General features: G+C 44.2%; 1 protein-coding gene across 1 annotated transcript; it reads left to right on the top strand.

Annotated features, from left to right (window-relative positions):
• Nucleotides 1–31,894: 31,894 nt before the first annotated feature.
• RRAS2 (RAS related 2) lies at nt 31,895–119,066 on the top strand. The gene is made up of 6 exons (XM_034770110.1): nt 31,895–32,274; nt 88,434–88,521; nt 89,419–89,521; nt 91,337–91,445; nt 113,568–113,686; nt 117,257–119,066. Exons 1-6 carry the CDS (start codon nt 32,170–32,172, stop codon nt 117,342–117,344), a joined length of 612 nt encoding a protein of 203 aa, XP_034626001.1. The 5' UTR covers nt 31,895–32,169; the 3' UTR covers nt 117,345–119,066.
• Nucleotides 119,067–144,179: the final 25,113 nt, after the last annotated feature.

The raw sequence follows: 144,179 nt of genomic DNA, 5'->3' as shown, positions 1-144,179 counted from the left end.
CACTTACCTAGTCTTGATTGGGATTCCTAGGTGCTGCCTTAATTCAAATAATAATCTTAAACAGGGAGAGGAAAGAGAAGTTTTTATCAAGATGGAAGTACACCAGCTGGTGTTAGAAATGCCAAGTGCAGAATTGACAAGAGCTTTTAGTTCCAAATATTTTTATAGTGTGAATTTGCCACACAAATGATTTTCAAGTGATTCTAAGGTTGGGTTTTTTTTATTATCTGTAGCAGTGTGCTTTGCAGGCAGCAGAACTTACATCTCTATTACATTCTGTGAAGTTATTTGATCCCTCTTCTACCATTACCTTTCTGGATATAAATTGATTATCCTTCACTCCTTACTCATTTGGGTCTAGATTTTGCCTAACTCCTGTGCCAGCGTGCAATGGAGGGGAGGAGAAACAAGGATTCCATCCCTGCTGTGGAGGAGTGGAGCAGAATGAGAGTCCTTGTGCTCAGGGAGCGCACGGGACTCTGCTGGGCTAGTGCTGCTGTCAGTGGCTGGCCTTTCCAACAATGGGTGAGGACGGAAATCATCCAATGGCCCCAATCTGCTCCAGACCGCAGAGTTCACTGTTACAGCTAGAGCTGGCTGAAACATTGTCGATGGAACAGGTTTCTGTTGGATAATGCCATTTCGTCAATTTCAATTACATTTTTCGGGGTAACATTTTGAAACCATTCTAAACCAAAATGCAGTGTTTTGTTTTGACTTTCTGGTTTTGTTTTTTCCCCAAAATTTCTTGTTTTGTTTGATTTATATTATATTTCATATTTATTATTAAAATGAAAGCCCAGCATTATCTAAGGGTGCCTGTCTACATGGTGCTTTACTTTGCACCAGAAGGGTCTGAATTCTAGTGTACATTAGTGGGACCCTGCTGGCATGTACTAAAAGTTCCCTAGTATGTGTTAATATACGAGAACAAATGGATATAAACTGGCTGTCGGGAAGTTTAGGCTTGAAATTAGACGAAGGTTTCTAACCATCAAAGGGGTGAAGTTTTGGAACAGCCTTACGAGGGAAACAGTGGGGGCGAAAGACCTCTCTGGCTTTAAGATTAAGCTTGATAAGTTTATGGAGGGGATGGTTTGATGGGATAACGTGATTTTAGTCAATAGGTCAATAACGTGCCATCGCTGGTAATTAGTAACAATGGTCAATGATGGGATATTAAAAGTTACTACAGAGAACTTTTTACGGAGGGTCTGGCTGGAGACTCTTGCCCGCATGCTCGGGGTTCAGCTGATTGCCATATTTGGGGTCGGGAAGGAATTTTCCTCCAGGGTAGATTGGCAGAGGCCCTGGAGGTTTTTCGCCTTCCTCCGCAGCATGGGGCAGGGGTCGCTTGCTGGGCAGGGGTCGCTTGCTGGAGGATTCTCTGTGACTTGAAGTCTTTAAATCATGATTTGGGGACTTCAACAGCTGAGTCAAGGGAGAGAATTATTCCAGGAGTGGGTGGGTCAGCTTTTGTGGCTTGCATCATGCGGGAGGTCAGACTAGATGATCATAATGGTCCCTTCTGACCTTAAAGTCTATGAGTCTATGATATTGTCCCGTTTCAAACAGTACTATATTAATCCACAGTAGGGAACTTTTAGTATGCACCAACAGGTCCACACCGGCCAATTAGTGCATGACGTGCTATGCTAGAGTTCACACCCCTCTGGTGCGGAATAAAGCACCATATACACGAGCCCAAAAAAGAAATATTTTGATAAGGTTGTTTCAATTTTTTTCAGCATTTCCACTCCGGGAAAAGTTTGACATTTTGGTCTGATTCAGGATGAAAACAAATTTCAAAATGTTGGTGTTTCCTGCAGAACAGCAATCTTGTTTTCTGACCAGCTCTGCTGACAACCTTTCCAAGGACACAATGGCTCCTGGAGCTCCCACAGTGGCTCTGCGATTCCAGACTCCCCAGGGCTATAGCTGTCTCACACTATGGAACCCTTAGGTTACTTTTATCACAGATTTTAAATTGGGAATCGATTGATAGATTTTTAAGGTCAGAAAAGACAATTGTGATCATTTAGTCTGACCGGCATAACCCAGGTGATAGAACCTCACCCAGTAATTTCTGCATCCAGGCCATATCTTGTGGTTGACCTAGAGCAGATCTTTTAGAAAGACATCTGGTTTTCATCTAAAGACTTCAAGTGATGGAGAATGAATTGCATTGGTTGGTAAGTTGCTCCAATGTTTAATTACAGGCATCCTATCTAAATTATTAAAAATGTGTCTCTAGCTTCAGCTTCCAGCTATGGGATCTTGTTAAGCCTTTGTCTGTTAATCTAAGGAGCCCTCTTCTGTCAGAAATCTTCTCTCAGTGACTCTGATACAGTCATCTTTGAATCTTCTCTTTGATAAGATAAATAGACTGAAAGGGTGAAACAGCTTAGTCTTGTTACTGTTGTAGTTCATTATTTCCCCTTCCTACATTGTGTAACTGATGTAACCAATATTTGGGGTCAGGAAAGATTTTTTTTTCCCCCCCTGGGTCAGATTGTCTGAAACCCTGGGTTTTTTTTCGCCTTCTTCTGCGGCATGGGGCATGGGTCACTTGCAGGGTTAAACTAGTGTAAATGGTGAATTCTCTGTAACTTGAAGTCTTTAAACCATGATTTCAGGACTTCAGTAACTCAGCCAGAGGTTAGGGGTCTATTATAGGAGTGGGTGAGCTTTTGTGCCATGGTACTAAGCAGGCTGAGGTCTCTGTATTACCAAATCTTGAACCTTGTTTAAAACTGTTTAATGTTGGACAGTTTCATGCACATCTTAACACCTTTGACTCTGTGGACCTCTTTATTCCATCTGAATTAATACAACTGGCCCCATTGTGGTAGGTACTATAGAACCATACAGTACCAAATAGTCCCTGCCCCAAAGAGCTTACAATCTAGATAAAACCCTCCCTGGATGCTAACTAATACCCCCCACCCATATCAGCAATATGCTTGGGCAAGTCTGAGTTAAAGTATGATGCAGTAAAGCCAGAAGATGAAGGAACAGTAAGGAGAGAGGACTGGTAGAGGAATAGAGAGTGAAAGGAGAGAAGAAGGGTGAAATGATGGCAGGTAGATGGGAGCAAGATGATATCCTTGAAAATGACAAGCTTGAACTTGATACAATAAAAGACAAGGAACCATTGAAGTGATTTGGAAAGGGGCTGATGTGTTCAAAGCAGCAGGAAAGAGAAATGACTAGCCAGGAAAGTTCTGGTGTGATTGGTGTAGGCAGAGGTGAGAAGCTGGAAGACCATAACAGGGACAATTAGAATAATCCCTGCAAGAGGTGATGAGGTTTAAGCAGTGAAAAGGAAGAAACCTACAGGAAGAGCTCACTGTTCAATGAGGGGAGAAGGAGCTGTCAGAATTGTGAGTCTTGGTGAGGAGAGGATAATGGAGTTAATGGCAAGAGAGATGGGAATAAGTGAAGAAGAATTAAGAGGAAAGATGAGCACAAGGGATTTGTTCCAGGTTGGGTGGTGAACTTCCCCTTTGTTGAATAAATTACTACTGCCACTATAAATATTGTGTGAGTGAATCCACACTTATCTCCCAACTCAAGCCCAGTAGCGGCTGTCTCTTCCAGAATTTCAAGTGGATGTGAAGAGCTGTAGCGAACCAGACTGGAATTGCATTTGCATATTTCTCCAATGTCGTCATGAGAGTGGTGGTTTCATACTATTCAGTGTTTTGGTTCTATTCGTTTATGTTTCAGCTGCTGTAGGGGTTTTGTTATTTGTATTGTTGATGTTTATTATACATATTTAAAGAAGAGCGAAGTCCAAGATCACTGGTAACTAATGCAGACAGGAGCCTCTGGGCAGCTGCTGGCTGGAAATGAAAGATTCCAGAGGGCTAGACCATAATGAAGTATGGACTCAGTCTGGCTCCATTTGCTTAACTTCATTCTGGGCTCTGTCTTGAGAGGAGAATCAGGCCTTTTAAAAATGTTTAACAAACACAGACAATGGTAACTGGTCCATGCAATAATTCCTGTACAAATCACAACATCCAGAGGAGAATTTCTTTCGGTTCTTTCTTTATTGTTTCTAATATAATATGGGGGTTTGGACAATTAGGGGGAGATGTCCCATCTGGGATAGTTCCTGTCCAGTTATGTCTTTAACACAGATGAGCCACAATGTTTTCCCTTCCTTTGTTCCTGGTAAGGGAGTTGTTTTGGAATCTACTATTGAAGTTTATACACTTTTCACAAAGTGATCATTCTATGTCTGACCTATCAGTCCTCATCCTCAAAGGAAACCAGTGGTACAAATACAGTGGTACGGTCCTGTATGCCATACCAGCACGATATTTATAACCAGTATGGCATAGTGGAAAGACACAGGAGGAGCCTGCCCCTAGCCCTTCCACGCAGCTGCGTCTCCGGAGTCCTCCTGCCTGGGGTCTGTACAGCAGCCCTACTGGAGAACAGGGCTGGGGACAATACAGCAGCCAGGCTGGAGGAGCTGCGTGTTCTGCGTGTTCTGCTCCTTTTGCTGCTGCAGTTTCCAGGATAGTTCTGTGGTTCAAGGTTCTCCCGAGAATTGCAGCAGGGAAAGGAGCAGAACATGGGGCCACCGGGCAGCCCCCAGCCGGCAGCTTCTCTGGCCTCTAGCAATGGTTTATTATTACTTATGGCCCGCTCCTGTTCCTATTGAACTCAACAGTAAAATTCCCCACTCTCCTCCTGGGAGTTGGATGACTCACTTATCACAAAATGGGTGCACAACAGTACTTTGAGAATGATTTGTTGAGCATTTTTGTTTCCTCCTTTCCACATTCTGTTCCCCCTTCTTTACCATGCTCACTGTTGGTGCCCTGAGAGCATATGGGTTGGGTAAACAGTGATTTAGGATCAAATTCTACTCACTTTATTGCCAGCAGAGCAGTCCATCAGTGGGACTGATATAATGAAACAGACAAACAGGCTTTGGCTCTTACTCTTATTTCTGTTTCTAATACACAATTTGAATTTCCATGTATCTGTCTGGTACGTTGTAATTTAAATGAGAGAAAACTCATTGGATAGCTTGTTAGAAGTCACAAGCTAAAAAGCATGCCTGGTAATTAGATTCCTATGCATGCACATGTATTTCTTAAAATAGGTCTGAGCTGGAGAGTTATTTATTAAGTACCTTTAAATGAGGTAATTGCTAAACTACCAATTCATACACTGTTGCTAACAAGAAAGCCAAACTGCCTCATAAAAGCTGTTTACATGGTGAATGCACTGAAATATTACAGGTACAGATTCTAGAAACATATTTAAATACTCAGAGCCCTCCATTACAGATGACTGCTAATTTGGCAGTGTTAAAATGAGAAGTATCCAGTGGCATGTCTGGGGAGATGACAATGCTGAGTCTGGTGCGGAAACTGTGAATTATGAGGAAAGCATTGTTGGAGGTTTTTCCTGTGTAATTTCCATGAAATTATCAATACAAGACATTAATAAGCTTTTTTAATGCAGGCAGTCCAGATTTTTCAAGATATAAGATTGTGATCATAATATCAGAATAGATTCATATTGAAAAAGGACAGCAAAAAAAATTAATTGAAACAAAACTGGGACATTCTCATGGATGGCCTATTGCCTTGGTTAATCATCTGTCCCAATAAAGGGAAGACTCTTAAAATGTCTGAAAAGATTTGATATGAAGGAAAAGACCATACTGAATCCAAGAGGCATTTCAACTTATTTCTTCTTTTAAATTTTGTCTATTTCTGTGTAAAAGGACCAGTTATTAGAAAGTCACTTGTAGCTGAACACCATTTAGCACTGGCTTAATGCATTGCCAGCAAGCAGTAATTTTGTACAAGAAAACTTAATTAAAATTAAAACCAAACATGTTTGTGAGGGAGGTCACTATTGTCATCCCCATTTCAGGGCTGCTTGACTCCCAGGACTGTGAAGGGACAGGTGCAGAAATTGTCCCAAAGTTTGACAATAATGAGACAGCTTGAGACTCCCAGGAAACAGAAGCACTTTCTTAAAGCTGCTGATTAAAACACAATGTGAGCAACAGGAATGATCTTCTGCTTGACTCTATTTTCCCAACAGCAGCGTCTCCATGTGCGCCTGTTCCCCCCAGGCTTTGCCCCTCAGCAAGCCCCCTACCCCATGGCTCCGGCTTCCCAGTGTTTTCTTCTTACCTCTAGCTCCTTCTCATGTTTAACAAAGACTGAACAAAGTAGCATGTCTGATATGACTGATGATGGCTTAGCTGTCTGGACACTGCAGAGAGTACTGTATTTCCCTGAACATTTTGGGTCTTGTTATTCATCTGATGAAGATGAGCTCTGTAGGTAAAGTTTGCCAGGGTGCTTTAGGGACTAGAGCTGAAGTCAGACACATTCTTGCCACAGAAGAAGAGAAATCATCCATTTAAAACAATTAAACTAACAAATGCCACCTAGTGCTGTTTCTGCAGTATTATGAATCATGACGCACTCTGCCACTTGTGTGGGAGAGATTTAAAATTAAATGCAAGATGAATTATTTTGTGATAGACTTTATTTTTTACTGGAGAGACATCATTGTGCATTGCTATAAGCCATCATAGGCAGCTCCTGTCCATACCCATAATAAATCATTGTATTCAGTGTTGTTGTAGCCGTGTTGGTCCCAGGATATTAGAGAGACAAGGTGGGTGAGGTAATGTCTTTTATTGGACCAATTTCTGTTGGGGAGAGAGGGACACTTTCAAAGAGCTCTTCTTCAGGTCTGGGAAATGTACTTAGAGTCACAGCTAAATACAAGATGGAACATTGCTTAGCACAAGTAGCTAACACGTATTTCAAGGGACCATTCAAGGTGAAGCAGTCTGTTAATACCTCTCTAGTTGTAGTGGGGAAAGGAAGGGGGAGAGAGGAAAAAAAGGCGTGGGGGGGGTGTTAGTGGGTTATAGCTTGTTGGACTAAGCCATAAATCCAGTATCCATGATCAGTTCATGATTTTTAGTGTCTAGCAAAATTATGAATTTAACTCCCAGGCTCATCTTTAGAAAGCGTTGTGCAGATTTCCTTTGAGAATGAGGACTGAGAGGTCAAATATAGAGTGATTGTTTTATGAAAAATGTTCATCCACAGGTGATATGGTATTTCTATCTTGTATCATTTTCCTGTGTGAGCTCATTCGAGAGAGTAGTGATTGCCTGGTTTCACCCACATAGTTGTTATTGGGACATTTAGTGGATGACATAAACCACATGTTGTGATAGGCATGTGTAGGATTTTGAAAGGTGTGTTATGGGGGAGTATCAATCACTGAAGCAGTGGAGATATGTCTGCAGGTTTTGCATCTGTTGTTCTGGCACAGTCTGGTGCTGCTTTGAGTTGGTGTGTCCTGGTCTGCAGGGAGCTTGCTTCTGATGATGAATTTGGAGAGGCTGGGGGTGAAGGCCAGAAGAGGGGGTTTGGAAAAGATTTATTTCAGGATGTGGTGCCCATCAAGTATGGGTTGTAATTGTTTAATGATACCCCATATGGGTTCCAGTGTGGGGTGGTAGGTGACAACTATGGGTGTGCAATCAGAAGGTGGTTAATTTTTGTGCTAAAGCAGGTTTTCTTGGGACATTTGTGTGGCCCATTCCATGATGCAATCTACTTCTCCAGTGGAGTGTCCTTGTTTTGGTGAAGGTGGTTTTAAGTGTGTTAAGGTGAGTATCCTGGACTTTCTCTTGGGAGCATAGCTGATAGTTGCTGGGTAGATTGCGGCAGCCATACGGCCCTGTTTGGTTTAAATGTGGCTGTGCACAGGTGCTGCAGTCTGCCTGGGCACTATCAGCTGCAAGATCAGAGCCATAGTTCTAATACTAAGAATATTTAAGTGGGGTCAAAAACACAACCGTGATCGCTGCCCATCCTATGCCTGGGTCACCTATCCTTTAGGTTAAAACTCACAAAATACTACAAAAGGGCTTCTTATTAACGTAGCCATTCTAATTCTATACCCACTTCCTCCTCAACAGCTTGACAAAAGATTGGTGTCACAGGATGGCTGGCCCCTTAAGGGGAAGTGGGCCTTAATCCACCTGTGACAAGCTTAACTCACCTCTACAGATGGGGAAAATGAAGGTCATGTGACCAGTAAATCAGGTGACCTAATCAAGTTTCTTATAAGGCAGAAGGACAAAAGAGAGCAGAGAATAAAGGAAATGCGATCCTGCTCTGAGAAGGAGGACTAGGAACTCCCTACCTAAGGGAGAGGGGAGGGGAGGAGAGATTGAACTGGGGTTGATCTTGGAGGGCCAAACTCCTGACTGGAGTGGGGGAGATTAACTCTGACCCAGTTCTAGAAAGGAGGGCTGGGAAGAGGTACACTGAACTGGGGTAGAGGCCTGGAGGGCTAATGTGTATAATGACTAAACAAATTGGAGTGTTTTAATTGTCTTTTGGACTGTGATGTGGAGTTCTTGAGGAGTCCAAAAAGGGAAACCGAGGGAGAGTGCTGTAGCATAATCTCTGACTGGCGGGGGTGCTTGGGTGGTGTTCTCTCTGTGACAATTGGCTTTACAGTATGCCTGGAAGGTTAACAAATCTAGACTCTGACAAACCAAGGGGTGGGGCGGGGGGTGATTTCCAATCCCAAATATGGTTATCACAATACAATGTTAACAATGTAACAAAATGTTAGAGGCCACATTAAATATTGATTGTATTTCTGATAGAATTTTCCCCCCAGAAAAGATGATTAAACACATCATTGCTCAATTATCTAGAAAGGGTGATTTAACAGGAAGAGGGTTGTCAAGGAAGAATGGGCTGGAAACATGTAGATACAATAATTTTATTTTTTATTTTTCCTGATAACTGGGCTAGGAATTGATGTTTACTTTTCCAAGAGACCATACTGTATATACTTGTTCATAAGCCAAATATTTTTGGTAAAAAAGTGACGCATCAAAGAGCGGGGGTCGGCTTATAAACGGGTCTACACCAAAATGTGATGATTTTCAACTCAATGTATTAGATATTCAATTCAATGATTCCACAAGTCATTTTGTTTACCTGGAGCGTCTGCAGGCCTGGAGCCCCTCAGGTCCCTGTGGCCGTGGTTCACCGTTCCCAGCCAATGGGAGCTGCGGGAAGTGCCACTTGAATATCTAATACATTCAGGGGGTCCATGCCTGCAGACGCTCCAGGTAAACAAAACGTCCCAACCCTCCAGCGGCTTACCCTGACAGGCCGGGAACCAAAGTTTTCCAACCCCTGAAATATAGGGTTGGCTTATGAAAGGGTCATACAGTTTTTGCTATTTTTACCTACCCATTTTTGGGGGTCAGCTTATAAATGAATGGGCTAATGAACAAGTATATATAAAGAAAGTTGATTGAACACATGGTAGAAAATTGATATTGCCCAAACCATGATTTCCAACAAACCAGGCAGTATTTTTAGGAACCGCTAAGTGTCAGAAGCCTAGTGCCAATGTTAGCATGAAAATATAGTCCAAAAAGTCTGTATCATCATCAGATAAGTAAAAATAACAAACCCAATTCCTTGGCTTCACTGTCTAATGGACTCTGGGGATATGGGTCCAATGCTGTATACCCGTTTATACATAACAGTGGGATTGATACACCCTTTCTGGTACACTGTACCACTCAGAGCTCTGCAGAACAGGGGAGCACCATTGCTGAACTATTTGTGATGAAGGTGCAGTATATATTCCCAGTTCTCTGCCAGCCAGCGCTGCTATGCTAAAACTTACTGTTTTAATTCATGGGGAGCCAAGAGTTTACTAGTTTGCTTCTCTGGCTTGTAAGTCATTACTGAAAAGGTGCAAATCTGATGTGCTAATGTTTGTGCTGAAACCTCTGCTTTCCAAGTAGCTGAGCTGCAAGTCACTGATCATGCTTCACTATATTCAAGACTATTATGATGTGCAAAAATAGTTAGAATTCTGTGGGAGACCTGCCCCCACCAGCAAAGATGTGGTGGCTTCAGGTGAGATCTCTTACAAACACTCTTGTTGGAATTTAATTTCACACTTAATATTGTGTCTGTTGGTTTTCTCTTCCACCACTTTATTAGGCTACAATCCTGCAAACTTTTATGCATGTGCACACAAGTAGTTCCACTGAAGGCAAAGGGGCTAGGCTAGGGTTGCCAACTTTCTAATCGCATAAAACTGAACACCCTTGACCCGGCCCCTGTCCTGCCCCTTCCCGAGGCTCCACCCCTGCCCTGCTCCTTCTGAGGCTCTGCCCCCTGCTCACTCCATGCCCCCTCCCTCTTTCGCTGATCTCCCCCACTCTCACTTTCACTGGACTGGGGCAGGGGGTTGGAGGGTGGGTTCTGGGGTGGGGCCAGGGATGAGGGGTTTAGGGTTCACGAGGGGGCTCTGGGTTGGGGCCTAGGGGTTCGGAGTGCAGGAGGGAGCTCAGGGCTGGGGCAGGGGGTTGGGGAGGGAGTGAGTGTGGGGCTTGCCACGTTCCGGCTGGGGTCACGGGGCCACAGCGCTCCGGCCGGGGTTGAGGGGCCGCGGGGCTGTTGCACTCTGACCAGAGTTCCAGCCGGGAGAGCGGGGTCGCAGGGCTTGCAGCGCTCCGGCCGGGGTCACGGGGCTGCAGGGCTGTCACGCTCCAGCCGCAGCTCCAGCCGGGAGAGCGGGGCCCCGGGGCTTGCCGTGCTTTGGCTGGGGTCGCGGGGCCATGGGGCAGACCGCCGCCAGGGTGAATAAAAAAAATTAAAAAGGCGCCTAAGGCGCGGGGCCCAATTCCAGGAAATCAGGCGATTTGGCCTAAAGCCGGCGCCTAGGAGCCCTGCTTGCGCCTAGGAGCCAGACATGCCAGCCACTTCTGGGAGCTGTGTGGACCCACGGCAGGCAAGGAATCTGCTTTAGCCCTGCTGCACCACCAACCTGACTTTTAACGGCCCGGTCAGCAGTGCTGACCAGAGCCACCAGGGTCCTTTTCGACCGGGTGTTCTGGGTGAAAACCGAACACCTAGCAACCCGAGGCTACGCCCATGGATAAGTGTTTGCAGGATCAGGGCTTTTTTGGCTAGGGTCCCAGTTCAGCAAGGTATTTGGGCACATGTGTAACTTCAAGCACATGATTAGTTCTATTGACCTCAGTGAAACCACTCATGTGCTTAAAGCTGTGCATGAGTTTAAGAACCTTGCTGAATCAGGGTGTAGAACTCCCTGTTGATACCATGAATGTGCCTGTTCTACTTAACTAATAATAAAAAAAGTATGGCTGATGGTAGGTCATTTTTATTTGTTTGGCACTTATTTGGCTGCTTAGCAGGAGTCATAGAGTTTAAGGCCAGAAGGGATCACCAGATCATCCAGTCTGACCTCTTGTATCTCAGAGGCCACCAGCACCACCCAGCACCTGCTCATTAAACCCAATAACTAAAATTAGACCAAAGTAATACAGCTCATAGGGGACTAAATTATTTTGTGCCACAGGCAGAGAATAGGAGGAACTGAGGTGCACCAGTGGCTGAGGACCCTGCAATGGCAAGGAATAGATTAAGTGAGATATCCCAGCATGGGACCCATACCTGCATGTTGCAGAGGATGGCAAACCCCCTCCAAGGTCACTGCCAGTCTGAGCTGGGAGAAAAATTTTTTCCGAGCCCACATAAGGCAATCGGTTAGACCCTGAGCATGTGAACAAAAAACATGTAGCCAAGCACCTGAGAGAGAGAATGCTGGTGTCACCTCAGAGCACTGGCTCACCCTATCCAATGTCCCATCTCCAGACAGGGCCGTCCCTAATGCTTCAGAGGAAGGAGGCAAAAAACAAAACCCAACAACCCCAGAACACACTGGGGTTGGGGGGAAGAATCCCTTTCTGAGTCCTGCAAGCAGTTGGCTGAAGTGTTGGCTTAATCTGGAAGACATAAAACATAATCTGGAAGTGAGCCCCAGGACTGCCAAGCCCTGCCCCTCCCCCGACAACATCACAATCAAGCCTGTCATACAATCACACTCATACATTTGTCCAGCTCTCTCTTAAAGAATGAAGTTGGTTGTGTCCCCCCATTGGGAGCCTGTTCCAGAACCTCGCTCCTCTGATGGTTAGGAACCTTCTTCTAATTTCCAGCCTTAATTTGTTCATGGCCAGTTTACACCCTTTTGTTCTTGTGACAACATTGTCCTTTAGCTTAAATAGCTCTTTGCCCTCCCTAGTGTTTACCCCTCAATGTGTTTATAAAGAGCTATCATATCCCTTCACTCTTCTTTTTGCTAAACTAAACAAACCAAGCTCTTCCAGTCTCCTGTCATAAAACAGGCCCTCCATCCCCCTGATCATCAGAGTAGCTCTTCTCTGCACTTGTTCCAGTGTGAATTCACCTTTCCTGAACATGGGTGACCAGAATTGTACACAGTATTCCAGATGAGGTCTTGCCAGTGACTTGTATAATGGCATTAATATTTGCTTAATACATCCTAAGATGTCATTTACCTTTCTCGCAGCTGCATGACTCATAGTCATCCTGTGATCAACTAACACACCCAGGTGAGCCCTAGCTTGTATCAGAAATTCTTATTATTAGATATTGTGTGTGTGACTTTGTACAATTGAATTTAATGCCATTTCTGTGATTCCAGTCTTCAAGGCATCCAGATCTTCCTGTATAATATTCTGATCCTCCTCTACATTGCCAATGCTTCCCAACTTCGTAACATCAGCAAATTTCATGAGCACATTCCTAGTTTTTGTGTTAAGGTCATTAATAAAAATATTGAATAAGACTGGTCCCAAGACTGATGCTTCAGGAATTCCACTAGTAACCTCCCTCCATTCTGATAGTTCACCTTTCAGCACAACCCATGGTCTTTTCCCCTTTAGCCACTTCCTTATCCACTTTATAATTATTGTACTAACCCCCTTCTCTAATTTAATTAATAATTTTCCATGTGTTACCGTGTCAAATGCTTTATTGAAGTCCAAGTATATTAGGTCTACTGCATTTCCCGTATCTAAATATTCAGTTATTTTCTCAAAGAAGGAAATCAGGTTAATCTGACATCATTTACTTTTGGAAACCCCATGTTGCGTTACATCCCCTTTTTCATTTACCTCCATGAATTCAATCACTTTTTCCTTCACAACTTGTTCCAAAATCTCGCATACTACTGAGGTTAGACTAACAGGTCCGGAATTGCCCAGGTCAGTTTTTTTCCCTTTCTTAAATATAGGTCATTAGCTATTCTACAGTCATATGAAACTACCCCCAAATAGACAGATTGATTAAAAATCCTTGCTACTGCACCAGCACTCTTATGTGCCAGTTCTTTCAGTATTCTGGGGTGGGAATTATCTGATTCCCCCTTTCCCCCAATTTGAGCACATTACATTCTTTGAGTTTTTCTTCCACCTCAGATGTGGTAATTTCCATTTCCTTACATGCATTTCCATCAGCTGTCCTGCCTTCACGCCTATGTTCCATATTAGCATCCTTATTGAAAACGGAGGCCAGGTATTCATTCAACTTTTGGGCCATACTTAAATTATCTTAAATCTCCCCCGCCCCAATCCACACTGCATAGTAGCCAAACCTCATCCTTCCTTATTCTTTTTATTTTCCTTAGTCTCTTTTTATTTTTGATTAATTGTTCTGTCTTTTTCCTCTCCCACCCGCAAACTAAGGATTTGAGACTGAGACACAATTATCTTTTAAAATGTAAATTTTTACTTTTGCAAACTTTTTTTAATGAGAGACTAAGTTGATAACTACAGAGAATATGATATACATGTTTCTTCAGTGTCTGTGTAGGAAGCTCCTTAACAAGTTTAACATTTATCTTACACCATACTTACCAGATAAGACGGAATTAAAAAAAAGTATGTTAAAAACAGTGTCGGATTACATACAAGATGTTCTGCCAGATATTAAGAAGACAGCTCCAGAAGGTATTGCATTTAAAGTGACAATGACACGTCACGGAAAATTTTGAAAAGCATTCTTTTTAGAAATATCTCTGCCTGTTTATCCGGCAATTGCTACCACGTTTGTTTTTTCTGGTTTCCTCACTTTTCAGTCTCTGGGTACAGCTGCACTTTTAAAACAGAATCTTTGTTTTTCAGCTGTTGGGGAATGGACAAGTGCAATAAGAGCATAATATTTTGTGCCAATTAATTTCTACTGCAATTATATTGGTGGAGTTAAACCAGGAATGACTTTGGTTCCTTATTTCCAACTAAAAACCCTGCTAAGGAAAATGCACTTCTACTGTTACCTCCGCTGTGGAGCTGCACTGGTGGTGAATTAAAGGCTTGATTTCAACAGTGTAACAAGGCCATAGAGGGCTATGGGAGAGGAAGGTTGGTTTTGTGATTAGATCACTAGACTGGGACTCAAGACCTGGGTTCAGTTCCCAGGTCTGTTACAGGCTTCTTGTGTGACATCACTTTCTCAGTTTTCTGTCTGTAAAATGGGGATAATAATATTTCCCTTGTCTTGTCTATTTAGACAACAAGCTTCATGGGACAGGGACTAGAGCCATGGGAATAACTAATTTTTGGGTTAACTGGACATTCTGAAGAAGTAAAAAAAAATGTTTTGGGTCAAAATAAGACCTGTGTTAGACCTCAGCTGAAATCTCAACCTGAACCCAAACCTTTTGATAGGTTTGAACAAGCACCTTCCTTCCCCTCCTCAGTAGGCCTCATTGGCTGAAATCCATCTCAGAGTCTCAGTAGGTTTGTCAGTCTCTCCCACTGTTACCTTTAAAACCACGTGAATTCCAAGGATCACTGCGGGCAAGGGGGAAAGGATGATATATTTTGAGGCATCTCTGACATCTATCCCTTGAGAATGCAAGATTTGAGAAGACCAGTTTTTCAGCGCTCAGCAGAGATGGTGCCACACTTGATAATGACACAGTTTTTATGGGCATGGGGGGAGTTTGGTTGGATGTCAGGAGGAAGTGGGGCTTCAGGTGCCTGTTGAAATTGGGGTTCTAGGGCCTGTTGAAGAAAAGAAGGCGGCATTGTGGGCAGGCATCGAGTGCTTTTTGAAGTTCGAAGGATGGAACTGAACTTAGGAAGTCCTTATGAATAGGGCCTCTATGGGGTCAGATTATGGAAGCTAGGTCTGTGGACCTGTTGGGAGAATGCTTCTCGGAGGATCAGAAGGAGGCCTGCTGGGGTGGGGCTCAATTGACAAGGAAATTACTGGGGAACACAATGGTAGGGGAAAGATACAAAGAACTGGTTGGTAGGAGAAAAGGACACAGGAAATGTCACAAGATATTAGCATCTGAAATTTTGCATCTTTATCCAAACCAAACAAATGGCTCAGCTTTTCATGTTCATCTTCCACTAATTTTTACACAATGAAATGAGATTGCTGAAGCAAATCATCACAGGCTGAGAAAACTGAGTTTCAGTGAGCAACAATGAAGACTAATTCTGGCAGGCTATGCCATTTGGAAACACAAGCTTGACTTCTGGTACTAATAAACATTCACTGTTATGTTTAGCAAGTAGTCATGACCAGTGGTTAAAGCAGACTGAAATAGGAGGTAGAGCTCCTCCAGTCAGGGAGGCTGTCATCACAGATCTTGATGTTATATAGGGATGTGGCATTCCATCCTCTTCTAATGATACAATGTATAAAGATGACAATGAAGACAAGACAAAACCGTATCTGAAAGGGTCCAGGTCCTCAAGAGGCATAGTCAGCCAAATGAAAAGTACATGTGTGCGTGGAGCTGTGTAGGAGTAGTCTTGCTGCACTCCAACCCTACTGTTATTTTTGAACTTGAGCAGGGTGGAGAATCTCTGCTGATGTAAAATCAAATAATAATGGGAGTTTCTTCCCCCAGAAAATTTGGAAATAAATACTCAGTTAAGTTGCCTGTATTTCAAAAGCCTTTAAGACATTTTAGAAGAGATACTTTGCATAAAATCACATCTATTAGGCATTATTTATCTGTTTCTGTCCCCCCTCAGTCCTTATCACCCCCACCCTTGGGGGAAGACAGCTGGAATTTCCTTCTTCCTCTACTCCTTGGAGCTGGCAGGGGAATTGTGGTGGGGTATAAACCCCACCCTGGCACTAAAAGGGGTTCTGGAGTTAGAGAGCTCAATTAAGGCACCTGGTGGCTCCTGGAGGATGAGTCAGGCCAAACTGTAGAGAAAGCTCAGCTGGGGGAGTACATGGGTGGTGAGCATCAAGGGAGGAAGCCCAGATGAGAAGGAGGCTATAGAGCAGGGGTGAGCGAACTATGGCCCACATGCCAGATCTGGCCCATCAGGGGTTTGGATCTGGCCAGCAGGCTTGCCACCCCTGTGGCGCCGTGGACCCTGCACCGTTCCTGGAAGCGGCTGGCACCATGTCCCTGTGGCCCCGGGGGGCAGGGGGCAGAGGGCTCTGTGCACTGCCCTCGCCTGCAGGCACCAACCCCCACAGCTCTCCTTGGCCGGGAATGGGGAACTGCGGCCAATGAGAGCTTCAGGAGAGGTACCCACAGGAGATGGCAGTGCGCCGAGCCCTCTGCCCCTCCTCCCTCAGGGGCTGCAGGGATGTGGTGCCGGCCGCTTCTGGGAGCGGCATGGGGCCAGGGCAGGAAGGGAGCCTGGCCTGGCCCCGGTATGTGCTGCTGCCACCATGGAGCCGCTCCAGATAAGCGGCGCCAGGCTGGAGCCTGCACCCCGAACCCCTCCTGCACCTCCTGCACCCCAACCCCCTTCCCTGAGTCCCTTCCTGCACACCGCATTCCCTTCTGCACCCTAACCCTCTGCCCCAGCCCTACATTCATGGCCCTGCATGCACTTTCCCCACCCAGATGTGGTCCTCGGGCCAAAAAGTTTGCCCACCCCTGCTATAGAGAGAGGAACTCTGCAGTGCCTCTGGTTGCTAGAGAGTGGAGGAAAGACCTAAAGTGAGCAGATAGATGCACAACCCAGGGAGGGGCTCTGAAAAAGGGCCTGAAAGAAAACCAAGGTTGGAAGAAGTCCAGGGAGATAGTGAGTGTGAGGAAGCAGACCGTAGCTGTTTGCCCCAGGGTCCCTGGACTGGAACCCAGACGAAGGGCCTGGATTCCCCTTCCAGCCACTGGAAAAAGGTGGTGTGGAAACACCTTGATGCAAAGGGGAGAAGGACTACAGCATCTTGGCCTCCAGGGGCAAAGTGTTGGGAGGTGTTGCTCCAGAGAAGAAGAGGAGGACAATCCCCCAGAGCCCAGGATGGGATGAAGAGTTTGTGGAGGAGTCAGTCTGGATAGGAGTGAAATGCGATATTTGAGTTTATTGGACTCTTTTTCCTTACCCCATCAGGGATGGGACTAAATGTGACCTGGCTGCATGACTGCATCAGTAGATGAGGCAGGCCTCTTCAGGGACTGGAGTGATGATTGGCAGGAGGGACTAGATGAAGACAGTCTGCTATGTCCAGCTGTGAAGGGGTGTGCCTGTGGTAAAGTTCTCCTTTCTACAGGGACAGATCTTTCTGCAGAGAGGGCTAAAAACACCCATTTCCCCCCACCCCATCAGTTGCTGCTTCTACTCCACCTACTAACAGGAAACATTGGGAGACCCAGAAACTCCTCAGCCAGGCACTAGCTTTCCTCTTGCTCCCACTACATATTCCCATGCCTGATGAGTCATTGGGGAGAGGGAGGGAGTGAGCTCCAGAGGCGGGAAGAAGAATCTGTGCTCTCCTTCTCTAACACGTCTCATGAGTCATATTTGTTAGGAGAAAAGGCACAGAACCTTTCTTAATTACACAAGTACTCAACTCAGGCTGAGACTACTGAGGTGTGTGGAAACCTCTAGTACAAGATACTCTGCTAAGGAGTCACAGTATGCCGTTCCCGTATTGTTAAATAGGAGGGAGATCCCAGCTAGACCGGGGCCAGCGGAGTGTGAGCCCCCATGTACGTGTCCTGATATGATTGCGAACCACTGCTCTAGTTCACACTGGGTATGCTCAGAAATTTAACACAACTAGTAGCATAATCACACCCATGTTACTATCATGAGATCTGCCCTTACATGCATAACATAGAAACAAACATCCCACCCCCAGAACTGCAGTACATGAATAACAGCTAAGTGAACAGGAATACATTAAAATCAATGGTCTTTTGTTTGGGTATTTTGTTTTGGGTATGTACTTTAGAGCTAGAATCTGATTTTTCATGGCAAATTTATGGATTTGTTTGTAGTATGTCCTATTTTAGCACTGAATCATTCAAAGGGCATGTTTCTAGCTTTTTGTCTATGTGAATTCTGTTCTGAATCTGTTTTATGTGAATTTTTACTTCTTCAAATCTTCTCTGGTTATTCCAGCTATTTGCTAATAGGATCTACCAGGAAATCTGAACAAAGTGTATTAGAGTATCAAGCCCAAATACCTTCTAGAACAGTCAACAGGTGACAGGTCTGTTATTATTAGAAACCTATTTTAAAAGATTCAGGGTGACTTCCTGGGCCTATTGAAGTCAAAGGGAGTTTCAAGGTCAAATATTACAGCTAAGCATTCCTAGTGCATTATGTTCTTGCAAGATGGTTTGGTGTGTTCATGTTAACCAGCCTGCTTTCTGTACACAGTCCACACGAAGCACTCCCTCCAACTGTTTCTACACCTGCGAAATGGTCACATGATACCAAGCTCCACTCACAGGAACGGAGCAAATATTGCAGTATTTTACATGTGATATTTGTGTATAACGTATATAACATGCCTAAATATTCAAATGGATTCAAACATTTCGGATACCTTGGAGGTTCAGTGGTGGGGGTGGAGGGAAGGGAGTTCAACTTGAAACTCCTACAGCCTGATTATCCGAAGTGCTCAGCAGCCACAACTGCAGTGAGAGGTGCAGGTGTTTAGTGTGTTTGAAAATTGGGTCGTAGGTGCCTCTGCAACCTTAATTCAGGCTCCTTGTGTACACGTATTATGATAAAGTTTTTAATTACATAGTCATATGCTGTTTTTCCACAGGGTTCCACCTCATTCTACGCACCAAAGGGACAGTGTTCAGCTAATGAGCAGCTATTCAATATTTTATTTTCTCCTCATTCAATGTGAGGCCTTATGCCATATTTCCTGCACACTATTCAAACCCTACTCTGAAGACAAAATTATTAATTTCCTCATGAGAAAGTGGGTGGGGTAATATCTTTTATTGGACCAACTTCTGTTTCTGTGGTGCTGTCACCAAGACTTTGAGTGCTTCATAAACGTTAATGACTTTATTTTTACAACTCGCTGTCAGATTAGAGGGTATTACTCCCATTTATCAGATGGGGAATGAGGCACAGAGTGACTAAGGTCAAAAGTAGGCACTAATTTTAGGGGCCGAATTTGAGATGTCTGATTTTTCAGAGTATGTAGAAATAGATAGTATTTTATATGTTCAAAGCACAGCTTCCAAGTTGGGAGGGGTTCAGGTGTTTTGGAGAATAGGATTAAAATGATCTGGACAAACTGGAGAAATGGTCTGAAATAAATAGGATAAAATTCAATAAGGACAAATGCAAAATACTCCACTTAGGAAGGAACAATCAGTTGCACGCATACAAAATGGGAAATGACTGCCTAGGAAGAAGTACTGCAGAAAGGGATTTGGGGGTCATAGTGGACCATAAGCTAAATATGAGTCAACTCTGTAACACTGTTGCACAAACAGTGACCATCATTCTGGGATGTATTAGCAGAAGTGTTGTAAGCAAAACACAAGAAGTAACTCTTCCACACTACTCTGTGTTGATAAGGCCTCAGCTGGAGTATTGTCTCCAGTTCTGGGTTCCACATTTCAGGAAAGATGTGGACAAATTTGAGAAAGTCCAGAGGAGAGCAACAAAAATGGCTAAAGATCTAGAAAACATGACCTGTGAGGAAAAATTTAAAAAACTGGGGTTGTTTAATCTGGAGAAGAGAAGACTGAGAGGGGGACATAATAATTTTCAAATACATAAAAGGTTGTTACAAGGAGGAGGGAGAAAAATTGTTCTTGTTAACCTCTGAGGATAGGACAAGAAGCAATGGGCTTAAATTGCAGTACGGGAAGTTTAGGTTGGACATTAGTAAAAACTTCCTCTCAGGGTAGTTAAGCACTGGAACAAATTGCCTAGCCAGGTTGTGCAATCTCCATCACTGGAGGTTTTTAAGAGCAGATTAAACAAACACCTGTCAGGGATGGTCTTCTGTGTTTACTCAGTCCTGCCTTAGGTGCAGGGGACTCGACTACATGACCTATTGAGGTCCCTTCCAGTCCTACTCTTCTATGACACCATTGACTTCAGTTGCAGCTGTGAGTGGTCTGCACTTCTGCAAATCAGACCCCAGGGTCTCAAGTCAGGCACCCAGAAAATGAGGAATACACAATTAGTGACCACTTGTGAAAATTTTAGTTTAAGTGATTTGACTACTGTTACTCAGGACCTCAGTAGCAGAGGCAAGGATAGAATCCAGTTTTTCAGGATAGCATTCAACTGCCTTAATCACAAGACAATCCTACAGTCCCCTACCTCATTCACAACATACCTTCCAACTTCTGCAACAAACAAAGCAGGGGTCATACAGACAATACTCCTGGAGGAATTCTGTACCACTGTGCATGCGCAGAATTTTTGTACCCTGCAGATTTCTTTGCTTCCCTGCAGAAAAATGACTTTCTGACAGGGAAGCAAAGGGAAGCCACGAGAGCGGTCATATGACCCTCCCCAGCAGTATGTTTCGGGTGCCCTGGACAGCCAGCAGAGAGGTAAATCACTTGGATGCAGCGGGTGGGACTGGGAAAGACCCGGCTGGTGGCTCCTGCCCTGCACTGGGCTCAGCTACTAGTCCCGGCTGGGCTAGGGAGGATACGAATTCCTCTTCCCTTGCATGGCATCTGGGCCAGGTCACATGGCTATATCCAGATTTCTCCCCAGGCTGCAGGAAGCTCTGCAAACTATCCTCCCCCCATGCTTCCTGCACCTATTGCTCCTCAGCTGCAGGGGGAAGGATCACTGTACAGGGAGCTGCTCCCCCATCCGCCCAATCCCTGTGCATCCAGACCCCCTCATACCTAGACCCTCCCACTGAGCCTCGCCCCGCATACTCAGAACACCCCACCCCATTGAGCCCCACTCCCCCGCCTCTGGATCACCCTGACGAGCCATCCAGATCCCCACCCATCGACCCCCAACCAGCCGCACTTGGATCCCCATCCCACGGAGCCATATTCTCCCAGCATCTGGACCTCCCACACCCAGAGCCCTGCCGACCTCTATCCCCATCACACACACCCAGACTTCATCCCAACCACCTTCACCTGGACCCCCCTGCAGAGTCCCATTACTGTTGCACCCAGAATACCCCAACAAGCCCCTCTGCATCCAGATCCCCCCTGCACCTAGATCCCCCACTGAGCTGCCCGCACCCAGATTGCCTCACACAGAAACCTCTCAACCCACACCTGGATCCCCCCACTCTAAGCCCCTCCACACTTGGACCCTGCCTTGCTGAGTCTGCCTGCTCAGACCAGGTGTACCTGGCATGGAAGGGCAGAACCCCGGGGGTGTTTCTGGGGCAGGCCCAGTCCTTGCAGTATGTCAGGGTTGGGTGAACATTGGAGAAAAATACTTCTTTGTACCGAATTTTACACCTCACTCATTCAACTAGGGTATGAGATTTTGCAAGCACTCCAAAGAAAGCCAAAAAGGTACAAGCTCATTTTTTCCCCCTTGCAGGTCACCTGTACTTTTAAGAAAAAGATGTATTTTGTGTGATTTAGAGCAATATTGTTTTTTTCCCCCTAGTAATGTGTATGTATATATTATGGACTACTGTACCGAAGGATTGCTTGGATGTCTTGGAGCGCTTTCTTTATACTGTATAAATGGAACTTGAAGATTGTTTTGTTTTTAAATTTCTACCAGTTGTTTACATAAGAAATTCAGGTTGTGTCTGTTCTGAAAGAGTCAATTGCAACTAGAGACCTTGCTTGTGTGTTTATATCCCTATCCTCAACTCTTCATCTTAGGGTGACCAGATGTCCCGATTTTACAGGGACAGTCCCGATTTTTGGGTCTTTTTCTTATATAGGCTCCTATTACCCCCCAGCCCCGTCCCGATTTTTCATATTTGCTGTCTGGTCACCCTACTTCATCTATGTGTCTTGGGCCCTGATCTTGCAAACACTAAAGCCCAGGAACAATTTTATGCATGGGATAGTGTTGAGTTCAAGTCTGCTACTTCCATATGTAAAGTTAGTCCTGGTTGTAAGTGTTCGCAGGATTAGAGTCTTAAATTCTAAATTGTCCAGAGCTTGTCTAGCACCTAGCATAACAGAACCCCATTTGTTATTGTGGGGGCGGGAGGCTTTGTGTCTGACTTTAAACATTATTCATAACAAAATATCTAACATTTTCCATCTTTGTTTTTATGTGTATTTTCAGTACCTTGTGTTTGGCAAAATATTGTTTTGTTTATGAAGTTTGATTTGATTACCAGAACAGACAGAACATAAGTACCAAGAATTGTAAAACATACAAGTCTTTGCCTTAACAGTTTTTTGCATTTTTTTTTAAACGGAGAGTGCAGCTTACTTTCAATAATATTGTCACCTTTTAATCCTAACTACCAATCTTGAAGAAATCAAGGCTATTTCTGTGGAATGATGAAAATATCATCTCACAAGGTTTTACTGGTATACTAACAAGAAAAACAAATGAAAGGATGGAAAGTGAAATAGGAAAGCTAAAAAAGAGAGGCAAACATAGAGAAGTTTGCTTTCTGAGTAACTTTAAACCAGTGAGGTGAACTATCCAGCGGCAGCACAGTGAGATGGTCATTCTAAGAAATCTACCATTGATGAGTAGACTTTCCATTTCAATGTAATACTGCACATTATAACTAATTCATCAGTGTTACCCAAAACTGGGCCAGCTAGTAAGCTTAGGGAGGATTAATGACCCACCAGAGTTTGGCAGAAAGTAGCACATTTATTATACTGATAGCTAAGCTCAAAAGAAGGGGTAGGTGGGTCACACTCACGCTCCTAGGACAGGCACAGCACTGGAGATGTCAGGATCCTTCAAGGTAAGTGTCCTACAGTGCAGCGATGGACGGTGTGATGAAGCACAATGGAATGCTACGTGGCAAACCACTGGCCAGGCGGTCCGGGCGAAGGGACTTCATGGGAGGTACAATCTTGGGAGGTACAAACTCCTGAGCACATGGCCCGCTCCCCTTTTAAGGACATGCTCCTCATAGCCTGCAATTAGAGATGACTTGGCTGCGTCTGGTTGGTCACACTCCACCTCGGACAGTGTCCATGCATTGGGCATGTGATCGCTGCCTAATCAGAGTGTCATGGCTTGTGACTAGAGATGACTTGGCCGCATCTGGTTGGTCACACTCCACCTTGGACAGTGTCCATGCATTGGGCATGTGATCGCTGCCAAATCAGAGTGCCAGACACCTTGTCTATTGGGGAGTTCTTCTGATCTTCCAGCTGCTCCAGCAGCCCATTCATCCCCAAGCATTCCAGGAGGGAGGGGGAGCGGGAAAGCTACTTCACAGGTATTCAAAGAGGGAGAGGAGACAAAACGGGGGGTGCGGGGAGGTGTAACAGACCTTTTGAGCATACAGGTTATACATAGCATACAGATCACTGGTGCTCCTACAACACTCTGCCCCTTGATCTATGATCATTACAGTAGTTGTTGTCGTTGTAGGGCACAGGTGATCTGTTGCAAACACACCAAACAATCATAACCAGGTGAATATAACTAAAACCATTACAATTGACTAAACACCAGATATAACATAAACACAAATAATTACAATCATAATAACTGGGAATACAATAAAACCATCACCATTTACAATAATTGTGTACTTCGACAAACAAAATGAGGCCCAAGTTTGATGCTGCACTAGCCATCAAACAATGAAAGTCAACCCTAACCCTTAAGTACACACAACATGATTTGTAGGAGTACCACAGTTGTCATGCAAGGTTAATCTGATTTGGAAGATATATAGTAACAGAGAACTTGGTGAAATTGCTGATACTGAAACTAACATTTAGTTGCTAAAATGTTGCAGAATCCCCTATTACTAACAGTTGTTCTCAAGAGGTCTCTGGGGGTGGGGGTGGGGAACAAATCCAAGACCTGAAAGATGAGGCACTACAATTACGGACCAAAGTAAAAAATCCTATTAGGAGGTGATAATGCGTGTTACAGGTTATTGGGGCCCATGAAATACCCTTCAGGGCTTGGGGAAATAGAACCAGGGTGCATAGAGGAAAGTGTGGAAATAGCAATGCAAGAAAATGTAACTAACAATACAAATGTATCAATAACAAAACTCAACAACAAAATGATTATTAGAGAACCTAATAAAAAAATAAACCTGATGCATTGGGGACCAAAGTCTTTTGGACAGAGGTGGATGTGATTGATAATTTGGTTGGAGATGGGGGAAGTAGAGAAAGGAAAAGGCATTTACCCTGTCTAGTATAGTATCCCCTCTCTCTGTACCCAATGCTAGCACAGGACACCAACCAGAGACAGACACAGAACATGGAACACAGAATATGCAACACAGAACACTGAACACAGACTTTGTCGCGACACTATAACCATGGTATTTCTATAACTCTTCAGCTGGTAGCAGCTCTCCTGATGTTCTGGTTCAGAGGCTGAAAGATAGAAGCTTAGAAACAAATTAGCACAGTGCTCACACTGCAGCAGACCCTGCTTGGTTGAGTTGTCCACGGTGTACCCATTTTCTCTCCGGGGATTTATCTATGCCACCCAGGGTTTTTGCTAACTCTGTTGCTTGCGTGGGAATCAACTCGGTCTCTGCCACATTGTGTCCGGTACTTGGGACTGCCCCGCCCTCTGCGGACACAAGCCCATAGTTTCGGACCACCCTCCGGACTGCCACAACATGGTGTCTGGGGTCTGGCCATCTGGGGTCCGGATCCAGGGGATCCAGATCACACCAGATATTCCCGTCCCAATCATCATATGGTCCCGCACACCCTTGGGCTTTCACCCCAACGGCGGTGACCCAGGCTGAATAAGCCCCCTGAACCCTGTTCTCCCAGGCGGACCCCTCCAGGACCAGATCCTTCAGGCAGGTAACAGCCTGGCTCAGAGCGGCATTCTCTACTTCCACCCACTCCCGCTCCTCCTCTGCTGCCGCCACCTGTACTGTGGCTATAGAGAGGGAACACGCCTGGGCGCTAGCAGTCAGAGCCTGCACCTTTCACATATCCATTCCTTTTCCAACTTATTACATCTGTTCTTGAGTGAAATATTTCAGTGGCGAGCTGACTCTTTGTTGCCTGCCATTGTCAGCCTGTTTGCCACAGCAGCCAGGCAGCTGCACGATTCAGTCCCACCTTGTCGGGACCGTATATAAGTACATATTTATCCAACGTGAGCTCTAGTTCAGGAATTGTACTCCCAGGTGGAACCACCCCTGGCATCCAGGGGTCTGCCCCTTTCTTTTGGAGCCATTCTAACAACATCCCGGGTGGTGGATCTGCTCCCCAAGGGAGGGGGTGTCCTCTCGCTTGGGTTGCTTCGCCTTTTTCTTTCCCTTGCTCCATAGTGGCATACTTAGCAGTGGCATCCTTTTCTCCCTGCAGTGGGTTGCTAACCTACCACTTTTTCATGCAGGCTCGAGCCAGACCCACTCAAGAGACTACTGGGGGGCATCAGGGGACCTCTACTCTTGGGTCAAATCCTCCACTAAGCTGCCCACATTCTCCACCAGTAATGTTACCCGAAATTGGGCCAGCTAGTAAGCTTAGGGAGTACTAATGACCCACCAGAGTTTGACAGAAAGCAGCACATTTATTATGCTGATAGCTAAGCTCAAAAGAAAGAGGGGGGGGTCACACTCGCATACTCATGCTCTCAGGACAGGCACAGCACTGGAGATGTCAAGATCCTTCAAGGTAAGTGTTGCACAGCGCAACGATGGACGGTGTAATGAAGGTAAGTCTTCCTGAGGCACGATGGAATGCAACGTGGTGAACCACTGGCCAGGCAGTCCAGGCGAAGGGCCTTCACAGGAGGTACAATCTTGGGAGGTACAAACTCCTGAGCACATGGCCCCCTCCCCTTTTAAGGACGTGCTCCTCATGGCCTGCAACTAGAGATGACTTGGCCATGTCTGGTTGGTCACACTCCACCTTGGACAGTGTCCATGCAGAGTCCATGCATTGGGCGTGTGATCGCTGGCTGCCTAATCAGAGTGCCAGACACCTTGTCTACCTGGGAGCTCTTCTGATCTTCCAGCTGCTCAAGCAGCCTGTTCATCCCACAAGCATTCCAGGAGGGAGGGTGAGGGTGAAGGAGAAAGTCACTTCACAGGTATTCAAAGAGGGAAAGGAGACAAAAAGGGGGTGGGATGTGTAACAGATCTTTTGAACATACAGGTTATACATAGCATACAGATCACTGGTGCTCCTACAACACTCTGGTGTGGTGCTAATGTCAGCGTATGCTGTGTTTTTAAAAAAATGCTGATATTTAAAGATATAGCAACATATCACTAATCACATGTTCTCTAATTTCATCACATTCAATGCTTTGAATTCTCTTTAGCTAAGGATAGCATTAATTTGGGGCCAGATCTTGCCGCTTCAGCTCAAATAAGATTCCCAATGAAGTGAGGAGAATTTTTAACCAGAGTAAAGACAGCAGTAATGGGTCTTTCAAAAGTTATTTACTTTAAGAACTATACTTCATACTGCATTTTAAATATATATGTATATTCATTTGTATGTATCTTCATATATAAATAACGTGACACTGTGTGACAGAGTGTACCTACCCTGCACTGGTTCAGCAGGGGTAATCAAACTCTATGGGCCAAGGAAGCCAGGCCCCCTTGTCCGGCCTGGGCATGCTCCAGCTGGAACCAGGATAGAAAAGGGAGCAGCGCAGCCTCACTTAGAGGCTGACTGTTGAAAGGAGCAGAAGTGTGTTGCAGCCTCCTGCAAAGAGACTGCTGGCGCTCCAGGATGCAGCGGTCAGCCAGGCTGAGACTCCAACCAAAGCCTAGCCGCCCACTGTTGACAGAGGAGAGACCGCAGAACCTCTGAGACTACCAGTTTTGGAAGGACAGCATGGGCGCCAGGTTTATATGATTTTTGGTGGTGTCCAGAATGGGTCCAAGCAGAGCCATCCTGTCCATAGGATGGACTGGGGCAACTGCTCTGCGCCCCGTGCTTTGGCGGGCCCTGTGCTTCAGAGGGATGTGGGGCAGCCTGAGGGGTATGCAGGGGGGCTTGGCACCGGCAGCAGCGAGTGACCTGGCCCTAGACCACCCTGCTGGCTCCTGGTGTTGCTCAGGGGAGGGGGCGGAAGCCAGAAAGAGGCAGGGACTTGGGGGAGGGTGCGACGCGGAGGCGGGGAGGAGTGGGGTGGGCTGGGGGTGGGTCGCTCACTGCTGCCAGTGCCAGGCCCCCTGCTAATCTCCCCAAGCTGCCCTGTGTCCCCTTGAAGCATGGCCCCCCCCAAGCGCGGAGCCTGGGGCAGTTGCCCAGGTCTGTCCTATGGATGGGAAGGCTCTGATTAAATATAAGCCCAAACATTGGTAAGCCGGGCCCACGTTCCTGAATATTGGTGGAGCACAGGCACCACAGGCCCATATAACTTGCCGCCTATGAAGGATGGGTAGGAAGTAGTCCAGGGGAACTAAACATTGCTCTGGTTGTGGAGCTGGGGTTTGACTCAATGTGTTTTGGAAGGATCCCACTGAGCCTGTGGTGGATACCCCTGTGACAGACAGGGCCCTGGGCTGGGACCCGATGGAGTAAGGAGGGCCTGGGTCACCCTACCCTGGCTGCCACTCCCCTCCCCCCACCTTGGCTGTGCTACCCTGCCCAGATGGGTAGTTCTGTTCTCTCTGGCCCCTAGACAACACTGCCATGCAGAGCAGGGTAGTCCCATTGATTCCAGCCACTAGGCCGCACTGCCCTGCCTAGAATGGTAGTCCTAGTGACACCGGCCACTGGGCCACACTGCCCTGCAGCACAGGGGTAGTCCTATTGTCTCTGATCCTTGACCCACACTGCCCTGGGACCTGGGGATACTGTGGCGGCTTAGGAGATTAGGCCACTTGGGCTGCCTAAGCTCTACTCTAATTCCCCCACAACTCGACACCCCCTTACAGGGTGTACCTGACCCACAACACAGTGAATGGGGATGGAGATTGAAGTACCCTTTCATTGCTTCTGGTGCTTCAATACTAAGGAGATAGATTGTTGTAAATACCTTAACAGCTGCTCAGTCCCTCTCTGCAGTATATGGTTGAGCTAAAGTCAAGGGAACTTGATCTGCCACTGCCCATACTATACCTGCTGTGGGGGTAGAGAGGTCCTCAGTCCTTAGATCTGTCAAGATAGTACTTTTTATGAGAGCTACATTCACTTAATAAAATCAAAAACATATCAATATATTGTGTATGGCTATGTGTGGCTCCAGTGTGACATTGCTCATTGCTTCCAATATTAGTTATTTCTACCGAAACAGTTGATGCTTCTTTTGGTCACTCTACCACTGTCTTGAACTTCTTTGATCTCAGATAATGATACACAAGCCAGGTGGTTGGTGTCATGGATTCATCTAGTCCGTGTACAGTGTGATTCTTCACTCCCCCCGCCAACTACTATCTTGTCTTTTGTTTCCAAGCACCAACACTAATAGGTACCTTTTAACTGCAGCAGATGTAGTCAGATTCCTAGTTTGGTATAAATATCTGCCAACATGCAGATTCAGCCAACATGCAGTGGAATGGTGTACGGGAATCTCTTTCATGTTGCTTTCTTGTTGTCCAGAATCTCAGCTTAACAAAAAATAAGTCTCTAGGTGTTATGATTGCTGAGATACACTTGGGACACATGTGTGAGGTTAACTGTATTTACAGAATCTGAAACAATAGTCCTGAAGTGCAAACTGTTCCATTCATCTCCATAGGTGCTAACTCTGAGGCCAGTGACCACACTTTAAATGTCAACATTAACTTCCTGCTCAACAAAGAATATAAGAGAGGGAGGATCATATTATGAAGATGTGCACAGTCTAATGTGCATGACAACTCATGTTGGAATTTCCAGAGAGTGGGCTTGGGGGAATACTTCCATCTTCTCCCCCGCTCCCTTCCCTAGTCAAGAAGGAGCTTTGCCCAAGGAGCTTAGCAGGGCTCAGTGGGACAGCTGAGTCCCCTCCATGATGTGCCAAGCTTAAGGTTAGGTCCACACTTAAAACACATCCTAGCAACATGGATATACTGACAAATACCCCAGTGTAGATGCAGTTATGCTGCTGGAAGAGTGCTGCTGTCGGCATAGCTAATATCGCTCAGGCAAATGGTGTTCCTACACCATCAGGAAAAACTCCTATTGGTGTATGTTGTGCCTACACGAGAGGGCTACATGGAGCATATGAGCCTCACAGAGGGGATGCTAGTACCACTACCTTTCCCCCCTAGACCCCTGGCCCCAGTCTGTAGTACAAACATGCTCAAGACTTGGTGTGCTCTCTTTTAAATAAACACTATCTTTGATAGGACATATCCTAACCATCTCAACCTTTGCCAACAATTATTTCCGCTTAGACATGTTGGGTGAAATCCTGGCCACACTGAGGTCATGGCAAAACTCTCACGGATTTTGAGGGAACTAGGATTTCACCAATTTTATGATTATCACAGATCTCATAAAATTCCAGCATATCTTAAAAACTTTGGAATACCTGAATATTACTTCAACAGAACAGGAATTTAGTCATTGCTGTGTGTTCTCAGTGATCCATGCTCCAGAGAGTTGAAATATATTGTTTCACCATGTTCTCCAGGGTCCTGGGACAATGACTGTGAGAGGGACACAGCATGTATAATGAAATTACTAGCAATCTTCCATCAGCTGAATGAAGAAACATCTAAATGTAGAACTCTGATCTGACTGTTCTCCTAGGGGTATCTTCCAGACAGTATACATATTCTGACTGGTCACAATATACATCTCTGTTATCCTTAATTTTAGGACATGTCTATATTTAAAAGCTCTTTATACTGGCTTTTATGCTGCTGGAGAATGGACTTATCTATATAGCCCCATAAATTTTAGCCAGTGCTTGGTCTGTCATTTGGTATAATATTTAGATTTTCAGTATGAAAAAGCAAATGTAAACAGTTTTCTTTTTCAGTGAAAGGACTCATACTAGTGTTCAAATGAAGTAATTTGAAAAAGGGATAATAGAGTCACTGTAGGGTGGTCTGGTGAGATCCTGCCCTATTGTAGAGAGAGCTAGTAGCAATCCCTATACATAGTGTTTTCATTGTAAAATCCTGGTTTCAGTTGCTGATAACTTTGTCAAACTTGGATATGGTGGTTTTGGGGTTTGTACTTTTTGGCATGCCTCCAGTTTAAGCTTCTGAATAAAATCAGCATACATGTGCTAAATTTTCTGAAAATTCCATTTGTACTGGGCATGTTCCAGTGGAGGGCTCCAGGGGCTAAATAGAACTTTTTCTGCAATTGCTCCTCCTAGCAGCCAAACAGCCTGGGGCTGTATGGTGCCAGGAACAGAAACTGAGAGCAGGGAAACTGTCCTGTGTTCCTACTGCAGTTAACTGGAAGAATGAGAAAGATAAATGACTGGAATGCAGAGGGGTGATAGGGGAGGGCAGAGACAAGCTGTGGCAGTGGGATGGGGTGGGGGAGGACATAGTGCAGAGACAGACTGTGGGGCTACACACAGGGCAAAAGGAGTAGAGTCAGGCTGGCAGGGTACCTGATAGGGGAAGAGGAGACCTGTGGAGGGACAGTGAGGGAAGAGTCTGAAACCATTACCAAACACTGGAATAGAACCCAGGATTCCTGAGTCCCAACATTCCTCTCCTTACAAAGAGCTGTGAAACCCAGTAATAAAGTGTCCTTTCCCTCTTGTGTCTGGTTTACACAGTGGATAATAGCCTGCTACTACTAGCAGTTACTCCATTAGCCCCAGTGATAGTGGTTTGTGTCATTAATGGAAAGGTTCCAACCCTATTGATGACCCTGTTTTGAACATATAGCGTGGTAAAAATGCTAAGTATTCTGAAAATTGGACTTTCGGTTCCTGAAATTGGATTCCTGAAATTGATGGACAATGATAATTTTTGGCTCTAATCTCTTTGTTCCTCATTTCCCCATCTGTAATATAGACATAAGGATGCCTCACTGCGTAAGAGGGTGGTGTGAAGATAAATTCACTCATGTCTGGGAGGCCTGTAGCTAGCACAGTGACGAGTGCTACCGAAAAGCCCAGGAGGGAATTAATTCTGTATTCAACACTTGCTGAATGCCAGGCAGTAAAGGCCACACATTGAACCAGGTGTATAAAATTAACACTGCCCAGTCAACAAGTACCCGCCATGGGGGCAGGAGCCAGCGGTGCTGGAACTAGGGGTGCTTGAGGTGGTTTGCATTATATACACGGGTTACCGTTTGGTTCAATGGCTCTCAGCACTCCCACTATACATATTGTTCCAGGGCCCCTGGCAAGACCCCTGTGGGGAAAAGTCAATTGGATCATGTAATTGAAGATTACCATAATTTAGAAGCACCCAGGGGCTGGACTAGGGTGCCACACACAGGCCAGCGAAGTCCCTAACTCGCCCGCCGGCTGGCCTGGAACGCAGCTCGCTGGGTGTAATAGGTTCCCGTCCGCCCGCACCCGCGGGGCTGGGCGGCCTGTGTCTTTGCAGCCCTCGGCAGGCAGCTCGCTGGGGGGGAAGTTTGGGGTTGCTGTCGCAGCCCCCACCGCTGGGCGGACGCTCAGTGCCCGGCCCCCATTGCACCTGGAACTGGCGCAGCGCCAAGCCCACCCCCTGCCGCCCCCACGCCGCTGCGCTGTCCTGCCCCCCCTACAGCTCCTCATGAATATTCAATAGGACGGCCCCGCCCCCCGACGGCCATTTGTGTAGCCGCGCTGGAGCCGCCGCTGCCCTCATTTGGCCCGTGGCCGCCGCGGTGAGGAGCCGGCTGGGTTGGGGCCGGCAGCGCGGATCTGCTCCCCGCCCCGCGGAGCTCTGGGCGCTGCTACTGCCGCCGCGACCCCGCCCGAGGAGCAGGAGGACCAGGAGCGGGGCCTGCGGCTTCCAGTCCGGCCGGAGGCGGCGGCGGCGGCGCAGGGAGGGACCCGGACCCGGACCCGGCGGCGCTGCTCGGCTCGGCTCCCCGATGGCCGCGGGCTGCAGGGACGGGCCGGGGCAGGAGAAGTATCGGCTGGTGGTGGTGGGCGGCGGCGGCGTGGGCAAGTCGGCGCTCACCATCCAGTTCATCCAGGTGAGGCGCGTCGCGCCGCGCGGAGCCTCCGGGTCCCGGCTCCGGGGTGGGGCAGCCCCAGCGCCCGCCTGGCCGCCCCCGGCAGCCGGGGGGTGGAGGAGGGGCCGCGCGTTGCCTTGTCCCCAGGGGCGCCGGGGCGGGGGCCTGGTCACTGTCCTGCCTGCAGTGCCCGGTGGCGGGCCCGGCCCGGCCCTGCTCCGCTCCGTTCCCCAGGCATTGTCGGGGGGTCTGGCCTTGCCCTGTTCCCCGGGCACGGGTGTGTGTGTGTGGGGGGCGGTCCTGTTCTCTGTCCCTGCTTGCCAGGCACTGGCGGGGGGCGATTTCTTTGGGGGAGGGGGGTGTTTGCTGGGGGGGAGGTCTGGCCTTGCCCTGGGTACGGGGGGTGCTTTACCTGGTTTTGTGGGGGCGGTCCTGTTCCATGTCCCTGCTCCCCAGGCACTGGCGGGGGGTGGCTTTACCTGGTTTGGAGGGCGGTCCTGTTCCCTGCTCCCTGGGCACTGGCAGGAGGGGTGGCTTTGCCTCAGGGTGGGACATGCCCTATTCTTTGGGCACTGGTTCGTGGTGGTGGCTTTGCCCGGCATGGGGCGCCTGCTGTGTTCCTATGTTCTGAGGGGGCAGGGGCTGGACACTGCCCAGTTGGCAGAGCTCGAGGTTGGGGATGCTGATGTGTAGAACTGGCTGAGGCTGTGAGCTGGTGCATTGAGGTTTGAAGAACCAGGTTTTAGACCAATGACTTTCAGTGTGACCTTGAGCCAGTGCCTTGGCCTCTTGCTGCCTCAGTTGTCCTCATCTGTGGAAAGTTGCTTTTCCAATATACTTTGTAGATGCATTGTCAACTTTAAATCTAGGTGGCAAGCAAACACCAGGGAAGCTTCTGGAGTGAGAGCGTTGCCCAATGCCACACCTCCTAGTTGGATGTTTTCATAGAGCTCTGTTTGAAACTAGTTTTTCCTTTCCAAGCTCAGTGGTTGGACATGGTCCAAGTGTAGTTGCAAGGGAGAAGAGACTCACTAACTCCCCTCCTCCCCCCACTGGGCCCTATCCCCCGAGTCCCGAACCCACCCAAACTCACCAGCCACCACCAACTCCGGGAGCGAGCCAGGGAGACCTCGCCCACCCACAAGGGACCTACCACCCCCTCCGCCCCCCACTGGGCCTGAACCCCGAATCCGCCCACCCAACCTCACTGGCCGCCGCCAATGCCAAGGGCGAGCCAGGGAGTCCTCGCCCACCGACAAGGGGTCAGAGACCCTACCCCCTCGGCCCCTTCTCACCCAACCCCACCGACCGCTTCCAGTGCTGTGAGCGAGCCAGGGAGACCTTGCCCACTTGGAAGGGGGAGGGGTCCCATACTTCCCCCTCGCCCCAGCCCTGAACCCGCCCAACCCCATCGACCACCGCCGATAGCGAGTGTGTGCCAAGGGGACCCTGCCCACCGGCAAGAGGGAAGTGGCCTATCTACCCCCCACCCCCCAATGGGCCTCATCTCTTGAGCCCTGAACCCACCCAACCTCACCGGCCACCGTCAATGCCAAGGAGTGAGCCGGGGAGACCTCACCCGCCCGCAAGGGGGATGGGACCTATCTACCCCCCCCACCCTGCAGGGCTTCTTTCCCCTGGATCCCACCCCGTGAGGGTCGCCCCATCACCACCATCCAACCCACCTACTTGTGCCCATGACTATTTGTGCCCCATGTGTGAATGATTGACCCTCACCGATTATCAACTGTCTTTATCTCGCCCACCGCCCTCCCCCCCAATTGGGGACTCTACAGTTCGTATGTATTATGTGTGCTGTCAACCCCAATATAACAAACATCCCCCCATACTCTGTATGTTCCCCCCAATAACTGACAACTGACTCCTTGAATCGTTTGTACCGTCTTTATTTTTAAATATTCTCTAATAAAATTTAAATCTGTTATATCTAATGTCCCTTTTGGGGGGGCAGAGGTGTTACCATTCATATGTGCATAGTACCTGAGGATAGGCTCCCTTCCTACCAATTGCAATATTTTTTAAATGCTTTCCCATTAGAATTTGCTGCTTGTAGCATTGTCTGACATGTCATTGGTATCTAATGGCTTTCCCCAGCTAAAAAGGCTACAACAGTGAATGAACTCTATACAACTGGGGGGAAATATTGAAGGGTTTCACTTGTATGTCAGAAGCTGCTACCTGCTGGACAGTAACTACTAAAGATAACAGATTGTGGAAAATGAAGAGACCTGTTAGAACTTGTTAACAGGAAATTATATACTTGGAAATAAACAATAAAATGGCTGGATTTATGAGGGCAATGGAGGTTTAAGGATAGAAGGGTGGCTGGCGGGCATGCATAGCAAAGTGAAGGAGAATGTTGGTATTCTGGCCTCTGTCCAGCTGAATGTTTTTATTAAAATGAGTGATTTACCTAATGATGTTGACATAATAAATTGTTCAGCTGCAGAGTTGCCACATTCAGAATGGGGGTGGTTTATGCCTCTCAGTTGCTTCCATCTATAGACACACTAAGCATAATATAGGATCAAATTTAGAAGGCTTTTTTTTGGTAACAATATAGGTTAAAAAGAGAATTCTGCAAGAACTGATGGACTTGCTAGAGAAGTACTGATGTGCTGTATAGCTGTTGACTGGCTCAAGTCAACCCTGTTTGAGGCTATGTCTTAGCTAGAAATGCTAAAGCTGGGCTGCTGTAACCCTTCACTAGACATGCACCATAGGCATGGGTGAGCTCCTCCCATCACTGAAGTTAATCCACCTCTTTGAGAGGTGGTAACTAGGTTGACAGAAGAATTCTTCAGTCAGCCTAGTGCTCTCTACTCCAGGGCATAGGTTGTCTTAACTACTCTGCTCAGGAGTGTGGATTTTTCACACCCCTGAGGGATGTAACTGGGTTGAGCTAATTTTTTAGTGTAAACTTAGCCTGAAGTGCATCTAAATTGGTTAGTTGCTGTGTGCTTAAACTCCAGATCTTTAGAGCCACTATTCTGTTACTTTCCTGCTTCAGGAAAAGCAACAGAACAGGTAATAGGGTTTATGTATTTCAGTCCTATTAGAAATGTCCCCTTTCCTGTTTTGCCTTTTTCTTTACCCATATCTCATTTAACTTTTCTCTCATTCCTCTTCTCCGTTTCATTGCTTTTGATGTTTGTAGTACTGATTTGAAGGCATTTAAAAAAACAATCATCTGTAGCTGTTCACATCATACCTGGGTACTTTTAATTTTATTCATTGTGCTGTTATGGATGACAGTGGAGCAACATCTTGTGGGAGAGGAAGGTGTATGGGGTGGATTTTCAGTACACTTCTTCCCTCTAGATAGGCGTATGACAGCAGTATAGAAAGTGCTACTTGGAATCCTAATGTCACCTTTGTGCATGCTCATTTAGCCATATTAAATAACGTTCTGATGGGGTAGTAGAATCTGCAGCGTGAGCCAACTGGGGTTTTCTGTACAACTTTTTTCCAAAGCTGGGAAGAGGCATTGGGTATATGATCGCCTAGAAAAGCCAGTGTTCTACAAGGTGTTATAATTGGTCTTTTAAAAGCTACTTATAGTCTTAATAACAATTGATATCCTTGTTGGACAGTTGAGTTGTACATTTACGGCTATTTGGATGAAGCATTTTAAGCCAGAATGGAGAAACTGGGAAGTAGAAACTGAAATTCAGTCATTAAATGAGCCATAAGTATCTGTTATGTGATGTAGCTGCCTTTATTTGATGGACATATTGTTTTTGGCTAGTTTTTAATTTTTATTTTTTGTTATTAGTTTGGAGTTCTGGAAAGTTTTTTTTTTTTTTTTTTTCTGCTAGTGTTGCAGGAGAGTAATCCACACAGAGGTGGTAAGATTAGAATAATTGTAAACCTTTTGCTAAATCCTTCCTTGCTTGTAGATGCAGATAATTAGTTTATCCCTGGATGAGTGAAGCTAAAATTTACAGATTACCATTCAGGTTCAAATTTGGTACTGTTGCCTTAGATGGTATTGCCTGAGCAGCCTTGCCTGCACACACACATTACATGAAGCAGGCAGTACGTACGTGGGTATAGCGGCACTAGTGCTAAACAAGGTTTAACTGAAAGTATGGCGCTCTGGATATCCGTGTGTGACCCAAGGGCTTGTTTTTTGTTCATGCTTTCTTGGACTTGATTCCTATCCGGTGCCTTTAGTGCTATAGGGTATTGCAGGTGCTGCTTGTGACTTGAAGAGGATGGGAGGGGACTGTCATCTTTATAAGAGTCCTTATAGGAGAGTTTGGCTCTTAAGGTGTATCTACACTTGGAACTGGGGGTGTGATTCCGAGCTCCAGGAGACATACTTCCACTTGCTTTCATTAAGCTAGTGTGCTAAAAATGTAGCCTCCGTAGGATGAGTTAGCTACTGCAAGTATATGCCTGGGGTCTCTGGGCAGCAAGTACCTTGGGGCTGCTAGCCCAGTGTTTCTCAAATGCAGCCACCAGGGGCTTTTCTTGTGGCTGTAGTCTCCTGGGTGGTGAATGGGGCAGGGGGGGTGCAAAGCAGCAGCCTTTCCCCAGGGCTGCCAGCAGGGGTTGGGTCTTGCACCCTCTGGGGAGACACATGTTGGCAGAGCAGGCAGCCAGTGAGTTCCCGGGGGCAGTGGGGTCAGGCTTCCACCCTGGGGCAGTGAGCGGGAAGCTCCAGCTGCATGGTTTTGGGCTCCATCTCTGGACTCTGTCCCTCAGCCATGCAGCAGTGGGCTCCAGCTCTAGGCTCCTTCCCCCCCATTGCCCCAGGTCCCGCTGCCTCCCTACCCACATTCCCATCTAGGACTTAATTTGTCCCCGAGCTTGCAGGGCCAGAGTAAGTCTGCTTTGGAAAGTGATATTTGTATGTTAATACAAATTTTCACAGCAGACTTAGTAGCTAGCTTGGAGGCTGTGAAAAGTGATATTAACATACAAGCGTCACTTTTCACAGCTTACTAGCCAGCAACTCTTTTTATATGTATTTAAAAAAAAGGCAACAAGAGAAGCAACAACAACAAAAGAAAAACCTTATTTGTGTGTCTGTTCTTTACTGGACCTAAACAGGAGAGACAACTGTACATTATTTTTATTATTCAGTCTGCAAAAAAAAAGCTTACATAAATAAATTACAATAATTTGGACGTGTATATGTGCATATTTATTTGTTTTTCCTAAAATTAATTAAATATTTTAGGCGAATTGTTAGTGGCTACTGGTAAGAATTGGTGGCTACACTCTGAGGCTACCAAAAAAATTGAGAACCCCTAGCCCTTCCCACTGCTTGCACTGCAGCAGCTACCTTCTACTTTTAGTTTGCTAGCTGGATGAGAGCCAGCAAGAGTAATCTCCTTGAGCTGAAAATTATGCCCACTGCTCCAAGTGTAGACATACCCTTAGAATTTAAAGCATTTTTAAAGTTGGTTCTTCAATACTTGCTATATGTTCTAGGGATAGTAAAAGATGTTATTTAATAGGTCGCTCTTGTCACAGGACCAGGGACTAGAGCAGGGATTGGCAACCTTTGGCACACTGCCCGCCAGGGTAAGCACCCTGGCGTGCTGGGCTGGTTTGTTTACCTGCCGCGTCCGCAGGTTCGGCCAATTGCGGCTCCCACTGTCCATGGTTCGCTGCTCCAGGCCAATGGGGGCAGTGGGAAGCGGCATGGGCTGAGGGATGTGCTGGCCACTGCTTCCTGCCGCTCCCCTTGGCCTGGAGCTGTGAACTGCGGCCAGTGGAAGCTGCGATCGGCCGAACCTGCAGATGCGGCAGGTAAACAAACCGGCCCAGCCCGCCAGGGGACTTACCCTGGCGAGCTGCGTGCCAAAGGCTGCCGATCCCTGGACTAGAGGCTAGGAAGGCCTTATGTCTACAGTGTTACAAAGGCAGTTGTCTTGTAGCATAGGAATTCATTCTTTTGCTGCTTTTCTGTGGCAAATCAAGTATTTTTTAAACGGTTGCTAAATAAATCTCTCTTCTTTAAGAACTGTATAAAAACTACAGTCATATACTGTGGTTTTTGTTTTTGTGTTTTTTTTGTTTTTGTTTTTAAGCAAGTTGCACAGTTCACTTCAGTACTTCATAGGATTAAGGAGTAAACTCAGCTGAGGATTGCATTACCTAATACCAAATAAAAAGGTTCTGTCCCCACTACATATGTTAACTGGGTTATAACCAGCATGATGTGGCTGGATCTAAACATGGCTTTTGTTTGCACAGTATGGGGTTAAACTCTTAGTAACATTGGCAGTATTTCACCCCATCATAGGGCTAATTTGGCACTGTTGCTGTAACTAGTTTTGCAGGCTGTTTTTGCAGTCGAGACAGGGCTGCCTAACTATGTTTGTGTAACTGGTCAGGTTGGTGGAGTTTCCTCCCAGCACTATGTGGTAGAATGTCCAAAGTGTGTTGCCTCACATGATTCTCTGTGTGTAATGTCAGGACACTCTCCCTGCTGAGGCAATATGGGGCAGCTGCCCAGACTTCCCCAGAATGCGCTAATACAGGCCTGCACAACTCGTAAAGCGGCGAGGGCCATATTACTCCAAAGAAAACAGCTGAGGGCCGAACCCCTCCTCCCCAGAACCGCCCACCCCACGGAAACAACCCTCCAGCGCTGCCAAAACATCCCCCACCCCTGGGCGCCGCCCACCCCGCAGAAACACACGCTCCTTCCCTAGCGCCGCCCCACCAAAACAGTGGTATTTAACCTTGGTAATATGTTATAGCGGGGCCCCTAAGATAGTATAATTAAGATAAAAAACCCCTCTCTTTTTGCTAGAAGTAGAATAAGATCTTCACCCCCCTACTTTGTAATCAATTGCCCTGTTGAATGGATGAGGTGTGAATGAGGAAGATGTGGAAGGCAGGCACCTCCAGACAGCTGCAACACTTGGAGAGGGGATGGGAGCCAGACCAGATCAGTAGGACAGGTCAGTCACCAATTCACCACTCGCCTCCTCAGCTCCCCTCCCCCACCGCCGGCTCACCTGCCCCTCCCCGCCCCCCGCCTCTCCACCTCAGCCCCTTGGCTCGCCTACTCCCCCTGCCACTGCCTGCCCGCTCGCCTCCTCAGCCCCCTCCCTCACCCGCTGCTTGCCTACTCACCCCCTGCGGGCCGCACAGTGAGCCTATGCGGGCCGCATGCGGCTCCTGGGCCGCACGTTGTGCAGGCCTGCACTAATATATAGTTAGGGTGGTAGGTACAAATGGACAAGCCCTGTTGTGATGGCAGAGAGGCTACTATGTGGAGACAAACTGCTGTAAACAAGGTGCTTTTTTTATCGGTTACAAAATCTTGATTGAAAGTTAAAATATGGACAAAGCATTGATGTTCTCACTTAACTGTGCCATAGCCTGTAAACTGACTGAAGACATTGTCCAGCAAAAAGGCTTTTGGAAGTTATTTTATTCTAAAATGCATGCAAAGTACACCTTTTACTTGAGTACTAAATCAGTGTTCCTCCTTCAAGGTCTGAATATGCTATTACCTTTACCAAGTAAACTAATCCCAGTCTTTTTTCTTTTGGAGTAAGAATTATGGGGATGGGAGGTCAGTGGTGGAGAAAGGAAGCTGAGCTACTGGTTTATCTCTAGCAAGAAAGAGCACAATCAGTTTCTGTTGTGAAGCCTCACTAGTGTTCAAAATATGATATTCTGTTGGACAAGATTTGATCCCACCTACTAATTAACATTTACTCTGCAGATTATTGCACTGTTAATTGGCCCAAAATGTCAGAAGGCCTAGTTCCCTTCAGCATTCTAAAGCTGCTTTGACTTCTGACAATAGACCCCAGACACTGATTTTCCTTTATCCCACCTGTTCTTACTAGCTTTTTGTATTGTGGTAGTGCCGAAATGTCCCCATCAGGGTTTGGGGCTGCACTGTGTACACACAACAAAAACTGTCCCTGCCAAAAAGACTCTTCCTGCCCCAAAGATCTTACAATCTGATCTCTAACAAAGATATGTGATCGGTCACTCTCCCTTAAAAGAGGAGACGACTGTTTGGTTAGTTGGAGTGCAGTCGTAAGGATCTCACGTCTATAGCAAGTTTAAAAACTAATTATATTTTCATGGTAGTACAACATTAAGGAAAAGGTAGCTTACACTGTAAATGTTGATGAACAGTTTCCCTTTATTTTAACTTTTAAAATAGTTGATTGTCATAAAATTACACAGAATCTGTTTAGAATCTCATTGAATAGACCAGTGATATAGGTCTAATAGGAATCTTTTGAGCAGTCAGATGACCAGTGTGTCATCCCTAGAAATTCTTGGGGTGAAATCCTGGCTCCATGGAAGTCATTGGGAGCTTTGCTATTGATGACAAAGTGGCGCCAGGATTTTATTTATTACTATTGTTGTAGTGCGTATGAGCCCTAATCAGTTTCATCCTGGAAGTAAAAGCCACTTCATCTATTTCTAGGATTCAGTCCTTTTTTTAAACACTGCTCAGCAACACAACAGTTTAGGGCAGGAAGTGAGGAAAATAGTATATCCAAATGAAATTGTAGAAAGAATGTAGTCAAGTTGGAATTTGTCCAAAACATCATAACTTTAATGCTAATACTTGCAGATCTTGAAATATAGTAGTAAACCATGCTACAAAATGAAATTAAGAGCTTAATTTTTTGTTCTATGCTAGTAATTTACAGTTTACATTAAAGCCCTATTACCCCCAATCTCATACTTTTCATAAAATTATAAGTTTCCTCAGGCAAATGTCGTTAAGTATTTTTTTTAATCCTCTAGCTCGGGTTCTCAACCTTTTTCTTTCTGGGTCTATAAAATTCCAGGCCAAGCAGGGCGGGCTTGGGGCTCTGGCTGCCAGGCAGGGTGGGAGTGTCGGAGCTTTGGGTGGGTGGGGGCCCTCGGACATAGTCATAGACTGACTTCTGTTTTCAGGGGGCTGCGCCTGGTGGGGCTTTGGCCAGCTCTGCATGGCAGGGCCTGGGGAGGGAGCACTACCTCCATCCCCCGGCTCACCTCAGCAGGCCACCCACCCTGGGTGGGAGTAGGGGGCAACCAAAAATTATAACTCAAACGGGGGTGGAGGGGGGGGTTGGCGGCTCAGCTCAAAAAGTTTGAAAGCCACTCAGGGTGTGGGGAGAGGCATAGCTAGGGGTTGTGTGCTGGGAGGGCCCCCTCGGAGTTTGCTGCTCCCTGCAGGCCCTGCCAGCCCCAGCCCTGGAGCGGTTCTTACCGGCTGCGTGAGCAGTCAAAGCTGAAGAGCAGCTGCAGCTCTGGGCGGCAGTGGCAGCAGCAGGAGGAGACAGGAGAGTGTTGTGGCTGCCCACTCCATGGCACCAGTCAGAGCAGCAGCTGCCTCACACTGGCCAGCTCTGGTCTCCTGTCTTTGACCTGATCAGAGCCCCTTTAATGGGGAGTGGAGGAGGTGCAGGGTGTGTGGAACTGCCCCAGGGACTGACCTACTCTGTGTAAAGCTCTGCAGTTTGGGAGGGCAATGGCCTCCAGTGTCCCCCTCGAACTCTGCCCAGGGGCTCGGGGCTTCTGCCCCGCGGGGCACCGCAGCTCATGGAACCTCTGAAACATGGACCTCCAGGGGCCTGCGGATACTGGTTGAGAACCACTGCCCTAGCTTTTAAGTAATGGTGGTGCACTAAAGTGAAGTTGTATGATAGATCTGACTTTTCCCCTCAGAAATACAGTAAATGACTGAACACATTCAGATCCAAAAGTCAGCGGACAGATTACATTTAAAATAAAGAGGGCAGTTTAACAGGTTGTGGTTTAGTGGACTAAAAATAGCTGGAAATTAGTGACTTTATTTTGTGTGGGTAGGGGGTGCTGTGCAGCACACACAGCTGTTGCCACAATAGCTTTTCTCCAGCTGTCACGCGCTGGCCTGTCACAAAATACCCCACATTCCCTTCTTACTCAACCCTCTGTAACATTCCATATTTCCTTGCTCAAAAGAAATGGATCCTAGTGAATACTTAACCATTCTTTCCACTTTTATTTTACAATCATGTAGTTTTTAATGCCTAAACTATGTACCGATGTTCTGTCAGTGCCCCTAAGGCTTTACTAGGAACACTTCAAGCTACTCTACAAAACAATTCAAGTATTTAGTCTGAAATATTACAAGTTTAGACAACACCTCTACAGTACTAGCAATTGTAACAGAATCCTGAAAGTCATCCACACAATTGTTTCTCTCTCTCAGAATCTACTCTGTTACAAAAGTAACACAATCTGGTATATTGAGTAGACTGCACTGATTTACAAGAATGTACTCATTTGTAAATGTCACTTAAACCTTGAGATGGCATTGATTGGATGTAACTCAGTACAGGTCAGTTGAGTTTTTAGTTCAACACCATTAAATTTTAAAACATGTTAATGCAACAATACGCTAAAGGAGGCTGAATGTGTAAGAATACTTCAAAATGAATTTAATTTAGTAAAATCAGTGAGGAAAAGTGAGTGTAAAAATGACTTTGCGTCCTGTGTAATTTCATTGTCATCTTTACCAGTGTGGCTCAGTTTACAAGTGAGAGATTATTGTAAGCACCAGAGCTACAAATCAAGCTGTGTTCTTTCCGTTGCTTACATAATCACCAGTAATAGAGATTCTGAAATTGGAACTGAGTTGACCATTTTGTTGATGCATTATGTCAGTAGAATGAATTGGATGCAGTCATCCACAGCTTTATTGGCTCTGCAGTACTAAGTCATAAACATTTGTCAGTGGAGCAAGAATATGACTAGCATACACGTGAACAGGTGTTAAGGGGTCACTTCTTATGCTGCCATTTTTCTGACAATAACTGTACTTGAAGAATTTTAATTCTCATTGACTGGAACCAAACTAAGACCTTTTTAAAGTAAGTTATCCAAGAGCTGATTGAATCTCAGAGTTGACTGTTGGACCAAAAAAAATAACAAAAACAAAAACTGAATCTGTGGTGATGTCTTGTGCTGAAGCTGAGAAGGGGAGGCAGTTGTTACTTTTTAATCTGAAAATTCAAGTTGACTTTAGAGTACTTACTAAATGTTTTGACTGTCCCCGATGACGAAAACTCAGTGCAACTTCAGCATGGTATATTCAGTAGTTTTGTAGAGGCTTTTAAATAATTTCTGGCCTCTGAGTAAGCTTCACTACCCACCCAGGAACACATCCTTCAAATAAATCATCAAAATCCAGATGGATGAGATGCCATAGATTCTCAGGCTATGACTGTGTGTGCAGCATGCCAGTTCTGGTATAGACTTTGATACACAGAATGAATTTTTTTTTTCTTCCGTATAATAGCACAGTCCAAAGGGCTTTCACATCTAAAACAAAAGGGGAGATGGGTATTAAAAAGGGTATGGTACAGGAAGAAAGGACAAAGATTATTAGGGCCCTGACAAATTCATGGCCATGAAAAACGCATCACAGACGATGAAATATGGTCTCTTGTGTTCTGTTACCCTATACTATACAGATTTCATGCTGGGAGACCAGCGTTTCTCAAATTGAGGGATCTGACCCAAAAGGGAGTTGCAGGTGGAGGGGATCACAAGGTTTTTTTTAGGTGGGGTCACAGTACTACCATCCTTACTTCTGTGCTGCCTTCAGATCTGGGCGGCTTGAGAGTGGTGGCTGTTAACCAGGCACCCAGCTCTGAAGGCAGTGCCCTGCAAGCAGCAGCGCAGAAGTAGGGGTGGCAATACCATACCATGCCATCTTTACTTTTTCATGGCTACTGGTAGTGGCATTGCCTTCAGAGCGGGGCTCCTGGCCAGCAGCTGCAGCTCTCCAGCTGCCCAGCTCTGAAGGCAGTGCTGCTGCCAGCAGTGGCACAGAAGTAAAGGTAGCAGTACCGCAACCCCCCCATTACAATAACCTTGCAGCTCCCTCTGCCCCCCACCACACAACTCCTTTTTGGATCAGAACCCCTAAAATTACATCACTGTGAAATTTCAGATTTTAATAGCTGAAATCATGAAATTTTACATTTAAAAAAAAAATCTTATCACTGTGAAATTGACCAAAATGGACTATGAATTTGATAGGGCTCTAAACATTATAGAGCAAGAACATGTGTTGCTTTGTCTAGCTAGGAATGCTTCTGAAAGGTTCCTAGAGTTGTTTTATTTAGAATAAATATTGAGTGAGGTATAGAGGCTGCTTGTGTGTTTGTCAGCAGTTTAGCAGTCTGAGGATGTGAAACTAATTGACCTTGAAAGCTGAAGTCCTACCTGTTCTGCTTGTGGGCTACTTTTTATTTCCATTGAGTGTAGCAATGTGCCGTGGTGTCCTTCAACAAAATCTCTCTGCACCAGCCACTCCTGTGTACTCTCAGTAATCTGCCCATATTCTTCCTGCCACCTCTGTGGTTGCAGTTCAGTGCTGGTGTAGGAATAATTGTAAAATGCTCTGAGATGGCAGATCTCATAAATGTGGGAGCAGTTCTTTGCCCTTTCTATCATTTAAGAACTCTTAGTAGAGAGCAAATATAGAGATGTTTACTTAAGCTGGACTGGTTCTCTTGACTTTTTCTGCTCTCTACATTTGAAGGACACCTTCTGCTTGTGTATTTAGACTAGTCACGTAATCACATGCAGAAATAAAATGTCTTTATGCACTTCAGAAAGGGTCTTCGCAAACTTGGACGGTTAAGTATGGTCTATGCGTTACTGTTTTTAATATCTCATTGAAAGCTCCTTCTAAAAAACATTCTACGTTAGTGTTTCCTTTATTAGTTCACTTTTTAAGTGACTAATACAGTTCAGGTTTAGTGCTGCAGGCTACACAGACTGCCTGGAAGAACTGTATTCAGACTCTAAACATGTTTAAACATTTTATATAATCTAAATATTAGAAATCTTTAGAGGAGGAGCCAAGTGGTGGTATAGCAGCACATTGTGCTATCCTATCCCTCATAAAGTAGCTGTGATGAACATTTGGCCTATGGCGTGCTCAGCCTGGGGTCATATCCTCCTCTTGTTTCAGTGGAAGAACCACAATGGAAAGGCCCTTGTACCAATCTCAAAGCAGCTCAGTGAGGCATCCAAAGCCTCAGATGGCATGGGAGCAGGGTGGAGATGAATAAAGAGGTGAGGTGAAGAGGAAATAGATTTTAATTCCCTTAATCTTCCTTCCCTAGCCATGTGCAAGGAGAACAAGCTGTAGACCTCAGCATTGTTTAAAAGGATTAATATATCACAAAACTAGTATATGTGGTTGACTTTTTGTATTACTGTAGTGCCCAGGAATTGGTTTTGGACCAGGACCCCACTGTCCTATGTGTACTGTACAGACAGAAATAGATTGTAAGCTCTTTAGACCAGGAATCATAAGTATAAGGTGAGACAACAGTTTCGCACAGACTGGTGTACAAGAAAACAACGAGACAAAGTTGGTTAGCATGATAGGCCACTGGTGTGCCAAGACCATTATCTGACCATAGTTGTCAAAAAAAATTTTTTTTTTTCTTTGTAGGCATCACAGCAAAGGAGATGGTTACTTAAGAGAGGTTTTAAAGAAGGATAATGATGTAGCTTTGCAGATGTTTATAGAGAGCTCCTTCCAAGCATAAAGGGCATCCTGGGAGAAAGCATGGGAGGTGCTTGTTTGAGAAGTTAAGAGGTAGATGATGGAGGTTGGTATTATGGGCCAATTGGAGGCTAGAGTTGACATCTCAATAATGGGTGAGAGATGATAGGTGGGGATAGGCCATGAAAGGCCTTGAAAGTGAAGACAAATAGCTTATGTTTCCTGTAATAGAGAAGAGGGAGACAGTTGAGGGTTGGAAAGTGGGCGGTGATATGGTCAAAGCCATGCGCTGGGACAATGATCTTTGCAGCAGCATTCTGAATGGATATGAATAGGGCAAGTTTGAATTTCTTAAGATCCAAAAATAATGTTGCAGTAATTGAGATATGAGTCTGGACAAGATTTTCAGCTTTTTAGATGGATAGGAAAAGATGGGTATTAAAAATGTCACATAGAAAGACTTTACAATCTCTTTATTAAAGTCTGTCAGGTAATAAGTACTAAATGCTAACTGGATGCTGGAGGAAGGGGTTGGAATGGAGGCAGGGAAGGGGTGGGAAGAGGTGGGGCAGGGGCAGGGCCTCATGGAAGGGGTGGAGTGGGGCAGGGCAGAGAGTGGTGTCGGGGAGGTGTCAGTAAATGCGGCCCTTGGGCCAATGTACTAGTCCTCATGTGGCCCTCGTGGTCATTTGAGTTTGAGACCCCTGACCTAGAAACTGGGAAGGACTCTACTATGAGCCGAATGTATGAATACTGTAGTTTTGTGAAAAGCCTTATGCAGGAGACAGCTGAGAGACATTTTCAGTTATTGAGACTCAAAGCTCAGGTATTAATGATTCTATTATTGTCACATGAAGATCTCTGTGGTTCACATTTGTTACTGAAAGCACTATAATCACAACTGGTAAAAGATACCTCACTCAGGAGCTTCCGTTAGATGTGTAAGGAAATCCTTGCATTATTGCATGGTGTAATGTGAAAAACTTCTGTATCTTGCAATTGCAATAACTCAAAATATTGAGAGCTAAGTTTAACTTCAGGTTTTTCTGGTAAACTTAACTCTCTCCATGGTATGAACTGAGCATTACATATTTTGTAGATAATCAAAATTATTTACTGAAAGCTAAAAAATGACAGTTAAACCCGGCTACTGTATTTGTTTAATTTCATCCATCAGAATAAAAGGTGAAAAAGTAGACCAGTGGTAACTATATGAAATCCTACATATGCAGATCAAGGCAGTAGTGGTTATTAAATATCTTCTGCTAAAATTGTTGCCTTCACAATATAAGGAAAATAAATGGATTGCAACAAGATCTATGGTTGGAAGTGGTTATTCCTGTTCCTTTTTTTTTTTTTTTAGGAGACCCCTTTACTTGTCTTGTGAACATGAAAGGCATTTCATGGTAGGCTTGTGTTTGTGCTGCCACCTAAAGTGCTGCAGATGATAGAATCTTTGGGATTAGTCAATTAAGACTATGTAGAAGGGCTTTCATTCAATAGTTCACACCTGCAACTACTTGTTTGGGTACCATAAGGAGACAGCAAGAACTGGGGTGTGTGTGTGTAAAATAAATATATATATTTTTTACAAAGTGACGTATGATTTAGAGTGAACTAGTGAATGCAGGATAATACTAGCAGGACAGTTGTTTAGTGGAACACTGACAATAGGATGTGCATTTGCTCTTAAACTCTTTAGTACAGCGGTCTAGACAGCGGTTCTCAGCCGGGGGTTCGTGGTCCTCTGGGGGTCCATGAACTCTTTCAGGGGATCCGCAGGTCCCCACCGCTGAAACCCAGTGCCTCGAGCTCTGGTGGCACCCCCTTCTTCCCCTCCCGTGGGGCTGAAACTGGGAGTGGCGCAGGGCTGAAACCTTAAGCCCATGGGCAGAGTTGAAGAGGCACGAGGGTGTTGCCCTCCCAAACTGAAATGCCTTAGTGAGAGTGGGGCAGTCCTGAGGACAGCTCCATCTCCCACCTCCTCCTCTCCTCCAGCCCCCACTTAGGTGCTGCCCTCTGGCCAGGTCCTAGGTGGGAAGCAGGATCCAGGCAGTGCAGAGCAGCTGCTCCTTTGGCTGGTAGTGCCATGGAGGTAGTGCTATGGCATTCCCCGTCTGCTGCTGGTGCCCAGGGTTGCCTGCTCCTCATTCCCAGCCTCCTTTTACTGCTCACGCAGCTGGTCAGAGCTCCTTGGGTGGCTCTGGGACTGGTAGAGTCCTCGGGGAGCAGCGACTGGCACACAGCCCCAGACAGGTGGGTGGCCTGCTGAGGTGAGGCAGGGGGTTGAGGCGGCGCTCCCCCCTGGACCCCACTGTGCGGAGCTAGACTGAGCCTCGCTGGCTCTTGCCTCCCCCTGCCAAAACAGAAGTCAAACTACACCTATACCCAAGAGTCCCACCCCTGTCCTGGAGCCCTGAGTCTCTCCCTTCCAAACCCCTGTCCCCATGCTGGACCCTGGAGTTTTTCTAGCATGTTGAGGGGGGCTTCAGAAAGAAAAAGGCTGAGAACCCCTGGTCTAGACTAGTTTCTTACATAAAGAGTAGCCTTCTGACCGGCAAAGTCTTCCCTTGATTCCATCATGGATGGAAATCCTTACTGGTTTCTAATATTGATCATGCACTTTCCAGATATTATTAGCAATGACTAGTGGTGAACCCTATTTAGTGTGTGCCTCCCTCAAGGCATGCTGTTATAGCTCAGTTTAAGCAATGGATTAACGCTGGGTATTTTGTCCCACTGATGCAGCCATCCTATGGAAACCTTAATCTGTAAATAAGATCCTTGAAAGGTCAATTCTATGCTGTTTGTGTGTACCTGACAATGTCCAAATAACTGAAGTGTTGAGTGTTCTCAGTTTTGTTTCCTTAGACACTAACTAATTAGGCCTATGTGTGAGCAAAAGATCTATTCCAGTATTGGTTGTTACCACGCATTCCTAACTATTGTTTAGTAGGATTATCACTTGAGGACAATGTCCAGGCTCATGCAATTGTTCGTCAGTGATGATAGCAGCTGTTGGGTTAGTCACAAAATACTAGGTTTTTGCAAAGTAGCTACTATAATTGTAGTTCATTACATATTTAATTTTTGTATTTATAGAATAGGTACCTAATAGCTTTTATAAATCTGAAGAAATAAACTAAAATACATAGTACAAAATAAAAAATAACTGAACATCACACCTTTTCAGTGTTCCCTGAAGTTTAGCAATCTGAGCTGTACATTGCTCAGCTTCACACATGGAAAGCAATATCTGGATTGTCCAGGGAGAAAACAAAGCCAGAGACCTGAATAATGAGGTGAGAGATCCTCTTCTAATCTTGGAACATTGAGATCTGTCAATCAAGGCTACTACATATATCCAAGGCAAAAACAACAAAGAAAGTGTTTACTGGAGGCAAGGGAGTGAGAACTAAGTCAAATGGTCTTAAAATTAAGTTAACAGAGTCCCTCTTCCTCCTCCCCCTCCTTTCCAGTATAGACCTCTTCTCTGCATGTTGGATCAGGTACTGAAGAGGTAGAACTTACTTTCTTGGTCACCCGGGTAGGGAGAGCGGATGCACTATTTTAGGTCTTTTGGCTTGCTTTCCCTTTTACCAGATTAGCCTGCAAGATAAATTGGGGCCAAGTAACAGTAATATTTATTCCACAGTGGTCCAGATACGTGTTTCCCTAGGGCTCTTCAAATGATTGCTTGTCACCTTGGACCCTTTGTCTCAAGATCTATTTTTCCCCCTCTTGTGAATTTTTTTAAAAATCTCAAACTTAATATTGCACTGACAATACTTAATACAGGCTAACAGTGGCAAATACTCTAAGGCTTGTTTTCTTAGAGTTCTCATCTTTTATATGCTAACAATCCACATTATTATTTCAGGTTGTGTGAGATACACTATTAAACTGCCAAAGGCTTTGGTCACAGTGAAGTTATGGATGTGTCAGCCTGTATCTGTATCAATGGTGAGCTTTAAATAAAGCTGTTCCGTGGCTGCATCAGTGCATTCTTCTGCAATTAAACATAACTGGAAAGGATTTCAAAATTTCACATGCTTACAAAGCTATCAAGTTTTTTTCTTACTGTTTGATGTATTTCACAGCTGACCTCTCTAGATCAGTGCAATACCACATCTCTTCCCAATATTCCTGATAAACCTTTAAACTATATTACATGTTTGAAATTACTGCAGGAAAGTAGTATCTCCTCTGGAGAGCTCTCTGTAGCAGAAGATGACATCAATATGGAGTTGTTTAAAAGCAGCCTCACCATTATCTGGCCTATTTGAGGCCCATGGCAGCTGATGAGTTTTCTAAACAATCTAGTTTTCATGCTCAGGGAATTACTACTACAAAACTCCCCTTTACTTTTCATTAGCATTAAATTCATAAATGCCTCCCTTTCTATTCACTCTTCTACCTGCCATCTTTTTGTTGTGACAGGATAATCTAAGCTTTGCCTGTTGGGTATGAATAACAGGACTGTGTGAGACAGAACTTGTATGATCTTAATCAAGGCCTGTAAAACTTACCCAACTTCTTCTAGCCTCTGGACTAAGCCTAGGAGTCATACTACAAAATACTTGTACTGTCGTGTCCAAAGACGCCTTCTAATTTTAAATAGATAAAACAGCTGTATATTACTTACCGTGTGCCATATCTAATTAAGTTGGTTGATACATTTTCCCCCCCCCCCAAATGTGCCTTATCATGTCTCTTGCCTTTGTTATAATTGTTCTCTTACTGACTTCACTGTTTTCTGCAGTTCATCACTTTCTTTCCTTTCTTACACTGTTGTAGAGCTCCTCCCCTATATCTTTTTGCTCTCCCCCTGCTCCTCCACACACTCCTCTGAATTACCACATCAATCTCTCTCCTCCTACACTGGTCTTAGAATTATAGCTAGAAACTTAACATAAATAGCCTAGGATTGATACAGAAAGTGGAGGGAATCCATATGTGAGAAGCTGGAATTCCTCCAAGAGAACTGACCCTGGACCTTGCATGGGGAAGGGTTTCCATCTTTTGTACTGGACTCAGGCTGTTAGGTGTCTGATAAATTTGAACCCCCTCCTCCAACCTTCTTTGGCTTCAGGAAAGAAAAAAGTATTCTTTTCCATGACACAGCCTTCACAGTGCTGTAGGCCTTGTTTAACCAGTTTCATGGCCATGGAACCATTTTTGAGCAAAATACGACAGCTAAGGGTATGCACAATTCCCTGGATCCTAATGTTCCTAGACTCGGGGTATTAGTAGCCAGGGTCCTGTGTGTCCCTCAGTTTTTCTGTATGTCAGAGTAGTTATATAACTAACCTCTCACTTTCTCCATTATGTTAGTTTTCATAGAATAACTGAACCGTTCAGAGGTAGCTTAGGTATAATATATATACTCAAGTCTTAGTTTAGCTTTGGTTTTTCTATTTTGTGGAATCTATGTTTGTGGGCCCTACCTTGGACTTTAATCAGTCTGATAGATCCAGCTAAGATAATGAGGTTTCAAAGGTTTCCCTTGTTCTGTTATGTTTTCTGTTTCAGGTGACATGAAAGTGCCTCTTATGCATCATGTAGCTGGTCCCACTCTTACCACTGTTAATTGTACCTGTTGGGAGCTTTTTCTGCACTAGGTCCCCTGCTCATGCTACAATTGATTCAGCTCAGGTGGTGATGACTGACTGGTGCCAAACGTCTTGGAAAATAACATAGGGTAGACATAGCGTACAAACTTTATTTTATGTCTCATCCTTGCCAGATAACTTCACTAAGAGGAATCTATACCCCTGTTCTGGATTGGGCAGGCTTGCTTTCAGCTGGAGCAGGGGAAATGGTAGACACAATTGAGATCACAAACACCATAGTTTAAATAGCTTGAATTTGAGTAAGGCATTGCATTTCTAATTTAAAGTGGTTACTGTAACCTCGGCAGAGCAAATTTCATTTGTTTTAATGGTTTTGTTTCTAAAAAAAAATCTACTAATGGGCAGGATACTTAACTTTAAGTATACCATCAAATACTAGATTGGGATTTTTGGGAGCACTTGCTTGGTGAGAGGAGAGTTTAATATTGTCAGTCTGGAATTGGAATCTTTATAGTTACAGGGATGTGATCCACGTGAAAACAGGCTGTAGATAGGGGACTTAGTGGCCATCTGAATTCTTCTAACTGAAAGATTGGAGGGAATATTTTTCTACTGTTTACGTTTTGCAGTTGTCAGCAATCTGTGCACAGTCAGTTTTGTTGTTACTCTTCAGCCAGTTTGTGCCTTGCTGGGAAAGCCCATATAAATAGTGGAGCAGAAAAATCCATGATACGTTCTTATTTTAAAAATAAACTTAAGACATTTTGACTAGAATGCCCTATGGAAAAAATGAACTTTGTCAAACTGATTTGTGTGTGTGTGTGTCCTTTTAGGTACTTAAGAACACAAGTGTGCTTTGCTTGCATATTAATCTTGTCTAATTCTTTCCCGTCTTCATTCACCTTCATAAACGAGTGCACCCACTCTTCAGAATAGCAGAATAAAAGTTGACGTATGGCATACTAGAATATTAATGTACTTGACCGAGCAGGATTTTTTTGTTGGGTGAACTCTCCATTTTTACCAAGGCTGAAAAAGCGATACTTTTTCATAAATATTTGTCTGACATTCAAGATAACTAATATTAGTGGTAGCTTCAGCTTTTCGGTGACTTTGGGGAGCTCTCACTTTCTATCCTGACAGCTGACATAATACAGAACACAGAAGTGGGCTGCCTTATCTGCCACCTTCCCAACAGGTTGCATTCCATACATTGCCTAGCAGCTGCCCCTCATCCTCTGCTGCTTTGACTTGTGTTGGGGGAGTGTTTGAAGACTGATACTTTGACATTGAATAGTTATTGGTTTCCCTTCCTGATAAATAAGCGTGATAGCAAATAAATGTTCATTTGTCTTTGTATGACTGTACAATAAATACCCTTCTTGTGTGCAAGTTATTGGCAGTACCTGGGAAGGTAAATAAAGTAGGGAGGTGAACATATTGAGCAATCTAAACCTGCAAGAATAGGGCTAGGTATTAATTTAATCTAAACTTTATCTGAAAAACACCCGTAATGAAAGCAATGAATCTCAGTAGCGTTTGCAGACTTTAACTAAATCTTTTAATAATAATGAAAAAGCTTTTACAAAGAGCATTTTGTACATCAAGAACTAGTCTTACAGTTAATGTTTTTCCAAAGGCTGATCGCCATTAATGAACTTAACCTCCGTGAATTTATCTAGTTCTCTTTTAAACCCTGTTATAGTCCTAGCCTTCACAACCTCCTCAGGCAAGGCGTTCCACAGGTTAACTCTGTGCTGTGTGAAGAACTTCCTTTTATTTGTTTTAAATCTATTGCCCATTAATTTCATTTGGTGGCCCCTAGTTATTATATTATGGGAACAAGTAAATAACTTTTCTTTATTCACTTTCTCCACACCACTCATGATTTTATATACCTCTATCATATCCCCCCCTAGTCTCCTCTTTTCCAGGTTGAAATGTCCTAGCCTCTTTAATCTCTCCTCATATGGGACCTGTTCCAAACCCCTAATCATTTTAGTTTGCCCTTCTCTGAACCTTTTGTAGTGCCAGTATATCTTTTTTGAGATGAGAAGACCACATCTGTACGCAGTATTCAAGATGTGGGCATACCATGGATTTATGTAAGGGCAATAAGATATTCTCTGTCTTATTCTCTATCCCTTTTTGAATGATTCCTAACATCCTGTTTGCTTTTTTGACTGCCGCTGCCTGCTTCATGGACATCTTCAGAGAACTATCCACAATGACTCCAAGATCTTTTTCCTGATTTGTTGTAGCTAAATTAGCCCCCATCACATTGTATGTATAGTTGGGGTTATTTTTTCCAATGTGCATTACTTTACATTTATCCACATTAAATTTCATTTACCATTTTGTTGCCCAATCACTTAATTTTGTGAGATCTTTTTGAAGTCCTTCACAGTCTGCTTTGGTCTTTACTTAACTAGACAAAACTATAATCTTCTACCAAGAGAGATCCTGGCTCCCCTCACCTGCTGGGAGACATAAGGACTGCAGAAAAGTAATCCTATAACCTGCTACCCTGTCTCCCATGCCATTGGGTGTGTTTGAGTATGGGGAAGAGGCAGCTGGTGTTTCCCCTAATAAATTGAAAGGGGAAATGCAATTGCTTGCCTTTCCACACCTCTCCAGCCCCTTTGCCACCTGGGTTTCTGTTCATCTCCATCTCCTCTCTTTGGAGGAGGAGGGGCTGCAGCTGCTCCAAGGACTGAAAGGTGGTGGTAGGTTGAGGTGAGGCTGCTTTCTTGTCTCATCGGTCTGCTCTGGCAGAGCTGAGAAGCTGTCACACTCAGCAGGAGAGGCAGTGATTTCTAGAGCCAGAAAGAACTGCCACAAATCTTTTCATTGCCCCCACCCTCCCAATTGTTCATATCAGGCATATCGAGTTGTCCCGGTCTAGCACTGGTACGCAACAGAAAACCTGGGATTATCCCAAGCAAATGGGGGCTGTTCAGAGTGGTAGGACTGGGGTGACCAGATCACCCAGGTCAGATATTGGGACACGGGGGGAAGAGGGGGAAAAAAATGGCGGCAGAGCAAAAAAACAACCCTTCCCCCCCCATTCCTCCTCCCTCCACAAGCGCCAAAGGGAGGTCCGGGAGATGCAGGGGAGCGCGAGGCCAGGGTGAGTGAGTCCGGCCTGGCCCCGAGCAGGCAGGACTCGGGCGGTACCTGGAGGGAGAGTAGGGGGCGGCCCGTGGGGCCAGGTGGCGGCTGTTCTCCCCACCTGGGCACCAGGACTTGGGAGCAGCCGCTGCTGCAGCTCCCACTGCCGTGGGGGGAGAAAGGAGCCAAGGATGTGGTGTTTGGCAGCTGTGGCTCTGGCGCCCACGAACCCCCCCCCAAGTCTGGGCCTGCTGCGGGGACCCAGCGCACATGCTGCGCGTGCCCAGCCCATAGCCAGTCGCATCTGGGCTGGCTGCCCAGCTGGTGCAATCCCGCGTGCAGCCCTGGAGTGGGGGCAGCAGGCCCAGGCCCCCACATCCTGCTCGGGTTCTGCAGGGGAATGAATGGGGCTGCCGATGCCTCTGCCCTGGGGCCACCCGCGGGATTGCACCAGCTGGGCAGCTAGCCCAAATGCGACTGGCCAGGGACTGGGCGCAGCGTGCACGCTGCTGGGTACCCGCAGCAGGCCCGGGCACCAGAGCCGCAGCCACCGAGCGCCACGTGCTTGGCCGCTTCCTCCCCCCGCGGCAGAGGGAGCTGCAGTAGCGGCTGCTCCCGAGTCCCGCTGCCCAGGTTGGGAGAACAGCTGCCACTTGGCCCCATGGGCCGCCCCCCTATTCTCCCTCCTGGTACCCCCCCCACCCGAGTCTTGCCTGCTTGGGGCCAGGCCGGACTCACACTCACCCCAGCCCCACCCGCCCCTGCATCTGCTGGCCATGGCGTGCTTGGGAAGAGGCGGGAATTTGGGGAGGGAGCCAATGGGGCAGTGAGGGGGCGGGGATTTGGGGAGGGATCCAATGGTGGAAGGAGGGGGTGGATTTGGGCGGGGGGAGGGGGGGGGGGCACGAGCCCTTCCGGGCTCCGCCTGTGCGCGGGAGCCTTGTTAGGTCGGGACACGGAACAAGCAAGCATTTGTCTGGACACGGGACAAACAGGCAAATATCGGGACAGTACCGATAAAATTGGGATGTCTGGACACCCTAGATAGGACCATCTCATTAAGCCAGTGTTAGAAAATATGTACCTGCAGTTTTGAAACCAAAGAACTTCTGGAAAATATATTTTGTGTAATTAGTTACAGGTGGTTTGTTTACATTCCCTGAGTTACTAAGTCTGTGGCTCTGGAGAAAATAATAAATGGGCGCTTGCCTTATTTATATATATGGATGTATATTAGCCTTGCTAGCACTGGCTATGCAGATGTTACAAATGGAAAGAAGGGATGATATTGAAGTTTTGAGGGTCACTCATCACATGAATTTATTTCCTGCGGCCAGAAGAGTTTAAGAAACCGTAGTCCAGTATAAACATCTTTGCAGGCTGGACAAATAAGGTATAAAGGACTAATAAAATCAGTTTATTTTTGTTGATTTGAATGTCCTTTTCATGTATGATCTTGTATCTCAAATGAATACCTACCACCTGTTGCCAGCCTGTGTAATGAGTAGACTCAACTAATGGAAGATATAAATGTATTCATTGTTCTCATTGCAGTTGTGCTTGTGTCAGTGGGGGCACATGTTAAGTACATAAATTGATCCGCTGCAAAGGAGAGAAAACAGAACTGTAGGAAAAACATCTTTGGTAATGGCAAAATAGACGGTTATTAAAAAAAAAAAATTGGGCTTGTCCATGTAAAAGGTTTAAATCTTTTTCTACATATGTAGGGACTTACTGATAGTGTTCTGACCTGTGTGTGTGGAACAGATGGGGCTGGTATCCCAGCTTTAAGGTTGGCTGACAGTGCACCTTAGGCTCAGTTTTCAGTTGCATATAATTTTGAAAATTTCAGTCCAAATGGTTAAAGCTTGGTAATGTTGGGTGTCAGCCTCAGACTGCTGCTGCTGCTGCTTCTTTTTTTTTTTTTTTTTTTCTTGGGGGTTTCAGCTAAAATGGTTTAGCCATTTTCCAGAGCAAGGTTAGGGGGAAATGTTGATCTTGCCATTTAAAAAAACAAAAAAACCCAGAACCTCTTGGTATCTTTTCCCTTGAAAAAATCTAGTGCCTCTGTGCTTTGGAGTCATGATCTGGGATGTGCCTTTTGTTCCTGTAAAATTCTACTCAAATTTGGCAAAGATATGAGCCTTTGGAAAGAAAAAAAAATGTTTGCACATGCTCATTAGAGACATAGTTTGGCAATTAAAATATTCAAAGATTGAATCCTCATTGAGCATGTTCCATCCCCCAGAGCAGCTAAGCATGCTCAGATACTCAGACTTTTCCTGCAGTTGCCGCTTTTGGTTGCTGGGTGTTAGGTACTGAGCGGGGAGACTCCTGTGCTCTCAGTTACCATGCTGTTGGTGCCCAGGCAGCATGGAGAAGGAAACCACCTGAACTGAATATAACGGGGGTGAAAGCTGGACTGGGGAGGGGAGGGAAGCTAGAGTGGGACAAGGAGCCTGGTGAGATTGAACTTGGAGGTGGTGGTGGGGAGAGGATGACACTGACTGGACATTGGGAATGATGGGGAAATGGACTGAGGCTGGTTGGGGAAGAAGAATGGGATTGAGGGCTGGGGAAGGGGAGGTTGAGACTGGCTCAGCAACAAGACTGCAAGCGTGTGAGGGTTGTGTAGTGAAGGAGGCTGTTGAGGCAGGAGTCCTAGAAACATTTTTTTTTTTTTGCACAAGTTGTAAAGTGCATAGTGTATGAGGCAGAAGGTTGCAGGAAGAGAAGGGATGGTCTCATGATTAAGGCAGTTGAATGCTGCCTTGAAGAATTGGATTCTTCTAACTCCCTAGTATTTATGAATTTCCTAGTTTACAATCTCTAGTAATCACTGTAAATGTTACACGAGTCATTTTGAGGTTATGTTCTTTGATATAAAATATCTTGTGATAAAATACTAGTGTATGTCAACACAGAAATAATACATATCTTTTCAGTCTTAATTGTTTTGCATTTATTATTGTCATTTTGTTAATGAGTTATGCATCCAGTTTAATTTATTAGTAAGTTGGGCATATGAACCACTATTGGTAACTTACTACTTAAATGCTTGTATTCAGTTTCATTAAATTTCTTTTAATAAAACTAACTTACTAGTCTGTTAGTATAGTTTCCCTGTGCTTACATAGCAAAGGTACAAGTTATGCTTTTTAATAACTGCTTAGTTTACTCAGTGTCTAGATTGTTTTGCTCTCAGTATGGATTTTTAAGGCAGTTTGTATCGATGACAGCCTGAATACTTTGACTAATAGAATAGCCTGTCTAATGTGTAAAATAGCACTGAGTATTACAGAGAAGGAAATGTGGTGTCCATATAAAGCATAAGCAGTATAATCCTTAGGAACTTTCCTATGATCTAACCGGATTATTAAACCTTAAATTTTGCTTGGACAGTAATGCTAAGTATATGCAATATGTAACTGCAGAGGTTTTTTTTAAAATTTATCTGACACTTACTAGTTTGAGGATTAAGACTACTGCTCAGGGTTAAAATTCCTAAAGTGCAATTTAAAGGAATAAAACATTTAATTTTTAAAATGACTCTTTACTATGGCTGGTCAAACAGCAAAAAAAATCTGTTGAACATAATTGCATGATTTCACCTGCATTAAACCACACAAATATAGACGAAATAATATTTGATCAGCTAAAGGGTTAGCTGAGCACCTCAGTGTATGTCAATTTTATTTTACTAATACAGTGAAAAATTGTTTAATACAATTGCTGAATACCTATCAGCCAGTGATATTTACTACATCTCTTGATTTTGTTACCTTGTTTCCTTTCCTGTTTTCACATCACTTTTTCCTGCCTATAATTGACCATGGTGCATTCTTTTTACCCCTAAGTTACCTTTGGCATTTTTAAGTGGTGTTCTCTACCCATATCCCTTAGATTTTCACTCTGATTCTCTCTGCCACAAGTGTCTTTAGTTTATTCTGTCACTGAAGTCCGCGCACCTCAGGGCTGTGGACTAAACCTACTAACCCAGATGGATAGCAGAGTTGGCAGGAGGTTGACAGAGTGTAAGAAGGTCAGCCTTCTGCTCTAGCAGCTGTGTAAGGGGAGGATGCTGAGATTAGTACCAAGGTACTGTCCCTCGGTCTTGCTTTCATGTGCCCTCCTCTGAGTCAATCTTGAGCTAGCAGGCATTTGATAAACTCCCAAACCAAATCCTGAGTGGAGTGGTTCTCGATTCTTTCCACCCCAGAAGATGCTCCATGCTACTAAAAGGCTGGTGGTGGGAGTCTGTGCTACTCAACCATGCAGACTCTGTTTTTAGACTATAATTCCCTTCTGTCTGTCTGCTTCGGCTCTTGGCTTTCCAAACAGCTCCAGAACAAAATTGACCTGATTGTCAGTTTCACAGTTTCCACCTGAATAGCAGCAGTGAAAACTGACAAGACTCTGGTCAGTTTTCATGCTGTTACAGCTTGACAAAGCTGTGAGCAAGAGCAGAGGAGTTAGAGCAGTGCAGCCCATCAGGGTAATCTGATTGCTGGCTGCGAGACATTTTGCGGAGCTGCTTGGTGCAGTGCACTTTTGAGAATCTGACCATATAATTTCTGAGTGAATAAACAAATTTTATTTGGAGTCCATGGGATAGATTTTCAAAAGTACAAGTGGCAGTTAAGTGCCTAAAACATTGAAAATCTATCCCCATAGCATAAATAAGCTTCTGTCCCTAACACTCAGCTGGGTCATCAGTCACTTTGGTCGTCTTTTTGAGAAATTTTGCACAATGACTCACCACAAAAATTGCAGTTCTATAGTGGTAGCCCTGGGGGCGGAGGTGGTGGGAGTGGGGGGTTGTCACAGGGGCAGACATTTACTCCACTGTCTTCCAGACACACTCTGGAAGTACTTGGCCTGTGCTTGCTGGTAATCCGCATAATACTGAATAGAACGGTCATTCTAGGCATGCTGTATTTGGAGAATGTGTTGCTAATCTCTAAAAATATGAGAATTTAACTTGCTGTACTGTGGTTTTAAGCACCTAAGCCTGGTTGCTCGTCTATTCCACGCTCTGTCTTCTGTTCACTGAACGCCTTCACCACAGATCACTACTTCACAGGCATATGTGAACGGAAATAGCAATAGGCAAAAAACCTCAAATGTATATTTAAACAGCTCATTCTACAGAAGGTAAACAAACTGAAGAAAAGTTTTGTACTCTGCACACTTATAAATTTCACACATTTAAGGGGCAAGTTCACATGCTCAATGTGTTTGGTTCTTGCTCATGCTTTTAAATAGAATGTGTATGGGTGTTATCCTCTGCTGGAGGAACTGGTCAAATAATACTGTATTTAAACAAAGTATTAGTTTACTTCATAATGGATTAGTTACACTTGTTGGGGGATATATATAACATACTCTTGTTTAGAATTTTCCTGTCTTTTAGAAATGGAAGTTGGGTAGCTCCTTTCAGTTCTTAATAAGTTAACATGAATTGAAACTGAAATGCAACCCCCTCCCACATTAAGCTATTCCTTTCTATTTCACTTCTTAAAATTCTCTTTATCCTACTCCCTCCACACATCTTGTTTCTATGCATCTGTTTCCCTCCCTTGTTACTGTATTTCTCCCTTCCATCTTTTTCAGTGTCATCTTTTTCCGTGTTGTTTTTCCTTCCCTTTCTCTTTTGCCCCTCTAATTTGTTCACATTATGGAAATCATTCCTTGGGATGAGCAAAATCCCATGCTGCACATTGGAGCCAATAAATGCTTCTGTACTATCAGTTCCTTGAAGATTCCTTGTCCTTGCTGGGTGGGGATTGCATACTCTACTGTTCTGCTTCCATTTCTTTCCAAAACTGATCACCCTATATAATAGCATCTGGTCATGCCTGTAATCTTGCCTGCATTTGATACCCGAGGGCACCATTAGGTGAGAGCATTACTTATTAGACTGACCTATTCTTATTCTATCACTGTGCTTCAGTCTGGTACTACTTGGGTGATCGGTAGTCCAGGGTAAAAATGAGATTACTGCTGTCTCATGTAGAACTTAAAAATTCAAGAAGATTGTTTTTTTTTAAGGCTAACTGGGTTATTTCATATGGAAAGAAATCTGTGAAATACAGAAATCTCGGTACTGTCTTATTGATGATGGACACATGCTAATTTCCCTCTCCTTTTCCTGATTGCTATCTGGTTTGGGTTAGAAGAGACTAATCAATACACGATAGACAAGTAAGTCTGATATCTTGCTCATAAGACTTTTCTGAGAAGTTATATTTAAAAAAAAAAACTAAATTCCTACTCTTACAGTAGCTGTCCACAAAATCTAATTCTGTAAATGAGGTAGATTTTAATTACTGTCTGGTTAACAAAGCTAATGTGAAGCTTCAAGAAACTGAGGCAGTAACCTGTAACCCCTTATGGCCAGTCAGGGTATGACTTATCGTGGCTGGTTCATGATGGTTAGGTGTTGTTTGGTGTCTTAGCCCTTTGGCTAAAAAGCTCTGGAGTTCTACCCCTTCCAGGATGTTAAACTTCAAAACAAAAAGAGAAACAGTGACCTTAAGTCAGGGTAGTTTGAGAATTTGTTGGCAGGGCCCTGCCTTTCTGTTCTGGGCTTGTTTCCGTATGGCTAGTCCTTTCTTGTCTGTCTTCATGGGCTTAGTTATTCCATCCACCAAATGGCAGGTAGCAAGTTGTCCTAGGCTCTTGGCTGGAACCAGGCTGCCCTTGTCAAGGAAGTAGCAGTTTTGCTCTCCTTTCTGGATGGCTTCAGTTGGGCTAGATCTGCTCATTTTAACTCCACTCTTCACACCTACCATTGGCCACAGGTATAGCGGAGCAGAGTCAACTGTGTCTATAGGCTCTCCTTAGGTCCTGCACTCGCAATGTGACAAGGTTATCTTGTTCCTGTGATGGGACATAGAAGTCTTACAACTCCAGATCTATTGATGGCTGCAAAGTTTTCTTGATCAGGCTAGCCATACGCTTTTCTTGCTCTTGCGCTTGCTCTCGCGCTCTCTCTCTATATTTAGAATCCTACATATTTTTCAATAGAAAACTTAAACTCTCGTTCATCTTCACTCTATCATGAATGCCTGGTACATTTTTATGGCATAGCTAATTTGTATATTGAGGTTTAGTAAGTGGGTAGTTTAAGCAAAAATTAAGTATTTCTGAACTGCTTATCATAGTACACTTGGCCCAGTGTGTTTCCCAGATATTTATGCTACTCCCTTCAATTGACGTTTTGCTAAAAGGAATTTTACATGAAGAGGTCCTAATCACGTGGCCTTGAAAACACACATTCAGTAAGAGTTCCTGTTGTATGCAGGCCGATCACTGCTTGCAAATTTAGAAAACAGGTTTATTTCAGAATTTACTCTATGTAAATTATGATAAGAAATGAGAACAGATTAGGAACAGAAATGAACAAGAGGGAAAGCACCTTAGTGGAAACCCCCTGCATTAGTTGTCTGAAGATACTTGTAGCACTGCTGTACTGAAGAGTGTGAATTTAGAGTTTTTAGCTAGATTCCAGACTTTTATAGCTTGCACAGAGCCTGGACTGGGTTTTAAACAAATCTTTGGAAGGAGAAGGAAACTATTCAGCTAACTTCTAGTCTAGTAGCACAAAATGTTTCCTGGATTTTTAATTGCTTGGTGGGTTTGTTTTTTTACTTCTAGCTGTATGTGGGTTTTTTTGTTTGTTTTGTTTTTTTGTTTTTAATCCTTTGCAAATTTTTGAAAGCAGTTGGTTTGCCATGCGGACAATACACACCTGGAATTTTTTTACTGAAGTCTGAAAATGCTTTAACTGCAGTTAGTGCAGATAGTCTTATCTTGTTAGTTAGGAGAAATTGTCAGTGGTAAGCTTATCTTGAGGATCTGTCAGTGCTTCAAAATACCAGGTCCAGAGATGAGTCGCTATACTGTGCTTAGGCATGCCTCTAAGTTCCTCTTGTTTTGTTAATGTTTATCCCCATTGAAGACTAAGGTAAACAGCATATAAATCATATGTCCACAAGTTACTAAATCTGGGGTGAGAGGGGTTTGCCAAGAGCAGTGAGAGCAGAAATACATAGGGCCTCAGGGAGGTTAGTCGTCATGAGCAGGCCTTAACAAAGTAATATTCAACTGATAGATTAGTGTGCCTTTATCCAAGGGGAGAGTGTGTGTGTGTGTGTGTGTGTTGAAACAGCAATACAAAAAGGGCAGGGTAGGTGAGAGGAGAAACTTTGAAAGTACTAATGGTGAAAGACTGAGATGATATTCTCGAATATCTGTACCGTGCTTTGAAGATTTAACTCCACTAGTGAGAGGATCCCCAAGTTAAAGGTGTGCAAATTAGGGGGTAGGTTAAGTGAGTATAACTGGGTGTAAAGGAAGAAGTGTGGAGAATAAAACTTTCCTAATTCTTAAGATAAATTTTGCTGCTGAGATCTACTTGATTATAGAATATTCCTTAATGGAACTGGTGGGGGCATCATCACTGAGACTTAAAATTAGACCGAATGATGCTCTAGAAAATACACTGGGGAGAACAATTCTCCATTGGCAGGGGGATGAACAAGACATAAAAACAAGTTGAAGATGGAGAAACCTCTTTGAAACATCTGCAGAAGTCAATGGCATAGACTGACAGCTGCCTAGGAATGACTTTTTAAAAGGCCCTTTATCTTTAAAGTAGTAGTTTTAAAACAAAATTCTCATCAACTCATGTAACAAGTAAGAAGTAATGTAGAAGTTGAGGATAAAACTATATATATAGTCTTATTTGTGCATCCCAAGGACCTCCTAACGGTGGGTTCTATAGAACCAATTATACTGCAACACTTTAACCAGCTAGGGGAATTAAGGAGATGGCTTTTTGCCATCACTAACATTTTTCTGGTGTATTTTAGAACTTGAGACTACAACCCTCCTTGAGTGGTGGCATGTTGAGGCTAGTAGGAGACATTGGCTGAATTCCTTTGAGTCTAAGCAAGGCATGATGCTTGGAGGAAGAGCATTCTTGTAATGGACCCTGATTAACAGTATTAACTCTTGTGTTGGTCTGGTCTTGGAGCTAAACTGCAAGTCCCATCTAGTTAGGCTTTGCCTGATGAGACTGGTTGTGGGGAATGGTGAGAGATGCATTTACAGTGACATATCAATCTACAGTAGAATTTTCATCACAAAATTATAGTATCGTGCTGTGTTTGGGTGCACTTTGTAATTTCTGGAACACACACATAGTTCAAACCATGAAGCAGAACATCCTTCACAAGCCAGCCTTTGCTTTCTTGTGTGGAGAACTGATTTCACTTGAGCTTCTAGTCTTTTACCTAGCAAAATGTTGAATTGAGTATTTCACTCATTCTCTCAAGCGTATACGTAGCTTTTGAACAATACAATCCATAAATTGAGTTTATTTTATCCTATCTTTAGTCTTACTGTCCCCCATAAGTTACTATAATAATTTTCAAACTAGAAGTTAAGTTTTACATATTGATAAACGTTAATATGCTGAGAGAACGTACACTTGACTCACCTTGCACTCATGGGAAATCATGTAACTTGCATGACTGTTCATGATGAAGGTAAGAGCTAGGACTGATCGGAAAGTATTGTACTCTAGCTCAGAATGAATGTTGCAGAATGAGGGAAAAATAACCTATGGATGTGGTATTTTGAGGCAAATGATTTGTCTTTTCAGTTACTATTTGAAATTAACTGTTCTCATTTAAAAGAAATATTGCTAAAACTAAAACTGCGGCAATTTTTCTTCTGACATCTTTACTTCTACCATAAATGGCAATACTGTAAAAACATTGGTTAAGAGCTTCTGGTGTGTGACTATATAGAGCCTTAGCTGGATGTTTACTTGCAGTTTCTTCATGTGGTTCACTATAGATGTGGCTTTCTGTAGTAGAAAAGTAGGCATTTTCACATAAAGCAACAGTACAATTTTTGGCGTAGTATGGTGTGAAGAGGATATTAAACACCAAGAATACAGGTGCTATCTGACTCTGGGTGTCTAACATAATAGCTTGTTTGTTTTTGTCAATAGGATGCAAGGGTAAGGCCTTTGATAGCATACAAACTGTCTCAAATTCATACCCTTCAAATTATTTTTCTGGCTCAACTGTAGCAGTATTGGGACATCTGGATAATTACAGTAAACTAATGCAAGAGATCAGAATTAGGATTGTTGGTTAGGGGAATGGAGTCGAACAGTTGAAGGTGGTAAGACATTGCTAGTTAATTGCTTAGGTCCCCAATGGAAAAGAATTAGAGGCAATACTGATATAAAATGAGCAGCTTTTGTTAAAACTTTTGCTGCATTAGCTGACTTAATGGCATTAATATTGATACTCCTATATAGACACCCTCAGACAAAACCCCCTCAAAACTCTCTCAATGCTTGCTTTAATAACTAAGCAGAAAACTAAAACTTTTTCTTTTGTGCTTCCCATGCCCATGCATTCTTCCCCCCCACATAATTTCCCATGGTCAGTCCTTCCTTGTAGTCTGGAGTGATGGTGACTAAGAGCAGTACTAAGCTACCTGCAGGTGCAGAAATGAAGGGGAAGAAATATTGTGGGTTGATTTTAGTATAAACAAATATTTGCTGTTAAGTCTTTTTTTTTAAGCATATAGATCAGTTGAAACCCCAGACCACAAATTTATTTCTTTATAAATTTGTTTATTACTCAGGGGCAGACACACCATTTAGAAAGTGACCAGAAGGTTTCAGCTTTTTTGAACTGAATTCCTAAACCAAACTTCTGTGACTAAGGATTATGGGTGGTAGCTGCAAGGGGGATGAGAGGTAACAGTAGCCAGCCATCCTAGCCATCTTTGTTTCTCCTTCCTATTATTTGTAGAACCATTTCCAACCTCCCTGAGCAGGTGTGATGGTGCTGCCAGTGGGAGCCAGCTGAGGTCACTCAATCAGGGTGAACTGCAGACAAACCCCAAATGCTGGTGGATATTCCAATACTTAGATTTACCAAGCCAGCACAAAACAGCTCCTGTAGTACCTCACTGGTTACTCAGAAGTCCAAACAACGCAGTACCCTTAAAGTACCCAGCCTCAGGCCTCTGTCCAGACACACCTGTCAGATATGATGATGATTACTGAAAATCTTACTTCATCATATAAAAGAAAAGGTTCTTCCAATCCCAAAGGATCAGCCACATACCCAGGTTCACTTATAACTTGGATCTTACCCAAAATACACGCTATAGTCAATTCTTATTAACTAAGCTCTAAAATTTATTAAAAAAGAAAAGTGTGTTGGTTAAAAGATCAATATACGCACAGGCTTGAATTCAATTCTTGAGGTTCAGATACATAGCAGAGGTGATCTTGTAGTTGCCAAAAGTCCTTTTAGAAATAGTCCATAGGTTATAGTTCAATGTCCATATTCAGGGTGGCTCCAGTCAAAGACTGGGGATCTCAATCCTTGTGGCTTAAGGTTCCCCCCTCTTGAAACCCAAAGCAGATCTGAAATGAAGTAGGATCGTGTCCCAGGGTTCTTATACATTTCCAGCAGCCTTTCGGCCTGAGAAAACAATAGGCTTAATTCTCCTTCCAAACATCCTGGCAATTAGCACAGGGTAATTTATCCATTAAACAGTTCAGATACAGGTTACCACAACCTTCAAAGAGACATATAGACAATAATACTATTTCACTTAAGTATCATCATAAATGTTAATATTCCTTTCTTGATCTTTGAATTAAAGTTATAGCGATAGACAAGACTTGTTTGCTTACATTACAAGCCCTGAGCAAACATCTACCCTTTTACCTCTAACAATGCAGACTTGCATTTCAAAGCTCTGTTCATTTACATATCTTCCTAACCAGTCCTTAAGGTTCATCCATGTGTCAGGTCAGTCTGAGCTAATTAACTCTTTCTGGCCCTGTCACCTTCCAATGAAATATTATATTACACTCATAACATCACAGCAGGTCTATAGCTTAAGCATGCTTCTATGCTGGGAAATCCTGTTTATACACTGAGATTGGGATATGTTGATGAATACAATCCCAGTTTAGTTTGTGGTGTGGCAGATATCTCCAAATTCTCCAGTTAGAGATTTGCAACATAATAGCCCCTCTTTCATGTTTTCTTTTTTTTTTTAAAAGATCACCTCTAATAAGGAGGCTAATATAACTCACTGCTCTTCCTGCAGTATCGGGAGTATCAGAAGAGGCCATCGGCTTTTTATGAGCAGTGCCACACTGCCCATCAAGAACTCCCCCGCCCTCATCAGTACTCATGGGTCTGCTGCTGGCCAGATCCCTGCTTGCCAGCTGCCTGCCCACCAGCAGTGAATGGGGTGGTCCAGTGGCTGATGATGGGTGTGGATTTGCAAGGCTAGTGGCAGGGCAAAGTTGCAGCTCAGGGGGCCAGCGGCTCCCCCTGCCTGTCCACAGTCCCCGCTGTGTGTTGGCTCTCGGCCAGCAGGGTCCTGTCCCACCCATCCTGTTTCCAGCAGGCCCTGACTGCGTGCTGTGAGCTGCGGTGGCTAGTGAGTATGGGCAGGTGCCAGGCGGCGGCCAGTTACGTGTCACCTCTGCTGCTCATCGGTTCTTTTACGTGCTTCCTCTCTCACTGTCCTCTCCCTGCTTTGCCCCTTCTCTCTTCCCCACCCCAGCCGCACTGCTCCTCCATATCTCCCTCTCCCTGGCCCCCACCAGCAGGGCACGTTCTGTTCCCAGCACTATACGGAGAATCAGCCCCTGGTCAGAGTGCTCAGCTCACCAACAGCCTGGCCGGCAGGCTCCTTCCTTCCCCCACTGCCTCTGGCTGGGCCGGCACCGCACGTAAGCCCAAGACCCTCCGGCCTGGGGTGCTGGCCAGACGATGCCAAGCCCTACACAGCGCTGGCACAAGGAGGCCTCTCCGCCCGTCAGCTAAGCTCTGGGGTGGCTGGAGGGGAAGGGGGGGGGGAGAAGAGTGATTTCCAGCATGTTCACGCCCTGAACTTGCAGGTGCCATAGCAGCCCCATGGGTAGGGGCTTAGCACCCTCCTCTAGCCCCCCAGCCCTTTGTCCTGCCACCAGGGAGCATGGGCCTGCTCCGTCCCCTAGGCATCCTGCCCTGCTGAGTACCTCTCTGGCCCAGTTTGCTGAAGCCCCTGCAGTCAAGTTCCCTGGGCCCTGGTGCACAATGCATCCTTAGGGCTTAACCCAGTGGTTCTCAAACTTGTGTACTGGTGACCCCTTTCAAATAGCAAGCCTCTGAGTGTGACGACCCCCCTCCCAAATAAATTTAAAACACCTTTTCTATATATTTCACACCATTATAAATGCTGGATGCAAAGTGGGGTTTGGGGTAGAGGCTGATAGCTTGAAACCCCTATGTAATAACCTCATGACCCCCTGAGGGGTCCCAACCCCCAGCTTGCGAACCCCTGGCTTAACCCCTTCCTGCCTGTGCTGTAGCCGGGGGACAGGAGGCGGCTGGGTTATGTCGGTGGCCAGCAGCCTGGAAGTGTTAGTTGCCTTTCAGCACTGTGTGGGCAGGAAGGGACAAGCTGCTTCGAGCCATGGCGGGGGGGGAAAGAGATGAGCTCTGCAAAGACATGGGCCAGGTCATTCCTGCCCCCACTCCGCAGCTGGAAGCAGATCCCTTCCCTTCCCTTCTGCACAGTGCCAAAAGGCTGCTGCTGGCCACGTTCTGGTGTGAACCCTGGCAGAAATCTGGGGATGGGGGCACATGACCCTGTGTGCCCCCCCATGTGTTGCCTTGAGAGGTTGCTGGGCCAGGTACAAGATGAGGTGGGTCCATTCCAGGAGTGCAGCCAGGCACAGAGAGTGGAGAGCGCTGGGCAGGGGGGACTGTGTGGGTCAGTCACCCGCCCCCCTCCTCCCCCCTTTGAGAGAGGTGTACTTGTATGTCACCTCTCCCTGTGTGAACCAGAAACCCTTAAAGATAAGATAAAAAAAATTAAAAAGAATCCAACTATGGAGTATTTCTTTAACAGGGGCTCAGTCAACTTGATGTTAGTTTGAACTTTGTACTGCATAGTTCTGATTGATTTGTCACTGAGCTCGCTTGAATGAGTAATTTTACCAGGTGTGCTGTATTCAGCACAGGGAAATATGGCCATCCTACAAAGACTGGCAAGTGAGAATGCAGCAGAAGACTTGGGTGTGGTTTTTTTTTTTTTTTAAACCTCTATATTGGCTTTTACGAATATGTTCCTTGGTTATGTTTTGTATGTCTACAGTGCTAGAGTAATAGGACCAGTTACGTTTCTTTTTTGTAAATTTTATTTTAAAATGTAAACATTTATCCTGAGTGTCCTGTTGCCCCCCTGCTATAAGAAGGATATGTTTAGAGATCTGGTACCTTTCAATTTTAGCGGTTACTTGCTTGACAGACTTCAAAGGTATAGAAGCTATAACTGGTAGCTTTCTGGTTTTTTAGAAGGGAATCCTAGATTTCACAAACAGGCTTAATTCCTCTCCTAAAGATACTGCCTAGAATGATCACTTGATGCACATTAAAGGTCCTGGAGGCATACTTCTATTGGGAGGGGCAGAGGTGTTACCCACACAAAATTCTGTTGTTCACACACTCTAGGGGTTCCCACCCTTATCTGTTACTAAGGCTTAAAAGTGTAACCGTCTTAATTTAGGCACCCAACCATACCCCATTCCTAGGGTTCAGGCATAACCCTATTAATTTAGGCACCCACTCTCACCCTTCCGTGGGCTCAGGATGTAATCTTATACTCTGTGGGTTTGTGGGGTCTTTTGCCAGTGGAAGAGCCTGACACACTAATATCCTACTTCACCTCTGTTTATTAACAATTACCAAAACAGAATGCGTACGTTACACATACAACGCTCACCACTCCCAATAAAGCAGATGAACTTTTCCCTGCTGGCCAGTCAGGATCAGGTCATTAGGGGGACTCCAGCTTCTGCATGGTGTGATTAGAAGGGTGTTGAGGTTTGGCAGCTCTGATCTTGAGGCTGTGTCCTGGAGTTGGTTCCCAAGAACTTCCTTTTGGACCCCAGTTTATATAGTGAAACTTGCACTGTATAGTTTCATTATATAAACTGCTTAGTTATACTGTAACCAATCATTTTACTAAAATGTTACTAACCAATCCTAATATATTGTAACAATTCTCTAAACAATCATATCCCATCACTTAATTTACACCTGGCAAAATTGTTTGTTACATAATTAAAGAACCAGGCAGAGATCATACAGACAAACAATGAAGAAGTGGGGATCATAGAGACAAGCTTCTATGAACATCCTCTGTACTTAACTGGAAACTAAAAGTTGCTTTTAAAATAGTACAATAAAAACAGGATCTAAACCATTCGTATGGTTGGTGCACTTAATGGCAGATTTGGTAAATGGGGAGAAAATTCATTGTCTAGTAGCTAAATTACTATGCATGTTAACTCGTGTGTAGGATCAGTAACTTTGGCTTTTATTAAAAACAAGCTAAACCCTGTATTTGTCTGATGTGTAGTCCCACTTGAGATGTTACGGTAACAGGTGGGTTGGGAATTTCCACTGCTAGTGCCAACACAAAAGGTATTAACAATATTGCTCTTTAAAAAAAAAAAAAAAAAAAAAAAAATCCAATGCTCAAGCATAGTAAGGACCATAATTTTTTAACCATACAGGGAAATTGACTCAAATTTGATCTTCAGTAGTGCTTCTCATAACTTTCTCCAGTTTAGATGACTCTGACATACTGATCTAAAACTTAAAAAAACCTGGCTTATTGTTTAAGTGTAACATTCTTGTGATGGGTTGGGTCACAGAGACCCCCTTGGGACTGTCACCTGATGTGCTGAGACTACCTCGGAGCCCATTTTCTCTGCCAGTTTGGGCCTCCAGAACCCTGGCTTGTTGAGCCAGACACGCCAGTCTGCTCCAACACAGACCCAGGGTCTGAACCACGCACCCCAAAGCTGCAGACTTAACTGAAAACAGCTTAAGAAGTGCTCCTGTCTCTAGCACCCAGATACCCAGTTCCCAGTGGGATCCAAACTCCAAATAAATCCATTCTACTCTGTATAAAGCTTATACAGGGTAAACTCATAAATTGTCCATCCTCTATAACACTGATAGAGAGATAGGCACAGCTGTTTGCTCCCCCAGGTGTTAGTCACTAACTCTGGGTTGAATAATAAGCAAAAAGTGATCTTAAGTATAAAAAGTAGGATTTAAGTGGTTCCAAGTAACAGACAGAACAAAGTAAGTTACCAAGTGAAATAAAACAAAAACACTCAAGTCTAAGCCTAATACATTAAGAAACTGATTACAGATAAATCTCACCCTCAGAGATGTTCCAGTAAGCATCTTTTACAGACTAGACTGCTTTCTAGTCTGGGCCCAATCCTTTCCTCTGGTACAGTCCTTGTTCCAGTTCAGGTGGTAGCTAGGGGATTTCTCATGACTGCAGCCCCCTTTGTTCTGTTCCACCCCCTTATATAGCTTTGACACAAGGCGGGAATCTTTTGTGGTTCTGGGTCCCCACCCCTCCTTCTAAATGGAAAAGCACCAGGTTTAAGATGGTTTCAAGTACCAGGTGACCTGGTCACATGTCCTGTGAGAGCCCAAGCCTTCATTCTTCCTGGCCTTACTCACAGGAAGGCTTGCAAGTAAATAGCCATTTACAACCAATTGTCCTAGTTGATGGGAGCCATCAAGATTTCAAACCACCATTTATGGCCCACACTTTGCATAATTACAATAGGACCTCAGAGTTCTATTTCATATTTATAGTTTCAGATACAAGAATGATGCATTTATACAAATAGGATGACTACACTCAGTAGATTATAAGCTTTGTAATGATACCTTACAAGAGATCTTTTGCATGAAGCATATTCCAGTTACGTTATATTCACACTCATTAGCATATTTTCATAAGATCATATGGAGTGCAACATCACAATTCTTTCTCTTAAAAAATTATACTGGTGAGAAGTGCTGGAATGACCACCTTGAAAACTGAAGTCCCATGTCTATATCCAGAGCAGATAATTACGCCTACAGTTTGTCTTCCAAAGTGTCTGAGTCCACTTCTGCAATTTCTTTAATAGAAAATATTCCTTAAACCCTATTTACTTCTCTGCAGAGGCAGCCAATGAGTGCTGAAAGAAGTGGTTTTGTAAGTGGACACTTGCACACTAAGAACTGGACTGTGACTGGCAAGTCACTTCATGTCAAGAACTGTAGCTTCCAAAAGCTCTCACTATCTGATGGCTATCAACTTAAATCAGACTGTAACTGAAGGACTAGGGTGATAGGCTTTGTCATTTAGTTCAGTAACTAGGTATTCATGAACTGAATCAACTGAATTTAATATGGAATTAGCACCTTTGTGTTTAAGGTGAAATTTTAAAATTGTTAGCTGGTGCTGTACCTACTGCATGAGAGCATCTAGAGTCTCATGGCACAGTGAAACAAAGTAGAACAGATGACTTGCTTTTAAAGTCCAGTGTGTTTGGTTCTCATTTCCCTCTTACACTCATTTAACTTTTTCCTACTTAGAGTGAATTTTCTTGGGTTTTCTTAATGTCATTTCTAGCCTATTCAGTTTCATTTCTTAGATGAAACATGATTATTTTGCTGGTTGAAGCTTTAATAGCTCCATCTAACTGATAAGATTCAAATAGCTGCCACTTGAGCTGTGAAAGGAAAATAGCATCTCAAGTGTTTGACCATCTCATGTAAACAGAATACATGATCCTAATACAGTATCACTCTTGTAATTTACCATTCACATGTACTTGATCTTTGTTCAGGAAATCTATCTGAATAATTATGCTAAACATACTCTGGCAAATGTGAAGAAGTCATTATCTTGATCTGTAAATTTGTTGCCATAGCAATAAAAGAATAAAATACACTAAGCCTAAGAAGGCATTTTGTGAGGGAGGGAAGGGTGTCATGTCATTGCAACCATTGTACACGGAAGAACAAGGCATTCCTTTTTGTTATGGCAGCTGAGCTGAAATTTGATGGTTCCTCCCCCTACTCCCCCAGGGAATTGCCAAAGGGTTCAGTTAAGATTTGTGGGTCTTTATTATGCATTTCTGTGCTGTTTGAGTTTCCTGGTTCCTTTAATTCTGAATTTCTTGCATTTCTACTGGCTGTGTTTTTGATGAAGAATACCGTATTACCCAAACTCTACTGTTGAATTGTATACAATTGAGGCTTTAGTTTGAAATGCTGATTATGACATAGGGTGTCCTGTAGATCTATGCACACTCTGAAAATCAGTTCTGCCAATTGTCTGCCAGTTTCATACCCTTTGTCACAGTTACAGGGCTAGCTGTATTTCTAATCTCTGTATACTGCCCCTCAGATCTTGTGTGTTTACTTATCCTGGGATGGAAATCACCAATTCTCCCAAGGCTATTGTACCCTGTGTTTCAGCTGCTCTTACTCATTAGGTCCAACTGAATTCAGGAACCTGTAGTGATTTGCTTCAGGAGTCTGTGACCAGTGGTATGCAGTGATCAGACAGCCTTCTTAAAACAAAAGTATTGTTTGTTTTAGCAGTGGGAACAAAGCTTTTAGAGGTGTAAAGGTTAAACTGATCTGCATATGTCTGTCTTAACTAAAGTAGTATTGTCCTATCTAACACCCGAGTGGAGTGTTCTCTCATTTTTCAGTCTCCCAAACAGTGACCTTTCCCTCTCTTTAGTGTTCCTTTTTAAACCTGCCAGAGTTGTTTTCATCCTCTGTATTGACTGACCTTTTCCCTCTCCTGGTTCAAACTAGTTTTGTAGGTTAGCTATATAAAGGAGGCACAATCCTCAAAGCTAATGATCCTGGCGTTGTCCCTTAACTCAAGTGCTTGTGCAGAGGTGGTTTATCTAGAGCCATTCTTTTCCTTCCTGACGTTTTTTCAAACAGTCTCCTCTTGTGTTAAACCAATAAGTCAAACAGAAAACACTGATAACCAGGCCCACATAGTGTTTATAAATTATTACAGAACAGTTCCACATCAGTCACATCTTTATTCCTAGTCTCCTCCCACCATTACCTTCTTGTGAACCTTCTAACAGTCCCAGGGCCTGTTGCAGTCTGTAGTATGTCAAGAAAAACCACAGGTCTGTTGTTGACACCGCTAAGGTCTATAATAGCTTCCTTTGTTCTCTTTAAAGTCAAAGGCAAACTGGAAGTTGGGAGTAGAAAATAGGTATTGAATCTGGGGAAGAGTAAGGGATAGAGGACTTGGGGCACCGAGATTGGAAGCCAAAAGCATTTTAGAATCTGATGAGGAGTTCAGTGGCAGGAACGTGGGCATGCGTTCACTGACGACAAAGCGGGGGTTTTTCAATGTAAAATCCTGGTGAAGACAAGGTGCCTCTAGATAGCTAGTCAAGGGTTGAACCCTGGGTTGGGGTTACGCTGCTGATCTCGACTAGCTACACTGAGGCAAAAATTTAGTGCCCTGTTTCTACTAGAACTGTACATTGAGATAGCTATATTGATGTAAAAAAGCCATGCTGTTTTCTTTGTTGACAGTGAAGGCATCATGTTAGTAGCACAACAGTGCTGCAGGAGATATTTGGTGCAAGGCATATTGGAATCCATCCGGCTGCATTGGGCTCTTGGCTTTGCCGCCTCATTATTCACTCCCTGCACATGGGAGCATACTAAATGCTCTGGACTTACCTTTTTGTAATTGTTCTCGCAGACACAACCGATTATACAACACCATTTTTAATGAGCTTTGTAACCTTCTGTCTTTTACATTTTGCTTGGTCAGGTCAGAGAGATGCTATTACCATGGGCAAGATGCAATCAAATGTCTGTTCTGTGGCTATGTGCTGATTCTGCCATCACCTTTTCCCCGAACATGTGGGAACATGCAAAGATTCCAGTGCCATTAGCCTCCACCATGCAGGATACTGAAGATGGTACACTATATGCCTTTTGTTTTGTAGGGTTTTTTTAACATACTGCTATTTCAGTGGCAGAATTTGTGCCCTGCTGCCTAGGAAGGGACTTTCACTGAGATAAAACTGCTGCTAAGATAATAAGGCCTGGTACTGCAAGACCCAACGGACATGGAGGTGGGGAATACTTTTCCTCTCTGCTCCGTTCCCACAAATGTGGTGATGGTGAGTCATTTCCTGAAGCTGTCTTAGCACTAGCAATCCTTCAGGAAACATCCTGACTTCTCTCTCCACACCCTCCATTTTCATCACAACTCTTCTTAGTGCTTCAAACAACTGTTTCCACAGAGAGAAGGGTTCTGACAAATTTCCCTAGTTGTATTGTTCTGATAGCTGGTATCAGGCAACAGAGCACCTGATGAGTGTCCAGAAAAATGATCATAAGAAATCTCCCTAGCATCACTATTCTATCAACTACCTTTGCAAGGGAAAAAGAGCAAGAATGGGTTTTTTAAAAATGAGTTTGCGTCTCCATTGCTTACTTGGCACTAGTCTGATGAATGACTGAATAACAGTGACTGATATCCCAAGTAAGCCTTCTCAATTCTCATAGTTGGTCCTGTGGACTAGACTTGTAAAATCTTTCAGTTAAGTATCACTTGACGTTTTCTAAGGCAGATTTTTTTTTTTGAGACCAGATACAGCAAATGATTCAGAACTTTCAAAGCCTGTAATTTTTGAAATCTATCTTTCCAAGACAGCTAGTATAAATCCTCAGATTTTAGAGACAATTCATTACCTAGCCCCAAACCTCTGGCATCTTTGTGGAAATGACTTTCTGTGGATTTGGGGATTAGGAAGACAAAAATAGGCTTACTACCTTCCAATCTATTTTAGTATAAATATACAAAATGAACTTAGTGCTGAGGAAAGATATGGAATGACTGCTTTAGCAATTGAAGTAATATGTTCCGAGAACAAGTGTAGCAAGAGGCTCTCCTACACTTTTGATCTTAGTTGCACTATAAATTTAATGCAGACTAGCTGGTTCATGAAATTTACATCCTCTGATATGGCTAATTAAGCGTCATCAGATTTCTTTTCCCTTGGAAGTGAGGGAAATCTTGGAAATTAAAAGCAATATTGTATTAGCGAAAGACTTTAAGGTGGCATAGTTACATTGCTGCAGTGGAACCTTAACTCTTGCTTGTAATTTTAACTCAGCACATAGGTGCAACACAACTCAGCTGTTGTCTATGCTTGTTTTTTCTTAACTATGTAATCGCAATAAAAAGTATACTACTTGTTATAGACACTGTATCATTACAAATGTGCAGTATTGCTCATAGAATCTGAACTCCCGCATTTCCTGAATTTGCTTTTGTCTTTTATAAGTGTTTCGATGTAATCAGGAATGCTGTTTGCCAACTCAGTTTTTATGGCAGCCTGCCCTTTTGAAGACCTTTGCTACCTCAGGTAAGCAACTACAGCAATTGCATCCTCTTCCCCCTTCAAAACAAATAGAAAATGTCACATTGCATTGAAGTTAAATCAGCTGAAATCATCTGGAAGGCTAGCGGGCAAAAATGTTGTTTAACCCATTGTGTCACTTTTGTCAGTTGCCATGCTTGAAGACTGTTGCCTCGGCTACAGAACTCCCATAGTGCTAGATGGATTTCCCAGAACCATGTACTTTTGTACTCTCCAAGTCAAATTACCTTTGCTGAAAATTCAGACTATTATGCCTTGCTCAGATTCTTTATCCAGGTTAGTGTCTTGCCTGTACCTTTTAAAAACTAAGGTGTCAGGATAAAGGTCTGGGTTACATATCAAGAGTTGGCCATGTTTACAAGCACTTGAGGTCAGTTCAGATGCTGGAGCACAAAGGCGGCCAAAAGCTATGAACTTTCAACCCTAGCCACCAGGGGGCACATTGGTCATATGCATACTGATATATTGCAATAAGGTGTGCAGTTGCTTAATTTAATTCTCTGGAACAAACTGTGGTCAAAGTTTAAAATTTGAATTACTTAGCCAGATAAATTCCTCCAGCACTTCAAACTCCCTTCCAGGCCGCCTCCTGCCTCTGTCATAAGGAGACCCGAAACAGCTTGGGAGAGAGTGTCTGAGACAAGCATGAAACCGGAAACCAGCCTTGAAGATGTGTTCTATTCCCCCATGACCACCACATTTTATTGAGCAATAGGCATGGAGCAAGGACTGGCTTGCTCTGGTTCGACCCTGAGGTCCCAGCACAGTCAACATATAGTAGAGGTCCAAATCCCACTAGCTGGTCCTGACATCCTGAAACCCTCAATTCAGTGCCCAGAATCCCAAGTCTCTCCAGGTTGATAGAATTTGATATGATCCCAATGTACTAGAGGTTGACCTTGTTTGTTGCTGAGTTTTTAACACTGCTAGCATTTTGTGGAAGCCTAGTGGATTTCTGTCAAAGGTGGTGGTTTTTAACTAAATATTCAGGACCATGAATTCTGCCAGGCTGCATGGGTTGTAATTCAGTGTCCACCCTCATAGCCTTGGGAGCAAGAGTCCTCATTCACCTTGCAATATCATAGTTTTGGAAAGGATTGCTCCATGTGCCAGTAGAGTTTCTTGAGGCAACTGCTTTGCTGGATTTCTTTATGGAATCTGGATTTGATTATGTTGCAAGTGCCAGAGAGTTGACATATTCATTTATCTGCCCAGAGGGTATTTCATCGAGTGCATGTATCATTTAAAAAATATTTTTTTAAAATTTTGGGTTGGAGTCTTTTTCCAAGGCTATTGACCTCTTGTCTGCTCATGGTGGTCATCTGTACCATACATCTGAGAAGAGGACATTTCCCATAGCAATAACTACAGCCCATGGAGTTGGTGAGCTACAGATGAAAATGTCCAGTTCTCTCTAAACTATAGTTCAGATGGGAAATGTGATTGATTGGGTCAGTCATTGCCCTCAGATACTCATTTTCAATTTCAAGTCATCTGTTTCCATTTCCTGTTTCCATTTCAAAGAGGCGTCTACCCTGCTTGTATTTTCCCTAGTCTCTTGTACACCCTTACGATTTGCCAGATGTTCATTCACCTGGATATTAAAAGTATTCAGCTAATTTGAAGACTACATCCATTGGTGGCTATTTATCTTTTTTATAGAACCTGCAAGCTTTATATGTATTTTGGAATCAGATGTGGGAGGATATTATGGTTGCTTCCAATATACTCGTGACCTGCAGTCTATAGTTGATACTTTTTTTGGTGGTTTTACAGTCCTTGTTCTCTAGAAGACAGACTATTTTCCTGTTGTATGCTAATCTTTTACAAGTGGGAATATGCGGAGGCCACTCAGAAGCTTTACCAATAGCTATTGTTCTTAGCAAGTTGTATCTACATAGTCACGCTCCCTACCTACCTTCTCCTTTGCAGTCTTGGATAAAGAATTCCCAAATTAGTAGTGGCTTCCCTCAGGTCCATCCCCCTTTCTATGACTTTCAAATCAACTATGGGCAGGAAGAGTGGCCCCAGGGGACACTCCTCACTAGTAAAATTCCACTGCTTGATGCCAGGGATCTTATGTTCCACAAGTGTGAATATTCAGAGGCAACGCTATAGAGGAACTAACGCAGTAAGCAACCTCTTTTCTTCTCTGCGTAGAGAACAGCCACGTTCGTGGGATCATGAGGCAGCATTGAACTAAACTTCCTTGTCTTTTATATAGTGAAATCGTTATTTCTGGTTCATGAAAACTTTGCATTACTCGTGTGTGTTGTTCAGTTTGGAAAAATTTGTTTTGTAAGAACTGTTTTGTGGGAACCTTGCTGGACCTTGGTTTCTTCCTCTGTTTCATTAAAACCACTTCCATAGTTGCATTGTCAGCAGTCCTGGCACCCACACCCACAGCACTTTAAGAAGTCCCGAGATTTTCATCGTAGTCCTTAAAGGCTAAGAGAGAAGCCCAGATATCAGAGATTTGAGGCCAAAAGGCTGAAGTTAAGCAGGTGTGTTCCCCATCCCAAAATAAGGTAATAAGAATAGTAGCTAGGATTCAACCTGTTTTCTGACATGATTATTAGTCACGTTGCTATATAAGCTTTTTTTTTTTAAAAAGAACTGTTTCACAGCTTTTACAAACACTTAGTTTCTAAGGCGCAGTCATTAAATCTTGGCAAATGGCAGAAAGTATAAAAATATATTCTAGAGTATGAACAGGAAACCTACTTAATCCAACACCTTCACATTGGATTGCGTCCAAACTGGTGTTTAAAAATTCCATAGGGATTAACTACTATACTCCCAATAAAAATTACTGGACAAGAGCTAGTATATTGTGACTTATGACTACAAGGCCATGAGATCATTATGTAGATAAGGTGTCTTGCTGACTGTAAATGGGTTGTCTTAGCTTTAATTCCATAGCTGTGAGCAGACCTGTCCCTGAAATGGGATTGGATTTTTTTGTACTTAATTTTTAAACAAATGGATAGGTATAGAAAGCAATTGAAAATTCTTTGCCATTTGGTCCACCTTTTGTGTAGCTTAGAGAGAGCGTACAAAATCTAAATACATGCTTTCCTTTAAAAAAAACCTCTTGAATGGCAGCCAGGATTTCACCCTAATTGTCAAGTCAGTTGGAGTTTTGCTATTGAGTTCAATAGGGTCAGAACTTCACCCTTGATGTATTATGCTGAAAAAAGAGTTCTTAGATTTTTGACTTAATTGGTGTGTGCAAAGCTAGTCCTGAAACGTTCAAGCAGACTGTATTTTAGATAGCTTGTCTCTTTGGGTGCCTGAGTCTGCCCTTGTAGGGTGATAAATAGTTGAAAATCTTGATTTGACTTGTTTGCAATCAGTTGCTAATTACTTAAAATGGCTGGTGACCACTCAAAATAATACTGTAAAGGGGAGCTTATGATCTGCTGTTATTCTAGCTGTCGGTTTCCAAGATCAATGTTATTTCTATCATCCAACACGTGACTTGCCCCGTTCTGAAGAGTGGTGAGATTAACCGTTTTCTCAGGCACTGACCTCCCTCAAGTTGAGGTGCAGCACTTCTGAGTAGTGTAGCTGGAAAGAGCTGTTCTGGTCAATGCCTATTCACATAGGGTTCAGTGGTGGTGGGAGGGAGGGTCTAAGGTCTCATTCACATGGTTTTGTACCAATTTTAATAAGATGTGTTCAGAAACCAACATCTTTTAAATCTTTGCAGCCCCTAATGTGGCTGTGGTTATCCCAGTTAAGTTCTTATAGTGGTATTGCTTATTTTGGTAAATTTACCCCTTCTTGATAGTGTGCTTGGAGGAGGAGGATTTTAGTGGCTGTTGCCTTTCAGGGAAGGGAGTGGGAGTTGGCATTGTGGTGCTTCCCGGAGATATCCAGCATTGTGAGGTTCCTCGCTACCACTTGCCCTTAGTGTGAGGAAGCCTTGTTTGTACCTGCCAGGGTCCAGCTCCCTGACTCCATTGGTCATGAGCAACATAAGCACTTCTTTCTAGGCCTGGGCAGGTTGGTCTCTCTCTGTCTGTCTGTAGTTAGCAGTGGGCACGCTCCAACCTCTCAGAATCTCCCTGGAGTATCCAGCCCCTACTCCACTGGACACTTGCAGTGTTCACAGATTTGCTGCTTCCAAAGAAGCAGTACACCCCAGCTTACCAGTTCACTGCTCCATTTTTGACACACAGCACTTAGCTACGTTTATAGTGAAAAGAGAAAGTTTAACAGAGATTCAAGTGACAGCATATGGAAGTATTGCAAACAAATGGTCAGTAATAAAATAAAATTGTAAGATACATTCTAGAACCAAGGTTTACATCACTAGATACTTTCCTGTCTATAGAGCATTGCTTACCCAAAGTCCTTCAATTGTTTTACAGCCAGGCTTGACTGTGACCCCCTCCGTTCGTGACAAGTCACGCTGTCCGCTTGCCTCCTCAGTAAATGATCCCAGGTGTCTGTTTTCACTCCCAGATATATCAGAACAATTCTTTGTCTTTATTGATAAACAAAATATCCTCCGGTGGTGGTTTTTTCCTTGATACTCCTTTGTGTAGATTTCACAATCTCTTAATTAGTATCTGGCTCACTATAAAAATAGGCATACACTGTGAGAGACACAGACAAGCATCTGTTATCTCCTGCCTGAAACAAACCTGTCCAAGACATGTCATCACCTGGTTATCTGCCTAAAGAACATAATTTTCAGTACAGACAAAGCTCCTTAATATTATCTGAACATGCATTTTGCAGTGATTATGATGACCCGTGGACTTCTGACTCTCGGTAGATACTTCATATGTCACCCTTCAGTGAACTATTACGAGTATATCTGACCCACCAGATCCCTATAAAACCCAGTACACCCCCTGTGCCCTCTGCCAGTTGGCACAAGGGCTCCGTGGGTCACAGGCTCTTGTGCTCTTCTCCATCAGCCTTTTTCACAAATAATAAGCACTTCATAAAGTTTTTGTTCTTTAGGGGTTAATGATACCATTAAACCAGAGGATGTTGTCAAATCCTCTCCCCAAAATATCTTGTGAGAATGAGTTTGTGGCAGTTCCTAGATGCTGAAAAGACACTCAAGACCTCTTTAAATAGAAAGACAAAGACACTTTTTGGGTGTGTTTAGAGAAAGCAAAAAGAGCAGAAGCAAGCCACCTTAGATCTGGTTGGTGACTTTGTTCTGCATTGCATCCCTGAAATGAATGAGTTCACAATTCTTTAGAGTTTCCTCCAGTGTTGTTCACAGATGCATCTTGAATAAAGAGCTGAGAGAATATTGTCACCTTACATGGGGCCTTGGAGCTGCCTACTATTACCTTTCCTTGTTGTATCTGTAATTTCCAGATATTCAGTTCTTAGTTTCTAAGGGAGTTCTTAGTTTCTAAGGGTATGTCTACACTACCCGCCAGATCGGAAGGTAGCGATCGATCTATTGGGGATCGATTTATCGTGTGTCGCGTAGACTCGATAAATCTATCCCTGATCGCTCTCCCGTCGACTACTGAACTCCAGCTCGGTGAGAGGCGGAAGCAAAGTCGACGGGGGAGCCGCGGCCGTCGGTCCCACGGCGCGAAGACGCAAAGTAAGTAATTTTAATTTGATCTAAGATATGTCGACTTCAGCTACGCTATTCTTGTAGCTGAAGTTGCGTATCTTAGATCAATTCCTTTCCCCCCCCCCCCCCCCCCGTGTAGACCAGGCCTAAGACCAGAAGGTACAACTGTAATGATCTAGTCTTGTGCATAACACAGGCTATAAAACTTCCCTGAAATAATTCCTGTTTCAACTAAAATTCAGTAGTGCCTGAATGCCACCTTTTTATTAGTTAGATAGAACTTACGGCTTGTGAGATTCCATATTGGTGGGGCCTTGGGGTGCAGAAAAAAACCTATTGTGTAATATCCCTGCTTCTCTGGTTCATAAATTCAGAATCTCCCATACATTTTTGTTCCTATTCCCACATGTTGGAGAGGGTTTTCAATAATGTTAACTGAGTTTATGGAGGGGTAATTTGTGGTTTCTTCAGTAGGTTGTATTCCTTCATATTTCTTTACAAGCTCCAAGTGAACAATGGAAGCTAGAGGGATAGATGAGGTGATGTTAAAGAGCTTTAAAATTATTTCTGTTGCATCAATAAAAGCTTGAATAGCACACTGGTAGTCCTGAATTAATTTTAGTTGTGGAAATAGTTAAGAACAGAAGAGCTATTAAGTAATTACTGGTCCTAATTTTCTGTAACTATTGTAAACCATACTCTTGACCTTTAGTTATATTTTGAACTTACAATTTAAAAGCAAGAACCCTAGGTAATAGCTTCATTCTAGTTAACCATTTATGGCACCCTCCTTTTTTTCCTGATTGAAATCTAAAATTCCCTTTGTGAAGGTAGCTGTTGGTATGCTTTTTTAGCAACCGAATTGCGGTATAGGCTGTCGTGATTTTGTGCAGAACAGTCAGATTCAACTGCTTCGTCTGTAACACTAAGAAATACATCAAAGTGGCAGTTTTTCACTTTTCTAACACCAGAAAACGTGAGCGTTTACTGCATAGTCCATTGCATGTGTCTGTACTGAAAAATCTTAAAGAAAAATTGACTTATAGAGAATCTCCTACTGAGACTTGAAACTGTTTCCACAAAAAGCAATTTGCTCTTACCTCTAGTTTTGTCTAATATAGTATTAATAAGGGCTTCCTTCTTCTCAACTCACCTTTCTCATTCTGCTTTATTTTACACGGAAGTTATCCAGTAGCTTGTTGCCTTGGAACGTATTTATCATAAATACATCACTGTACTTCTCTGTAAGATAGAGATAAGGGGTTGCAATGAAAGAAAACCTTAAACAACCTGAATAGCGAGTAAAAAAGGAATAAATAAAAGAAATGGGTTGCTTAAGTTACCTGTTAGTTTTTTCTTTAATTTGAAAGTCTCTCTAAGCTACTTTTTCTCAGTGGAGGGTTGTAACCTCTTTGCATTCATTTTCCTATTGCCTTGTGCATTAAAGAAGTCTTAAGGTGTGAAGTGAGGAATTATTTTATCCCTTTTCAACGATCTCCTGGAGCATAGAACATTGACTATTCAACACTGAGACATTAACAAAGATGGTGAAGTTTTTTTGTAATGAAGCCAAAGAAAATCTAAGGGCACGTCTGCGCTATAGTGTCACAGCTACAGGGCTGCAGCTATATTGCTATAGTGTAAATGCTTCCTATGTCAACAAAAGTGTCCCCCTCCCCCCCTCCCCATCAGTGTAGGTAATCCACCTCTTTAAGAGGTGGTAACTAGGTTGACAGAAGAGTTCTTCTGTCGACCTCGCTGCACCTACAGTGAAGGTTAAGTCAATCTAACTACGTTGCACAAGGTGCAGAAATTTTCACAGCCCTGAATGATGTAGCTAGCTGACCTAAGTTTTAGATGTAGACCAGGCCTGAGACTTCAATCTCTTCCAGGTACAGTTCTGAGTTGGAGATTACCTCCCCCAAGCCCACACTGCCTTTCTCCGAAACATTCAGCAAACATAGTGCTGAGAATGATTGATTGTTTATACAGTATATTTCCTTCACCTCCAAAATGTTTTCCTTGCTCTGTAGCTCAACAGTGGTGATTTCTTTAAGTTTTCCTTACCTGAGAGAAGAGTGAGGAGAATTTTATTTCAGGATTAATGCCTCCTATACTGGATCTGCTTTTGTAAAAATTCCTTAGCTACCGCTTTAACATTGACTTATGTTCTCTGCTTCAAAGATGCTGCTACCGTGTACTATTGTATGCCTTCGTACTTCTGCTGTATGATGGATCACATTCTTTTACTATAAACGTCAGTTTTGACATCACACCATGCTTCAGATTCCTACAGGGATTCTGTAAACTTAAATGTGAAGGGAGAGCAAGAGAGAGAGAGAAGACTTTGGTTACTTATTTCAGAGTACTTCAAAAGTTTTTTTCTTACTTAATTGGCCTCTCAGAGTTGGTAAGACAACTCCCACCTGTTCATGCTCTCTGTATGTGTGTGTATATATATCTCCTCAATATATGTTTCACTCTATATGCATCTGAAGAAATGGGCTGTAGTCCACGAAAGCTTATGCTCTAATAAATTTTAGTCTCTAAGGTGCCACAAGTACTCCTGTTCTTTTTTTGGTTACGTAATTAACTAATCTGAGGAGATCCATTTTGCCCAACCACGTATCCTGTTTGCTTTCAAGTTCTCAAAATAATTCAGTTCAGAAACTTGTGAACCAGGCTTGCTATATGTTGATAGTGCTATGATGCATCTTTTCAGGGAATTAGCAGCTCCTATTTTAAATTTTACTGCTAAAAAGAGTGCCCCTTAAGTAAGGGAAAGTAAGGCCATGCCTAGATTAGGGAAATGTACACTATTTATTAAACTATATTGATATAGCTATACATGTGCAAACTTCCATAATCTAGACAGAACAGTTTGGAGACATCCCAATTTACAGGTAAGCTAACCTAGTATTTGCATGTGCTTTTATTTCTTTGAGCTCAGTACTGAACAATATGGTATTTAATATGCTGACTTGAATTGTAAATTCTTGTGAGCTTCCACTCAAATGTCAAGCCTTTGTTTCGGAATTTGACAGGCATCTAGTGGTGTAATGTTAACTACAAACTCTGATAGTTTTTGAGCTGTGTATGGGGGGGGGGGGAGGCTGCCTCCTGAAAGAGGGAAGAAAATCCTCTAAATATTAATCTTTTCTGTCTTGACTCTGATTTGACTCATTTTTCTTTTTCTATTTAGCTCACTAGAATATTTCCTCTTTTGCCCTGCTTTATGGATATAAATTGTAATACTTGCTTTAAATTATGCTATATGTTGGAGGTGTTCATTTTTATATTTGTATTTGACTAAATGACAAGCCAATAATTTAATTGGATTTATTCACATAGTAAAGTTGCATCTAAAAATGTGTGGGTTGTGGGTTTTTTAATCTTTCCCCTTTTTTTCTTTTCTCTTAGAACTTATTTCCCAGTATGTAATCCAGCTAGGCTTTTCTCACTGTCATAGTCCTAAAATTGAATACCCACTTCTGAAAACTTGCCTGGCTTTTGCAAAGTACAAAGCTGAGACAGTTTTGGTACTATCATATTTTTATGGCCTTGCATGAATTTTTGTGGTATGGAAACTATAGATGTGGCAGACTTGATTATATAGGTGATGTTTCTGTCAAATGCTCTAAATATCTTGACATCCATCACAGTGCTCAAAACCAGTAACATTTTAATGTATGCAAAGTAAAAATACCAAATCCTTCTATTCTTGCAGACTTTTGATTATAATTATGTTGCGACTTTCTGTTTTGAAACTAGAGACAAATCTGTTACTTTGTTTGAAATTCTTACCACCATTTCATTGACCAGCTCTAGCAACTCCAGGATTCTGGTCAGGGACTCAAAATTTGGGAAGGGGGCTGCATTTGTGTCAGATGTACCTTTTGCTGTCTCCTTAAAAGTCCACCAAAATTTGACAGTTATGACTCTCTGAAAATTTTGTTTGCATGTTTCAAAGTTTATAAACCTCTGAAAATGACCCTCTCAAATGAAAAAGTGCAGGCAACCACAACTATAAGTGGAGCATGCAGGAATGCTGATAAATAATTCTGCTAAGTACTGTATTATAAAATGGAGTTAGTGGTAGCTGGTTAATATGTTAACGGTCTCTTTTATGGGTGTATGTAAATCTTGCATAGGTCACTCATTTTTACCATTGTAGTGAAATCCAAAATGGACATACCATTACACAGCTTGATGTAGTTGCAGCTTCTGAGGGACATAGCCAAGTACAGGGTAATAATCTGATCTGAAGTCTTTTGGCAGATCAACAAGGAAATGAACACAGTACACTCTTCATGTATTTTGAATCTGGCAGTCTGTTTCCATATTGCCCCTCTCTTTTTAACCTCCTTAAATGAATATCCTTTTTTTACACTGCTCATAATTGATTATATAAGATCTTAATTATTTGGATGTGCCAATATGATTTTTCTGTATGTTCATGAGGCACAGGTGGTGACATGGCTTGATGCTTTGTCCATGGGTGGGAACACTGCTAATATCCAGAACAGAAGGATGAGAGGTGATGGAGCTAGAAACTTGTGGTTATGGGAGATGTATATTGTAAAGCTTTGGAAATGTCCGTTGAGCAATGTACATACAACTTAAACATAATTTGTCATTCCAAGTTTAGTAAGTTGTTTTCTCTGCCCTGAAGAGAGTGCATTATTTTAGGTTGTGAAATCTAGACGCTGCCCAATAGTTCAGGAATGGAAGGGTGATGAGATTTGGTGGAGGAGGAAGAAAGAAGGGATGGTTTATTGTTGGATAAATGGAAATTTTTATTCCAGACCCCAAGTGCCTTAAATTCCATTGCCTTTCGATAGACTTGTCTCCTAAGTGATGTAGGTGCTTTAGAATATTTCTCCCTAAGGAGGAGAGAACAAAGGTGCTTATTTGGAGATGGCTTGAATTGTATAGAGTAGCATGACAAAAGGAACAAAGTGAAAATGGGAGGAAAAACTAAAGTAATGTGAAAGGATTGGGAAGAAATGAAGATGATAGGAGGCAAAACTACGGGGACCTTAAAGTAGAGAGGAATGAATTTGAATTTGATTACTTCCTTAAATTTAAGGAATTAAAAAAGGGATATATGCATGTGGAAGGGAATTCAATAGTTTTATTGTACTTGTTAGGAGGCAATTCCACTTAGAATTACTTTATTGCCCCTGTTCAGAATGTGGAGGTGACAGAACTGTGGTGGATATATTTCAATGGATAGTTGATATCTACAGTGAAAAGTGATCAAATTACAATGCATATACTGATCTCTGGGTAGTTAAAACCATTTTCTTGTATGTTTCTGATTTCCTTACTCTTATGATAAGCATCAGACAATTGTAGCAGTAGTTGCAAATTAAATATATCTGACTTTCTCTAGGGACCATGATAACATTGCTTTTATACATTTGAACAGTGGGAAGTACTGTAAACTGAGGAAGTGGCTGTGATTGCATAGCAACATTGAGTCTGCCTTGAATTAGAGCTTCAGAAGAATGGGAAGAATGGCTTTACTGTTACTACTGCAAAGGAAAATTATATTCTTTAGGGATTGGTGTGAATGTGGGATGACAATTGGACTAGAGTATACAACACTCGAAACAGTTAGAAACCAGAATTTCACTTGCAGTTTAAATGTTATAATTGGTTGGTAAGATGCTAAGTCAAAACAATTTTAATGGCTGTATTTTAGTAGCTGTCCTTCTATGGTACAATCCTTTGTTTTTGCAGATTCTGTGATCTTTGTTAGCTACTGATACTTGTAATTATAGTGCTTAATATGTCTTCTCTTCTCCTCCTTTTAGTATTCCTTATAACCACATCCGATGGCTGGGCTTACTTCTGTCAGTAACACACACACAAAACTGGCTCATTCCTCTCTTGAATTGTCTAGCAAGGGAAATGGGCTTAGCCCCATAGCACTTACTTCAAACCCTTCCCCCTAAGCAGATTTCAGAGCTTAGGTTTCAACCCCAGTGGGAACATTGACAACTGCTTTGGTTTAGCCCCATATAGTCCAGGTCAATTGACAGTCTCGCACTGCAGGTTTTTTGCAATGTAGATGTTGCAGTTTCTGTGGTGATATGGAGAAAGTTAGAGGGTTGTCTAAAACAATGATTGTTGAGGCTTTTGGATGGTTCACATTTTAACTACAACATTCTTATGTTGATGTATAAGTGAAATAGTTGTAGCTTTCATGCTGACAAAGCCGTGTTTGGAGGGTGTACTTTTAGATTTAATTTTGTTTGAATTATGGGGTTAAAAGGAAAGGATGCTGCCTGTGGTGGCTGTGAATCCAGAAGTAAACAAAGGATTATTCCCTATTGTTCTAAATGACTATTTTGTGTGATCTACAGGTTCATTCAGCTTCTAGGCAGCAAGTAAAAGCTAACATGTAGGCTGTGAAGTGCTTAAAGAATTTACTTTTCACTTAAACAATAGAATTGATTTGCATACTCAAATAGGTGCTTGTCCATTGATGCACAAACAGCCAATTAACTTTTTAAATTCCAAAAATGGTGCAGAGTTTATTTTTAAACTTCAACAATGGTGGTGTAGGACTGGCATAGCAAAACTATAAAAGCACTGATGTGTTGTCTGAAGGGGCAATGAAACGGTCTAAAATACTTGTATAATTTTGGAATATTTCTCTAGAAAACCAGCTAAAACTCATGTGATTTGACCGAGATAAGAGTAATAGTGTAAATGCTAATTCCTCCAGTGAATATTTAATTAGTTATAAACGTCCTCCCCAAAACAATGGGGGCTAATATGTATTATCACATTCATGACAACATGTATCCATGATTCATAACAAATGTTCCCTCTGATATGCTGTTTGCCCATGTCCATATCAAGCCATTACCAGAGATTGCCAAATGATACTTAACCTTTTTAGATGTATTGGCTAGTCTAATTTGGATGAAATACTTCTTCTGAGTTTATATCATTTTTGTGTGCAGAAAATAACTCTGCAGAAAACAGTTTGATAGACTACAAATACTTTAATGCAGTAAGTTAACAGTGTATTGTATGTATGTTTTTCTGCAGTCCTACTTTGTCACGGATTATGATCCGACAATTGAAGACTCTTACACCAAACAGTGTGTGATAGATGAGAAAGCAGCACGGTTGGACAGTAAGTAGTTTTTTTAAAGCATAATTAAATATTTATATTTAAATGGTCTGTAACTGTTATTTATTTGAACTTGAATTTTAAGAGGGTGGTACTGGATCAAATTGTATTGTGCTATGTATTTTGATTTATGCTTTCATGATTACCTGATTTAAAACTTATACTCTAGTCTTAATTGCATATTCATTGACTATCAAAGAGCTAATCAAACTTAAAACTTTCTTTAAATTGACACTAAGCCTAAATGCCTAATGTAAATAATGTGTCTGCAACTAAATAAATAGCTTCTGTTTTTAGAGATTCTGAGCACCTGCAGCTTCTATTCTCTAGAGAGATCCTCTGCATTAGGAGCCTTATTTTTGGGCCTTATTTTCTGAGTACAAGACTACCAGAACTTCCTTAACTCTTATGAGCAGTGGTTCTGGGATACAATTTAATAGCTGTCATGTTTGCCACCCGTGCAGAGTATAAATGCTGCCCTCCAAATATTCCAGTGAGATCCCTCTTGTTAACAATCAATGTAAGACTCCCATCTAGGTATGCACAATAGCTATTATTGTCTGGCATGAACTGGTGAAAGGGAGACCATTGTTTCTTCAGGTTTGGTTCATGCCAGACTTAATGTTTATGACTGGATCACTGCCCTGAAGAGTCAAAAAACCTTGAGTTAGGAGTCTCACCAGCATCTTGCTAAACTTCAGGAGTAAGAATCTTGCAATATATCTTCATTGGAAGAAAAACTACAGATAAGTCATTTTCCATATGCTGGGGAAGGTCATAGTTTATAAAATAACATCCCTTTTAAAAAAGAAGCTGCTGTGCTCCAACTATTTCAGGAGGAAAAGTTTGGCAAACTTGGAGCATGAAGTATAGTAATTTAGTTTTTCTACTTCTGTTCAGTTCTGGATACAGCAGGACAAGAAGAATTTGGAGCTATGCGAGAACAGTATATGAGGACTGGGGAGGGCTTTCTCCTTGTCTTCTCAGTCACTGATAGAGGAAGGTAAGCCTGGAAATCAACTATGAAAGCATGTGCCGGTACTCCGTTTGCTAAGTCAGTTTCTACTAGAATAACCACATGGTCCTTGTTGCAGAGACAAACTGTGATGCCATTGCTTCCTGGTCTTAAGTGGCTAATTAATATTGAGCTGAGGGGTGAAGACATTGTCTACTTCCCTCAAATTGTGGTAAAGAGGGAGTTGGGGGTAATACAGCTAGACAAAATTCAACTGTTAATTGTCTACATCAATAGTTCTCAACCTTTCCAGACTACTGTATCCCTTTCAGTAGGCTGATTTGTCTAGTGTACCCCAAATTTCACCTTACTTAAAATTACTTGCTTATGAAAACAGACATAAAAATACAAGTGTCACAGCTGACATGTTACTGAAAAATTGCTTACTTTCTCATTTTTACCATATGATTATAAAATAAATCATGGCCCCCAGGTTGAGAAACATTGATATAGAGCAGTATGAACAAGTCACTGTGTGAAATTTCAGTTTGTACTGACTTTTAGTGCTTTTCACATAACCTCTTGTAAAATTTGGCAAATATGTAGATGAGTTGATGTGCCCCCTGGAAGACCTCTGTGTACCTTCAGAGTTGCATGTACCCTTGGTTAAGAACCACTGGTCTACATTTTATTTCAGTTTCATTAAAGCACCTACCCAATGCTATAAGTGATTTTAAACTATAAATAGGAAAACAAGAGCGGGGGCAGGGGGAAGGGGACCCAAATACCTCCCCCAACTATTAACTTGAACTTTTAAAGTTGGCTCGGTATGTCATGCCAGGTTTATTGAGCAGTTCTTGATAAGGGCATGTGACATCTGTGCCTTCATTGATTGCACTGGTAGCTTTTTGTTTTGGTCAGCCCTTTCTCCTTCCCTTTTCCCTAAGGCAGCTCTATTCTCTTTGCTTCACTCCTCGGCCTCTCTGGGCACTCTGCACTCTGTCTGCTCAGCGTTGATGTGCTTGGTGCTACTAGACTTGCTGCTGTCCTTTTCTGGTGGGCAGCAAACCTGACCATTAATTTACTTGGATAGCGCTTCCACTTTTCTTCTGTTTCTGGGCAATAGGGTTATCCCCAGCTGGATGGGTTTTTATAATTAAAAGCAAAGGTTTAAAACACTAGAAAAAGCTGTAGAGGCTTTGTTGGGAAGACCAATTGGCTTTCTTGGATGCAATCTGAAATTTTGGCCTCCATAGTCGTGTATGGAATGGATACAGTGTATTTTTGGCTAGTAATTTCAAACCTGGGTGCCTAGAATTAAGAGCCTAAATCATATTTGATTTTTTTAATTGTCCTATATGCTTTGAGTATAAGAATAAAATCGGTATCCTTCCTAGCCATATGGAAACTAGCAAAAGGCTCTTGCTGCCTAAACACAACTTTCTATTGTCTTAAGTGAAGTGCCTTTCCAACTTATGTATACACATAGCTGATATTAATGTTGAGTTGCCATTCAATGAAGAAAACAGACACATGTAAAGTTGCATGTACCCTATCTTTAGGCTAAGCAGGGAATACTCCGTTGCAACTCTCTAAAAGACCAGAATAGGTCCTATAGATTACACAGTACTGATTTGTGTTAAGAATCATTTTAACTGGATGAACTAGCTCAGTGGTTCCCTAATCATGGAGCCATTGTGACCCAGGATGAAACAATATTTTATTTTAGGACTTACAACCCTGTCTCTTTATCCATAAACAAGGAGGGTGGTTGTAATCCCACTCCCATTTTTCATGCCCCCGTAGATCAAGAACCCGTGAACAAGTACATGCAAATCTTCCTTCCCCCTTTTTTTTTTCCAGTTTTGAAGAAATCTACAAGTTTCAAAGGCAGATACTTAGAGTGAAAGACCGTGATGAATTTCCTATGATTCTAGTTGGTAACAAAGCAGATCTGGATCATCAAAGACAGGTAAAATCTTGGCATTTTGTATATCAAGAATCCTAATTCTTTATGGTTTTTGTAGAAATTGTTGTCAAGAAGATTAACTTCAAATTTTAAAATTAGTAATTGGAGCAGATGACTTTTTCACAAAATATTTGTAATTAATCACAATGGAAGAGAAATACAGGAAATTCGATAACTGCTATAGTTGAGAGGTTCTTAACGTTTCTCTTTAGGGAGAACTCTTTCTGGATCAAAATATTTTTAAAATGTTGATACAGCAGCTTCTTTTATTGAATCTTGGAAGTGAGGCTGAAGCTAAATTTATTGAGACATCTAAGGCATGAGTATGTCTAATTCTCCTACTCTTAAAATTTTCCGTAATATATCATCAAATTGGCTTGTGCCAAGCAGAAAATTCTATCACTAAAAGGTGTGGTGGTTACTCTAATAGTTTTACTCAGTGCATTTCTTATTGTAAAAGCAACAGTAATTTTGTGTATAACTGAGTTATACACATATAAAGCAGATTATGCAGCCAATGGTATCCTTTAAAGTCTGCAGGTACGCAGAATTAATGTAGCCCATATTAAATAGATTGAAAACTGTTAAATTGTGGAAACGTCATTATAAATGGGAGCAGTTCTCAGATGTTCTCTATTGGGGTCATGGGGATATCTATTCTTGTCCCAGTGCTATTCAATATTTTACTATTGGTGTGGAAGAATATATAAAATCATTGCTGGTAAAATTTGCAGGTGACTCCAAAAATAATGGAAAGGTAAATAACAGGGACAGGCTAACTGTATATATACCAAACTGTATCACTTGATAAGAGGTTTATTGGGACAGCCAAATGCAGTGTCATACATTTAGGACCAAAGAATGACCATAATACAATATGGGGAACAATATCTTGGACTGTAGTGACACTGAAAAGGACTTAAGGTATTGGTAGATAATCAGTTGAACATAAACTCCCTATGCAGTTCTTTAGGGGTGAGAGTGAATGCAATCCTTGGATATATAAGCAGAGAAATATCCAGTACGAGTCAGGGGAGGAGGTGGTATTTTTGTATATGTATTAGCAAGACCATTTCTAGAATATTATGTTTGGCTCTGGTGTTTTAAAAAGGATGTAGAAAAACTGGAAAGGACTCAAGAATGTCTTTGCGTTTGGAAACCATGCCTTAAAGTGAGAGACTGAAGAAGTTCAATCTACTTAGTTTATCAAAGAGAAGTTTAGGAGGTGACTTGATCAGTGTCTATAAGCACCTATGTGGGGAAAGGATTTCTAATAGGAGACAGCTCTTCAATCTAGCAGAAAAATGTACCAGAATTTTCCACAGTTTGAAGCTGAAGCAAGACAAATTCAGGCTAGAAATGAGGTGCAACTTGTAGCAAAAAATTTAAAAAGCTACATCATAGTACCTTCTGGCTATAAAAATCTATGAAACTAAACTTCTCTATCACTTTGTGGGCTTTAAAGGTTTGAAACCACTTCCATAAACCTTCAAAATGTCGCTTTTAACTTTTGTTTTGGTGGCAGAGAATTCCTAATTTCTCATGTCTATAAGCACTTTATACTATTTTATATTTGGAGTTTTAGTTACAGCTGAACACTGTGGTTCACATAAAATGGTTAACAATGTTGATTAAGAGTAATACGGTTGGTATCTGAGGCAGTATCTATTTAGATGAAAGGGCACTTCACGCACCACAGACCTACTATTTCATGTTCTGTACACTCAGGCAGACATCAGTGCCTCAGCTGTTCTGTTTACATTTCCAAAGTAGTCTTTGCCATCATAATAACTTTCTGATGGTTCACATAAAATGAACCCTTGTCAGTGGCAAAGGTCCACACTAGTATGGACCTTTGCCACTGACAGCATTATGTATTTGATATCTTTATTCATTTTAGCCTTAGTATCTTTGGCTTTTGGCTTACACAATCAGGCTTTGCTTTGGTACTACCAATATTTCAAGGTCTTAAAATAAGAAGCTCATTAGCTTTGGTTGTGCTTATTTTTCCTGCATCTTCATACAGTGGGTACTATTGAAATGCTATGCAGAGACAGAGTTCTGAGAATCCAATTAATCAATGACAATTCTGTAAGAAATAACACAATTAAACTGTTTAGCTGCTGCTCCATAATCCATTGCTGAAATCAAAACCACGGTGTGTTTTTATTTTAATTGATGGAGAGGGTACGAGGGAAGACCAGCCTTGTAACATATTGACCTGTTGCAAAAGACTTTATAGGCAGTGCTAATGCAGTTAAACACCTGTGTGCACTTGCTGCAGGTCCATAGGGTGGTGTGATTCACAAATATAATGTCCACATTGGCTGCATGATGTAGGGGAAAAAAATACTATGAGTTACAAAGGGATATACAAACATTAAACCATAAAATGCCCCTGTGAGGTAAGTAATGAGTTTTCAGCAGTATTACTGGATCCTTGTATAGTTTTGGGGGTTCCAAGACAGCCTTATATATGCTTAATTACATTCCTCGCTCTCTTGTCATTATTTCTAGGCATTTGGATTTAAGAGGATAGTGTTAGTATTGGCTAAAAAACCAAGTCCTCAGACTGCTACTTCAGCCAGTCACAGCTTGGTAAAAAGGACCTCCAGTTTGGCACAAAAGACTTGGTGAACACTGTATCCTCAAAAAGAACAGGAGTACTTGTGGCACCTTAGAGACTAACAAATTTATTTGAGCATAAACTTTCGTGAGTTACAGCCTACTTCATCAGATGCATGGAATGGAACATATTGTTCACTTGTACATCTACCAATGTGATGTATGCCATCATGTGCCAGCAATGCCCCTCTGCCATGTACGTTGGCCAAACCGGACAGTCTCTACGCAAAAGAATAAATAGACACAAATCTGACATCAGGAATCATAACATTCAAAAACCAGTAGGCGAACACTTCAACCTCTCTGGTCACTCAGTAACAGACTTAAAGGTGGCAATCTTGCACCAGAAAAGCTTCAAAAACAGACTCCAATGAGAAACTGCTGAACTTGAATTAATATGCAAACTAGATACCATCAATTTAGGCTTGAATAGAGACTGGGGAATGGCTGAGCCATTACACACACTGTATCGAATTTCCCCATGTTAAGTATCCTCACACCTTCTTGTTTACTATATGTTACATTCTATGCATCAGCTGAAGTGGGCTGTAGCTCACAAAAGGTTTTGCTCAAATAAATTTGTTAGTCTCTAAGATGCCACAAGTACTCCTGGTCTTTTTGCAGATACAGACTAACATGACTGCTACTCTGAAACCTGTATCCTCAGCTGCTTGATTTTTATAAATGCATGCTGTATAGTAGTTTCTCATAAAGCATTGTTTCAGTATAACTTAAATAACATTGATTCCCTTTAAAAAGGAGGAGAGTTGAACAAGGCACTAGATGTTTCAGCAGCTTTTTCCAGTAACATGACAAGGGCAGCTTTATCAGCTAATCCCAAACTAAATGGGGTTAGGTCTTCATTGGCCCCTGGGTGGGAGGCTTTCAAGGAAGATCCAAGGTGCTGCACGGAAGTGGCTTGTGGTTTAGTAGGTGGTAGTTTTCCTCTGAGTCAGTACTTAACTAGTGCCCTAGCACAGCACTGTGTTGCCAGAGGTGTTATCTTTGGAGTGAGATTTAAAACAGAAGTCCTTGTGATTCAGTTTAGGTAACAGAATTCTGCCTGCCTAAATTCCCATTTTCTATTGTAAACTTTTGTGTACCATTCTCATTTGTTAAACTTCTGCCACATTCCACCAAAAGATGGCTGCCCTTTATTAGGGGACAAAGTGATTGCAGTTAGGGAAGAACATGCACTTATGTGGGAGTTTTGACTTCTGTGGATTAATTAGCTTGCAATGCAGTCCTTTTAGATTTGTTTTTAGCTGATTTAGCAAAATAGCAGAACTCCATTCTTTTCATATATATTTCTTTTAAAGCTTATGTAGCATTAGATATATTGGGAATTCTGTATGAACTTTAGCCCTGATACTGCAGGGGTGGCCAACCTGAGCCTGAGAAGGAGCCAGAATTTACTAATGTGCCTTGCCAAAGAGCCACAATAATATTTCAGCCGCCCCCCCTCCCCCCTTTCCTGGTTATCAGCTCCTCCCTCCCCTGCTCCCAGGGCCTCTGGCAGCACCATTGATCAGCGCCTCCCCGCATCTCCTCATAAGCTGTTTCATGGTGTGCAGGAGGCTCTGGGGGGGATGGGAGAGGGAGGAGCAAGGGCATGGCAGGCTTGGGAAGGGGTGGAGTGGAGGCAGGGCCTGTAGCAGAGCCAGGAGTTGAGCAGTGAGCATCCCTCTGCACGTTGGAAAGTCGGTGTCTATACAAGGAGCCGCATATTAACTTCTGAAGAGCCGCATGTGGCTCCGGAGCCACAGGTTGGCCACCCCTGTGATACTGCTTTGTAAGGAAGGGAAGATTATTCCTGTTTTGTTTTGTATTTTTAAGATGAAGAAACGTAAGCAGGTGTTACATGACTTGCCCAAGAGCACACCGAGTCAATGGAGGACTAAAATTTGGGTTGTGTACAAAGCTCAGAAGCAGAAACTCCCATCAGGCCATGCAGTAATGTTTGAATACTATAGGACCAAACGTGGCTTGTATTTGTCATTTTCTGTTTGGATATTGAGCTCTGAAAGAGAACATACGCCAGATACAATTAATTAATAATAAATTATTGTAAAAACAGATTTTTACCTCTAATGGGCTAATCCAGAGCTAATGGTGTACAAACAGTCCCCAGGGATCATGACATTTGAAAGATTGGCTAAAGCTCCAGGACAAGGTCTGCAGATGATGGCTCTGCTCCTCAGGCATGATGGAGCTGGCCACAGCAAGGGTAAAATTCTTTTGCACTGGAGATGGAGCTTTCTTCTTGCTGGTCTAAGACAGTGAATGAATTCCCACAGGAACTCAGTGCCCCAGACCACCTCATCTGCTCAGTGCCCCAGACCACCTCATCTGCTGCTCCAAATAAAATGAACTACTCTGGCCTTGCTTTTGCTAAAAAATACTTACTACAGTGCATGTAGAACTTACAAAACTATTTGAAAATTTTTAACATTGAAGCAACTTGACAGTGCTCTTTTAAAATTAGTCTAGAAGCAAAGCACTACAAGGATTATTTGGGGATTAAGCAATTACTGTACATTCATCTGCTGTTGCAAAATATATTAAGTACAATAAATACTCTAGTATTGCTTTATCAGACTTAAACATGCAATTTTTTATAGATTTTTAAAGTAAAAGCCGCTTATTGTGGAAGCTTAGATCTATACTTTTGGTGATGCATTCATACTACTGATTGCGTCTCTTATCCTTGTACAGTCTCACTGAAGTACAAGATGTTCCAGTGTTTTTGTGCAAATTGTAGCCTTTTAATTTAATTTAATTAAATATGCAGGATATTTCTAATAAAATTTCATTTTGTATCCCCTAGGGCAAAATTAGTCACCATCTTCTTGGTGTACTTTTCTTTTTTCCTTAAGACTTTACATTTCTTAATTTTCTACATGCTTTTCTGCCCTGTCTTTCATAATTATTTCAGGTACTTTCACCCCATCAATTCACTCACTAGTTTTATTGCGGATTTAAATTTTAACATCTGAATTCCCAGGATTATTAGCCATTTGAGTTACAATGGAGGAAAATAGAGTATTGTAGGTATATCTGCAAAAGCTCAGGATGAGAGCCTCCCCATGTTTCATCCTTTTTATATTCAAGGGGTATAAAGGGCTGAGGAGTGTTATAAAAAGTACTTAATAGCCCAGATTCGAGCCTATGAGAGGATTCCACTGGTACAGGCATTTTAGAAGATTCCATAAGGCTGCCTCCCAAGGATGCCCCTTCGCAAGCCCTAGGATAGGGGGGCATGTTGGCTGGGGCCGCGTGAACGCTGGGTGCAGCAGGCAGCGCTGTGAAGATTTTAGTCAGGGCTGCAGCCCATAGGATAGAACACTGAAACTGCCATAACTTAGGCAGGCCCCTAGGGCTTTTTAAGTTATACTAGGACACAGGAGCAGCCCAGGATCTGTATGGTGCACAGGTGGCTTGGAGCCACCATAGCCCCTTCTTTCTCCTGTGCTGAAAGTTCTGTGCTCTGCCTTTTAGCGCCACAGCACAGAATCTCATTTGAAATGTTTGAACAGTTTAGTCCTATTTATTTTTTAAGCACCTTTTGTCTGGTAACTGAAGCATTATCACTTTATTCCTTTTTACCTGTTACTTCTGCCATCCAGGTGCTCAGCAGCAGATATATGTATTGTGTACCCCAATCACAAGGATGCAAACTCCCCAAATCACAACAAACATCTTCATAACATTCCCTTCAGGTAAAAAAACTGAGTAAATAGCTAAACCTTGTAATGTGCCTTGAAGGTTGTTGGTACCTAAGTCTGTCGGAGCTGCAGTGACAGAGAACTGAAAGATTCCCTGTGCAACAGACTGACAATATTCTGTAGTACCCTGAACAAACTTTATGAAATGAAGATAAATTCTTCTTCGAGTGATTGTTCACGTCCATTACACATTAGGTGTACGCGCGCCGCGTGCACGGACGTCGGAAACTTTTTCCCTTAGCGGCTCCCGTCGGGCCGGCGGGCCCCCCCCCTTCCCGCCAGAGCGGCGCCCCGCTCCAGGGTATATATATCCCTGCCGACCCGACCACTCCAGTTCCTTCTTACCGTCCGTGGCGGCGTTGGAACAACTCTGTCTCTCGTCTGAGAGTGTCCTTTAGCAATAGTCAATTAGAGTTCTAACGGTTATCAGTTAGTTGTTGTAGTGTTTAGTCAGTAGTTAACAGCTCATTAGAGTACTTAAAGTTCCTGCTGGGGTTGTTTGTTCAGCCCCGGCACCTGCCCCGGGCGGTGGGGTATGCCACACGCCCAAGGCTTCAAGGCTTGTGCCACGTGCCGTAGGCCCATGCCATTGAGCGACCCCCACGCTTCGTGTCTTCGTTGCCTGGGGGAGGCTCACCAGAAAGAGCGCTGCAAGATCTGTAAGGCTTTTAAGCCCAGAACTAAAAAAGAGAGGGACTTCCGCCTTAAGCAGCTGCTCATGGAGACGGCGTTACAGCCCTCCACTTCGACGGCACCGTCTGCCTCCGTGCGGAGTGCCCCTGCCTCGGTGCGAGAACCGGCGCCGGTGGGTCATCCGAAGACCGCGGCACCTACCCAGCGGGGAAATACACGACGCCGATCGTCTTCGCCGGCGAAAGTGAAGGGCCAACCTAAGGCCCGAGGTCACTCCCCGCACAAGAGGGCGGCACCGGTAAAGACCTCGAGTGCCCCTAAGGCCGATACGGCCCCAACACGGACCCCGGTAGTGGCTCCGGCGCCGAAGGGCCCGTCGAGCCCCAGGATGGGCGCGTTGAGCGAGGAGGAAGGCCTGGAGGAGCTAGTGGAACAGCCCTCCACTCCGGACACGTTTGAGGCAGCTAAGGACCTCATTGCCTTGTCCGTCGAGGCCCCGGCACGCGCTCAAGGCGCCCCGCCTATGCTGCCGCGCAGAGGCAAGCCGGCGATGGTGCGCCCATCACGGTCGCCGTCCCGGCACCGTTCCAGGGACCGGTCCCGGTCGAGCTCCGCCTCGGTGAACTCCCGGTTGCCCTCGGCGCAGGAAGCACTGCAGCAGTCGGGCTTCAGCAAACGGTCGGCACCAACTCAGCAACCAAGCACGAGTCGGCACCGCGAAGCATCGCCGGTTCGTTACCCGAGGCCGACCAGCCGTAGCCGTTCCCGGTCCCGAGATCACCGGTACCGTTCCAGGTCCAGGTCGGCAAGGCACCGTTCCAGATCCTGGTCGCGGAGGCGCTACTCCCCAAGACCAGACCGGCACCATCCGACGGCGCCACCGTGGCCTTCCAGATCACTGTCAGTGGTCTCGGGGACTGACTCAGACCGATACGGCGGGTATGCCCATAGGTCACAGGACAGCAGGGACTACGGTCAGTCCCAATGGGGCCAGCCGAGCCAATGGCCATTCTGGACACCCTGGGCCTACCACCAACAAGGGCCCCCATCGAGAGCCTCGAGATCCAGGCCATCCCGTTACCGATCCCGCTCCCCGCGGCACCGCCCGCAATCGTATAGGGAGGCAACGGTCTCTAGACCACCGGAGCGGGAAGGAGTGGACTCGGCACCGAGTACGGTACCGTCCCAATCCCACGCTGCGGGTCAGGCCGCAGAGGAACAATTGGCTGACGCAGGTTTACAGGACAATGAGGATGGGCAGAAGGCCCCGACCTCTTCCTCCTCGCCAGATGAGGTGGTAGCGGGCACACTGGTGTCCGGCCCTCCCCCGATTGACCACCGGGCACACCAAGACCTGCTTCGCCGGGTAGCCCTCAATCTGGGCTTGCAAGCGGAGGAGACTGTAGAGCAGGATGACCCCATGGTCGATATCCTGAGCCCAGAGGGCCCCTCCAGAGTCGCACTCCCCATTATACGGACAGTACAGTCCAACTATAAGACGGTGTGGCAAACACCGGCCTCCAGTGCTCCAACTGCAAAGGGAGTGGAGAGGAAATACTTCGCCCCATCTAGAGGGTTTGACTTCCTCTTTCTGCATCCATCCCCCTGTTCTTTGGTGGTCTCGGCGGTCAATGAAAAGGAGCGGCATGGCCAGCAAGCTCCTGCCCCCAAGGGCAAGGAAGCCAAGAGATTGGACTTGTTCGGGAGAAAAGTCTATTCTTTGGGGGGCCTTCAACTGAGGATCGCCAATCAGCAGGCGATTCTAAACAGGGACAATTTTAACTCTTGGGCATCAGTCGCCAAGTTTAAGGACTCCCTCCCATCTGACGCGCATCAGGAGTTCAAGGCCCTGGTGGATGAGGGAATGGCAGTGGCTGAGACCTCTTTACAGGCCGCGCTAGACTCAGCAGACGCTGCGGCTAGAACAATTGCGTCGGGAGTCGTGATGAGACGTTCGGGGTGGTTGCAGGCTTCAGGTCTCCCGCCGGAGGTGCAGACCACGCTGCAGGACCTCCCGTTTGAAGGTTCGGACTTGTTTTCCGACCAGACGGATGCCAGGCTACATAGCCTTAAGGACTCCCGAGCGACCCTTAAGTCGTTGGGTATGCACACCCCGGTAACGCAGCGTAAGCCCTTTAAACCCCAGCCGCCGCAAAGGCAATACCATCCTCGACCCCGACACGAACCGTACCGCCGTCGAGGCAGGGATAACAGGCGGAGACGTAACAATACGCCTAACCAGGGCCAGAGTCACGGCCAGGGCAAGCCACAGCCAGGAAATAAGCCAGGCTTTTGAAGTTACGCCCGAGGACAGCGTACCATATCCCATTCCGGATCCTCCTCTGTCTTTCAAAGACCGCCTGTCCCATTTCTACCGGGCATGGTCGCGCATAACATCGGACCAATGGGTCCTGCGCACAGTGAAGGCGGGCTATACCCTCCAGTTTTCCTCGCCCCCTCCCTGCCATCCCCCTTCCCCGTCCCTCTTCAGGGACCCTTCTCACGAGCAACTTCTCAAGCAGGAGGTTCAGTCCCTTCTCGCTGCTGGAGCAGTAGAAGAGGTTCCAATAGACCTGAGGGGAAAAGGATTCTACTCCAGATACTTCCTGATCCCCAAGGCAAAAGGAGGCCTCCATCCTATTTTGGACCTGCGCGATCTAAACAAGTTTCTGATCAAAGCTCGCTTCCGTATGGTCTCCCTGGGAACTATTATTCCATCCCTGGATCCGGGGGATTGGTATGCTGCCCTCGATATGAAAGACGCCTACTTTCACATCTCAATCAATCCGGCCCACAGACGTTTTCTGCGCTTCGTTGTCGACCAGCGCCACTTCCAGTTTACGGTCCTGCCCTTCAGCCTGGCGTCAGCACCACGAGTGTTCACAAAGTGCATGTCCGTGGTAGCAGCCTTCCTTCGAAAGAAGGATGCGCGTATTTCCGTACCTGGACGATTGGCTACTCGCGGGCAGGTCGGAGGCCGAGGTCCGGTCTCACGTGACGCTGGCCCTGCAGACGTTCGACAAGCTCGGCCTCCGGGTCAATGTGCCCAAGTCCACGTTAGTACCCACACAGAGGCTGGACTTCATAGGTGCAACCCTGGACTCGGTAACCGCACAAGCGAGCCTACCAGAGGCACGGTTCAGGTCAATTCACAGAGCCGTAAGCACAGTCCTAATGTTCCCCACGACAACGGCAAGGTGTTGCATGCAGATTCTGGGGCATATGGCAGCTTGCACACACGTGGTCAGACATGCCCGCCTGAGGCTTCGGCCCCTACAGTTGTGGTTCGCCCATACGCACCGCCCCAACAGAGACCCATTGGATCAGGTAGTCACGATCCCAAACCAGGTGCTCGGCTCGCTACGCTGGTGGCTAGATCACCAACAGGTATGCGAAGGGATCCCCTTCGATGCCCCACAGCCCACTCTGACGTTGGTAACAGACGCATCGGACTTGGGTTGGGGGGCACACCTGGGAGAACTGCGGACCCAAGGGCTGTGGTCCAGAGAAGACAGGCTACTTCACATCAATCTGAAGGAGCTAAGAGCAGTTCGCCTCGCCTGTCAGACCTTCCGCGCCACCTTAAAAGGTCACAGCGTGGCAGTCCTGACGGACAACACTACCGCCATGTTCTATATAAACAAGCAGGGCGGGTCATGGTCTTCTCCCCTCTGTCGCGAGGCACTCCAATTATGGAACTTCTGTATAGCCCATGCGATACACCTCATCGCGACGTATCTTCCGGGGATTCAAAACGGCTTAGCAGACCGCCTCAGCCGATCCTACCGAATGCACGAATGGACGTTGAAGCGAGACGTCCTGCATTCGATCTTCCGGAGGTGGGGCTTTCCCCGGGTGGATCTATTCGCCACCAGGGACAACAGCCAATGCCCTCAGTTCTGCTCGTTCCAGAACCTCAGCCGGGGGTCATTAGCAGACGCTTTCATGATTCCATGGGGAGGGAGCCTGGGATATGCCTTCCCTCCATTCCCACTCATACACAAGGTTCTCCTCAAAATCCGCAGGGACAGGGCGACGATCATACTTATCGCCCCGGCCTGGCCACGCCAGCATTGGTTCACGTCCCTGCTGGAGCTGTCAATAGCCGATCCAATCACCCTCCCCCTCCATCGCGACCTAGTCACGCAAGACAAAGGTCGCCTACTCCACCCGAACCTGTCTTCGCTACATCTCACGGCATGGCATCTCTCTGGCTGAATGATGCAGAGCACAGGTGCTCTCACCAAGTCCAGCAAATCCTCCTTAATAGTCGGAAGCCCTCGACAAGAGCGACCTACCCGGCAAAGTGGAAAAGGTTCTCCCACTGGTGTGAGCCTCAACGCATACAGCCTTTACAAGCCTCGGTTCCGTCGATCCTGGACTACCTTCTGCACCTAAAGAATCAAGGGCTTGCGCCTGCCTCTATTAGGGTTCACTTAGCTGCAATCTCGGCCTTCCATCCGGGAGAGTTGGGAGTGTCAGTGTTCTCCAACCCCACAGTGGCCCGATTTCTCAAGGGGCTGGAAAGGGTGTTTCCCTACTCGCGCCCGCCTGTCCCGACGTGGAGTCTGAACCTAGTCTTAACAAGACTCATGAGTTTCCCCCTTTGAGCCCCTAGCCACTTGCTCCCTTACGCACCTCTCGTGGAAGGTGGCGTTTCTCGTGGCCATCACTTCGGCCAGAAGGGTATCGGAATTGAGAGCCCTCTCTTCGGAACCACCCTATACAGTGTTCCATAAGGATAAGGTGCAACTGAGGCCGCACCCCAAATTCCTCCCAAAGGTGGTAACACAGTTTCACATGGGGCAGGACATTTGCCTACCGGTGTTTTTTCCTAAACCCCATACGGACCCTCACCACCGCAGCCTACGTACCCTGGATGTCCGCAGGGCGTTGGCTTTTTACCTGGAACGGACCAGGCCGTTCCGCAGATCGCCCCAGCTGTTTGTTGCTATTGCGGAACGTATGAAAGGCTTGCCTATCTCGTCACAGCGCTTATCGGCATGGATTGTGCATTGTATACGCACTTGTTATGAGCTCGCCAATGTTCCGGCCCCGGAGATCCGGGCCCACTCGACTAGAGCCCAAGCGTCCTCAACGGCCTTCTTGGCGCAAGTCCCTATCCAGGAGATCTGTAAGGCAGCCACCTGGTCGTCGGTGCACACGTTCACAGCCCACTACGCGATCCATCATCAGACCAGAGAGGACGCGATGGGCGGTCGGGCCGTGCTACAGTCAGTTGTATCTTGACTCCTACCCACCTCCAATGGTAAGCTTGGGAATCCCCTAATGTGTAATGGACGTGAACAATCACTCGAAGAAGAAAGAACGGTTACTTACCTTCTGTAACTGTTGTTCTTCGAGATGTGTTGTTCACGTCCATTACACTTCCCACCCTCCTTCCCCTCTGTCGGAGTCTCCGGCAAGAAGGAACCGGAGTGGTCAGGTCGGCAGGGATATATATACCCTGGAGCGGGGCGCCGCTCTGGCGGGAAGGGGGGGGGGGCCCGCCGGCCCGACGGGAGCCGCTAAGGGAAAAAGTTTCCGACGTCCGTGCACGCGGCGCGCGTACACCTAATGTGTAATGGACGTGAACAACACATCTTGAAGAACAACCGTTACAGAAGGTAAGTAACCGTTCTTTTTATTGAATTAGGGTTAATATCTCTGGGGTACATTACATTAAAAATGCAATTGTGTTTATGTTGTGGCATTGTATGTACCCTTTCTAGTAGGGAGGGGGGTGCTAGTGAGCTTGTTCTATTGTCAGCCTTTGAAGCCACCCTTCTGGGGAGATATGCATATACTAGTTCAGACTGGATTCTCTCGGGACTACTATGATAAAGACTTAAACTTTGTCTATACTGCACTTTTGTCAACACCCCTCCCACACGACAAAAGTTTTAACAACAAAAAGCACCAGTGTGGATAGAGCTTAATTGGCGGGAGCCCCTCTCCTGTCGACTAACTTACTGCTCCTCGTTGGGGGTGGTTTTATTTTAGTCACCAGGAGAGTTCTCTCCCGGCAAGAGAGAGCAGCTACACTGCTTACCTTACAATGGTGCGGTAAGGTGCACAGTGTAGACATAGCCTCAGATGAAAGCCTGTGTTTTATACTAAAAAGAACAGGCGTACTTGTGGATCTCTTGTGTGGACTGGTCCAGGGTGGGGTGGAAATTGTTGAAATCATGGTGGAATTCCTCAATGGCTTCTTTTCCATAGTCCACACAAGAGATCCACTTCCTGGACACTATACTGCTAATAAGCGATGGTCTCATAAACACCACCCTAAACTGGAAACCTACTGACCGCAATACTTACCTACATGCCTCCAGCTTTCATCCAGACCACACCACACGATCCATTGTCTACAGCCAAGCTCTACAATACAATCGCGTTTGCTTCAACCCCTCAGGGACAAACACCTACAAGATCTCTATCAAGCAGTCTTACAACTACAATACCCACCTGCTGAAGTGAAGAAACAGTTTGACAGAACCAGAAGAGTACCCAGAAGTCACCTACTACAGGACAGGCCCAACAAAGAAAGTAACAGAACGTCACTAGCCGTCACCTTCAGCCCCCAACTAAAACCTCTCCAGTGCATCATTAAGGATCTACAACCTATCCTGAAAGACTATCATCACTCTCAGATCTTGGGAGACAGGCCAATCCTTGCTTACAGACAGCCCCAACCTCAAACAAATACTCACCAGCAATCACACAACAAAAACACTAACCCAGCAACAAAGCCTGTTGCCAACTCTCTGCCCATATATCTATTCAGGGGACACCATCATAGGACCTAATCATATCAGCCACACTATCAGAGGCTTGTTCACCTGCACATCTACCAATGTGATATATGCCATCATGTGCCAGCAATGCCCCTCTGCCATGTACATTGGCCAAACTGGACAGTCTCTATGTAAAAGAATAAATGGACACAAATCAGATGTCAAGAATTATAACATTCAAAAACCAGTTGGCGAACACTTCAATCTCCCTGGTCACTCTATTACAGACCTAAAAGTCGCAATATTACAACAAAAAAACTTCAAAACCAGACTCCAACTAGAGACTGCTGAATTGGAATTAATTTGCAAACTGGACACCATTAAATTAGGCTTGAATAAAGACTGGGAGTGGATGGGTCATTACACAAAGCAAAACTATTTCCCTATGTTTATTTTTTCCCCCCTACTGCTCCTCACATCTTCTTGTTAACTGCTGGAAATGGGCCATTTTGATTACCACTACAGTTTTTCTCTCCTGCTGGTAATAGCTCACCTTAACAGATCACTCGTTGTAGTGTGTATGGTAACAACCATTGTTTCATGGGGTGTGTGTGTGTTCGTTCCTACTGTATTTTCCACTGTATGCATCCGATGAAGTGGGTTTTAGCCCACGAAAGCTTATGCTCAAATAAATTTTAGTCTCTAAGGTGCCACAAGTACTCCTGTTCTTTTTGCTGATGCAGAGTAATACGGCTGCTACTCTGAAACCTGTGTTTTATACTGACTCAGGGCCTTCTTCCTGATCCAGCAAATGGCCAGGACCCCGGTATATGGAGGGCCCCAATCCTTATGCAAGGATTGGAAGGACTGGGCCTACTGAAGCCTCATAAGACTGTGAAACTTTGTTCTGAGTTGAAACTTTGATCTTGTAACCTACCCCCCCCCAAAATCCACCTAGGGTGGGGTGATGCATAGTAGCTTAGTGTGCATGTATGTTCTTTTATTGTTTTTAGTATGTCTTCTCTGTTATGCTTTTTACCTTAAGAGTAAAGTAGGTGTGCTTAGAAAGAACTGTGTGGTAACTTGTGTCTACAGCAATCACTCTGTTATCAGTCTCTGAAAAGAAAGCAAGCAGATCGGTTTAGGGCGGCAGAGTCTTTGCTGGGAAATGCACAGTGAGAGCAGGGAACTGTGCAGCCTGGGCATCGCCCTCGTCTGAAGGGAGTGAGATGCAGGTCTCCACCCAAAAGGCAACAGCTGAGGAGCTGGAAGCCTGAGTGTGTGGGGGCCCTTGCTGGACCAAAGGGGGGAAAATACAGATGTAGTTGCCGTGAACTGTGGCACCCTGTCTTTCTAGTTTAGAGTGCCCTACCTTTTTAGATGTACAGATCTGGGAATTGCTGACAAAAGCATACCAGCTGATCTCTGTTGTGGAGCTGCTACAGACAGCTTGGACCAATCTTGTAAGGCAGCAGATCAAGGTTAGCACTTTGAGTTACACCAACTAAGCAGGAAACCAGTGAATTCTTCAGAGTCCCCTGAGGCACCCATTGGAAGTGGTTTTTGCTATTAAATATATTTTATCAATTGTTTGGAAGAAAATATAAAGTCACTGATTTTAAAAAGAGAAAATGTGAGGAGGACCAAAACTGGTAGAGTGGTAAAAAATTTGGTCAATTATACAGAGTGGTCTAGGTTGCTTGGTAAACTGCGCTTATTTGAAACTTTTTTTAAACCATGCATTTGGCTGTATTTATATTTAGTAACAAAGAATGTAGGCCACATTTACAGGATGGGGTGACTCTGGAAAGGACTTGGAGGTCATGGTGAATTACCCACTAAACATGAGCTCCCAATGTGGTGATGTGACAAGGAGTGCTAACATGACCATTCGGTGTATAAATGGGCCTATTGAGTAGAAGTAGGGAGGTTGTGCCATATCCAGAGGTAATAGCAAGACTTGCTAAGGTAGTGTTCAGTCCTATTGTCAGTACTTCAAAAAAGGATGTGGAAAAACTGGAAATGAGCTACAGGAATAGTTGATCTAGAAAACTGCCTTGCAGAGAGAGACTTGAGAATTGCAATCTATTTAACGTATCCAAAGGGAGGATAAGGGTTGACTGGATTGTCTATAAATGCCTATATAGGGAAAAGGATCTGCTAATAAGGGTCTGTTTACTTTAGCAGACAACCCCAGGCATAACACAACCCCATGTCTGGAATCTGAAGCTAGACATTAGAAATTCACACTAGAAATAAGGTGCACGTTTTTAACACTGATGGTAGTTAACCTGGGGATGTGGTAGATTCTCAATCACTTGAAATCTATAAATCAAGATTAGGTCTTTCTAAAAGATACACTGTAGCTCAGTGTATCTTTTAGAATCTTTTTAGAGCTACAATCAGAAGTATAGGTTCAATGCAGGAATTATTGGTGGAAACTCTGCCTATTATACAGCAGGTCAGAAAGGCTATAAAAAGCATCTCCCTTCTCCTTTTCCAGCCTCTGCACTCCCTGGGTACCTCTCTTCACATTAACTGACCTAATTTATGTAAGAAGCATTTTTATTCTTAATCTGTGTGTCTCATACTATCTGCTGACCACCCACAAGTCTACCTCTTTATCCCTGCCCTTCCCCTCCTCTGTCCAGTGTCTTATCTCTGTCTGCCTCTGACATCTCTTTGAGATTGCACCTGGACATCCAATTAAATCTCTCCTAAACTACACTTTATCTTTTCTCTTGACCTCTGTCCTCCTGCACCTCTCTTGCCATTGACATCTGTTGTTCTTCCAGTCAGACCAAGGTGTAATCTTTGACTATCTTCCTTTGTAGCCAGTGTTTTACCAAGATCTGTTTCTTCATCTTTACCACTAAAAATCTGCTCTTTCCTCCTTATGTGGCCATCCAACATCTTAACAGAGGAAAGGAGATGCAACAAAGTCAGTCCGTCAAGGGTGCTTAGCGGTGGTGTGGGAAAAGAGCCTGATGCGAGCAGCAAACCTTCCCACAGTGGCTACAGGTCCCCTCACCAGATAGAATTTGAAGCATGCTCTGCTTCCTGCCTTGCCTGCTGAGCTCTCTGATGGCTCTTTTTAACCCATCTTCTCCAAACTGAATGATTTTGGGATGGATTTTTACAGTTGTCAGTGGAAATGCTGGATATCTTGAGACCTTGCTTCATTCACCTTGTTGCTGTATTAGACCTTTGGCCTTCCTTTGTGTTGTGGGCAGTTCTTAAGTTGGCCATAGAGCACAGCCTTCAGCAGATTATCTTGGGGCATGTGTTCCTCGTGTCCCAAGCAGTGAACCCTGCAAATGTCCAGTGTAGTCTGCAGGGACTATAGGCTGGTTCTCTCAAGGATCTCCTTATTGCGAGCTGTTAGTCCCAAGTAACTCTGAGGATTTTTCTAAAACAGCAGAGGTGGAAACTGTTCAATCTCCACTCCTGCTTGGAATATGTAACCCAGCTTTCACAACTGTAAAGGAGGGTACTAAGGACACAAGCCTGATTAAAGAGACACCTTCGTGTTCAGGGTTAGCAAATATGAGGTAAGTTTGCGAAAGGTAACAGAAGTTTTGCTGATTTTAGCATCAAGTTCCCTATCCAAGATTAAATGAGCTAGTAAGAATTGAGCTGAGATAGCAGAAGTAATCCATGTTATCCAGAGCCTTTGACATGGTTAGTAGGAATGGTATCTGTAAGATCCTGTTGAAAATTGACTGTCCACAAAAGGTGCTCCTCCTATTCAAGGCGTTCCATGAGGGAATGAAGGCAGCCATCCAGTATTGAAATGAAAGGTCATCTGAGTTTAATATTGATACTGGTATGAAGCAAGGCTGCGTCTTAGCACCCACTGGCTTTGTCATCTTCTTCTCTAGTCTTAAGTATTCCTTTGGAAATTATCAATATGGTGTATTAATTGAATCGATGATGGGTGGGTGGCAGCTTGTTTAGCATCAAACGATTCCGGCTCAGAAGGCATGTCACCCAGCTTACTATTGGGGATCTGCTTGTCACAGATCAGCACTTTGGGCTGCATTGTGTATTGCTGTTAGAATATTTTTTCACTGAAACTTGTACCATCGTATCAGGGCAAAGCTACTCAATTTTCTTATAGATATTTCTGTAGAAGTGTGTAACCTCCTTTTGTCTTCTGGAGTTCAAACTATATTTCTAAACAGTTGTGCTTTATATCTTGCACACTTGGTTCTTATCTAGCAGCAGCTATTTGACTTTTGAGTCTTTCGTAGCTTTGGTTCATAGCAAACTTCATTATTTATTTTGCTTTACTACTGCAAAACCAGGGGCGGCAGGTTTGTATAATTTTTGGTGGTGTCCAGAACATGTCCAAGTCCTGCCTCCCCCACACCTGCCTTGTAAGCCAATATACAATAACTCCTCACTTAAAGTCGTCCCGGTTAACTTTGTTTTGTTGTTACATTGCTGATCAATTACAGCAGTGGCTCTCAAACTTTTTTTTCCGCGGACCACTTGAAAATTGCTGAGGGTCTTGCTAATGATCTCTCCAAATGTTGTATGTACCGTTGGCTAACTATTGTAAAGCGCTTTGGATAAAAGTGGTACACCTCTACCCCCATATAACGCAACCCGATATAACACAGGTTTGCATACAGCGTGGTAAAGCTCTGACATGCCACTCTGAGCAGCGTGTTAAGGGTGCCGGGCCGGGGCAGAGGGGTTGGATAAGGGGCAGATGGTCTTGGGGGTAGTTAGGGGCTCCCCCCTCAGGGTCTAGGAGGCAGGAGTTGTGGGGGGCGATTTTGGGGTCCCCGCAGTCCCAGAGTGGCCCAGGGGATTAAGCTGGGGGCCAGGAGCAGCCCGCTCCGCTTCCCTCGTCCTAGCCCCAGCCATGTCACTCGGGGGAGGGGGCTTGGGGGAAGGGATCCCCCCCTGCACTTACCGGCAGAGGCGGAAGCGGAGCAACCTGGCTCCAGCCTGCTCCACTCCGCCAGCTCCCAGCTGCGGTGCTCCGCTTTCCGCCGCAGGTGAGTGCGGAGGGCGTCCTTTCCCCAACCTCTCCGCACTCATCGGCAGTGGGAAGCAGAGCAGCCCAGCCCCAGCCCACTCCAGTCCGCCAGCTTTCAGCCGCGGCGCTCCGCTTCCCGCCGCCGGTGAGTGCGGGACCTTTCCCCAACACTCTCCCTCCCCCCCCCCGCCTACCCCTAGCAACACAGCTGGGGCCAGGGCAAGGAAAGCGGAGCGGGCTTGGGCCGCGTTGCTCCGCTTCCTGCCGCTGAGTGCCTGTCAGGAGTGTGAGGTGTGGATAGGGGTCGGAGCAGTCATGGGACAGGGAACAGGGGGGTTGGGTAGTGTGTGGGATCCTGGGGGCAATTAGGGACAGGGGTCTCTGGAGGGGGCAGTCAGGGAACAAGGAACGGGGGGGCCAAAGCAAGTTTGATATAACGCAGTCTCACCTATAACGTGGTGAGATTTTTTTTTTTGTCTCCGGAGGACCGCGTTATATCAGGGTAGAGGCGTATATAAAAAAACCCCTAAATTAACTTTTTTTTGTTCTACACGTAAGCACACAACTCATATTTTAATATCAGTAGTCTTAACCTTTCTAATGCGATGGATATGCCCTCTCTCCCCTGCCACAGGAAGAAGGGGGGTTCTCTTCCTCTCTCCCCCACTGCAGCAGCCCCTGAGCTCTGGCTGGAAAGGTGGGGGGGGGCTGTCCTCTGCCACAGCAGCCACAAAGCTGAAGCTGGGGAGGAAGGAGGTCTCTCACCAGCAGCTGCAGCCCTGAGCCTCTTTCTCTGGCCGCTGCAGCCCTACACGTCCCAAATACCCCCCCACCCACTCTTCTCACACCACTGCCCCTCTTACCTACTCCCTATTTCCCCCCAAGGCCACCACCTCACCTTACATGTGCAACTTCTCCAGGGTCCAGGCACCTAATTAGAGGTGCGTGGCTCCACTAATTAGGTAGGTGGCCCTTCATTCTCTCATGTGCGGCCGCCCAGGAGTGCACCTTAGAGGGAACTATCCGCGGACCACTGTTTGAGAACCTCTGAATTGAAGAACATGTTCTTTTAAAGTTGCCCAATTCTCCCTTATAACATTGTTTGGCAGCCGCCTGCTTTGTCCATTGCTGGCAGAAAGAGCAGCTCATTGGAGCTAGCTGGTGGGGGCTTGGAATCAGGGTGGGCTGTCAGCTCCCCTAAGTTCCCTGTGCGGCTGCTGCCCAGCAGGCTATCAATTGTTGGGCAGTTCAGGTGTCCCTCCTACCACTGCTTTGTGCTGTTCTGCCCTCTGCCTTGGAGCTGCTCCGGGAGCCTCCAGCTTGCTGTGCAGCCGGGATGGGGAAGAGGGGTGATGTCAGGGTGTCCCCCTCCCCCATTCCTGCCCCCCATCTCCACAGAGCAGGGGGGACATGAAAGGGCTCAGAATGGAGGGAGCTTGCTGGCAGCAGCTGCTGTCTCTGTCTGTGTCTCTCTCTCACACACACACAGGGTGTGTCTCTGTCGCGCTCTGCCATGCTGTCTTCCTTCCTGTCCCCCTCCATTCCTGCTGCCTTAGAGTGTGAGGCTGTATTAACATCACTGTGTTAACCCTTGAGGGCTCAGCCGAGTGCTAGTTCGTCATTTAGCAGTAAGGCATTCCCTGGGAAATATCCCACCCTCTGACTTCACCACCTCAGCCAAGTTTCACAATCATTGCTGTGTACAGTATTAAATTTTGTTTAAAATGTAGTATGTGTGTGTTGTTTATATAGTCTTTTGTCTGGCAAAAAAAATTCTCTGGAACCTAACCCCCCATTTACATTAATTCTTATGGGGAAATTGGATTCGCTTAACATCATTTCGCTTAAAGTAGCATTTTTCAGGAAAATAACTACAACATTAAGTGAGGAGTTACTATATATTTTTTTAAAATGTGAGGGCTCTGGGGTGGGGCTGGTGATGAGGGGCTTGGGGTGTGGGAGGGGCTCAGGCAGCGGGCTGGGTGCAGGGGTGAGGACTGGATGAAGGGTTTGGGATGTGGGAGGGGGTTCAGGGCTAGGGCAGAGGTGTGGGGTATAGGGAGTGAGGGCTCTTGGGTGGGGCTGAGGGATTTGGGGTGGGGGAGGGGCTCGGGGATAGGGCAGAGGGTTGAGGTGCAGGCTCTGGGGTGGGACAGGGCTCGGGATGAGGAGTTTGGGGTGCAGACAGGCTGCCCCAGGGAAGGGCCAGAGAGAAGATTCCCCACAGGCAGCAGTGAGCTTCAGGGGAGGGGCCCCCCACTTGCCCCCCTGCACCACACTCACCTCGCACCACTGTCACTGCATGTGCTCCTAGGACCCCTCTCAGGTACAGGAAGCCCCCTTGTCTCCCCTGGGGGTGGGGCAGGGGCGGGGCTGCCATCACGTGTGTGCCTCCTCTCCTGCTGCTGCCCCTCACTGAAGCCTCACTGGGGGTGGGGCTGCCCCTTGTCCAGCGGTGACTGCAGGTGGGGGGGCCCTGTGCTGGTGGAGGGTCCCATTGGAAAATGAAAGGGTCTGAGGGGAAAGGGCAGGCTCAGGGTCAGCCTGCCCTGGCAGTAGTGGCTGGGGGGCACTAGGATCCTGCAGCGGCAGTTGATGCAGGAGGCAACATGGAGCTGCCTGGGAGGCTCTGCTCTGGGACTGGGAAGGCAAGCGGGGGTAGCAAGTGCAGGCCAGGGAACACTTGGGGGAGGCGCATGGGTGCAGCAGGTGGGGCTGGGGGAGAGACCTGGGCCCAAACATTGGTGGGGCTGGGTTCCTGGGCCCTGAATATTGCTGAAGCCCAGGCACCACCAGCACATACAACTCGCCGCCAATGTGCAAAACCTAAGTGATGTATGTATTATTCAGGTTTGGCTCGGCTGGGGAAAATAGGTTTTACCAGAATTGACAGACTAGTGTATACTAGTCTGGGTTATCCAGAAAATTGTAATTGTTCATCTGTTTGAGCAGGGATTGTTATACTCGAGCTTTCCTATTTAAGGAGTAAAACCTGGTCATATGAGCTGTTACACAGAATTTGAAAAGTATTTAATTAAATGGAAAATGGGGAAATGGTTTAAAGATGGTATATGGACAGAGCTTTCTGACTCTTGTGAATGTTCTCTACACTAAAAAAATGTTTTCTTACAAAAAACTAAGAATTTAAAATGCATTTTTGGTGGGTAGGTTTATTTTTTTTAAATACCATGCTTGAGAAGTTATACTCAACACCGGTTGATAGTTTAATTTTATCCCTGAGGGATTCAGTAGTTGAATATTATCTAGCCGTTAAGGTGATTCATACGCAATATTTAGGGAAACAGCTATTTATTTTTTCATAGACTCCATGCTCACAATGTAGTGTGTGTGTACAAATCAGGATATGTCAGTGGAATGCTTGGAGCTTACTCTTAATGATTGCTTTTGATTTCAGGTAACACAAGAGGAAGGCCAGCAACTAGCACGACAGCTTAAAGTAACTTATATGGAAGCCTCAGCAAAAATACGATTGAATGTAGACCAAGCCTTTCATGAACTTGTCAGAGTTATAAGGTAGGTCAACGGTGTTCTGAGGAAACTTAAACAACTCGTGAGCTTTAACAGATAACAAACTGCTGTCTTGGAAAGAAAATACAACTAGGGATAATCAGGGCAAATTCTGCTATCCGTTAACACTGCAAATGTTAACTGATCCTCTGCTGACCATATGGGTTTGAGAGGAGAACTTTTTCCTTTAATCCTTCAAGATTTCTGGTGCTAGGTATTGAACATGCAGTCAATGAAATCTGCGATGCTTAAATAGCGTAGCTGGTATTCAGCAACTGAATATTGGCTTTGTGTAAAAAGCCAGATACCCTTTTATTAATCATCCCTTTGTCAAGGGAACCAAAAGGGATTAGGGATCGAAAGATAGCAGATTAGAGCAGGGGTAGGCAACCTATGGCACACGTGCCGCCTGATTTTCAGTGGCACTCGCGCTGCCCCGGTCCTGGCCACCCGTCCAGGGGGCTCTGCATTTTAACTTAATTTTAAATGAAGCTTCTTAAACATTTTAAAAAAAACCTTATTTACTTTACATACAACAATAGTTTAGTTATATATTATAGACTTGGAGAAAGAGACCTTCTAAAAACATGAAAATGTATTACTGGCACGCAAAACCTTAAATCAAAGTGAATAAATGAAGACTCGGCACAACACTTCTGAAAGGCTGCTGACCCCTGGGCTAGAGCCTTGTTACTAAGCGCTCAGCCTAACAGGCTGCTTGATTCAGTGCACAGCCCCCAAAACAGACCACAGTATAGTCTTCCAAGTAAGCAAGCATACAATAAACCAAACCAACAGATCAAGGATTATGTAGTTATTCCTCCTTCACCTAGAGAACTGCCTTGTAAAACCCTTGTTTACTGCTCCTGTCTTGCAGGTGAATCCCATAGTGCTAGCACCTCTTTAACACAGCAAGAAGTTCAAAAAGACACTCCCTAGAAACTTGGTATGCACTTATCCAACAAGCTCTAATCTCATGTACAAAATATAAATAGCTTAATCAATGGTAAAACTAAATGCCTCCTGGAAGTGGTTGCACTTCCTTGGTAAAATATCTCCCTTTTTCTCCCAGTCAGAAGGCTGAGTGGATAGTCAAATTACATCTGGCTGTTAGACAAATATGAGGTTCTTTACTAAGAATGCTTTTGCTTCCACTTTGTAAATTTTTTTTTTAAATATAGAAACTGTTGGCAAAAATTCCCTTGCTAACTTCGGTTAGTGCCACCACAGCAAGGGGGGGTGGGGGAGTTGGATGTACCAGGAGGGAGAATTTTCTATCAATGGAGAAAAAAGGCAAATTGAGAAGAGGCAGGCTAGTTGGAAAAAGCTGGCCCTAAGCAAACTTCAGAGCATGTATGCACATGCTCTTCATAAATGTTTCTTCATTACCACACACATGCAGCCTCCTTTCCTTCCCCTGTTGTTGACCACATGAGAGCTTGTGTTTTGTGTCAGATATTCACTTTCTACCTTTCCTCCATGTCTCATCAGGCTTTCTTGCTCTCCTGTCATCCCCTTTCACTCTCTCTCCTCTAGCCTCCAGCCTTTAACTCCTGGTGATTCCTGGTGCTCTTCAGCATAGCAGCAAGGAATATGTTACTGGGCAGGAGGAGGAAGCACTGCTGACACCAGTAACCTAGGAGATGGCTAACACTAATAGGACTTTGGAAGAGGAGACTGAGAAACATTTGGTTTAAAGAGAGAATTGAGGAAGGAGCAGCTGCAGGGTGTCATGTTTTAGGGAGAGGAAGGGAACCCTGTGAATTTTTAATTCGATTAGGGCAGGCAAAGTTGTGTGTGTAGTGGGGGGAGCATTCTTTTTTCCTTCCCTGTGGGTTGTGCCTATGGACCTAAATAAAACACAGTACCTTGAATAACAACCAGAAGTGACTAGGAAGGGAGTGAAACCCTGGAGCACTGGCCATAGGAAACATAGGCATAAGCTGCTAAGCAAGCAAAAAGTCACCACCTGAGCTTTCTGAAGCTTTGGAGCATCAAAGAAAGCTCCATGTAGAGTGTAATGCAGTGATTCCAATAGGACGTCACAAAAGCATGGATAACTGTGATGAGAATATTATGTAATGTTCTCCTATAAGTGCATGGAAAAAGATGGCTCAGGTTCCTAGTGTCTTCTGTCAGCATAGAGAGGAGTTCTGGAAAAGGGTTTAAAATCTCAATTGAAGGAAATTGCTTCCTTTGATGGCATCCTGCCCTCCAGAATCTGTCAATAACTGACCCAGTTCCTCCCTAGTCGACTTTTTTAGTAGCCATCAGGGACATGGGTCTCAATTGCAAATTGAAGTTCCCATCACACTTACACACCCTCTGGGTGAAACTGGAAAAATGTTATTCATCATAGAAATACTGCTTTGGCACTTCAGGAAGGGAATTCTACCTAAAATCCCTTAGCCTAGCCAAAGGATGCTAACTTCTTTCCCTGTGGACAAATTCTTCTTGGCTTATTGGTCATCAGGGTGGTACAGTTTTGGTTTTGAGGCAAAACCCCATCAGAGTAGTATCTTGCTGTAGTTATCCAGGTAGCATAAACACCATTTTAAAAATCTGGTTTATAGTGTGGTCATAGGCCAGAGACAGGTAATATATTTTCAAGAGCTATCACAGATTATCCTGTCCTTTTTTGGCTAGAGGCAGAAAAGAGTAAAATATAGAGCATTCATCCTCTACCATCAGGATTTTCCTCTTTTTATTCCTAAAATTATATTTCAAATTTGATTTCAATTTAAATGGTACTCGAAAACAAACATGTCTATTCCACTTCTCCAAAGAGGATGTTATGTCATCATTTGGATGCTGAATAACTTCAGAACTAAACTTGTTGGCTAAATCAGTGAAGCTGGCTGTAAGTAACCCATTTTGAACCATTTAAATTGCATCAGAGCAACTTACTCTGTTTCATGGCATTTCCATTTGGGTTAAAGGAAAGCCCTGGTTATCAGAAGCATTGTAAGAAGAGCTAACTAAAATGTTTGATTCTAATACTTGTTGATGTAGCTTCTAGAACCAGGCATGAATTATGATTGTTGTTCAGCCATTATTAATCATAATATTATTGCTTATACCCCCAGAAAGAACAGGATTTGGGGGAATCTCTGTAAGATATGGTTTGCAGAGAGACAACATTTTAGAGATTTATCCATGAGAATTGGTTATTCAAGCTGTTAACATTGAGGTACAAATTTAGGCCCATTGTCCAGTATTTGGTTACAGGCACAACACCCTTTTTTACCTTTGAGCATGCCCAGAAGGGTAGCAGTCTAACCTTACCTGAAAACCTTGCTGGGTCTGACATGAACTGATAGAAGTATGCCTAATAGTATTCACGAGCAGTAATATCTCTAAACAGGGACTCTTACTTTATTTGTACGGTACCTAGCACACAGTCTCTAGGTTCTGCGGCAATACAAATAATAACTTGAAAGTCCTGGAACTTGTCAAGTCAACATAGGTAATGGTGGTTAAGACTAATTTTGCTAGAGCAAGAGTATCATAAACTTACTTAAATATATAGCGGATTTGAGTTAGAAATATATATGAACTGAACTTTCATTTTTGTAGAAAATTTCAAGAACAAGAGTGCCCTCCTTCACCAGAACCAACACGGAAAGAAAAAGACAAGAAAGGCTGTCATTGTGTCATTTTCTAAGAATCTCATGAATCAAGCTATCAACTGCCAGATTAATTTTTCTTTCCACCATTTTGCATCACTTTGGGTATGTCTAGCCTTTTGTGCCATGTCCTATAAATGGCCACCAAAATAGCCTTAGTCCAAGAAGCTGGCTGAATACAGTCCTAGAAGACAACTAGTCATCTTAGGGCAGACTTCAAAGCAAAACACTAAGGCTGCTTCTTTAAAATCACAGTTCCTATTTTTGCTCCCTTTAAGAGCTTGCACCTTGTGGAATTTTATTCATAAAGGAGATGAAACAAAACCTAAGAGGACAAGGTGTTCAAGTAAAGCATAAAAGTTGTCTTATGTTAATTTATTTTTCACTTCTGACATTTCATTAGCTACTATCAAGGAGACCTCTAATCAAAGTGTAAAGTGTATTTAATAAAAAAGTGTATTGGCTTTTTGCCCTTCAGTTAAATTAGAGTTCAGCTAGCCTTAAGAAACCAACACTGAATTTCTTTGTCAGCAAAAATGTTTCAGCTCTTGTTTATGCTTCAGCTTTTTTTCCAGTGGCCAAAAGTCTACTTACTGTATTTATTTTATGGATCCAGAATAGCTACAGGATTATTACTACTATTATTATAATGTGGCCAAATACCTGGGCTCATTCTGGTCTAGCCATTTCAGTTTATTAGAAAAATTTCACATTGTTGGGGGGGAAAATTCATGTGTCTTCCTTTGATGTATTTCTGGGTAAGGGATTAAAGAAAACTAAAATTGTAGCTGTTTTTATTTCATGTAATATAAAAAGATGGATTTGATCTTTCCAATGTCAGAGATGATTAAATGTTTTTGCTATATACTTTTATACATTATTTTCTTATCAAACTAGTTAACAAGTATTTTTATATGTTTGTAAGCAAATATGCTTTCACAGCATAACTTGTGTATATGTAAAGATGAATATTTAATTCACGGTTCACGTTTAACTGACAAAATAATGCGGGATAGGCTGAACTGTGGTAGAACTTCTTGCTGGGTACAACCAGAACAGTAATGGCCAATCATGTGCCGGCCCAACTTACCTATAAAAAGTAAAGTTTGGCATGCTTTCAAGTAAAGTTTAGTATCCCTTATGAAAGACTGACCATTATGTGAACTATATTAAACTGTAAGACTTTTAAATGACTGTTTAGTTTAACTGTGGATGGTTTATGAATTTTGAGTTCTGTGGATTGTGTTTAAACAATTCAAGAGTATGTTCCCTGACTCTGAAATACTAAGTGGTATTGCACAGTTGTCACCTTATTGAATGTGTCCAACAGTTCTATGGAGTTTGGTTATTAAGCATACCTTTGTATAACTTGAGGTGCTAGAATTAAAGATGATCTAACCATTATCAAGAGGTAAGCACATTGCACCTTTGTTTGTCTTTTAAAAAACTGAATCTCTCCTTGGGAGAAAGGGTTAACAATAGCTGGAAGGGGGGTAGGACAATACAGGCAAACTTTTACATACTTTCAGCCTGACAAGAGCTTGAAATTTGGCCTACAGTGATATAACCTGAATGGACTTAAAAGCATCTAAGTAGAAATGGCTTCCTGATTCAACCGATGCTGTGACCAGCGGCTGACACCCGAGGACTACAGAATGATAGTTCACAAAATAGACCATTCAAAATAAACTTCTTGTACTTGGCTATGTTTTGGCATATGCTAATTGTTGATTGCTCTGCCAATAAAAAAAATTCTATAACTCTGCTCTGGTAATAAAATCTTGAAGAACACTAGATTGTGTAACAAGCCAGGTTAATACTAGGAGTGATGCTAGGAGACGTTTATAGTAGAGGAAATTAAGTTGCAGTAGGAAGCTTAAGTTGGCTCATTGACGCTGCATACACACCATGGTTATTTTTCTGAGAAATGACTTAATGTTTTACAGACAACATGTAAAATATGTTATGAGTGGGCGCTGGGTCGTTATTTGAGTAAAATTTAGAAAACTTGAAATAAAGACCCTGTGGAATGTTTTGGAGAATGTAATACATCTGCCAGTCTAAGAAATGATGGCCTTTAGCAAAGATGGTGGGTTTTTGTTTTTCAAATGTGTAAAGCACTTGGGATTATGGGAAGGCCTTAAATGTAAGGTTTTGCATTACGTTCATAAGCAGGCCCGCTGACAGAAATTCTGGGCGCCAGGGCTGTCCCTAGGGGGGCAGTGCCCAGAGCAGAAGTGACGAATTAATCACTTCCAGGACCGCCCATGGGGGCCCCCCAAAGCATGGGGCCCAGAGCAGTCTCATGCACCTAGGTGCTCCCTGGCGGCCGCCACTGCTACCACGGCAGTGGCGGCAGCCGGGGTCCTCCTGGCCCCAGGGCAATTGTGGGGCTCCTTGCCCCATCAGCAGGCATGTTCATAAGATTCAAATTAAGTTCTCTGGAGACTTTCAACTTTGTGTGACTAAGTAGCAAGTCTTGTGCACAATTTTTAATGAAGCTGCATGCTTCATCTGTTTTTAATCACTTTTTTGAGATTGTGAGATCTTCACTATTTGATAAATTAACTTCTAAAATAAAGAGAAGATGCTCTTTATTGGGCTGTTTTCAGCACACCTGTAAAGGGAAAGTAGAGCATAAGAACTCAATACTTTTCTTTCCACACACACACACACACAGCCCTCTTTTGCCACAGTTGAATGGAGCTTGGTAACCTAGCCAATCTGTTACAGCACATTTAGTAAGTTATGTTTCAACTCAGCTGTAATAAGTTGAACAGTGTTGGGGCTACCAGGATCTGCTATGGCAGCACACGGTGTACCACAGTACCTAGACAAACATTCAAGCTTCAGAATGTAAGCCATCCACTGACTACAGAGAGGAGGAGGATGGAGAGGTGAAATCTTCCTATATGCATGTTGCTGCATAATTTAGTATTGAGAAGGGTTCACATATTCCACTGAAGGAGGCAGGATGTAGGACTCCTGTACTTCATCTAACACTTTAATTCATAATGGCAGTTTGTCCTCTTGTTGCAAGCACAGTGCCAAACAAGCCTTTATCCGTTCATACAAATAGTGCGGTGGCAGAGAAATGGAACGGCTTTTGTGCTGCTGTTCAGCAAGAAAAGCAAGTTGGTTACCTGGGGCCAAAGAGGTGTGGAATCCCTGCTCATGTTGTGTGTACATATCATAGGGCAGAAGGAACTCTGCCTTAAATACACTAGTGACTGGTTCATCATCTTGCACTATCTATTTCATAATCCCCAGTGTGATACCAAGAGTTCAAATGTAAATGATTTTCAATTAGAAAGTAATCATCTTATAAAGTGATGCATAAAGCATATTAAAAAGTCAGACTGCCCGTGACCAAATTATCCAAGGATAAGTGGCCACCTCCTGGACTTCTCCCTAGAATTCAATGTAGTTGATAATGGAATAATACTACACTTACCAATCTAGGGGATGGTGGGCTCAAGGAAAGGCTTTCTAAAATGGCTTGAACCATTCCTGGTGGTTGACTTCAAGAATTCAAATGTCATTAATATACAGATATACACAGCTATCTGTCGTTCACAGCTGATAACCACAATTGCCCACTTACTCTAGCATTTGGCCGAGATCAGCACATAAATGAGGTAGAGCAGTCTGAAATTAAACTCCAGCAAGACAGAAGTGGACAGAGGGAAACACTTCAAAAAGTTTGCTTTTTCTAGCTCAGTCCGCTCTATTCCAGGAGACATACTCACATATCAAGCCAGTCCACGATTTGGGAGTTTTGCTGGGCATCTGAGTAATTTTATTATCACTCTCCATCCTTGTTAAACTCTGGTTTCTTCTTTCCAAAGCACTGAATGGCCTGTCCTTGGGATACTGCCTCTCCTCTTGCTTGCTTGTTTGTTTGAAAAGTGTGAATGGGGAGTGCTTTGTTCCAGCTGGGCCTTGAGTGGGCCTGACTGGTATATAAGGGCAGTCAGCAGCGAACCAGCTGAGCGGCGAACAGCAGAGGCTAACAGCGGGAGTTTGCCTGGGAGCTGTCCGAGAGGAGGTACGCTAAGTGCTGCATTAGGGGGGCTGTGTTGGTGAGTATCTGAGTGTCTGCTGCTGGGACAGTTGGTCAGTTTGACCGTGTGCTTGATTGCTTGCTTGTTTGTTTGAAAAGTGTGAATTGGGAGTGCTTTGTTCCAGCTGGGCCTTGAGTGGGCCTGACTGGTATATAAGGGCAGTCAGCAGCGAACCAGCTGAGCGGCGAACAGCAGAGGCTAACAGCGGGAGTTTGCCTGGGAGTTTGCCTAGGGAGAGCGCACTGAGGCTTTCATCTGCAGGTTTCTCCGAGTAGTTCCTGCAACAGTTGAGGAAGCTCCTAAGAGGACGGTGATATGGAAGGTGAGCGATCAGCTGTTGTAACCTGCACAGGTTGTGCCATGTTTGTCTTTCTTCCGCAGGACAGAAGCGACTTTGTCTGTACAAAGTGCAAGCTGGTCTCCATATTGGAGGAGAAGGTTCGAGGGCTGGAGAAACAAGTATCGACTCTGCGTTGCATAAGGGAAAATGAAGATTTCCTGGACAGACGTCAGGAGATGCTTCTACGGCCACAATGTTCTGAAGATTCAGAGCAGGCGCAGCAGGGACAGAAGGATTGTGAGGAGGTTTGGCAGCATGTGACCTCCAGAAGGAGAAAGAGGAGCGTCCATGCACCAGCAATGGAGATACAGGTGAGCAATCGTTTCCATGTTCTCTCTACAGGTGCTAATGCGGAGAGTGGACTAGATGGCCCATCTGAGGGAAGGGAGCAGAAGGAGACTCCACCGATTGGAAGGCAAAAGATGCACTGTCCTAGGGATGGGGGTTCCACGACCACGACTCCCAAGAGGAGGAGGAGGGTGGTGGTGGTCGGGGACTCCCTCCTCAGGGGGACTGAGTCATCTATCTGCCGCCCTGACCGGGAAAACCGAGAGGTCTGCTGCTTGCCAGGAGCTAGGATACACGATGTGACGGAGAGACTGCCGAGACTCATCAAGCCCTCGGATCGCTACCCCTTCCTGCTTCTCCACGTGGGCACCAATGATACTGCCAAGAATGACCTTGAGCGGATCACTGCAGACTACGTGGCTCTGGGAAGAAGGATAAAGGAGTTTGAGGCGCAAGTGGTGTTCTCGTCCATCCTCCCTGTGCAAGGAAAAGGCCGGGGTAGAGACCGTCGAATCGTGGAAGTCAACGAATGGCTACGCAGGTGGTGTCGGAGAGAAGGCTTTGGATTCTTCGACCATGGGATGGTGTTCCAAGAAGAAGGAGTGCTAGGCAGAGACGGGCTCCACCTAACGAAGAAAGGGAAGAGCATCTTCGCCAGCAGGCTGGCTAACCTAGTGAGGAGGGCTTTAAACTAGGTTCACCGGGGGAAGGAGACCAAAGCCCTGAGGTAAGTGGGGAAATGGGATCCTGGGAGGAAGCACAAGCAGGAGAGCGCAAGAGGGGAGGACTCCTGTCTCATGCTGAGAAAGAGGGACGATCATTGAGTTATCTTAAGTGCCTATACACAAATGCAAGAAGCCTGGGAAACAAGCAGGGAGAACTGGAAGTCCTGGCACAGTCAGGGAACTATGATGTGATTGGAATAACAGAAACTTGGTGGGATAACTCACATGACTGGAGTACTGTCATGGATGGATATAAACTGTTCAGGAAGGACAGGCAGGGCAGAAAAGGTGGGGGAGTTGCGTTGTATGTAAGAGAGGAGTATGACTGCTCAGAGCTCCGGTATGATACTGCAGAAAAACCTGAGAGTCTCTGGATAAAGTTGAGAAGTGTGAGCAACAAGGGTGATGTCGTGGTTGGAGTCTGCTATAGACCACCAGACCAGGGGGATGAGGTGGACGAGGCTTTCTTCTGGCAACTAGCAGAAGTTGCTAGATCACAGGCCCTGGTTCTCATGGGAGACTTTAATCACCCTGATATCTGCTGGGAGAGCAATACAGCGGTGCACAGGCAATCCAGGAAATTTTTGGAAAGCGTAGGGGACAATTTCCTGGTGCAAGTGCTGGAGGAACCAACTAGGGGCAAAGCTTTTCTTGACCTGCTGCTCACAAACAGGGAAGAAATAGTAGGGGAAGCAAAAGTGGATGGGAACCTGGGAGGCAGTGACCATGAGATGGTCGAGTTCAGGATCCTGACACAAGGAAGAAAGGAGAGCAGCAGAATATGGACCCTGGACTTCAGAAAAGCAGACTTTGACTCCCTCAGGGAACAGATGGGCAGGATCCCCTGGGAGAATAACATGAAGGGCAAAGGGGTCCAGGAGAGCTGGCTGTATTTTAAAGAATCCTTATTGAGGTTGCAGGAACAAACCATCCCGATGTGTAGAAAGAATAGTAAATATGGCAGGCGACCAGCTTGGCTAAACAGTGAAATCCTTGCTGATCTTAAATGCAAAAAAGAGGCTTATAAGAAGTGGAAGATTGGACAAATGACCAGGGAGGAGTATAAAAATATTGCTCAGGCGTGCAGGAGTGAAATCAGGAAGGCCAAATCACACTTGGAGTTGCAGTTAGCAAGAGATGTTAAGAGTAACAAGAAAGGTTTCTTCAGGTATGTTAGCAACAAGAAGAAAATCAAGGAAAGTGTGGGCCCCTTACTGAATGAGGGAGGCAACCTAGTGACCGACGATGTGGAAAAAGCTAATGTACTCAATGATTTTTTTGCCTCTGTCTTCACGCACAAGGTCAGCTCCCAGATTGCTGCACTGGGCAGTACAGCATGGGGAGAAGGTGACCAGCCCTCTGTGGAGAAAGAAGTGGTTCGGGACTATTTAGAAAAACTGGACGTGCACAAGTCCATGGGGCCGGATGCGCTGCATCCGAGGGTGCTAAAGGAGTTGGCGGGTGAGATTGCAGAGCCATTAGCCATTATTTTTGAAAACTCATGGCGATCGGGGGAGGTCCCAGATGACTGGAAAAAGGCTAATGTAGTGCCCATCTTTAAAAAAGGGAAGAAGGAGGATCCGGGGAACTACAGGCCAGTCAGCCTCACCTCAGTCCCTGGAAAAATTATGGAGCAGGTCCTCAAGGAATCAATTATGAAACATTTAGAGGAGAGGAAAGTGATCAGGAACAGTCAGCATGGATTCACGAAGGGGAAGTCGTGCCTGACTAACCTAATTGCCTTCTATGATGAGATAACTGGCTCTGTGGATGAGGGGAAAGCAGTGGATGTGTTATTCCTTGACTTTAGCAAAGCTTTTGATACGGTCTCCCACAGTATTCTTGCCACCAAGTTAAAGAAGTATGGGCTGGATGAATGGACTGTAAGGTGGATAGAAAGCTGGCTAGATCGTCGGGCTCAACGGGTAGTGATCAATGGCTCCATGTCTAGTTGGCAGCCGGTTTCAAGTGGAGTGCCCCAAGGGTCGGTCCTGGGGCCGGTTTTGTTTAATATCTTTATTAATGATCTGGAGGATGGTGTGGACTGCACTCTCAGCAAGTTTGCAGATGACACTAAACTAGGAGGCGTGGTAGATACACTAGAGGGTAGGGATCGGATACAGAGGGACCTAGACAAATTAGAGGATTGGGCAGAAAAAAACCTGATGAGGTTCAACAAGGACAAGTGCAGAGTCCTGCACTTAGGATGGAAGAATCCCATGCACTGCTACAGACTAGGGACCGAATGGCTAGGTAGCAGTTCTGCTGAAAAGGACCTAGGGGTCACAGTGGACGAGAAGCTGGATATGAGTCAACAGTGTGCTCTTGTTGCCAAGAAGGCTAACGGCATTTTGGGCTGTATAAGTAGGGGCATTGCCAGCAGATTGAGGAACATGATCGTTCCCCTTTATTCGACATTGGTGAGGCCTCATCTGGAATACTGTGTCCAGTTTTGGGCCCCACACTACAAGAAGGATGTGGAAAAATTGGAAAGAGTCCAGCGGAGGGCAACAAAAATGATTAGGGGTCTGGAGCACATGACTTATGAGGAGAGGCTGAGAGAACTGGGATTGTTTAGTCTCCAGAAGAGAAGAATGAGGGGGGATTTGATAGCAGCCTTCAACTACCTGAAGGGGGGTTCCAAAGAGGATGGAGCTCGGCTGTTCTCAGTGGTGGCAGATGACAGAACAAGGAGCAATGGTCTCAAGTTGCAGTGGGGGAGGTCCAGGTTGGATATCAGGAAAAACTATTTCACTAGGAGGCTGGTGAAACACTGGAATGCGTTACCTAGGGAGGTGGTGGAGTCTCCTTCCTTGGAGGTTTTTAAGGCCCGGCTTGACAAAGCCCTGGCTGGGATGATTTAGCTGGGAATTGGTCCTGCTTTGAGCAGGGGGTTGGACTAGATGACCTCTTGAGGTCCCTTCCAACTCTGATATTCTATGATTCTATGACCTCAACCTCTGTGAAGTCATTGCTTTTCTAGAACATTTGAATGCTGGAGCAATGGGAAGCATTGTGGAATTACCACAAGGGCAAAGCTTGTCTGCAGAGGGAGTGGCGCTTTCTCTGAGGCGTGCCTGAAACTGGAATGTTGCTCTCCCACAGGAACTCATACATACCCCAAACCTCAATATGCTGTGGTCCGAATGTGAAATGCACTTTTTACCTTGCCTTCCTTAAGAATTACACAGACCCAAATTTATGTGCTGCTAATAATCTTCATGTGTGATGTTTTTTCCTCGGGGGGGGTGGGGTGGGGTAGGGAGGCGCATGGTGAAGAAACCGTGTGAGAAATGTTGGCCACCTTCTTTAATTCGGTTCTGCAAGGTGCTCATATTATAGTGTGGGGCACAGTATGAAAATGTAAGTAGAACCAACTGTTATGGATTTCTGTGAACTTGCCCCCACAGAAGGGAGTTGCTGTGGTGGTTTGTATTTCAGATCTTCCTTAAGGACTATATCCCCCACAGTGTATTGGCAGCTGGCTGTGCTCTGGATCCTAGCTCTGCAGCAAGCTAACCTTTCTGCTCCAGACTAAAAATAACTCTGTGATGAGGCGGTGCAGAGCTGTGCAAAGGAATGGAATGGGTGATCTTTCCTCTGCCTATTCAATCTATCCCCCTTGCCCCCCAAGAATAGAGCTGTACTAAGACCCTGCATGGAGCCTTGGTGGATTGGCTGTAGCCCAGATTAAGGTGTCAATTTAAAGGATAGGGCAAAAATAAATCTGTGATTGAGGAATTTTGGCAGGCTATTCCTTTCCTTGATTGCCATTTTAGCTGGGATGGTTCCTTTTAGGCTAATAGTTCTTGCTTCTGCCTTCCTGTGCTTCAGAATACTGGTGCTGCTATTCAAGGAGATCCACTGTCCTTGCAGCTCGACCTTTGCTTAAAGGTTTCCCTTGAGTTTCATTGCCAGTCTCACAAGACAATGAGAGGAGCACAGCACCTTAAGCAGCAAGTGCACCCCTCCGAGTATCCTCTTGATTCTAATTGACATAAAATGCCTGTAAGCAGCATTAAATGGCTGATGTGCTGCAAGAAGGAGTATGTGCCTATGAACTGCTGCATAGCTTCTGTGGGTTAGATGGACTGGTTTAGTCTGGATTGGGTCCAAAAGTTGCCCACTTTAATGACGAGTCTTCTGCCATCATTTTTCCACATGGCTGCATTCTAAGATTTATAAAGCTTTAGCCACAATTGACTATAACAAGATTCCTTCTCCATTATGTGGAGCGATTAAAGCTTTTTAGAAATCCTGGGCTTTTTTCCATGTTGAAATAAGCACATTAGGTAAACTAGTATCCATAAAAGAGCTCTACTGCAACAGTTGTCTGCACTTCTTACTGCTCTTTAGCAGAAATGTTGGTTGAAAAGATTCAGAAACCTGCCTTACATTCAACCTAGCGTTTATCTTAACAGGGAGAAGGTTACGAGGTAATTTAATCAGTCTAAGTACCTAGATGGAGAAAAATTCTCACAGTAAAAGGCTCTTTAGCAGACAAAAGCATAACCAGATCCGATAGCTGGAAGCTGAAGATAGACAAATTCAGGCTAGAAACTGGCACGCTACCTCCACCCCACCCCACCCTTTTAAAAGTGAGTAGTAAACCGGTGAACAGCCTCAGTAGGTGAATGGATTCTCCATCATTTTAAGTCTTTCGTCAAGACTGGGTGGATTTCTTAAGCGATGTTCTACCTTAACCAGAAGGTATGGGCTTAATGTGGGGATTTTTGGTTAGTTCTATGATCTGTGCTATGCATCAGGTCAGAATAGTGATCTTAATTGTCCCTTCTGGTGTTAAAATCATGAGCAAGCTGTAGTATGACCTTTCATTCGGGCTCTTGCAGTGAGAATAACTAGCCAGTCGGTCCTACCCCCCAGATATTTTCAGATCAGCCAATTTTTGAAATGTGATTGTCTACAAGCAGGCGCATGCGGGGGGGGGGGGGGGGGTGGGGGGAGAGGGGTAGGTATGAAGTGAATTCAGAGAAGAGTTTGTAGTAAATGGAAAAACTTGGAAGAGATAATAAGGGGAAATGAAGTGAGAGGAAGGAGCAGCAGGATGGAGGGGAAATCAGGACCCATTCCTACTCCCCAGATGAGTGATAGTGAGGCCCAGTCAGATGGGGGAAATGGAGGAGGGAGTGGCTGTTTAGATGGAGAAAGGGAGAAACTGAACTAAAACTGAACAGGCAGACATGGAATAGGAGCAGTGGAGTAAATTAAGGAAAGAGGAAGACCATAAAGTTCAGGAGGAACAGTAAACAAACACAACATTTCTGTTGAACAGAAAGTCTGGTGCCAGAATGTTACGATAAAATGCTTTAGTGTTGATTCAGATCTCATGGATGCAATTGTGTTTGGGAAGACCTGTCTGTGGAATGGCAATGAGTGCAGGAGTCTAGAGGTCTTGCATATAGAGGAGAGGATGCAGCTATTCCCTTCAACAATATTCCTGACCCCAATCAAGAGTTCACTGCAGAACTAAATGAATCTTTCCCTTTGTTAGGGGAAGAGAGCACATTACCAGCCTAATACTTCAAAGGTAAGGGGCTAATTCCAAGCTTTACCTACCTCCCAGATGATCTGATTTATCTAGTAATTTTATAACCATTGATAATTGTACTAAGTACTTTCCCTTAAAGCACTTACAAAACAACTTACCTAATTCTCAAAACACCTCCTCAGAAGTAGATAATATGCCTACATTTCAGATGAAGAAATTTAAAGCAGAGAGCTTAATTTACCCAACACTTCAAAGTAAGTCAATGGCAGAGCCAAGATAGAATGGGAGTTTGTCTCCTGGTCTTTTTGCACAGCTCTCTATGGGAACAAGAGAAGAAGCTTTTATCTTGCTAAAATGCAGTTACCATCTATAAATAGAAAAGTGGTCTGGTACAGAAACACTAACTTTGAATACATGCAGCACACTAAAGTGTTCAAACAGATTTACTTGTTTCAATGCTGTTAAATTTTCTTGTAATACTTTTAGCAGGATGATTCCTTTATCCGACCAACTTAATCTTGTGATTTTCATTTAGATGATGCATGAGAACTGATTTAATTCACGTCCTAATAGTAGGTATTGTATTGCAATAACTTGAAATACTTGTATATGCTTGTGACTATTATATTGCCAACCACTGGATGTCACTATTACTAGACATAACAAAGATGTTTAAAGTGTCTGATGTAATTTGTGTTTACTTTTGTTACCCTTTATCTTGGGACCCTTTTACAAAACTAAATATTTTCCTTTGGCTTCTTCCCCTTGTTTAGGCAAAGATACGCAAAATTCACAAAGCAATCTAGCTGCTAATTATAGTCCTTGTCAAAGGGCAACTGTATCAATAACATTCTAAACCATCTTGGGCTATAATCCTGTCAGATTTCATAAATTAATAAGGCCTGGATGGGAAACCACCAGGGAAAATCCAACTTCTGTAAGAAGTCATGGTGGTAGTTTCAGCACGATATGCCTCTCTGCTTCTTAGAGTGTGATATTTGAGGGCATTTTGTTGCTAGACAAACTGAGAATTTAAAGGATTTTACTTTTTTTTAAATCAGATTATCCATTTCACTTTTTTTTTTTTTTTTTTTCCTGCAAGAGCAGATGGGTTAACTTTAGTGTCCCAAACAAATTTGGACTGGGATACTAGGTTTCAGCCCACCTAAGTGTACTCTGTAGTTTTAACTGGGCGAGCATTCTTCACTTCCTGTCTGAAACTGCCATATGGGGGGTGTGTGTGTGTGTGTGCTGTTAAACAGCTGCAGTGCTGTGCTACTGGTGGGTGAAGTGATTTCTGTCTGTAGGGGCTGACCCAATGGCCTTTTGTCAATAAGTAGTCCCATGGAAGTTTGTGGGACTACTTATGAGTTAAGGTTTCGCGTTTGGACATGAAGGCCTCATTCCTCCAAACCCTTAGGCATTGGTGTAACTTCAACCATTTAGGTTGTCCTATTGACTTCAACAGAACTACTCAAATGCATAAAGTTACACACTTGCTTTAATGTTTTCAAGATCAGGTTACAATTTGTAAATCTACTTAAGTGATTTTTTTTTGGATCCTTCTACATAAAAGGTGCTACGTAAATGTAAGTTTCATCGCTGATGTAAGAACAGCTGGAAATAGTGTTTGAGAAACCAATTGCTGCAGAAGCAGAAAAACCTTTTGTATAAACAAGAACAGTTATATGGGAACTGGAAAGTATGGAATGTTGGAAAACAAAAGCAAAAAGGATTACCCCAGGGCTTAAAAATGATGTGCCTTAAAACAATAGGTCACAGAGAGAAAACAAGTGAACTCTCACGTTGAAGATTTCTGAATTCAGATGTGATCTTGCAGTTCCAAGTAAAGCTAATTCCAATTAGCACCTTATGGATGTGAGATGTTTGAAATAAGTGCATTAGGAGAGAAGCTCCCAGGTTTGGATAGCTCTTTCACTAGCAAATTTGAATAACACTAACTTTTTGTGTCAGAGGGGTAGCCATGTTAGTCTGGATCTGTAAAAAGCAACAGAGTCCTGTGGCACCTTTAAAACTAACATGTATTGGAGCATAAACTTTCGTGGGTGAATACCCACTTCGTCAGACATGCGTCTGGCCATTACATGCATCTGACAAAGTGGGTATTCACCCACGAAAGCTTATGCTCCAATACATCTGTTAGTCTTAAAGGTGCCAAAGAACTCTGTTACTAACTTTTTGAGTGATTAGCAAATCAAGTAGTGACAGTATAATACTGAGAAATTGAGGCATTATAGCCAAACCTTTCAAAGGTTGCTGGAGAGAGATGTCTCAACTTATGGGTGCTCAGCTTGAGGCTTCAAGAGCCTAAATTTTAGAGCTTCTAAGCGTCTAGAACTCCAGTTAGTCTTGGGAATTGTGGGTGCTCAGCTCTCATGAAAATCAGCAACTTGATGTTTCAAGTTGGTCAAAAAATAAGGCACCCAATTGACAACTGTTTCTGAAAAAAACATTTGAAATGTATTTCCATCAAGGGTTGTCCCAAATGCTTCTGTCTATCTATTTCAGTGCAAATGTAAACCAGAGATTAACTGCATTATTGAACTGAAAATTCTTCCTTGAACAGCTAGGTTGATCAATAGGTGCTGTAATTTTTAGATTGCCCAACAAATTCTGAAGTTAGTCTTGGTGTGCATCAGAGAAATCATTGAGATGGCAACATGGTGTCCTTTGTTCTCAAATGGTTCAATTTTCACTTACAGAATATAGCCTCTAACAAAATGACTACTTCTGCCAAATGACTTATCTGACAGACTAATAGCTCTATTAAAAAATAAAATAATTCATGTGAACAGCAGTAATCTATGCATCCCGGGACGCTAGATGGAAATTTACAATCAAACTGCAAATTAAAATATGTTCTAAAAAAGTGCTTTTCTTTCACTTAAAAAAAAAAAAAGGGTTAAATACTTTTCCAGTTTCTTTTCAGGTTGCTAAATGTTTTGGAAGTTTCCCTGCAGTTTGCCAGAAGGTTTGTGGCATCCAAAGTGAATACTTTTATGGTGGTATATAAGAACTTCTAGTAGTTCTATAAACACTAAAGACAGTCCCTATCCCAATGAATGCATAATCTAGCTCAGATGCAATAGAAATGCCAATACAGTAGATGCCCATGTAAATCATCATTGATAGATAAGTGTTTTATTGAGGGGATTTACATTCTTTTCACTTGTGATCACATGTGCCTAGGCGCTGGTTCTCAGGGTTACAGATAATCTCAGTTTTGTACTTATCACTGTTGGATGAAAGGATCCTATTTATTTTGATCAAGGAATAAAATTCAGTTCTAAACCAGTTTCTTAGGCATTCTGCTCCTTAATGTAACTATTGCTGCACTTGCTGCTACATTTAAAACAAAAGGGAATGGTATGTGCTGCTAGCATTTGTCATAAGATTTTTTTAAAATTTAAAAAATCACTGTGGGAAAGAATTGCTCCTTTTTTTTTATTCCAAATGTGGTGTATCCTTTGTGCGTTCCTCCATTCCTATCTACTCGCTCAGAACTGTACTATTCCCTTGCTCCTAAGGTTCACTTCTGCTACCTTTTATTTACAAAAATTTCAAATATCTTGGACTTGACAGCTCACCCCACTGAGAGAATTACCTACCAGCAGGAAATAATAGTAAAAGACCTCTCCAACCCTCAAGCTACTACTCCATCCCCAAATCCAAGGGCGGGGGGAACTGCGGAGGGGAAATGAGTTTTGCAACACACAATCTGAAGGATCAAGTCGGGAGTGACCTCCAAAGCTGCGGACTGCATGAGAATGATGTGCCAGTAATTTCCTTGCCTTTTAAATGAAGGGGAGCTCCAGTGTGAGTACTTCCAATAATCTCATCTGCTCCAATGTTGCCTAGGGATAGAGTACGTCATTTCAAGTACCCAGTCTCAAAACCATTTAGAGCTTCATAGGGTAAAACCAGCACCTTGAATTCTGCATGTCCTGGCTGCCAACGTGAACACTGGAGTGCTGTTATAATGTGATCCTGGTGTGAAACTGCTTAATAGATGAGCATCTGTATGCTGCATTTTGTTTCTAAATGATTTCAATGAGTTTATCCCCATGCCAAGTACATTCCTGTAATCAAATGTCGAGGTGATGAAACAGGCCTAGAGAATTGTGGCACTCAAAGTAACACTGCTTGCCAGAAATTTTTTTTTCAATTCTCCTGGTCATCCGGAAGGAACCCAGGATCTGATGCACCTCAGTTGTGCCCTTGTTTCACAAATTAGTAGTGTTCATTCCATTGGAGTGCCAGAATAACTTTCGCCAACTCTTTTGACTGTTTCCCTCAGTCCATCAACCTTGTCTGTTTCACCTAGGTTAAATCACAGCCAGGTTGAATATCATCCAAGCCTACAACTCATATAGACCATGTGACATTTGGGTAAAACTTTTCCAAAGCACCTAAATCAATTTTAAAAAAGGGTCTTAACTCAGTATGACTTAAGCATTTTTGAAAACTTTACTCTTGTTCCAATTCATCAACTGGATCTGCTCGGTGGCATTACTGTACTGAACACAGGGCAGCCCATGTCTCCTGTGAGAACTTTTAAAGGTAGTTGTAGTTCAAAATACCCATTGGTTAAGTAATTTTAATAATCTGCCCATGCCATGTTTGTCACGAATGAATTGGATTTTTATGTTTAGTGGAATGCAGATTTGAAAATCATGAAATTATACGGTGTTGATTTGAATAGAATTTAAAGTCAAATAATAAATGACAGAAAGTTAAATAATGGTAGTTTTTGTGAAGTTGACTCCTTTTGGCCTAACTCTGCTCCTACTGAAGTCAGTGATAGTTATGGTATAATTGTATTCTCAATACAAGTCTCTCTCTCTCTCAATTTTTTTCATCAAAACTTAGGCTGCAGTTAAAGATCGCCCAACCCAAACTCATGAGAAATGTAGTGGCATGTAAATTTAATCCAGGGTTTCATTCCCGGAGATGTTTTGTAACCACACCTTCCATTTGTTCACATACAAATCTTACAAATTAACTTCTGTGTCTGTTTCTCTACATATAAAAGGGAGAGGCTGATGCTCATTACCCACTGTTTACCAAGTGCTGAGAGATCTATGGATGAAAGGCATCCTGTCAGTAGTAAGCTGAGGTGATGGTGTCAGCCAGCAGCTCTGATCGAGACATAATAAAACAGTTGCCAATTATATCCTGACTAAGTAACCTTAGGAGAGTGCATTCTAGAGATTATCACAAGTCAACTACATCTGTCACAAACTGCTGGTGACTCCTGTTGTTTGCTCTTAAGATACTTGATCAATTTTTCCAGTTCTCTTTGAATTGCATAATATTAATAATGCAATGAAGGCATTTGTGTGTCTGGAGTGAGGGATATTTGCTATATCTATTAGAAGAATTTGGTTTCAGGGCTAAATGCATTATTTATTTATTTATTTGGTTTCAGGGCTAAATGCATGGATTAGAATGCCCATAAAAGAATCATTGTCAAATCCTAACCTTTCAAAACCATTTCAGCTGGCCTGTGGCACTAGGCACAGGTGCACACTATCCTCAGTTTCATTTGTTGTAATGGTCAAACACTTGATCAACTGGAAAAATAACTGCATTTTTTTCCTTTCTTGAACTTGGTCTTGTTAGTTCAGCTCTGACGTGCATACTCCCTCTGAGATTTGTCTGAAGGATCAGCTTGTCAATGCACTTCAAGGTTTTGTTGACTTGTAACGGCTATCTGAAAACAGTATTACCTCTACCAGAAATGTTTGGGAGCCATGAGCACTTCAGTCATTATTTTCATCAGTTTAATGTGTGGCCCCAGTTCAGCAATGCATTTAAGCGTATGTTTAAGTGCTTTGCTGAACTGGGGACCATATCAGTGCACAGGAATCAATGGCTCTATAGCATTCTACTACAAGGTCACTGGTTCAAATCCAGCACAGGTTTGAAGGGGGGAAAAAACGCTACCATCCGACAGCTATTAACAGTAGCCTGTGCAACTGGCATCGTTTTGAGGTGTTTCATGGCTTCATTCCAGTTACTATTGGAGAGGTGCTGCTAATACAAACCAGCCTCTGAACTGATAACTGGAACCCAGGATAGTCTTGCCAGAGAAAGCAAATGTGAATGGCAGGGAAACAAAATTAACCATTGATCCTTAACAGGTCAGGGTTGAGGCATATGGGTGAGGCAATGTGGGAAGCTTTCACAGCTAACCTGAGTGAATGAACAGAGCATTTCTGTCTTTAGTGCTATCAATCCACTGTTGTTCACGAAGGGGAAATTAATACAGAATGTTTGGTGCCAAGCAAGTGTCGCCTTCTGATAGCTTATTTTATCAAGCTGAGTTTTGGTTCTGTGAGATCAACAGGCTAATTCTTAGTGACAACTTAACTTTGTGGCCTGATGAAAAGCTCTGCCATCATGAGCTCTTCTGAATCGGTGCAGGAGAAAGTTAAAAGGATGGGGATTTTCAGAATCATATGGAGCGACGATGAACACCTCGGAGTGCAATTGTGGTGACAGCACATTCTCCTGTGCTGCACACAGTCAAAACCTGAGACTTAGTGGAACTGACCAGTGCAAACTGATTAGTTTTTTATTTGGTTTTGTCAGCTCTTATTGAAGTACAGCACTTGCATTTTACAGTACATCTCAAGCCAGGTTTTACTTTCACATAACTTCTTCACAGTGAGAGATGACATTCACACTTTCTTCAGCAGAGGGAGCCTTCTAAAAACACTATAGGCAAGATGAAGATTTTTCACTTGATTATGCAGTTCAGAAAAAGCTGGAGTGTTTTGGGTTTTGGCAGCCAGAGCATCCTTAATGTGTATTCCTGCCTCCAAATACTGCTGATGGAGTCCCCAGGGGGTGGGTAAGAGAGCTAGTGAGTTGGCCAGGGAGTGTTTGAACCCTTTTTAAATTTCATTCAGCTTGAGTCAATGAAAATAGCCCAGTCAGCTTAACTGGAAATCCTAATAAGTCATCATTTGGTGCTCATATACTACTAGAAATGCTATTTGTGTTTGGGTTTCCACTGCTGCATGTTCTCTTTAAATCCAAAGAACCCCCCGCTTTCCCTGTAATTAAAATAAGCATTTTGTTTAGATCGTGTTTTGTAAGCATCCAGGCCCATCCCCCTCCCCTTCTGCTTTTCAACTCTGGTCTAAACAGCAATATTGTTTTTTAAAATGCTCCTCTGACACAGAAAATCTGTCCTCTCTGCAGAATGAAAATGCACTGCTGTTAAAATTCCAACTGCTATAATAGGAAGCCAGCCAATGGCAAAGCCAGGTCACTGGGTTGTTACAACTTTGGACATGTTTCATTAACTGTCCCCTTCATCTGCCAGCTGTGATCACGTTACTGACACATACAACAGCCTCTGACACCTTGTCTGCTTTCAAGAACACAGCAAAAGGAAAGGATGTGAGAGTTTTGACTCTCCTTCCTTCCCCAGAGGAATTACTGAAGTATAGGGACGAGGGGGGGTGGCTTGCCTACCTGGAGATGCCCTTAATAGTCCGATGCCCTTGTCAGGAGCTGAAAAACTCTTCTCTAGTGGGGCTGCCATTAAAATCTCTAGTTTTTTCTTAATCTTTTTGTTTGCAAACCTTAACATTATCCCTCCCTAAGTAATGCAAGTCTTTGCTCTGGCAGGCTCCTTGGATGATGACAGTGATGCCCTGGTAAAGCATAAGAAGAATACTGAGCCTACCAGATTTCTGTGTGCGCAGTGGAAATGTCTCACTGTACCATTGTATTAAAAATCCAAGAATAATATCTAGACTGTTGTGAGAATAGTCTCTGATCAAGCAATAGACTGTTATAGTACAGTTCCCTATACCACACTTGTATTCCGATTTTATTACGGAAGTCGCGGAAGGACTTGAGTAGATGGGGACTCATAGGCATAAACTGGATTCTTGGACAGGATTGAGAGATGGAATATTCAGTTTCTGAAGGTTTTGAAAAAAGAAAATACTCCAGAAATAAAAAATACCATCCCTGTCTCTCTTCTCCAATAATTTAAGCACTTAAAGATCTATGCTATAATCAGTGTTAACTACAGTCACATGCCCTCCATTATCGTAAACACAAGGTTTTATTTGGCTGCGGTGGGAGCAGACATGATATGGGGATTCCTCCTTTGCCCTGGATGTACTCCCTTTGCCTCTTAAAGTACAATAACATGATGGATGATGTCACAGGGCAGGGCTTCTTCCAAGCATACAGTGCCAGGCCCAGTCTCCTTTCAGAAGGTTTATTATCCAAACAGCAGTGAATAAAACAAACAGTGCCTTAGCTCACCCTTTGTCTTAGGGTTTCACAGCCTCCCCTCCCAGGGGTCTCTGGTGATCCTGCTTCTTAAAGCTTTTTTGTTCCAGTCAGCTCTGCTCCCTTTCTGGAACACCAGCTCCAGGACTGCCTGCCTGGGTACCTTACATCCACTCCCCAGGCACAGCTTGTCCTAGTAACTCCTCCTCTTCCTGCCTTCTGACAGACTTTTATAAGCCCCATGTGCAGCCCTGCCTCTTTTAATTAGCACCATTGGACCCGCCTGCTCTGACAGAAGGGAACTGGGTCCGGTCTACTTACAGGGACCAGCTACCCTGTGACAGATGTGATTTTAGGATCACTGAGTTATTCCCTTGCCCTGCCATGATGGTATTCAGATGAAGGTTACATCATATCAGGGTGGTGGTATCTGTGATCTTAACCAAAGGGCAAGAAGTGAAGTTTACAAATATCTGTATTATACAAACTTTCTCTCCATTCTTCTTCTGTCCTGTTTGCCCACTTGTTTCATTGCCTATCTTTCTTTCGCACATTCCATTCTTTTCTCCCTTGCTTATCTTTGGACTTTGTTGCTTCTTCCTTGAGCGTCCTACTTCTTTCTTTAGCTTTTTCTCAATTTGCCTCCACTTCCCCAATATGGCTGCTGCGAAGGATGTTGAGATGTCCCTTCTGCCTCTATATACCAGCACTTTCAACCTGAAGGCAAGCCTACACTACAAAATTAAGTCAACCTAAGTTACATTGACCTTCAGCCACTTCAGTAATTAAATCACTTTTACATGGCCCCACTACGCTCCTTGTGTTGGAGCACTTGCACTGATTTAACTATCAGTGTGGGGCATTGTGGGATGGCTTCTGAAAGGCAGCAACAGTCGATGTAAGTAATGCAGTGTCCGCGTTGACACTGCGTTGCCCTAACTACATCGACCTAAGTGCTCTGCCTCTCATGGAGGTGGCATTGAGATCGGTGTAGCAGGAGACTTACATCGGTGGGAGCAACATTGTAGTATAAATGCTTACAGAGTTAGGTTGATGTAAGCTGTCTCGTATCAACCTAACTCTGTGGTGTAGACCAGGCATGAGTAAGCTGTTCTATGGAGTGTTTCCCCTCACTTGGTGCCCTTAGGCTACACTGGCAGCTCCGAGGAGTCATCAGTTCAACTTAAGGTAGCCAGTTGTTGTCAGGAGAACCTGAAATGATGGGAGCACAACTGCTAAAGGATTTGATCGACACCCCGAGGATGGGGCCAAGGGTCTATTCCTGAATCACCTCAGGAACTCACCAGGACAGACATCCAACCACAGTGATTATTTCCACAGTGAAAAGGGCTGGGGACTTCTTAAAAATGAAAAGCTAACATTGCAGGGGTCCCGAATATCAGGCAGTATATAACTGCTCTACTGACCTTGTGGGCCTCAAAGGGTGGTGCTGCTACTTCCTGACTACTCACGTCACAGACTTCAGCGAGAATGGGGCTAGTGTACGAGAACATTGCATGTGCACTGGAAATGGTGCTAGGGTGACCAGATGTCCTGATTTTATAGGGACAGTCCTGATATTTGGGGCTTTGTCTTATATAGGTGCCTATTACCCCCCACCACCTGTCCTGATTTTTCACACTTGCTGTCTGGTCACCCTAAATGGCACCACATCCTAAAGCCCAGACATGACATGCATAGAAAATTTGTTCTGTAAGCCCATTATGTAGTTTTACTAAGTCTTTGAGCTGACTGCCAGCATCCCTGGTGAAAGAACTGAGTGTACAAGTGACTTAATGAACTTCATTAAGACCACACTGTGAAACAGATGGATTATCCAAAATTTGTCATCTCAGAATTATTTCTAAGTATTGGGCCAGACTGCAATCTGTTCACCTTTTGATGTAAATCAGTTGTGAAAAGAACCAGGAAAACAAATCAGATGAATGTTGATGCAAGGTTAAATAAGTAGTGCTGGTAACAATACTTATCTGACCCAATTCACCCCCAGTGGGAAGGTGAGAATTTTCTTTTCGGAAGAGGGAAGCTGCTGCCGTTTCCTGCACCCCTGCTAAAACCACTGTCTGGCTTCCTTTCCTGACAAACCAATCTATTGAACTGGATTCAGTGTTGGGGGTCTAAGGTTTGAGACAGAAGTAAGGAGCAGCCATGTTTTTAAAGAGGCCCAAGGCCCATGTGCAAACATGCATATGCTTTTGTACTCTTATTTTTGCATGCAGATAGCGAGATAGGAGGTTTTTAAGTAGCTACTTTCATACACAAATGGAGGTGCACAGGCATGTACGCATTCTGGAATATTAATTACAGGCCTCCCTTTAAACATGCAACCTTAACATCTCCTCCTCCATCCTCATCCACCATTCTATTGAAAACTATCCCTTCCTCACAAGGTATAACTCATGCAGCTCCACCTGCAGGAATGCCCATACTCCCTTCCCTGCATCAATCTTGCAATATCTTGGTATACACAGTGTGATCCTTTCAAACAGGGGCAACTCTTCAAACCAGCTGAGATCTACAGTATTGAGTTGGCGGAGACCCTTCCCTCCTGCCAGAGCTGCAGCTGCAATGAAGCTTAAAATTCCAGCTGGTCTATGCATCTCAAATATCCTACCTGAATCTGCTCCATTGGCCCAATCCAACTTCAGTGGAGTTGGCTCTAGCTTCAGGTTGGGCCACAGCATGCCCACAAGTCTGTTCCCTGGTGGCTGTTCCTTGTTCCTTAAATATGTAGCTGCCAACTTTCTTAAATTAAACATTATCAAGACTGACACATTAACTTCTTGACTCTGCTTTGCATTAACCAGTCTTCTATCCTCTTAAATGCATCTGAAATGAAAGTGAAGCTTTATAAATGCAGAAATGTTTGTCCTTAAGCAACACCTTTCTGAACATGAATTAAGTCTTGACATCCATGTGTACATTATCCACTGTGTAGATGGGGAAACTGAGGTACACAGGTGAAGTGACTGTTCAGAGTCTTAAAGTAAGCCCGTAGCAGCACTGGGTATATGAATAAGGAGTCCCAACTCTAATTGCTTTTGCACACTCCTGCTATGTGACTTAATTAAGTTATTCAGCAAAAATACTGTATAAAATGAAACAGTCCTATTTAGACATCAACCTACTGCTAAGTTTCCTTAACAGTTGTATTTCTTTCTTAGGATAATTTGATAGTAATCAATTTAAGAAGTTTGGCGTGTCATTTAATTTAATGTAAGGTGTTCTGATCATAGGTCGTTAGGGTGCTGATCCTTTGACCCTTTTAATTTTGATATTTTTTATTAGAGGATTTCAAACATCTGATTGTGCTTCAGATACAAAACATGTAGCAATATGCAGCTATGCTTTGTTTGCAGACAGCAATCTTGATTTGCTAGAGCTCATCTCTGATTTTGAGCCACAATACTGCTAAATTACAAATGTTTCAGGAATTTATGTACATTAGTCTAGTCTAAACCAGGGGAGGGCAAACTACAGCCCGTGGGCTGGATCCGGCCCCTCAGGGCTTTCAATCCGGCTCATGGGATTGCTAGCCCCATGGCGTAGCGGTGTCATCAAGATTCCAAACCACCATTAATGGTCCTCACTTTGCATAATTACAATAGGCCCTCAGTTATATTTCATATTTCTAGTTTCAGATAAAAGAATGATACATACATATGAATAGGATGACCACACTCAGTAGATTATAAGCTTTGCAATGATACCTTACAAGAGACCTTTTACAAGAAGCATATTCCAGTTACACTATATTCACACTCATTAGCATATTTTCATAAAATCATATAGAGCGCAACGTCACAAGATGACACAAATTTGAGGAGTGATAAATAATGAAGAGGACAGGTCACTGAGAGAGCAATCTGGATTGCTTGGTAAGAGGTGCTCAAGCAAACTATATGCATTTTAATACGGGTAAATGTATATATCTAGGAACAAAGAATGCAGGCCATGCTTACAGGATGAGTAACGCTATCCTGGAAAGCAGTGACTCTGAAAAAGATTTGGGGATTGTGGTGAATAATCAGTTGAACATGAGCGCCTAATGTGATGCTATGGCCAAAAGGGCTAATGCCATCCTTGGATGCATAAAAAGGGGCAATCTTGAGTAGAATTAGAGGTCATTTTACCTCTGTTTGGCATTGGGGCAACAGCTGCTGGAATAGTATCTAGTTCTGGTGTCCACAATTCCACAAGGATGTTGATAAACTGAGAAAGGGTCCAGAGAAGAGACATGCAAATGCTTAAAAGTTTAGAAAACCTGCCATAGGGTGATAGACTCAAGGAGCTCAATTTATTTAATGTAACAAAGAAAAGGTTGAGTGATTTTTATCACAGTTTATAAGTGCCTATATGGGGAACAAATATTTGATATAGACTTTTCAATTGATCAGAGAAGGATAATTAGGGTGACCAGATGTTCTGCTTTTAAAGGGACAGTCATGTATTTAAGTCCTCCTGCAGGTGTCCCGACTTTTTATTAAAAACAGGCTAATTGTCCCATATTTTCTCTTTCCCCCGCTCCTCCCCCATCAGTACTGGCAGGTCCTGCTGCTGGCTGGTCCCTGCTCAGCAGCAGCCCACCCACCAGCGGCGAGTGGGGGAGGAGGGGTCCAGTGGCTGACGATGGGGTTGGGTATGCAAGGCTGGGGGTGGGGCCAAGCTGCAGTGCATGGGGCTGGCCACTCCCCCTGCTGGTCTATCAGCTCCCAACCCCCTTCCCCTTCCCCTTTCTGGCCGGTGCTGGCTGCATTCTTCAAGCTGCAATGGCTGGTGGGTGCAGGCAGGCGCCAGGCAGTGGCTAGTTACATGTCCTCTCTGTTGCGCACCTGTGACGAACTAGGACTGTTCTTACTGTGGTCTGTGAATGCTGACGGGAGTGTGGCTAGGATAGTCTGCATTGGGGGATGGGAGACTGCCCGAAGGAGAATACCTGAGCATGTAACATGAGAACCCCGGAAGGGGTTGGAGGCCAGGTGACACCTTGGCCCGGGAAACTGAACAAAGGCTGTGGGAGGGGTCGCTGAAGGCAGAGTTTTGGAAGCTGGCTGGTGAGATGGCTGGGAGGCAGAGATGGCTCTGACCTCCCAAGGGGGGCTGGGATGCCCTGGGACCCCAAGATGGACCTAACTGAGGGGGGTCCTGTTGTCTGTGCCTGCAAGACCTGTCTTGGACTGTATTCCTGTCATCTAAATAAACCTTCTGCTTTACTGGCTGGCTGAGAGTCATGGTGAATCGCAGGAAGCCGGGGGTGCAGGGCCCTGAGTTTCCCCACACTCCGTGACAGCACCCATCGGCCCTTTACATGCTCCCCCTCTCGCTGTCCTCTCCCTGATTTGCCCCTTCACCCCCCAGCCCTGCTGCTGCTCCATATCTCGCCCAGCAGGGCATGTCCCGCTCCCAGCAGCGTGCAGAAAACCAGCCCCTGGTCGGAGCGCTCAGCTCACCAACAGCCTGGCTGGCAGGCTCCTTCCTTCCCCCACTGCCTTTGGCTGGGCTGGTTCCCCGGGAAAGCCCACGATCCTGTGGCCCAGGGCACAGCGCTGGCACGGGGAAGCCTCTCTGCACCTCAGCTAAGCTCTGGAGTGGGTGTGGGGTGGGAGGGGGAAGCTATTTCCAGCCTGTTCGCGCCCTGACCCTGAAGGCTCCACAGCAGCCCCATTGGTAGGGGCTTAGCACCCTCTTCACCCCCCCCCGGGTCCTGCCCCCCAGGGAGCGCGCAGCTGCTCTGTCCCCTAGGCACCCTCCCCTGCTCAGCCACCTGTCTGGCTGGGTTTGCTGAAGCCCCTGCAGTCAGGTTCTGTGGGCCCTGGTGCACAATGCATCCTTAGGGCTTAACCCCTTCCTTCCTGCGCTGTAGCTGGGGGACAGGAGGCGGCTGGGTTATGTTGGTGGCCAGCAGCAGTCTGGAGGTGTTAGCTGTCTTTAGACACTGTGCGGGAGGGAAGGGATGGGAGCTGCTTCGAGCCACAGAGGAGCGGGGGTGGAGAAAGAGATGAGTATTGTAAAGACATAGGCCAGGTGTGTGTCCCCGCCTCTCCTGCAGCTGGAAGCAGCTCCCCTCCCTTGCCTCCTGCACAGTGCCGAAAGGCTGCTGCTGGCCACATTCTGGTGTGAACCCTGGCAGAAATTTGGGAGTTGGGGGGAAGATGACATGTTGCTTCAGGAAGAGGTGGCACCAGTTATGAGGAGGCCCAGCCAGGCATGGAGGGTGGAGAGGGAGAGGGCCGGGCAGGGAGTGTCAGGTTTATCGGTCCCACACCGCTCCGTGTGACAGAGATGTACGGGAGTGTGTGTGTGTGTATGTGTGTGTGTCACCTCTCCCCATGTGAACCCTAAAGCCTTAAAGGTAAATAAAAAGAATCCAACTATGCAGTATTTCTTTTTAAGAGGAACTCAGTCGTCGTCATCATCATCGTGTTCCTATGACGCCTCTGGCGTTTAGGACAGTGACAAAGCTCCTCTACTCCTGTCTGTTTCTGGCAAGTCTTTCAATGGTTCCCCAGCTGTGCCCCAGGTTTTTCAGCTCGGCTTCCACAGCTCTTCACCATGTTTTTGGGCGGCCTCATTTTCGCTTGCCTTCAGGTGTCCATCTTATTGCTACTCTGGTGATGGAATCAGTTTCCATTCGATGCACATGACCGATCCATCTCCAACGCCTCCTGGCCATGATGGTGCTCAGAGCCTCTTGGATGCACTGAGTCAATGGATCTTGGTTTGAGATTGTTTTGGGGCAAAAGATATGGAGGATTTTTCTGAGGCAGGTTGTATGGAATGAAGACAGTTTGGACATGTCATACTTTCTCATTCCCCAGCATTCTGTACTATAAAGTAGTGTTGAAAGTACGCAGATCTGATTAAATCTTGAGTTTTGGTGTTGTATTTTGGTGATTTCTAGAGTGTATTTAAGCTCCTGAAGATGTTCCTAGCTTTATTGATTTTGTTCCAGATGTCCTGGCTTGTTTCACCGTCCTGCCTGATGGTGCTGCCCAAGTATGTGACTGTTTCTACATTGGTGAGAACATAATCATCCATACTGGTGATGATGAGGCAATATTAAAGAACATATCTGTCTTATTGCGGTTGATTTTTCAGTCCAATTTGCTGGCTGAATGCATTGAGTTGCGGGGCTCAGTCAACTTGATGTTAATTTGAACATTTGTACTGCATAGTTCTGATTGGTTCCCGTTGAATACAAGTAATTTTACCAGATTTCTTTATGCTGAATTTGGGACGTATGGTCACCCTAAGGATAGTACAATCAAATGGCTGGAATTTGAAGCTAAACAATTGTAAATTTTTAACAGTGAGGGTAATTAACCACTGAACAATTTACTAAGAGTTTTGTGGTGGATTCTCCATCAGAGGCAATTTTTAAATAAAGTTGGGATTTTTTTTCTAAAAGATGTGCCTTAGGAATTATTGTGGGGAAGTTCTCTGCCGTGTGTTGTACAGGAGGTTAGACTAGATGATCACAATGGTCTGTTCTTGGCAGGGCCGCCCAGAGGATTCAGGGGGCCTGGGGCAAAGCAATTTTAGAGGCCCTTTCCATAAAAAAAAGTTTTAATACTATAGAATACTATATTCTCATGGGGGCCTCTGCGGGGCCCGGGATCTGGGGCAAATTGCCCCACTAGCCCCCC

This window comes from Trachemys scripta, chromosome 4 (assembly GCF_013100865.1).
Source record: "Trachemys scripta elegans isolate TJP31775 chromosome 4, CAS_Tse_1.0, whole genome shotgun sequence".
Taxonomy (NCBI): Eukaryota; Metazoa; Chordata; order Testudines; family Emydidae; genus Trachemys; species Trachemys scripta.
Note: the sequence above shows the minus strand (reverse complement) of the source record. Positions and strands in the feature narration are given on the sequence as shown.

Coding starts and splice junctions, on each gene's coding strand:
- RRAS2 (XM_034770110.1), top strand. CDS start 32,170: ATGGCCGCGGGCTGCAGGGACGGGCCGGGGCAGGAGAAGTATCGGCTG. Junction 91,446..113,567: donor ATCTGGATCATCAAAGACAG/GTAAAATCTTGG, acceptor TTTTGATTTCAG/GTAACACAAGAGGAAGGCCA. Junction 113,687..117,256: donor GAACTTGTCAGAGTTATAAG/GTAGGTCAACGG, acceptor TCATTTTTGTAG/AAAATTTCAAGAACAAGAGT.